Below are 144,179 nucleotides of genomic sequence, written 5' to 3' on the forward strand. Positions count from 1 at the left end.
CTTCCTTCATTACCCTCCAACCATCACCTCTACCTTCCCTTCTTCATTATCCTCCACCATCACCTCTACCTTCCCTTCCTTCATTACCCTCCACCATCACCTCTACCTTCCCTTCTTCATTATCCTCCACCATCACCTCTACCTTCCCTTCCTTCATTACCCTCCAACCATCACCTCTACCTTCCCTTCTTCATTACCCCTCACCTCTGCCATCCCCTTCATCATTGCCCTCCACCCCTCATCCCTACCTTTCCTTCTTTCTTCACCCTCCATTATCACCTCTACTTTCCCTTCCTTCATAGCCCTCCACTCATCATCTCTACCATCCTCTCTTTAATCACCCTCCACCATCACCTCTACTGTCCCCTCTTTAATCGCCCTGCACCATCACCTCTACCATCCTCTCTTTAATCGCCCTCCACCATCACCTCTACCTTCTCTTCCTTCATTACCCCTTACCTCTACTGTCCCCTTCATCATTGCCCTCCACCCCTCATCCCTACCTTTCCTTCTTTCTTCACCCTCCATTATCACCTCTACCTTCCCTTCCTTCATTACCATCCACCATGACCTCTACATTCTCATCCCTAATATCCCTCAACTATCACCTCTACCCTTGTTTCCTTCATTACCCTACACCTATCACCTCTACATTCCCTTTGTTCATCATCCGTCTCAACTCATCACCACTACCTTCCCTTCCTTCATTACCCTCCACCATCACCTCTACCTCACCTTACTTCTTCATGTTCAACCATTACCTCTGCACTTATGGGTGCCCCTTTGAGGGATCATATCACCCCCGTTCTTTGTGCCTTGCACTGGCTGTCGGTCTACCATCGTGCTCTGTTTAAAGCAGGTTGTATCATGTTCAAAATCATGAGAAGCCTTGCTCCGAGTTACCTCTGTTCACCCTTCCACAAACGAGTTCTGGGAAGATCACTTAGATCGAGCAGAAGAGTCCTCCTCCACATCTGCTGAGCTCCAGGAGACCCCTACCATCTTGGTCTTTCGTAGGAAACTGAAGACTTGGCTCTTCACATAAGCCTTTCACGAGTAGCCTCTCTTGTTCCATCTCTCATGCTGCTTCCACCTGCTTCTGTCTTCTCCTAGTCCCTGGGTTTTTTCCAGGGACTCCTCCAAGCCTGTTGGGATCCTACGGGGTAAATGACCGTACTATATCAAGATGCCACTCAACTCAACTATCTTCCATTCCTTTATCACCCTTTACCATTACCTCTTCCCTCACTACATTCTTCACCCACTTCCATCACCTCTCCCTTCATCGCCCTCCACTCATCATCTACCGTCCCTTCCGTTTTCACCCTCCACCACCACCACCTCTACCTTCCCTTCCTTCATCGCCCTCCACTCATCATCTCTACCTTACCTTTTGTCTTGACCCTCCACCATCAACTCTACATTCCCTTACTTAATTGCTGAAGAAGCTGAGGGTTAAGGTGATGGACTGGCCAAACATGTCTCCAGACCTAAACCCTATTGAGCATCCTCAAACGGAAGGTGGTGGAGCGCAAGGTTTCCAACATCCACGAGCTCCGTGATGTTGTCATGGAGGAGGCGAAGAGGACTCCAGTGGCAACCTGTGAAGCTCTGGTGACCTCCATGCCCAAGAGGGCTAAGGCAGTGCTGGAAAATAATGGGGGCCACACAAATTATTGACACTTTGGGCCAAATTTTTATATTTTCACTTAGGGGGTGTACTCACTTTTGTTGCCAGCTGTTTAGACATTATTGGCTGTGTGTTGAGTTATTTTGAGGGGACAGCAAATTTTACACTGTTATACAAGCTGTACACTCACTACTTTACATTGTGTCATTTCTTCAGTGTTGTCACATGAAAAGATAGAAGAAAATATTTACACAAATGTGAGGGGTGTACTTACTTTGTGAGATACTGTATTTACCTTAAAGTGGAGTTCCAACTACATAGTCAATTTTTTTTTTAAACACTTCTAACGGTCAGAACATTACAATATAACACTCACTTGTTTAGAAGATTTCTTCCCCCGATGTCCGCTGTAATATAAAAAATGAAGTTATATAATTGTGTCCTGTCCATTTTCATTTTGCTTGTGTGCATGTGAAGCCCACAAGCATCCATTTCCGCGGACACGGTGCTGCTGCTGCTGGACCAGAATGCACCGCCGTTCCCTCCCCATTCTCGCGCATGCGCAGTAATGCGCCGTTGCGCCGCTGTAAAGTATACAGGTTGCCATAACAGCGGGCGGCGGCGGAAGTGCCCGCCCCGTTGTTATGGCAACCTAGCCCTCGGCGCTAACCCACTGACTCCTGGGAAATGATGACACACATCTCCCAGGAGCAGTAGCGAGCGGAGGCGCAGAGGGAAGTAACAAAAGAAGGAAGATTTCGAGGGACCGCAATAAGATTTATTTAGGTACTCAGTACTGCCCCCACCTGGCACTAGGCCTGCGCTCACCATTGTTACTTGTTCTAAAACCAAGTGACAGTGCACCCCAGGTGGCAGTGTGTGCCCCAAGTGACATTGAACCTCAGGTGACAGTGCACCCCAGGTGACAGTGCACCCTAAGTGACAGTGCACCCCAGGTGAAAGAGCACACCGAGTGACAGTGCACCCCAAGTAACAGTGCAACTGAGGTGACAGTGCACCCTAAGTGATAGTGCACCCCAAGTAACAGTGCAACTGAGGTGACAGTGCACCCCAAGTGAAAGAGCACACCAAGTGACAGTGCACCCCAAGTAACAGTGCAACTGAGGTGACAGTGCACCCTAAGTGATAGTGCACCCCAAGTGACAGTGCACCCCAAGTGACAGTGCACCCCAAGTGAAAGAGCACACCAAGTGAAAGTGCACCCCAATTAACAGTGCAACTGAGGTGACAGTGCACCCTAAGTGATAGTGCACCCCAAGTGACAGTGCACCCAAAAAAGACAGTGCACCCAAAAAAGACAGCGCAACTGAGGTGACAGTGCACCCAAAAAGACAGCACAACTGAGGTGACAGTGCACCCTAAGTGACAGTGCACCCCAGGTGACAGTGCACCCTAAGTGACAGTGCACCCCAGGTGAAAGAGCACACCGAGTGACAGTGCACCCCAAGTAACAGTGCAACTGAGGTGACAGTGCACCCTAAGTGATAGTGCACCCCAAGTAACAGTGCAACTGAGGTGACAGTGCACCCCAAGTGAAAGAGCACACCAAGTGACAGTGCACCCCAAGTAACAGTGCAACTGAGGTGACAGTGCACCCTAAGTGATAGTGCACCCCAAGTGACAGTGCACCCCAAGTGACAGTGCACCCCAAGTGAAAGAGCACACCAAGTGAAAGTGCACCCCAATTAACAGTGCAACTGAGGTGACAGTGCACCCTAAGTGATAGTGCACCCCAAGTGACAGTGCACCCAAAAAAGACAGTGCACCCAAAAAAGACAGCGCAACTGAGGTGACAGTGCACCCAAAAAGACAGCACAACTGAGGTGACAGTGCACCCTAAGTGACAGTGCACCCCAGGTGTCAGTGTGCCCCAAGTGACATTGAACCTCAGGTGACAGTGCACCCCAGGTGGCAGTGTGCCCCAAGTGACAGTGCACCCCAAGTGATAGTGCACCCTAAGTGACAGTGCACCCCAGGTGAAAGAGCACACCAGGTGAAAGAGCACACCGAGTGACAGTGCACCCCAAGTAACAGTGCAACTGAGGTGACAGTGCACCCTAAGTGACAGTGCACCCCAAGTGAAAGAGCACACCAAGTGACAGTGCACCCCAAGTAACAGTGCAACTGAGGTGACAGTGCACCCTAAGTGACAGTGCACCCCAAGTGACAGTGCACCCCAAGTGAAATAGCACACCAAGTGACAGTGCACCCCAAGTAACAGTGCACCCCAAGTAACAGTGCAACTGAGGTGACAGTGCACCCTAAGTGATAGTGCACCCCAAGTGACAGTGTACCCAAAAAAGACAGTGCACCCAAAAAGACAGCGCAACTGAGGTGACAGTGCACCCTAAGTGACAGTGCACCCCAGGTGGCAGTGCACCCCAAGTGACAGTGCACCCAAAAAGACAGCGCAACTGAGGTGACAGTGCACCCGAAGTGCCCGCCCCGTTGTTATGGCAACCTAGCCCTTCGGCGCTGCCCAACTGACCCCTGGAAAATGATGACACGCATCTCCCAGGAGCAGTAGCGAGCGGAGGCGCCGAGGGAAGTGACGTAAGGAGCCTTGACGATGAAGGAGGAAGATTTCGAGGGACCGCATAGCAACAGCAATTTAAAGGTGAGTAAAAAATAAATAAAAAATATCCAAATGTTTTTTTTATTTATTTATTTATTTCATGCACATTAATGTTTTTTTTTTTGGGTGGAACTCCACTTTAAGTAAATCAATCTCTGTGCTTCCCATACAATAACCCTGAAGACCGAAGATACGTTATCTATTCTAATATTGTGCTTGTTCTCATATTGCCTCCTACAAACCCCCATCAGGTAGCTGAAAGATACAATAGTGATATTAATTCTTTGATTCTACATGTTAGCTCTCCAGCAATTCTGCCTTCATCCTTCCTCTATCAGAGGATCAGACAGGCCTGCACTGCCCCCTGCTGTGTGACAGAAAACCTGCGGCGCTGAGGATGACGGCGGTGCCTTCCTCTTTGCACCTGATGCTGCTGTGGCAGAGCCGAGGGGGGTGCTGGAGACACAACATCTGAACCATCCTCATTTATTGGGAGATTACAGAACTTAATACTTTATTTTATTTTATTGGGAACTCAGGGCCAGATTCACCAAAGAGATACGACGGCGTTTCTCCTGATACGCCGTCGTATCTCTGTTTCTATCTATGCGACTGATTCATAGAATCAGTTACGCATAGATATCCATAAGATCCGACAGGTGTAATTGTTTTACACTGTCGGATCTTAGGATGCAATACCGCGGCCGCCGCTGGGGGGAGTTTGCATCGTAAACCAGCGTCGGGTATGCAAATTAGCAGTTACGGCGGATCCCCGACGGATTTTCGAGGTTGCTACGTTGCCGCTAGTCTAGTTTCCCGTCGCAAATTTAGTCGTCGTTTTGGGTGCCCTAACTTTAGTCAGCAATCGTATTGCTGTCTAAAGTATGGCCGTCGTTCCCGCGTCGAAATTTAAAATTTAACGTCGTTTGCGTAACACGTCCGGGAATACGGAAGTACGCTACGCATGTTGCCGTTCGAAAAAATGACGTCACAGCGCACAAAGCACGACGGGAATTGCGAAACTGAGCATGCGCAGTAGGTCCGGCGCGGGAGCGCGCCTAATTTAAATGGCACACGCCCATTTGAATTGGCCCGCCTTGCGCCTGCGTAGGTTTTCATCACAAGTGCTTGGTGAATCAGGCACTTGCGATGAAAACTTGCGGCGGTGTAACGTATCTACGATACGTTACGCCGCCGCTCACCTACGTGAATCTGGCCCGTAGTTCTTTAGGATATTATGAAAAAACATATGTTCTTGTACTTCATTTTGATTGTTATGCTAAACCCCAATAAAAGTGAAAATTAAAAAAAAAGAAAATAATAAACGTCGGTGTAACATATCACAGATGTCGGTAAAACGTAACGCAGATCTACGGCGTCATTTGCTGCGGAGTTATCGCTTGAAAAAACGTTCCAGAAAAATGTTATCGATGGCGCTCGATCTGCATTCTTTTATATGGGAAGCTGAGAAAACATAACAGTTTTTTTTTTTTTGGAAGGAACCGGTCTGACGACTTACCAGCTCGTAAAAACTCAGACAGAACCAAACATTAAAGTAAACTTTTTTTATTTTTTATTTTTAATGCAAGGAAGTTTTGACTAAACGAGCGAGAAAGAAAATAACTGAGCGTGCTGAAAAAAAGGAACATGTGCCCTGGGCGCAGCAGCTCTATATTGTCTAGTAGCTTCCATTTCCCTGCCTCTCAATGACAGGAGAGACTGCAGTGTCAGTGCACCCCAGGTGACCGTGCACCCCAAGTGGCAGTGCACCTCAAGTGACAGTGCATCTAAGGTGACAGTGCATCCCAAGTGATAGTGCACCTCAGGGGACAGTGCATTCCAAGTGACAGTACACCTCAGGTGATAGTGCACCCCAAGTGACAGTCCACTCCAAGTGACAGTGCACCTCAGGTAACAGTGCACCCCAAGTGAGAGTGCATCTAAGGTGATTGTGCGTCTAAGGTGACAGTGCACCCCAAGTGACATTGCACCTCAGGGGACAGTTCACCCCAAGTGACAGTCCACTCCAAGTGACAGTGCACCCCAAGTGACAGTACACCTCAGGTGATAGTGCACCCCAAGTGACAGGCCACTCCAAGTGACAGTGTACCTCAGGTTTCAGTGAACCTCAGGTAACAGTGCATCTAAGGTGACAGTGCACCCCAAGTGACAGTATACCTCAGGGGACAGTGCACCCCAAGTGACAGTCCACTCCAAGTGACAGTGCACCCCTGGTGGCAGTACACCCCAAGTGACAGTGCACCCCAAGTGACAGTACACCTCAGGGGACAGTGCACCCCAAGTGACAGTCCACTCCAAGTGACAGTGCACCCCTGGTGGCAGTACACCCCAAGTGACAGTGCACCCCAAGTGACAGTACACCTCAGGGGACAGTGCACCCCAAGTGACAGTCCACTCCAAGTGACAGTGCACCCCTGGTGGCAGTACACCCCAAGTGACAGTGCACCCCAAGTGACAGTACACCTCAGGGGACAGTGCACCCCAAGTGACAGTCCACTCCAAGTGACAGTGCACCCCTGGTGGCAGTACACCCCAAGTGACAGTGCACCCCAAGTGATAGTGCACCTCAGGTAACAGTGCACCCCAAGTGGCAGCGGCTGCCAGGAGATTGAGCTGTCATGCAGCAGAGTAGGGAGCCTCCTGACAGCCGCTCCTTCTGGACTAAGGACTATGTAAGCCGCTGGGGTTGGGTGGAAGAGCTCTGTACTGGGATTGGGGGGCCCTTGTAACAGTATGGTGTGAAGGAATGTGACTGGCCTGCACAAAGTCCCGAACTCAGCCCGATAGAACACCTTTGGGAGGAATTAGAACTGAGGCCCCGTACACACGGCCGAGGAACTCGACGTGCTTGGCACATCGAGTTCCTCGTCGAGTTCTGGGATGAAGCCGCCGAGGAGCTCGGCGGGACGCCTTCTCCCATAGAACAACGAGAAAATAGAGAACATGTTCTCTATTTTCTCGTCGAGCTCCTCGGCGGCTCCATCGAGCCAAAACTGTACAGACGACAGAGTTTCTCGGCAGAATCCGGGTTTTGACCGAGTTTCTCGGTGAATTCTGCCGAGAAACTCTGTCGTGTGTACGGGGCCTGAGACTGCGAGCCAGTCCTTCTCATCCAACATCAGTGCCTGACCTCACATAAATGCCCTTCTGGAAGAATGGTCACACATTCCCATAGACACAAGCCTCGTACACACGCTCGGTTTACTCGACAAGAACCAGCAAGAAAACTGCTGGCAGAGCTTTCTTGCCGAGTAAACCGAGCGTGTGTACGAGGCTTTCAGGATTCTCATCAAGAAAACTGCCCAGAATCTAGACGAGAAAAATAGAGAACCTGCTCTGTATTTTTCCCTTGTGATTCTCGTGATTCAAGCGTATGTATACTTACCTGTTGCCGTGGAAACCCGCGCATGCTTAAAATGATTTTGACGCATGCGCGGTAGCTTCCTAGGCATAGGTAGGGTGTAGCAAGATGGCGGCGACGACGAATGTGACGAGCGAACGCTCGTCTTAATCGATGACGTCACCGCGTTCTTGCCATTCAAAAGAACGGCGGTTCTTTTGAATGCGGTGTCTGCACAGTCGGCCGGCAAGAGATTCTTGCGAAGAATCTCGTCAAGAAAAACAAAGGGCTAGATTCAGAGAGAATTTACGCCGGCGTATCTATTGATACGCCGCGTAAATTCAAATCTGCGCTGGCGTATCTTCTTTCTGTATTCAGAAAGCAAGCTACGCCGAAATTTGCCTAAGATCCGACTGGCGTAAGTCTCTTACGCCACCATATCTTAGTTGCATATTTACGCTGGCCGCTAGGTGGCGCTTCCGTCGATTTCAGCGTAGAATATGCAAATGAGCTGGATGCGCCGATTCAGAAACGTACGTGTGCCCGGGGGAATTTTTTACGTTGTTTGCGTAAGCCTTTTTCCGGCGTAACGTTGCTCCTGCTATATGAAGAGCAACCAATGTTAAGTATGGACGTCGGGCCAGCGTCGAATTTTGGGTCGTTTACGTCGTTTGCGTAAGTCGTTCGCGAATAGGGCTTTGCGTAAATTACGTCCACGTCGAAAGCATTGACGATTTGCGGCGGAATTTCGAGCATGCGCACTAGGATTCTTTCACGAACGGCGCATGCGCCGTTCGTTAAAGACGTAATTTACATGGGGTCATGTTTTATTTACATAAAACACGCCCACCTCTTTCAAATTTGAATTCGGTGCGTTTACGCCGGCAGATGTACGCTACGCCGCCGCAACTTACGGAGCAAGTGCTTTGTGAATACTGCACTTGCCTGTCTAAGTTGCGTCGGCGTAGCGTAAATAACATACGTTACGCCCGCACAAACTTAAGCCGGGCTTTCTGAATCTAGCCCATAGTTTTTTTCCTGACGAGATTCTGGGACACACTCCTAAACCTTGTGGACGGCCTTCCCAGAAGAGGTGAAGCTGTTATAGCTGCAAAGGGCGGGGCCAACTCAATATTGAACCCTACAGACCAAGACTGGGATGCCATTAAAGTTCATGGGCTTGTAAAGACAGGTGTCCCAATACTTTTGGTAATGTAGTGTAGTTGGTCCAACCTGGGCCTATGTAAAAATGTATGCTATATATATATATATATATACAGTGGGGTAGATTCAGTTAGATTTGTGCAGTTTTTACGGAGGCGCAGCGCACCGTTTTGCCGCTGCGCCTCCGCAAATTACCTGCGCTACCCTTGATTCACGGAGCAGTAGCTCCGTAAATTGCGTGGGCGCTCGGACAAAATGCCCGGCGTAAGCGCGCGCAATTTCAATGATCCCGTAGGGGGCGTGGATCATTTAAATTAGGCGCGTTCCCGCGCCGAGCGTAGTGCGCATGCTCCGTCGGGAAACTTTCCCGACGTGCATTGCGGTAAATGACGTCGCAAGAACGTCATTTGCTTCAAAGTGAACGTGAATGGCGTCCAGCGCCATTCACGATTCACTAACGCAAACTACGTAAATTTCAAATTTCGCGACGTGGGAACGACGGGTATACGTAGCATTGGCTGCCCCTGCTAATAGCAGGGGCAGCCTTACGCAAAAACCGACGTACGCAAACGACGTAAACTGCGTACGCAGGGCTCGCGTAGGGTTGTGAATCGGCGTTAGTATGCAATTTGCATACTATACGCTGACCACAACGGAAACGCCACCTAGCGGCCTGTGTAAGAATGCAGCCTAAGATATGACGGCATAAGAGCCTTATGCCAGTCATTTCTTAGGCTGCAGTCGGCGTAACGAGGTTCCTGAATCAGGAGCATTCGTAACGCCGGCGCAGGTAAGCAATTGCGCTGCGTAACTATGGCAATCTACCCCAGTATCATCATTATTGACACTATTTATGAATATGTTAACCACACACAGCACCTAGGGTGACCACATTTCCAAACTACCATTCAGGGACACCCTCCCTTTCCAAAAATCAGCTTGCGCTGTAACGAATCACAGCACAGTGATTGGACACAAGAGGCGGGATTTATGATTTCTCCAATCACAAGCAGGGGGCGGGGACTGTGCTCTTCCAGGCAATCCCGGCCAGAACAAGTACTGTCAGTGAGTAAATCGGTGATGTGGCGGCCTTTTTTGGGGGCATCAGTTTGGCTTGGGGGGTGACTGTGTCAGTTTCATTCTGGGACACTGTATTGTCCTGGAATGAAGGTGCCCGGGACAGACCTGCAAAATGCGGACAGGGCCGCCATCAGGAATTATGGGGCCCCTTACACAGCTTCAGGCATGGGCCCCCTGGAGCAGAGAACCAGGGGGGGTGCTACCGCCGCCTGAAATTGAGAAGTGGGGGGGGGGGGGCTGCAGCAAATTGAGAAGCAGGGGGGACCTTTGCAAAAAAAAGAAGATATAAAGAAAAATATATATATAAAACGGGGGGTAGCCATCCGGGGCCCTGGGGACCTCTGGGCCCTTTAATCATTTTTTTTTTTTTTATAAAAAGAAATTGGAAAAAAAAGGGGGGTTGCCATCCGGGACCTCTGGGCCCTTTAATAAAAATACAAAAAATAAACCTCTGGGCCCTTTAATAAAAAAATAAATATATAAAAAAAAATACAAAATAAAACATTTATAAAAAAAGGAGGTTGCCATCTAGGGGCCTTTAATAATTATATATATAAATATATATATATATATATATATATATATATATATATATATATATATATATATATATATATATATATATATATATATATATATATATATATATATATATAAAAAGGAAAAAAAATATATATATATAAAAAAAAAAATTATAAAAAAAAGGGGGGTTGCCATTCGGGGCCCTGGGGACCTATGGGCCCTAATATATATATATATATATATATATATATATATATATATATATATATAATAGGAATAAAATAAAAATATATTAAAAAAAGTTTTTTTTATAAAAAAAACCTCCGGACCCCTAAAAAAAATGCCCCTTTAATATAAAATAAAAATATATTAAAAATTGCCCCTTTAATAAAAAATAAAATAAAAATATATTAGAAAATATTGTTATTTTTATAAAAAAAAAGGGGGGGTTGCCATCTGGGGCCCTGGGGACCTCTGGGCCCTAATATATATATATATATATATATATATATATATATAAATATATATATATATATATATATATATATATAGGAATAAAAAATATATATTAAAAAAAGTTCTTTTTTTATAAAAAAAAATGGAGGTTGTCATCCGGGGATCTCCGGGCCCCTGGGGACCTCCGGACCCCTAAAAAAAATGCCCCTTTAATATAAAATAAAAATATATTAAAAATTGCCCCTTTAATAAAAAATAAAAATATATTAGAAAATATATTTTTTTATATAAAAAACAAAAAAAGGGGGGTTGCCATCTGGGGCCCTGGAGGCCTCTGGGCCCCTGGGGACCTCCGGACCCCTTACAGGTGTACTGCCTGTACCCCCCTGATGGCGGCCCTGAATGCGGGACTGTCCCGGGCAATCCGGGACACGTGGTCACCCTAACAGCACCAACACTGCTAAGCACTGAGTAGATTTAGATGGCAGTAAGGTGATGTCGGGCTTCGCAGTGCACATCTCCGGGGGGCCCTGGCCGCGGTGTGGTAAAGAGCCGTACGCCTACAGCCTGGAAGGGGTTAATAGTCCATCTTGTCTTTGTGTGAAGATCTCAATCAATCCGTCGATCCCGGCGCCATCACCTCTTTCATCTCCAAACACAATCTTCCTGATCCAAGATGAAATAGGAGCCCCTACCAAGGACGGCGTGTTTGTTATTAAAGGTACAGCCGCTCTCTTATCTCCTGAGACGCCTTTCATCCCTAATGTGGGTGCTGAATGCAACTCGGTCCCACAAACACAACAAGACAGAAACACTGGCGGGGGGGGGGACACTTTAAGACATAAGGGGCCCCAGAATGAAAACCATTCTACCTGGGGCCTCCGCCAGCTTTGTAGAAGAAAAATACATATATGAGCCACCTTGTGAGGGTGCAGATTGTGTTTCATTGTAGACGTGTTGTATTTGACGAGGATATTTTGGAACGGGTCATTCATATATTTATATCCACTCACCGGACACTTTATTAGGTCCCCCTTGCTTGTAGCGGGTTGGACCCCCTGTGGCCTTCATTCTTGGTGGCAGAGATACAACAAGGTGTTGGAAACGTTCCTCAGAGATTTTGCTCCATACCGAGCTGATACCATCACACAGTTGCTGCAGATTTGTCGGCAGCACATCCATGATGCCAATCTCCCATTCTGCCTAGGGTTGCCACATGGTTCTGAGACTACTTTAATGCAGATAAGGCACCAAGTGAGTTTAATTACCACCTTAATCAGCCACAGAACCTGTGTAATTAAGATGTGTTTGGGTTTAAAGGGATGGGGTGGAAACCCTGGTTCCACCGCATCCCAAAGGGTCTCTATTGGATGTGATGAGTGTGGAGACCATTGGAGGACAGTGACCTCATTGTCCAGTGGTGAGTAGGGATGAGCTTCGTATTCGAGTCGAACTCATGGCCGTTCACTGCGGCATCGTAGTGCATTGCTGACTGATGATTGGCCAAGCATGCACTATGACCCGCATGCTTGGCCAATCACAGCTTGCAAAAAACGGAGAGCCATAATTGGCCAAAGCCAGGGTGGCTTTGGCCAATTATGGCTCAGGGGGTTTAGTACACGCCCCACACTATAAAAGACCACCTGCAGGTCGGCCTTGTGTAGTGTGTTGTGGTGGTTAAGAGAGAACAGAGAGAGACAGAGAGAGAGAGAGAGTGTCATTTTTTTGCAGGCAGGCTAGTCAGGTTAGTCAGGTAAAGTTACAGTGTGTAGAGGATATAAATACATCCCAGGTGTTGTACATATATTTATACACTGTATAGCTTAGCTAGATCAGCTCTTCCTAATTTACTGGCAGGCAGATGATTGTGCTACCTGCAGTGTTCTCACGTGGTGTATTGCCCGTGTCCTATGCAGTGTGCACCTAAAGCTACGTGGTGTGTGTACTGCCCGTGTCCTCTGCAGTGTGCACCTAAAGCTACGTGGTGTATACTGCCCATGTCCTCTGCAGTGTGCACCTAAAGCTACGTGGTGTGTGTACTGCCCGTGTCCTATGAAGTGTGCACCTAAAGCTACGTGGTGTGTGTACTGCCCGTGTCCTATGAAGTGTGCACCTAAAGCTACGTGGTGTGTCCTGCCTGTGTCCTCTGCAGTGTGCACCTAAAGCTACGTGGTGTGTACTGCCTGTGTCCTCTGCAGTGTGCACCTAAAGCTACGTGGTGTGTGTACTGCCTGTGTCCTCTGCAGTGTGCACCTAAAGCTACGTGGTGTGTACTGCCCGTGTCCTCTGCAGTGTGCACCTAAAGCTACGTGGTGTGTGTACTGCCTGTGTCCTCTGCAGTGTGCACCTAAAGCTACGTGGTGTATACTGCCCATGTCCTATGAAGTGTGCACCTAAAGCTACGTGGTGTGTCCTGCCTGTGTCCTCTGCAGTGTGCACCTAAAGCTACGTGGTGTGTACTGCCCGTGTCTGTGCTATTTTTCTCAATGATTTTCATCCATATTGCAGGGACCAGACATTACATTAAAGCCGCAAGCAGTATTAAATTACTTTTTTCTTACAGTAATCTCATTTTGTGCAGGGACAGTTCTAAACACGTGCCACTGCTATAGACACCCAGCAGGTACAATATTTAAAGGAATTTTTCTTTTTTTTCACTTTAAGCATCATTAAAATCGCTGCTCCAGAAAAAACTACAGTTTTTACAACTTTTTTTTCCATTGATACATGTTCCCTGGGGCAAGACCCGGGTTCTCAAAGACGTTTTACGACAGTAACTTGCATATTGGGCTTTAAAATGATCGTTTTTGAATTAGAACGTTCGAGTCCCATAGACTTTAATGGGGTTCTAATTGTTTGTGCGAACGGTCGGTCCGTTCGAAGGTTCTGGTGCGAACCGAACGGAGGGGGGGTTCGGCTCATCCCTAGTGGTGAGATATTTGGATCTTTGTGACATGGTGACATTATCCTGCTGGGGGGAGCCATCAGAAGATGGGGACACTGGAGTCATAAAGGGATGGACATGGTCAGCAACAATACTCAGGTAGGCCGTGGTGATTAAACGATGCTCAATTGGTAATAAGGGTCCCAAAGTGTGCCAAGAACAGGGGCACCATCAGGAATCGCAGCGGCTCCCGTCTCCTCCCTCCTCCTTGGCGGCCAATCGGAACAATTCTACTTCGGCCATTTGAGAATTGGGTCTCAGACCAGCTTCCTGATTGTCCTGGAGGAGAATCAGTGTGAAAATAGCGAATACTCATTCGCTATTGTCACACAGATGGGTGGGCTCGGGCGCAGTGTTCTGCGACCCAAGCCCATTCTTTTTTGAAGCCTATTAGAGCCTCAGGCTCTAACCACGTGCTTAAAAAAAAAACACCCAGCCCCATTGGAATTCATGCATCCGGCGTCCTGCATGTGGGACGGAAGCATGGATGGGGAGGCGGCTCCCGTATGTCCCTAATGAACAGGGGGCCGCCCCTGCTGAATCCCCAAATATGAATCATTGATGAAAGAGGAGAGGATGGGCAGTGGAGGAGGACAATGGTGCTTGTCTTGGGTTAAAACCAGCCATTGGGGGAGGTTATATTTCTCAGGCCTTGGTTGGATTGGGCAATTGACATCTCAATTCATTGGTTACCTTTAGACTTATTCATGTTATTATTTGGTTCTAGTAAAGTTTTAAGGAGATTAAATCTTCAGACCTTCTATGCAGTAGCGGCTGGTGCTCAAAATTTTTGGGGGGGCGCAAACAAACAAAATAAAAAAAACATAAATTGCAGCCTCACTGTGCCCATCAAACACAGCTACTGTGCCCATCAATTGCTGACAGTTTGCCCCCTCAAATACAGCCAGTTTGCCCCCTCAAAGGCCCCCAGATTGCCCCCTCAAATGCCGCCAGTTTGCCTCCTCTAATACAGCCAGTTTGACCCCCCCCCCTGCCCGGAACTTACCTTTCTTGGGTCAGCTGTCCTCCTCCACGCTCCCTGGATGTCATCTCTGCTCGCCTGTCTCTTCAGCCAATCAGGTGACCGGTAACCAGACCCAGTGCATCCGATTGGCTGAGAGGCGGGTCAGCATTAGGGAAGCGATTCCCTAACACAGCACTGTTTAACCAGGGAACGCACAGCCGTGCACCCTCTGGTTAAGCATTTGGAAGCCAATTAGAGCCCACAGACTCTATTCAGGAAGCCTATTAGAGCCTCTCGCTCTAATCAGGCACTTCGAAAACACACCCACTGCTGTTATTCAGATGGCCGGCGCTCGACAGGGGACGGGACACCTGAACAGAGGGCGGCTGCGGCGACAAAACATAGATTCATGCAATGCATGAATCTATGTATTGTTGATTGATGGGTGCAGGAGAGAGGGGACGGTGCTCCTGCGCCCACTATGGATGCACACAGTGCCGGCCGACCTATCATGGCTCTATACATGTATATATGAGTATAAAAAGGACCTGTTATGGCTCTATACATGCAATTAACCCCACAGTGGAGTGGAGAGCGGAGCTGGCGGAATGGGATGGCGTGCGTGCAGCAATTTGCTGCCCCCTGAAAGTGCTGCCTGGTACAATGGTACCATCGGGTCCCATGGTAGGGCCAGCCCTGGATGCACAGTCACTGCTTCTATGTCTCCTTGGGCCATATTCTCTTACATTTTCGGCGGGCGGCGCGTAAGCCATTTACACTCCGCCGCCCCAACCTACAGGAACAAGTGCTGTATTCCCCAAACACTTGCTCCGTAGTTTGGGCCGGCGTAGTGTATTTGGCCCGGTGTATCCCCGCGTAAATCCAAGGGGGCGGCTTCTATTTAAATTAAGCGCGCCCCCGATTCTAACGAACTGCGCATGCGCCGGGCTTAAAATAGCCCAGTGCGCATGCTCCAGTTCCCGACGTGTGCGTCATTGACGTAAAGTCGTATTCAAGAACGACTTAGTAAAACGACGTGCCCGACGGGAAAACACGACGCGGACCCGAACGCCATACTTAACATGGCCTACGTGGGACTGGCGTAAGGTTACCCCTCATATAGCAGGGGTAACCTTACGCCTACGCAAACGGCGTAAGCGACGGTTACGCGACGCGAATTCGTTCGGGAATCGGCGTATCAGGCTCATTTGCATAAACAAATGAGACCTGAACGTAAACGCCACCTAGCGGCCGGCGGAGTAATTACATTTAAGATCCGACAGTGTAAGTGACTTACACATGTCGGATCTTCAGCGTATCTATGCGAAAATGATTCTAAGAATCACTCGCATAGATACGCGGGCCAAAAAAGAGAGATACGACGGAGTTTCCTGAGATACTCCATCGTAACTTTACTCAGAATATGGCCCCTTGTGTTTTGTCCCAGCTATCCAAAATCCACATAGTCCATAGATAATGTCCTTTGTTAGGTGGTACCAGCGGCGTTGCTAGCGGGGTGCGGGGGGGTGCGCTCCGCACCGGGTGACACCAACCCTAGTGACGCCACTGGGTGGTACCATTCTTTAGAAGTAGACAACGCTCTGGGAAGAAAACACAGCTCAGTGCGATGGCTGGAGATCTAGACGTTGAAGGTCAGGGTTCATGGCCGGGCCATGGTTCCCACCTATGCTCTCCTCCAATGGAGGCAGCTCAGGTGGCACCGGTGTAATAATTGCTACTTATGAGTTTAATGGGAACATTGATCTAAGTACCGGTCTACATTTGTAAGATATAATCCCTCTGTCTGTCTTAGAAATTGCCCTGAGCCTGGCAGCAATTATTGGGCAGCTAGCTTCTCCCCAGTGGCCATGACATCGATACCAAGAGGAAGTATCTGATCACCATTATTAAATTACTGAAGAAGAGTGAGGTCAGCAGGTCTGCAACTCTTAACTGAGGACCATCTGAACCAAATCAGTCTAGTAACGCAAATACTTGTCGGATCAAACACCAATTCTTCACACGTTTGTGTCAGGAGAACAGCCACAGAGTAAATCTTCTCAGCGACCGATCACACCTCTTACATCAACCATTGGCAGTCCTGAATCCTCTTGTCTTAAAGCGGGGGTTCACCCCAAAAAAATGTTTTAACATTAAATTCAGCCGAGTTGTCCTAATGACAATCGGCTGTTTTTTTTTATTTTATCCCCGTACATACCGTATTTTCACCGCCGCTTCCGGGTATGTCTTCTGCGGGACTGGGCGTTCCTAATTGATTGACAGGCTTCCGACTGTCGCCTACTGCGCGTCACGAGTTGCCGAAAGAAGCCGGACTGCGAGTCGGCTCTATACGGCGCCTGCGCACCAACGTTCGGCTTTTTTTGGCAACTCGTGACGCGCTGTATGCGCCGGTCGGAAGCCTGTCAATCAAGTAGGAACGCCCAGTCCCACAGAAGACATACCCGTAAGCGGCGATGAAAATACGGTATGTACGGGGATAAAATAAAAAAAACAGCCGATTGTCATTCTGACAACTCGGCTGAATGTAATGTTAAAACATTTTTTTTGGGGTGAACCTCCGCTTTAAAGAGGCTCAGTGTGAAGTCTGGCTTTTGTTCAGGACACGCAGACCGAAAATTTGCTCTAAAATTTAGTAAAGTAAAATTAGAAGTGCATATAACCGCTAAAGGAAAATTACAGTTTAATTTAATAATATATGTAGTAGGGTTGTTCCGATACCACTTTTTTAGGACCGAGTACGAGTACCGATACTTTTTGTTCAAGTACTCGCCGATACTGAATACCGATACTTTTTTTTAAATGTGTCCCCAAATGCAGCCATGTCCCCCCACAAATGCAGCCATGTCCCCCAAAAATGCAGCCATGTGCCCCACAAATGCAGCCATGTCCCCCACAAATGCAGCCATGTCCCCCCAAAAATGCAGCCATGTCCCCCCCAAAAATGCAGCCATGTCCCCCACACATATGCAGCCATGTCCCCCCACATATGCAGCTCTGTCCCCCCACATATGCAGCTCTGTCCCCCCACAGATGCAGCCATGTCCCCCACATATGCAGCCATGTCCCCCCACATATGCAGCCATGTCCCCCTATATATGCAGCCATGTCCCCCATATCCCCCATATATGCAGCCATGTCCCCCCCATATATGCAGCCATGTCCCCCATATCCCCCATATATGCAGCCATGTCCCCCCATATATGTAAGTATTCGGCCAGGCATCGGGTCATTTGCGGGAGTACAAGTACTCCCGCAAATACTCGGTATCGGTTCCGATACCGATACTGGTATCGGTATCGGGACAACCCTAATATGTAGCGTTTGGTTACTTTCCAGAACCGGAGCTATGTTAAATTTCGAGGGGGTCAGAGAGTTAGTTGACTCTGACTGAGTTGATTTGTCCAAATTTGGGTCTCTGCCTCAGCTTTGGCTGTACTATGGGCTCATTCTGTCATTCCTGGGGTGTTGATCACACCCCAGGTGGACAGGTGGCAGCAGTGGAGTCGAGGATTGGGTGCTCTTACCCTGCAGCCTATCAGGGGGGGTTTGGCCTCGCTGTGCATGCTGGGGGAGATTATTTATGGGACAGATGTCATTGGGCTGGGTCCTTCTTCGTGCATGGCGCCCACCTTCAGGGTGACCATACCACGGAGCCCCGGCAAAATGGCCTTCCGGGCCGGGGTGCACGTGCCCCGTGGTGTTCCTGGTTCCGGGATCACGTTGGTCCGGAACATCTGAGCTGTGGCTGGGCCCCAGTGATCGACTGGGTCCCTAAATCCAACAAGATCCCAACATTAGTCCTGTTGCGGAAGCTGTTCGGTGGAAGTCTGCCTGAGGAGTGCCAAGAGAGGCTGGCGATCCAAAAGGGTTTCAACCATCCACCGGGGATCACGGTAACCGGGTACTGAGAGGTTGGACGTTGGTCACCTATCAGTCGGTAGCCTGCTAAATCTACCTGAAGGGGATCCAGGTGCCAAGTCTACTAAGGAGGATTATGTCCGCTGTTTCAATTATCAGGAGGGTCTGTGGCAGAGACTCCTAAGGTTCGAGTGACATTCTGGCTGCCAGGCCGGTGAGAGAGGCCTGTCCGGGTGCGCTGTACTCACTCTGGCTGAAGTGGCTAAGAAGACATTACACGTGGGAGCAGGACTGTTTCCCATTTCTGACACCTGAATCTGCTATCTTCATTTCTACTAAACCCCTAGGCCCGGATTCAGATAGAGATACGACGAAAAAATATTAATAAAAATGCCATAAAACTATCCCCTATTTTGTAAACACTATAACTTTTGCGCAAACCAATCAATAAACGCTTATTGCGATTTTTTTTTAACGAAAAATATGTAGAAGAATACGTATCGGCCTAAACTGAGAACATTTTTTTATATATATATATATATATTTTTGGGGGATATTTATTATGGTAAAAAAGTAAAAAATATAATTTTTTTTCAAAATTGTCGCTCTATTTTTGTTTATAGCGCAAAAACTAAAAACCGCAGAGGTGATCAAATACGACCAAAAGAAATCTCTATTTGTGGGGAAAAAAGGACGCCAATTTTGTTTGGGAGCCACTTCGCACAACCGCGCAATTGTCAGTTAAAGCGACGCAGTGCCGAATTGCAAAAAGTGCTCTGGTCTTTGACCAGCAATATGGTCCGGGGCTTAAGTGGTTAACAAGCGTCAGTTAGAGGGATGGAGGGTTAGGGGAGATTCAGATACCTTGTTTTGCGGATCACATGTACATTCTTGGATCCAGAGGACAAACAGCTTCCACACTGGATTTAGTGATCACCGGATAGGCCCCTCTCACTTACCTAGCAGCCGGTGCAATGCTTGGTCAAAGTCTCTGCCACAGACTTGATGAATAGAATAAGGTTGTTGGACAATCCTCTACCACAGGATTGTAAAATTCAATAACTTTTGCAAAGTCCAAGAACAGCAGCTACACAGTACCAGTCTCTTTTAGCCATCTGGTAGTACTGTGAGGTAGATTGGCCAGCATGCATCCTCCAATTGAGTCTCCAGGCTCTTCCCGAGATACCAGCCTTGTTGCTCGGTCCTCTCTGAGAAAAGTCCTCCCCTGGGTGCTCCAATTGCTCGGCTTCTTCCCGCAGGCAAGACAGCACAGGACCACCCCTGGACTAGTAGGCCCCAGAAACTCCTGAGCCTACTTTCAGTAAGGGAGCCTCGGGCCAGCAGGCCCCGAGGCAGAAGAACTGCTACGACATACCTTAGGCCAGGAGGGCCATCAGGTCAGAGCACCCAGAGAAACAGTGGGGTAGATTCAAAGAGCAATTGCGTCTGCGTAACCATAGTTACGCAGCGCAATTGCTTACCTGCGCCGGCGTTACGAATGCTCCTGATTCAGGAACCTCGTTACGCCGACTGCAGCCTAAGAAATGACTGGCATAAGGCTCCTTATGCCGTCATATCGTAGGCTGCATTCTTACGTTGGCCGCTAGGTGGCGTTCCCGTTGTGGTCAGCGTATAGTATGCAAATTGCATACTAACGCCGATTCACAACCCTACGCAAGCCCTGCGTACGCAGTTTACGTCGTTTGCGTACGTCGGGTTTCGCGTAAGGTTGATTCTGCTAATAGCAGGGGCAGCCAATGCTACGTACACCCGTCGTTCCCGCGTCGCGAAGTTTAAATTTTACGTCGTTTGCGTAAGTGAATCCAGCGCCATTCACGTTCACTTTGAAGCAAATTACGTCCTTGCGACGTCATTTGCCGCAATGCACGTCGGGAAAGTTTCCCGACGGAGCATGCGCACTATGTTCGGTGCGGGAACGCGCCTAATTTAAATGATCCACGCCCCCTACGGGATCATTTAAATTACGCGCCCTTACGCCGGGCATTTTTGAGGAGCGCCCACGCAAATTACGTGGCTACTGCTTCGTGAATGAAGCGTAGCGCAAATAATTTGCGGAGGCACAGGGCAAAAACGGGACGCTGCGCCTCCGTAAGGAGTGCGCAGCGGTACCTGAATCTACCCCAGTGTCTGTATCTTAAGTACCCTCTCCCAGTATGCACAGCGGCAGAAACACTCCCACTGGGCTACTTCTGGGAAAAGAATCCTCAATACACCCAGCCCGTTGCATTTCCAACACTGACCAGCGGTGACAGCGACACCTACAGTCAAGTGGAAAATGCGCAACTCACAGCTGGACTGGAACAGAAACCAGTAATTTAACAATCACTCTGAGCTAAACTACAGCTCAGATAACTTAAATTTACATGTAGCGCCTACATAATAGGAGCAGGGCGCTACACACACATCGCCAGGCACAGTGGGGCAGATTCAGGTACCGCTGCGCACTTCTTACGGAGGCGCAGCATCCCGTTTTTGCCCTGCGCCCCCACAAATTATTTGCGCTACGCTTCATTCACGAAGCAGTAGCCACGTAATTTGCGCGGGCGCTCCTCAAAAATGCCTGGCGTAAGGGCGCGTAATTTAAATGATCCCGTAGGGGGCGTGGATCATTTAAATTAGGCGCGTTCCCTCGCCGAACGTAGTGTTTCTCCCTCGTCTTCCAGGACGGCACGCTGAGAGTAGACTGGCCACCTGACAGGAAACACAATCAAAAAAAGAGGTTAAAAGGCCCCACCCTTCCCGTGTGCCTCAGTTTCTGATTGTGTTTCCCCTACAGCGAAACAGTTTTTTATTTTTCACCTGACCTAAAGCCTGGGGCTGGTGGTCCCCCCCCCGGAGTCTAGACCACAGGTACTGGGTGCTTTTGGGTCTGGTCAAGGTGCTTTGCACTTTCCCGGGGGGTGTCCCTTCTTTATGGTCCAGGGAGGCTGAAAGTGCTAACTGAGAAGAGTGCCTCCCTGGACGCCAGAGCCTCCTAGCTAGCAGGGCTTCCCTAGTGCTCTGAGGCGGCCGTTCCTCTCTCCCCCCCCCCTGTCTTCCCTCCTACCTTACAGGGAGACTTCCCTCTCTGCAGCGTGGTGTTGGCTGGGCTGGGCGCCGCTCTGAGCGGCGCCATCACTTGCTGGGCGCGTATTGATGACGCGCACGACGTCGTGACGTCACTCCGCCCCTCCACTCGGCAAGATGGCGGCCTCCACCGGACGGATGCCGCATTTCGCTGCAGAGCACAGCAGAGGCAGAGCAACACGCAGCCGGGGAGAGAGAAGGGCCGGGCGCCCTCATCATGGAGGATCGTCTGATAGACCTGGCTGCTGAGGAGTCCACCCGGGGTGAGTCCTCCTTGTGTTCAGGGGGAATGGCTGCACTGCCCCCCCCCCCCCTTGTTGTAAAAACTCAGCTGTGAGAGTATGTTGCTAATGGGCCTTTCTATTTTACATTATGTTTTAGGAGAGGACCCTTCTGCCCAGGGGGAAGCCAGTAGATCTACTAAGCCCCCTAAAAAAATTAAGAAATGTGGGAATTGTAATGATAAACTCCCGACAGACTATAACAAGCCCTTTTGCTCCAAGTGTATCCTTAAACTAGCTGGGAAAGAGACTTCGCAAATCATGAAGGATTTTCTTTCTGTGCAGTCGGAAATGCTTGCCACTCTCAAAGATTTTAAATCCTCCTTGAAAAGTAGGGAGTCTGATCCCCCTGTGCCTGGTCCTTCGTCCCAGGAGGGATCCACTTCTGCGCGGCTGGGTTCCCGCCAGCGAACTAGGAAGTCTCCTTCCTCTGACTCCGAGGATTCTGAGGTTACTCTTCAGGACGAGGGCCTGGTGGAAAGCCAGGCGGAGGAAGAGGACGAGGATGCCAGGTCAGGAAAATATATATTTTCCGCGGATGATATGGAGGGTCTTCTTGCAGCCATTTACGCCTCTGAGCAGATCCAACATCCAGCGGAGCAGGTTTCAGCCCAGGACAGGATGTATTTGGGTTTAATTAAGCCTCAGTCTAAGACTATCCCAGTGCATCAATCCCTCAAGGATATCATCCGGAGGGAATGGGCTGAGCCAGAAAAGAAACTTCCCAAATTTAAAACCTGGAAATGCCGCTGCCCCTTTAAAGATGAGGTGGAGGATACCTTTTTCAAAGTTCCCCGTCTTGACGCATCTTTAGCTCAGGTCTCTAGACAATCCGACCTCTCTTTTGAGGATGCAGGGAGTTTAAGGGATGCCATGGATAGGCGTGCTGATACCTCCCTCCGTAGAGCCTGGGAAGCCAATGCAGCCGCTTTGGGTCCTGCGTTAGCTTCAGCATGCGTCGCAAGGAACACTGCCGCTTGGACTTCCAGGCTGTTGGATCATCTAGCAAGTTCTTCCAAGTCTAGAGAAACTCAAGAGTCCCTCCAGGTTATCGGCAGTGCGGTAGCCTATTTGGCAGACGCAGCTATTGAGACAGTTCGCGCTTCAGCCAAGACTGGAGCACTTATCAATGCTTCTAGGAGAGCTGTCTGGTTGAAAACTTGGAGGGGCGACCTTGCGTCAAAAAACCGCTTGTGTGCTATTCCGTTTGAAGGTTCCCTCCTGTTCGGCACTGCATTAGATCAGGCCCTAGCGAGATCCTCTGAGAAAGGAAATAAGTTTCCCTCCAGACCTAGAGCAAATAGGGGGAAGTTTTTTCGTCCCAACCAGAGGAAAAACCCTCCTCCAGGGAAGAAATCGGCGCCCGGCAGGCGCTGGGGGTTTGGAAAAGATAAACCAAAGAGTGGGATCCTTTTTTCCAGCCCCAAGCCTGGTGAAAAGGATCCCAAGTGACGAGAGGGTAGGGGGCAGGCTCTCCAGGTTCCTTCCCGTTTGGGAGGAAATAACCAGGAGTCCTCACGTCCTTCAGATCATCAGGGAAGGTTACAGGCTAGAATTTCGCCAGTTTCCTCCCCCTATTTTTTTCCTCACACATCTACCAAGCGATCCTCGCAAAGCCGCTGGACTTTCCCAGAACGTTGCCAGCCTGGCCGAACAGGGAGTCATAGTCCCAGTCCCTCCAAATCAAGAGGGCCAGGGAGTATACTCCCATATTTTTGTCGTTCCCAAACCATCCGGGAAATTCAGATTGATCATCAATCTCAGACCCCTGAACGTTCATCTTCAATACAAAAAATTTCGTATGGAGAATGTTTACAGTCTCAGGGGCCTCTTGTTAGAGGGCGTGTTTATGGTGACAATAGACTTGAGGGATGCTTACCTTCACGTCCCTATTTGTCCGGATCACCAGAAATTCCTCAGATTCGCCCTCACCTCTGCCCAAGGAGTTCAACACTGGCAGTTCTCGGCCCTCCCCTTCGGACTGGCTTCCAGTCCGAGGGTGTTTACGAAGGTCCTGGCAGAGGTGATGGCTTTTCTACATTTAAAGGGGATCTCCCTCGTCCCTTACTTGGACGACCTTTTGCTCTTCAACCTAAGTCGGGATCAGCTCCTTTTGGACCTGGCCACTGTCATAACCACCCTGGAATCCCTTGGTTGGATCGTGAACAAGGAGAAGTCTTCTCTCCTTCCAGAACAAAGGAAGATGTACCTAGGTTTTCTTATAGACTCCCTAGAAAGGAAGCTTGTCTTAACCCAAGACAAAGCACAGGGTCTTATGACAGCGGTCAGGTCCCTAGTAGCGGCTGTAGATTCCTCTTTCAGAGAAATCATGAGGTTGTTGGGACGGATGACTTCGTGCATCCCGGCAGTTCCTTGGGCCCAACTCCACTCAAGGCCCCTGCAGGCCTTCCTTCTCTCATCTTGGGGGGGAACGGAAGAGACGTTGGATACCAGGGTCAGTATCCCGGTTCCAGTAAAAGACACCTTACAGTGGTGGCTGTTTCCACAGAACCTTTTAAAGGGTCGTCTGTGGAGTCAGGTCAACCCGATCAAAGTCACTACAGATGCCAGCAGCTGGGGTTGGGGAGCCCATACGGAGGAACTTCGAGCCCAGGGTTCTTGGAATCCCCAGCAAAGGCGGGCTTCTTCCAACTACCGGGAGTTATTGGCGGTTGGGGAGGCTCTGGAAGCCTTCGAGGAGAGAATTCAGGGCCGAGAGGTCCTAGTTCTCTCCGACAACGCGACTACGATCGCCTTTCTCAACCGGCAAGGAGGCACCAGGTCACACTCTCTCCTAGCCCTCTCCCTGAGGATCCTAAGTTGGGTAGAACAGAGGGTGCCCTCTCTTCTAGCAGTCCATATAAGAGGGACCCTCAATCTGGAGGCCGATTTTCTGAGCCGCCAGCCCATCCTTCAGGGGGAATGGGAATTATGCCCGGAGACCTTCAGCTGGATTTGCCAACAGCTCGGTCGCCCAGAAGTAGACCTCTTTGCGTGCAAGGGGAACAAAAAGGTGAACAGGTTCTTTTCCCTCTCCCGAGAGCAGGGTTCACTGGGGGTGGATGCGTTGGCTCAGCCCTGGAGATTCCGGTTGGCCTACGCCTTTCCCCCCTTGAATCTCATGCCAAGGGTTCTGCAAAAATTGAACGCCTCAGACACCAACCTGATTTTAATCGCACCTTGGTGGCCCAAGAGGTCCTGGTTCCCCACCCTGAAACATTGGGCTCTAGCTCCTCCGCTTCCTCTCCCTCTCCGAGCGGGTCTTCTGCGGCAAGGGCCGGTCTCTCATCCGAATCCAAAGTTCTTCAGCCTGACGGCATGGCTCTTGAGAGGTGGAACCTGCAGCAGAGAGGCTGTTCGGAAAAGGTGATAGGAACCCTGTTGGCTAGTCGCAAGAAAGTCACCAGACTCATCTATGCGAGAATTTGGGGGGTCTTTTCGCGCTGGTGCTCCGCGAAACAGATCTCCTGCCCTGACATCCCCGCCATCCTGGATTTCCTCCAGGATGGGGTGGACCTAGGCTTAGCCACTAAGACCTTGAGAGTCCAAGTTACGGCCTTGTCCTATTTTTTGGACAGGAGCCTTTCTGGGGATCCTCTTATTAGGAGGTTTCTGACAGCTAGGGACAGACTTTCCCCTATACAAGTGTCTAGAATTCCCCCTTGGGACCTCTCCCTAGTCTTGAATCGGCTATCTAAGGCACCATTCGAACCTATAGATAGTATTCCAATTAAATTACTTTCATTTAAATTTACTTTTTTGTTGGCTATCACGTCTGCCAAAAGAGTTGGAGACATGCATGCTTTTTCCATTAAGGAACCCTTTCTTCGGGTTTTTGAAGACAGGGTGGTACTGAGTCAGGATCCTCTGTACCTGCCCAAAGTGGCAACTAAATTCCACAGATCCCAGGAGGTAGTCCTCCCTTCATTTTGCGCAGATCCCAAGAATGAGAAGGAGGCTACTTTTCATTGCTTGGACGTAAGACGTTGTCTTTTGATTTATTTAGAGAGGGTAAGTGAGTTTAGGAATTCCCCTCATCTTTTGGTTAATTTTTCTGGTCAGAAAAAGGGTCAGCAGGCAACGAAAGCTTCTATATCCAGATGGATCAGGCAGGCTATTTCTTTATCCTACACCTTAGCGGGTAGGCCAGTTCCTGTTATCAAGGCCCATTCCACCCGATCACTGGCAGCCTCCTGGGCAGAAAGAGCAGGAGCTTCCATAGAACAGATATGTAAAGCGGCGACCTGGTCAAGCCAGAATACGTTCGTCAGACATTACAGAGTCTAACTGCTGTCACCGCAAGATCTGATGTTTGGTAGGAAGGTCCTACAGACGGTGGTCCCGCCCTAAGGTAGGCCCGAAGATTGCTTGTTTTTCTCTCAGCGTGCCGTCCTGGAAGACGAGGGAGAAATGACCAGTTACACTTACCGGTAGCTGGATTTCTACGATGTCTTACAGGACGGCAGGCCTACTTCCCTCCCTGTTATTTACTGCTATCCGGAGTTATTTTTTGTTAGGTCCTAGGACCGTGTTCTAATAGCGGTTACTTATCTACAAACTGAGGCACACGGGAAGGGTGGGGCCTTTTAACCTCTTTTTTTGATTGTGTTTCCTGTCAGGTGGCCAGTCTACTCTCAGCGTGCCGTCCTGTAAGACATCGTAGAAATCCAGCTACCGGTAAGTGTAACTGGTCATTTCCCGACGTGCATTGCGGCAAATGACGTCGCAAGGACGTCATTTGCTTCAAAGTGAACGTGAATGGCGTCCAGCGCCATTCACGATTCACTTAAGCAAATGACGTTAAATTTTAAATTTGCGACGCGGGAAAGACGGGTATACGTAGCATTGGCTGCCCCTGCTAATAGGGGCAGCCTTATGCAAAAACCGACGTACGCAAATGACGTAAACTGCGTACGCAGGGCTCGCGTAGGGTTGTGAATCGGCGTTAGTATGCAATTTGCATACTATACGCTGACCACTACGGGAACGCCACCTAGTGGCCTGCGTAAGAATGCAGCCTAAGATATGACGGCATAAGGAGCCTTATGCCAGTCATTTCTTAGGCTGCTGTCGGCGTATCGAGGTTCCTGAATCAGGAGCATTCAAAACGCCGGGGCAAGTAAGCAATTGCGCTGCGTAACTCTGGTTACGCAAACGCAATTGCTCTCTGAATCTGGGCCATTGTATTTTCTTCACTCTACAACTGGTTTAAAGGTACTGTCTAATGCCTTGTACCCACGACCGGTTTTCCCATCGGGAAAACTGAGCTGTGACAGGAGTTCTAGCACAGTGCTAGGACTCCTGTTTTGGAGGTGACAGGGTCAATAAAGAGAACATGTCATCTCCAATTGCTATCACACAGGGAATTGTTTTCTCCTGTGTGATAGCAAAAAAGTTAGGTGAATTTTTTTTTATAAAAAATAAAGAAATAATAAGAAATAATAATTAAATTAATAAAATAAAAAAAGTAAAGAATAAGAAAAATAATAAGAAAAATAATAAGGAACATTTTTAAAAAGAAAGCGACAAGCTACAAATAAATAAAAATAAAAAAAGTGATAAAAAGGTAAAAAAACAAACAAAACATATTTGAACTAACCGTGCCGCACATTCTCCATTGATTTGGGGGGGGGGGGGGTTTGGTTGGTGGTTTGGATGGTGTTCTCTTCACACCATCCAAGTTCATCGTTCCAATAAAACCCTAAAAAGACACCCTGATGCCTCGTACACACGACCGTGTTTCTCGGCGGTAAAAAGTCCGCCGGGAAACACGAGAGGAAAACCGAGAACCTGCTCGGTAACTTTTCCCCCCTACACACGACCGGGTTTCCCGACAGGAAATGTGCCATGAGAGCTTTGGTCGGGAATCCCGGCCGTGTGTATGCTCCACCGCAATGTTTCCCATAGGAAAACTGCCGGGAATCCTGGCAGGAAAAAAGAAAACATGTTCTCATTTTTTCCCCCCGCAGTTTTTCCGACAGGAATGGAGTCCTGCCCAGAGGGATCTCCTCTGGGCAGGACTAGACCCAGGAACTCTGCTGTTTCTTGCTTCAGGCCCCAGACTATTTGTGGGCTCCCAACCACCTACTGAGCACACCTCCCCAGGGATTGGCTGGAGTCCCATTAATATCCAGGTTGCTCACTCTGTTCTTCCTCCTACTATAATTCTAGAATCCTCTAAAATACAGGGGGAAGCAAGCAGAGCATCAGCCTGTGAGACTGAGCAGACCTGAATAATCAAACCCTGCTCCACCGAATACAGAGGAGCTAACTGCATTTGCCTAACAATCTACACTACTCTAGGAAGAAACTACAGGACATAAGCGGATATGAGGGGCCAGATTCACAAAGAGATACGACGGTGTATTATCTCCTGATATCTACAGATACACCATCGTATCTCTGACTTACACTGGTCCTATCTATGCGCCTGATTCATAGAATCAGTTACGCATAGATAGGGCTAGATCCGACAGTGTTACACTGTGTTACACTGTCGGATCTTTTTTTCAATTTAAAAATGGCGCCGGGGGCGTTCCCGCTGATTTACGATAAATAATATGTAAATCAGCGAGATACGCAAATTCACGAACGTATGCGGACCCGTCGCAGTGTTCTTACGTCGTTTCCGTAGCAGTTTTCTGTCGTATACTTACCCTTTCTTTTATCAGGCACAGCCAATGTTAAGTATAGCCGACGTTCCCGCGTTGAATTTAAATTTTTTAACGTCGTTTGCGTAAGTCGTTCTCGAATACGGACGGACGTCGTTTACGTAAGCGTCGCAACCACTGACGTCCTAGCGACGTCAGTGGGAGCAATGCACGTCGGGAAATTTCGCGGACGGCACCTGCACATTTAAATCGGCGCGGGAACGCGCCTGATTTAAATATGACACTCCCCTAGCCGCGGAATTTGAATTCCGCTGGGGGATTTAGGATCCGCCGCCGCAAGTTTGGAGGTAAGTGGTTTGTGAATTAGCCACTTGCCTCCTAAACTTGCGGGAGCGGATCTTAATTCACGTAGATCGAGCGGATCTATAGATCTGCTGCGCTACGTGAATCTGGCCCACTGTATATAAGTTGTATTTAATGCACAGAGTCTTTTTTTTTAGTTTAAGGGTTTTAGTGTAAGAGACTGGGTGATAGGGCTAATATGAGATGGGGGGGGGGGGCATTCATTTCTGTGTGGCCCCAGGCCTCTAATACAACTGCTGAGGTCATGGCACAGATCCTGAGCGGACTGTCTGGTAGTGCGGCCCCTTTCTCAGAAACTTCAGTTTGTGCAGAAAAGTAATTACTGGATTTCGAGAGGATCAAACAGAAATCAGGTTAGTGAGGACAGTGGGTGGGCGGAGGGCATGGCGCAGCACGGGTAACCAGGCAGCAAGGGCAGAAACCTGCAAACTGCATTCCTGGGGGCACCGCCGGCCACAGAACCCGGCCCGCCATGAAATTAGTGTAATATTCTGTTCCCAGAGAGCGGGATTAAATATTCACACTTGGTTAAAGGAGAAATGCAGACAAGAAACTGCGGGAGCAAAATAATACGGGAAAAGTTACTTTTCAGGAGAACTGAATCTTCCTTATGTCCCGGGTTCAACAAGAACATAACAAACACATTTCCATGTGGGATTTTTATAGAAGGCTATACAAGGTGACACACAGAAATAGAGAAAGAGGTCATGACATATCTTAAAAGAGCACTCTAGGCAAACATCACTGTTTAGCTTAATGGTTATAATTCCCATTCTGGTATTTATGGGCCAGATTCACAGAAGAGATACGACGGCGTATCTCCTGATACGCCGTCGTATCTCTGTGATCCGCCCGTCCTAACTATGCGGCTGATTCATAGAATCAGTTACGCATCGATAGCCAAAAGATCCGACAGGTGTAATGGACTTACACTGTCGGATCTTAAGGATGCAATTCTAGGCCGGCCGCTAGGTGGCGAGGCCATTGCGGTCGGCGTAGAATATCCAAATGACTAGTTACGGCGATTCCCGAACGTCCGCGCTGCCCCTCGATCTAACTTTACGTTGTTTCCGCCGAGATACGCCGCGTAAAATTAGGGCTGAGCCCTAGGTGTTCTAAGCCATGTTAAGTATGGCCATCGTTCCCGCGTCGAAATTTAAAAAATCACGTCGTTTGTATAAGTCGTCCGTGAATGGCGCTGGACGCCATTTACGTTAACGTCTAAACAAATGACGTCCGTGCGACGTCATTTAGCGCAATGCACGTCGGGTAATTTACCCGACGGAGCATGCGCAGTACGTTTGGCGCGGGAACGTGCCTAATTTAAATGGTGCCCGCCCCATTTGAATTGGGCGGGCTTGCGCCGAGCGCATTTACGTTACACCGCCGCAAGTTTAAAGGTAAGATTTTTGAGAATCAGGCACTTACGCTGTAAACCTGCGGCGGTGTAACGTAAATGGGATACGTTACACCGCCGTGGAGTAACGTAAATCTATGTGAATCTGGCCCTATGTTCCCAAACCCACTTTCCTTCAGAATGCCCAATAAATAAATCAAAATTTCCAGCAAAAAAAAAACACATAAATGGTTAGAGTTACGTTCTCCTTTAACCCTTTGTCGCTGGATCAGGACAACGTTGGAGCAGGAAGCCGGGAACGAGTGGATTATCACTGCTGGAGTTTTTTTTTTTTATTAATAAAGGATTTTATTCTACGGTGTCTGTGTTTTTTTTTTTTAAACTATTTACACTTCCTTCGTGAAATGGTAGAGGTACAGTGTACCCCATTACCAATTCACATAGGGGGGGGCAGGATCTGGGGATCCCCTTTGTTAAAGGGGTCTTCCAGGTTCTGATAAGCTCCCCGCCCGCAGACCCCCACAACCACCGGGCAAGGGTTGTGGGGATGAGGCCCTTGTCCCCATCAACATGGATATTAAGGGGAACCCCACGTCATTTTTTTTTTAAATTGACGGCGGGGTTCCCCTTAATATCCATATCAGACCTGAAGGGCCTGTTAATGGAATTTGGGGGGACCCCCAGCTTTTTTATTTTTATTTTTTATGAATGAATCAACTCTGTAATTGCCAGAGTCGACAATTCATTAGAGCCGCAAGTCCGGTTTTAAATGCCTTCTTTCCTTTAAGAAATGACACTTTGTGCAGGGACAGTTCTATGTACTGGAAACATGCGCTTTTTCACATGCTGACTTTACACCCCCCCCTAGGTACGAAATTTAATGTAATATTACACTTTTATTGTTTCACTTTTAGCATTATTAAATTCACTGCTCCTGAAAAAACGGCCGTTTTTAAAACTTTTTTTTGCATTGATACATGTTTCCTGGGGCAGGACCCAGGTCCCCAAACACTTTTTAGGACAATAAATTGCATATTAGCCTTTAAAATTAACACTTTAGATTTCAAATGTTCGAGTCCCATAGACTTTAACGGGGTTCTAAAGTTCACACAAACTTTTGGTGTGTTCACAAGTTCTGATGCGAACCGAACAGGGGGGTGTTCGGCTCATCCTTAGTGACACACAGTCAGGAGGACTGGGAAGGCATGCCTGAGAGCCTGGGACATTGCAGTCTGGGATGGGTGTCGAGCCAGTGGAGTGGACTGTGGTGGCATGGGCAGTGGAGAGGGGCAGCTGCAGCCAGAAGGGCTGGCAGGGCCTTAAGAGGGGATCAGTAGCCACGTGGGATAGCTAGCAGCATCCCCCTTATTTGAATTCAATTTTTTCACTCAGTCTTTTCACTTCTTTTTCCTCTATTTTAGAGGTTATATATCATTTTTTTCTTCACTTGTGAGTGGGTTTAGCGAAGAGTTTTTTCCTTTTTTTAGCATTGGGGCTACCTTCTTTTTTGCTACTCCATAAGGGCCTGCGGTCCCTGCCTGCAAAGGGCATTTGCTTTAGGCCTGTCTGAGCCAGTGTCAGGCCTGCATTTCAGTCCTAGCTGCATATCTCCCAACATTTTGGGATGGGAATGAAGGACACCGACAGTACTAGCAAATGTATGTAGGCATAGAACATGCCCCCTGCCACACCCCTCTTAAAGGAGAATTACCTCAAAAAAAGGTTAATTAAATCCACAAGTGCTTTTTTTTTTACCACTACTATTCCTTTATAATGGCTTTTAAAATTTACAAATGCAGCAATTTAGAATTTGGATGAAAGGTTTAGCACTGGGAAACACATTTTGAAAGATAAAAAGTGCATTTTTTATACATCTATATAGATCAGACCAAAATGAGGGACACATGAGAAGGAATGAAGGACAGTACTTCCGAATCAGGGACAGTCCCTCGAAATCAGGGACAGTTGCGAGCTATGTAGCTGGTCCTGGGAGTGATAGTCTGCAAGCAAGTTTGTGCTGGAGGAAGAAGTGAAGTTGTATATACTGGAAATGTATATAGTTTTCAGTCCCTACACAATGGCGTCCCTAGGGGGGGGCCAGAGGGGGCCCTGACCCATGCTAATGTCACCAGCAGTACGTCCTAATAGACTGCCACCGCTGCCAAGGAGACAGATACCAGACCAGCGCTGTCAATAGCAGGGACAGGACAGCTGGGGAACCCCACAGTGGCAGAACACCAGGGCCCCGTGGCAAGACAACCTTTGCAACCCTGATAGTTCTCCCACTGCTTTGGACCCTTATATTTTCTTGGTGTGCTGGTGACATATATGTCTTGTTTTCTGCCACCCTGGGGGGGGGGGGGCCCAGTATAGTAGGAAGGGAGCTCACTGCAGAACATGTGAAAGGGCCCGTTGTGGGATCGTAGTTAATATATAATTGCATTTTATAGTTGGCCCCCCTACTTTTGTTTTTGTTTTATCAGAATGTCCCCATCAGTGTCTTATCAGAGTGTCCCCGTCAGTGTCTTATCAGAGTGTCCCCATCAGTGTCTTATCAGAGTGTCCCCATCAGTGTCTTATCAGAGTGTCCCCGTCAGTGTCTTATCAGAGTGTCCCCATCAGTGTCTTATCAGAGTGTCCCCATCAGTGTCTTATCAGTGTGTCCTTGTCAGTGTCTTATCAGAGTGTCCCCATCAGTGTCTTATCAGAGTGTCCCCATCAGTGTCTTATCAGAGTGTCCCCGTCAGTGTCTTATCAGAGTGTCCCCATCAGTGTCTTATCAGAGTGTCCCCGTCAGTGTCTTATCAGAGTGTCCCCGCCAGTGTCTCATCAGAGTGTCCCCGTCAGTGTCTTATCAGACTGTCAGTGTCTTATCAGAGTGTCCCCGTCAGTGTTTTATCAGAGTGTCCCCGTCAGTGTCTTATCAGAGTGTCCCCGCCAGTGTCTTATCAGAGTGTCCCCATCAGTGTCTTATCAGAGTGTCCCCATCAGTGTCTTATCAGAGTGTCCCCGTCAGTATCTTATCAGAGTGTCCCCGTCAGTGTCTTATCAGAGTGTCCCCGTCAGTGTTTTATCAGTGTCCCCGTCAGTGTTTTATCAGCGTGTCCCCATCAGTGTCTTATCAGAGTGTCCCCATCAGTGTCTTATCAGAGTGTCCCCATTAGTGTCTTATCAGAGTGTCCCCGTCAGTGTCTTATCAGAGTGTCCCCGTCAGTGTCTTATCAGAGTGTCCCCGTCAGTGTCTGATCAGAGTGTCCCCGTCAGTGTCTGATCAGAGTGTCCCTGTCAGTGTCTTATCAAAGTGTCCCCGTCAGTGTCTTATCAGAGTGTCCCCGTCAGTGTCTTATCAGAGTGTCCCCGTCAGTGTTTTATCAGAGTGTCCCCATCAGTGTCTTATCAGAGTGTCCCCGTCAGTGTCTTATCAGAGTGTCCCCGTCAGTGTTTTATCAGTGTCCCCGTCAGTGTTTTATCAGCGTGTCCCCATCAGTGTCTTATCAGAGTGTCCCCATCAGTGTCTTATCAGAGTGTCCCCATTAGTGTCTTATCAGAGTGTCCCCGTCAGTGTCTTATCAGAGTGTCCCTGTCAGTGTTTTATCAGTGTCCCCATCAGTGTTTTATCAGCGTGTCCCCATTAGTGTCTTATCAGAGTGTCCCCATCAGTGTCTTATCAGTGTGTCCTTGTCAGTGTCTTATCAGAGTGTCCCCGTCAGTGTCTGATCAGAGTGTCCCTGTCAGTGTCTTATCAAAGTGTCCCCGTCAGTGTCTTATCAGAGTGTCCCCGTCAGTGTCTTATCAGAGTGTCCCCGTCAGTGTCTTATCAGAGTGTCCCCGTCAGTGTCTTATCAGAGTGTCCCCATCAGTGTTTTATCAGAGTGTCCCCATTAGTGTCTGATCAGAGTGTCCCTGTCAGTGTCTTATCAGAGTGTCCCCATCAGTGTCTTATCAGAGTGTCCCCATCAGTGTCTTATCAGAGTGTCCCCGTCAGTGTCTTATCAGAGTGTCCCCGTCAGTGTCTTATCAGAGTGTCCCCATCAGTGTCTTATCAGAGTGTCCCCATCAGTGTCTTATCAGAGTGTCCCCATCAGTGTCTTATCAGAGTGTCCCCATTAGTGTCTTATCAGAGTGTCCCCGTCAGTGTCTTATCAGAGTGTCCCTGTCAGTGTTTTATCAGTGTCCCCATCAGTGTTTTATCAGCGTGTCCCCATTAGTGTTTTATCAGCGTGTCCCCATTAGTGTTTTATCAGCGTGTCCCCGTCAGTGTTTTATATTTCAACAACATTTAACCTACTGATGCCTCAATTAATGTAATTTTATTGGTAACTATTTTTATTTTTGAAACTCACCATACCAATAGCTGCTGCATCCCCCCCCCCCTAGGCTTATACTCGAGTCAATACGTTTTCCCATTTTTTGGGGGTAAAATTGGGTGCCTCGGCGTATATTCGAGTATATACGGTAAACTTTTTGTGGTTACTTCTCCTTTAAAAGGGGTGTGTCGGGGGGGTGTCCTATGCCTGCATACTTTTGCAAGTAGGTGTCCCTCATTCCCATCTCAAAATGTTGGGAGGTGTGAAATGATCTCGGGGCCAAACACCCAGTACTTTTTGAGTCCATTTAGAAAAATTAGGGACCAGTAGAAGTTTTTGGACCTTCTAGGAATAGACTCCAGAAGGTTTGGATGCTGCGCTATTCCAGGCGTCCAACATTGGATCATAACCGTTTCCTCTTTTTTGTTTAATTTCATGGAAAGCGATTTTGGTTTTTCTTGAGAAGAACCTTTGTGTAGGTGGAGCCAAAGTCCTGTAAGTAATTTCAGCGCTTTCTGAAAGTGAAACCTTGTGTAGGTTTATTGGGCTTCACTCCTTTTACTAGAAATGTTTCTTTATTTCGCTCTCGTCGGGCTGGAAGCCGAGTTCATGCATATTTAGAGCAGGTGTCTCCAATTACTGCTGTTAGGGTCCAGGGAGAGGGACGACATATGCGGACGTTTACTTTCATCTGGCCTTCCCTCGCCTTCAGGCCTGTCCTTCCACTGGGCAGCGTCGGAGCTAGGGTGACCACATTTCCAAACTGCCATTCAGGGACCCCCCCCCCCCCCCCCCAAAAAAAAATAAGTTTTTTTACATATTTTTTTGCCAGTTTTGGGAGCAGGGGCGTATCATGAAATCAGCGGGCCCGTGACAGGGGACTGGGTGACAGGGGACTGGGTGACAGAGGGCTGGGTGACAGAGGGACAGAGGACTGGGTGACAGAGGACTGGGTGACAGAGGACTGGGTGACAGAGGACTGGGTGACGGGTGACAGGGTGACGGGTGACAGGGTGACGGGTGACAGGGTGACAGGGTGACAGGGGACAGGGGGACAGGGTGACAGGGGACAGGGTGACAGGGGACAGGGTGACAGAGGGCTGGGTGACAGAGGGCTGGGTGACAGAGGGCTGGGTGACAGGGGGCTGGGTGACAGGGGGCTGGGTGACAGAGGACTGGGTGACAGGGGGCTGGGTGACAGGGGGCTGGGTGACAGGGGGCTGGGTGACAGGGGGCTGGGTGACGGGACTGGGTGACAGAGGGCTGGGTGACAGAGGGCTGGGTGACAGGGGGACTGGGTGACAGAGGGACTGGGTGACAGAGGGACTGGGTGACAGAGGGACTGGGTGACAGAGTGACAGAGGGCTGGGTGACAGAGGGCTGGGTGACAGGGGGACTGGGTGACAGAGGGACTGGGTGACAGAGGGACTGGGTGACAGAGTGACTGGGTGACAGAGTGACTGGGTGACGGAGAGCTGGGTGACAGAGGAGCTGGGTGACGGAGAGCTGGGTGACAGAGTGACTGGGTGACAGAGTGACTGGGTGACAGAGTGACTGGGTGACAGAGTGACTGGGTGACAGAGGAGCTGGGTGACAGAGGAGCTGGGTGACAGAGGAGCTGGGTGACGGAGAGCTGGGTGACGGAGGGACAGGGTGACAGGGTGACAGAGGGACTGGGTGACAGAGTGACTGGGTGACAGAATGACTGGGTGACAGAGGGACTGGGTGACAGAGGGACTGGGTGACGGAGAGCTGGGTGACGGAGAGCTGGGTGACGGAGAGCTGGGTGACGGAGAGCTGGGTGACGGAGAGCTGGGTGACAGAGGGACAGGGTGACAGAGGGACTGGGTGACAGAGTGACTGGGTGACAGAGTGACTGGGTGACAGAGGAGCTGGGTGACGGAGAGCTGGGTGACGGAGAGCTGGGTGACGGAGAGCTGGGTGACGGAGAGCTGGGTGACAGAGGGACAGGGTGACAGAGGGACTGGGTGACAGAGGGACTGGGTGACAGAGGGACTGGGTGACAGAGGGACTGGGTGACAGAGGAGCTGGGTGACAGAGGAGCTGGGTGACGGAGAGCTGGGTGACAGAGGGACAGGGTGACAGAGTGACTGGGTGACAGAGGGACAGAGTGACAGAGGAGCTGGGTGACAGAGGAGCTGGGTGACAGAGGAGCTGGGTGACGGAGAGCTGGGTGACGGAGAGCTGGGTGACGGAGGGACAGGGTGACAGGGTGACAGAGGGACTGGGTGACAGAGTGACTGGGTGACAGAGTGACTGGGTGACAGAGGGACTGGGTGACAGAGGGACTGGGTGACAGAGGGACTGGGTGACGGAGAGCTGGGTGACGGAGAGCTGGGTGACGGAGAGCTGGGTGACGGAGAGCTGGGTGACAGAGGGACTGGGTGACAGAGGGACTGGGTGACAGAGGGACTGGGTGACAGAGGGACTGGGTGACAGAGGGACTGGGTGACAGAGGGACTGGGTGACAGAGGAGCTGGGTGACGGAGAGCTGGGTGACAGAGGGACAGGGTGACAGAGTGACTGGGTGACAGAGTGACTGGGTGACAGAGGGACTGGGTGACAGAGGGACTGGGTGACAGAGGAGCTGGGTGACGGAGGAGCTGGGTGACAGAGGAGCTGGGTGACGGAGAGCTGGGTGACGGAGAGCTGGGTGACGGAGAGCTGGGTGACAGAGGGACAGGGTGACAGAGGGACAGGGTGACAGAGGGACAGAGTGACAGAGGGACAGAGTGACAGAGGGACTGGGTGACAGAGGGACTGGGTGACAGAGGGACTGGGTGACAGAGGGACTGGGTGACAGAGGAGCTGGGTGACGGAGAGCTGGGTGACGGAGAGCTGGGTGACGGAGAGCTGGGTGACGGAGAGCTGGGTGACAGAGGGACTGGGTGACAGAGGGACTGGGTGACAGAGGGACTGGGTGACAGAGTGACAGAGGGCTGGGTGACAGAGGGCTGGGTGACAGGGGGACTGGGTGACAGAGGGACTGGGTGACAGAGGGACTGGGTGACAGAGGGACTGGGTGACAGAGTGACTGGGTGACGGAGAGCTGGGTGACGGAGAGCTGGGTGACAGAGGGACAGGGTGACAGAGGGACAGGGTGACAGAGGGACTGGGTGACAGAGGGACTGGGTGACAGAGGGACTGGGTGACAGAGGGACTGGGTGACAGAGGGACTGGGTGACAGAGGAGCTGGGTGACAGAGGAGCTGGGTGACGGAGAGCTGGGTGACAGAGGGACAGGGTGACAGAGTGACTGGGTGACAGAGGAGCTGGGTGACAGAGGAGCTGGGTGACAGAGGAGCTGGGTGACGGAGAGCTGGGTGACGGAGAGCTGGGTGACGGAGAGCTGGGTGACGGAGGGACAGGGTGACAGGGTGACAGAGGGACTGGGTGACAGAGTGACTGGGTGACAGAGTGACTGGGTGACAGAGTGACTGGGTGACAGAGGGACTGGGTGACGGAGAGCTGGGTGACGGAGAGCTGGGTGACGGAGAGCTGGGTGACGGAGAGCTGGGTGACGGAGAGCTGGGTGACAGAGGGACAGGGTGACAGAGGGACTGGGTGACAGAGGGACTGGGTGACAGAGTGACTGGGTGACAGAGGGACTGGGTGACAGAGGGACTGGGTGACAGAGGAGCTGGGTGACGGAGAGCTGGGTGACAGAGGGACAGGGTGACAGAGTGACTGGGTGACAGAGTGACTGGGTGACAGAGGGACTGGGTGACAGAGGGACTGGGTGACAGAGGGACTGGGTGACAGAGGGACTGGGTGACAGAGGAGCTGGGTGACGGAGAGCTGGGTGACGGAGAGCTGGGTGACAGAGGGACAGGGTGACAGAGGGACAGGGTGACAGAGGGACAGGGTGACAGAGGGACAGAGTGACAGAGGGACTGGGTGACAGAGGGACTGGGTGACAGAGGGACTGGGTGACAGAGGGACTGGGTGACAGAGGGACTGGGTGACAGAGGAGCTGGGTGACGGAGAGCTGGGTGACGGAGAGCTGGGTGACGGAGAGCTGGGTGACAGAGTGACTGGGTGACAGAGTGACTGGGTGACAGAGTGACTGGGTGACAGAGTGACTGGGTGACAGAGGGACTGGGTGACAGAGGGACTGGGTAGAGAGAGATTATACAGTCCAGATTACAATTTGCAGGGGCAGCAAAGGTGACAGAGAAAGGGGGGTGCACCATGCAACCCCCCCCCCCTCTCTCACTGTCACCTCTGCTGCCCCTGCAAATTGTAATCTGGACTGTATAATATCTCCCCCTATTGCATGGTCAACCCCCCCCCCTCCCCTGCACCTACCTTTTCTGCCCCTGCTCCAAGGATGGCCGGCGCCGCGGCGCAGCGGAAGTCGGGACTCGCGGGAGGTCGGGACTCAGGACGGGCGGCGGATCGAGTCCAGCTGAGCAACCGAGGCCTGGAGGGGAGGAGGAGGAGGTCTTGGTCTGTGCCGCTAACGGTGAGTGACTCACTGCCTGTTACGCTGCTGCTCTCTCTGCAGCAAGAACCGCGGCTGGCCGTTGGAGGAGGAGGAGATGGGGGTGGAGTCGGAGCCGCAGAGAGAGCGGGACACTGCGGTGACGTCACTGGTTGCTACACGCCAAGCGGGGCTTCCCTAGCAACCAGTGATTTAGAATCATTTAATTACAGCTGCAGCAGCGGCAGTGAGTGTGGCAGGCAGTTGATTCCGGGACTCTCCATTGTCCCGGTTTGAAGGCTCCCGGGACACGGGACAAAAGTGTATATTACGGGACGATCCCGGGCAAACCGGGACACGTGGTCACCCTAGTCGGAGCCCTCCCAGGGTTTGGAATGGGATTATACAGGACAACAAAAAAAAACCTTCTGCAAATCCTCTCATGGTGTTCAGTGTTTGGCCGGAGGCCAGGGCCGGAGCTGTGGGAAGTTGGCCTGCAGACCGATTTTTGTTTGAAACTACAGCAGTGAACACACAATGCGCTCAGAAGCTCCACAACTCCGCACATGACGTGAGGGGAACGTCACCGTAAGCAAAGATTTGAGGCAGGGGTAGGCAACCTTTGAGGGGTAGTAGGGTGACCACGTGTCCCGGATTGCCCGGGACAGTCCCGCATTCTGCAGGTCTGTCCCGGGCACCTTCACTCTGGGACAATACAGTGTCCCGGAATGAAACTGACACACAGGTCCCAGCATGAACCCCTCAGAGCTTAAGATGTGACACCCCCCCAAACTAGTGAAGAACTACAGGTCCCAGCATAGATCTGTGAAATCTATGGGGTCACACCCTTAGATCTCATGGGTTCATGCTGGGAGTTTCAAATTTGGGGGGGATGGGGGTCACATCTTTAGATATCATTGGTTCATGCTGGGATTTGTAGTCCTTTACTTTAGGGGGGTGTGACCTCCCCAAAGTTAAGGACTACAGGTCCCAGCATGCCCCCCCCCCCCCCCAGAGCTGAAGATGTGAGACCCCCTGCCCCCCAAATAGTGAAGAACTACAGGTCTCAGCATAAACCTGTGAAATCTATGGGATCACACCCTTAGATCTCAGGGGTTTCATGCTGGGTGTTGTAGTTCTTTAAATTGGGGGGGTTACATCTTTAGATATTAGGAGTTCATGCTGGGACTTGTAGTCCTTCACTTTTGGGCGGAATGTGACCCCCAAAAGTGAAGGACTACAGGTCCCACCATGAACCCCTCAGAGCTGAAGATGCGACCCCCCCCCCCCCCAACTAGTGAAGAACTACAGGTCCCAGGATGAACCGGTGAAAACCATGGGGGGGGGGGGTCACATATTTTTTTTATAAAAAGTTATCTTTTTTTAGGAAGGGGGGGGGGGTGTCCCTGAATGGCAGTTTGGAAATGTGGTCACCCTAAGTGGTAGAGATCTACTTGATCAAAATAAATGAGATGAAAGATCACTGGGGATCAGTGTTGCCAAACCGTCCGTATTTTTACGGACAGTCTGTAAAAACGGGCACTTTTTCCCCTGTCCGTAAATGTCCGGGAATGTGCCAGTAAAAATAGCCGAGGTCGGTTCGGCTCCGGAGCTAGCCGAGCTGAGCATATGCTGTATTCGGGCGGCGGGGGGGGGGCGGATTACACAGAGGCTGTGCCGCGCGGCGCCGGCGAGTGATGTATAAGGACATGCCGCTCCTGCTCCATTGCTGTGCTCCTCCGACAGTGGTGGGCCGTCCATAGGGGGCGCCCGGGCGCCGCCGCCCCCCCCCCCCCCTCCTGTAGTCATAAAAAAAAAAGGCCTCGTACAGACGAGCGGACCTGTCCGCTGAAAACGATCCACGGACCGTTTTCATCGGACATGTCTGCTGGCAGAATTTGGTCTGATGGTTGTACACACCATCAAACCAAAATCCCCGCTGACAGAATACGCGGTGACGTGGCGGCGACGATGACGCGGCGACGTGCGCGAACCCAGAAGTTCAATGCTTCCACGCATGCATCGAATCACTTCAACGTCATGCGCGGGTTCTCGGGCCAGCGAACATGTCTGACGGACCAGTTTCAGCGGACATGTTCGGTCGTGTGTACGAGGCCTAAGGCTTTTAAAAATTTGTTTTGCAGCGCCGCGCAAATAACATACACCCATGCATTGCATGTTATTGTGGCCGCCTATTCAGATAACCGGACATTGGGCGCCGATTATCTGAATAAGGACAGCTGGTTGGCTGTGTGGAAGTGCCTATCAGAGCCAGCGACTTTCCCAGTACAGCCCTTCAGCTCCCGGATGTCTTATCCTCGGAACGTAGTGAGCTACGTCCCTTGGATAAGACTGACGGCCGTCTCAGCCAATCAGGTTCACTGATTCTGGTTATCAGTAACCTGATTGGCTGAAGCGTCATCGAGGGCGGCAGAAGACATCGAGGGACCGTGGAAGGAGGATGGCGAACCCCAGAAAGGTAAGTGCCGGGCGGGAGGGGGGGGGGCAATCTGACTGGCAGCAATTTACAGGGCACAGTGGGGACAATTGATGTGGGGACAATTGATGTGGGCACAGTGGGGACAATTGATGTGTGCACAGTGGGGACAATTGATGTGGGCACAGTGGGGACAATTGATGTGGGGACAGTGGGAACAATTGATGTGGGCACAGTGGGGACAATTAATGTGGGCACAGTGGGGACAATTGATGTGGGCACAGTGGGGACAATTGATGTGGGCACAGTGGGAACAATTGATATGGGCACAGTGTGGACAATTAATGTGGGCACAGTGGGGACAATTGATGTGGGCACGGTGGCAACAATCGATGTGGGCACAGTGGTAACAATTGATGACATGGCACAGTGGCTGCGTTTGATGGCACAGTGGCTGCGTTTGGCATAGCACAGTGGTGACAATTGATGGCACAGTGGCGACAATTGATGGCATGGCACAGTGGCTGCCTTTGATGGGCACAATGGCTGCCTTTGATGGGCACAGTGAGGCTGCAATTGTCTTTTTTTTTTTTTCATTTGTTTGCGCCCCCCTAAAAATTTGGAGCACCAGCCGCCACTGTCCTCCGACCTCTGTAACTAACCAGGAGGTCGGAGGAGCACAGCACTGGAGCAGGAGTCAGGACTCGGAGGCTGAGCAGCACGCGGAATGGAGGAGCCTGTTGCATCCAGGCAATACAAAGTTCACAGGGGAGTCGGGATGGACAGAGTGACAGACAGCCCAGCCGACAGTGACATCAGGTGATGGTGGCAGAGGGGGATCCGATGGAGGCAGGGGGTGATGGTGCCACTACAGAGGGGGTTAAAGTGGATGTAACAATGTCGAGTATAAGATTTCCTATCATCTGTGCCCAGTCTTGCCACACAGAGTTAATCCAGCTCTGAGCAATCCTCTTTTAATGTTCAGTGAAAATTAACAGAATTCCAGATAAAAACTTGCCAAATTATAAAGTCTGCGTCTCTGTTCTTGCTTTGTGTTACAGGTTATTTACATATCCTGGTAATATACAATGAACTTTGGATCACCTCATATTATGATAAACATAACATAACATATGATAAACATGTCCAAGCTCTAGATATGTAAATAACCTTTAACACAAAGCAAGAACAGAGAAACTGACTTTATAATTTGGCAAGTTTTTATCTGGAATTCTGTTCATTTTCACTGTACATTAAAAGAGGATTGCCCAGCGCTGGATTAACTCTGTGTGGCAAGACTGGGCACAGATGATAGGGAATCTTATACTCTACATTGTGACATAACATTTTTTTTTTTGTGTTTACATCCACTTTAATGGAGGCAGGGGGAGATTGGAGGCAGTGGGTGATTGGAGGCAGGGGGTGATTGGAGGCAGGGGGTGATTGTGGCTGCGGTGGCACCGCAGAGGTGGATGGAGGCAAAGGGCAATGGAGGCAGGGGGAGATTGGAGGCAGGGGGTGATGGTGGCACTGCAGAGGGGGGTGGTGGCACCGCAGAGGGTGGGGGATAGAGACAGGGGTTGTTGGTGGCACCGCAGAGGTGGGGTGGAGGCAGGGGGAGATTGGAGGCAGAGGGAGTGTGGGGGTGGCAGAGTGGGATGGAGGCAAGGGGGTGTGGGTGGCAGAGTGGGATGGAGGCAAGGGGAGATTGTGGCACCACAGAGGGGGTGTTGGTGGCAGAGGGGGATGGAGGCAGGGGGTGATGTGACTAAATAATTTGCCCTTATTATATCAAAAATAACAAAAATATGTTTTTTTACCTTAATATCTACCTTAAAATCACATTGCTCTTTGCCTAGTGTACTTGTTTGTAGCCTAAATACTGAAATTTGCACCTAAAAATTGAATTTAGTAACTTTTGTGAAATGCCAGTAAAAACGTGGCTGCGCCAGTAAATTTTCGGGTGTTGTTGTTGTGGCAGTAAATTTCAATCTGGTAGGTTGGCAACACTGCTGGGGATCGGATTCCTTTTTTTTTTAAGAGTTTAACTGGCAAAGTCTAACTAAACAGCGAGGACAATTTAGAAAAATATAAGAAAATGACACTGTAAAAATAAAAACTTAGCCTACCTTAAAAATGGACAATGTCAGTCAGTAGGGAAGTGGACGGTGTAAGTGAGGCAGAGTATGGCGTCAGTAGGGCAGTGGACAGTGTCAGTAGGGCAGTGGATGGTGCCAATAGAGAATTGGATAGTGTCAGGGCAGAGAATAGTGTCAATAGAGAAGCGGACGTGTCGGTAGAGAAATGGATGGTGTCAGTAGGGCGGTTGACAGTGTCAGTAAAACAGAGGATGATGTCAAGAGAGCAATGGAATGTGTTAGTAGGGCAAAGCATGTGTCAGTAGGACAGTAATGCAAGGCTTTCTCCCTGGTGTGGAGTGTCGTGCTCGCCCCCTCCCTTGGACTACAGGAGAGTCAGGACATTCTCTGCGTTGCAGATAGAGAAAGGAGCTGTGTGTTAGTGGGCGTCCTGACTCTCCTGTAGTCCAAGGGAGGGGCAAAGCCCCCTCACCAAATGCTGTACACAGTCAGCGGTCCTCTCCTGAGCGATCGATCGATCTTGGATGCAGGTGTGTCTCAGTGGCATTCAGTCTTTAAGCTCTTGCAGGGTGTCCTTCTTTAGCATGGACAGTCTCTTCCTCTGGGCTGGAGCTGCATGAACAATCTGTTCCTGTAGGGGTGGAGCTGCATGAACAATCTGTTCCTCTGGGCTGGAGCTGCATCTGTGTTCCCCTTGGTAGGCCGCGATTCCACACACACATATAGCCAGATTCAGAGAGAGTTACGCCGGCGTATCAGTAGATACGCCGTCGTAACTCTGAATCTGCGCCGTCGTAAATTTAAGTGTATTCTCAAAATGAGATACATTTAAATCTAGCTAAGATATGACCGCGGGCGCCGTCGTATCTTAACTGTCTATTTAGGCTGGCCGCTAGGGGCGTGTATGCTGATTTACGCCTAGAATGCGTAAATCAGCGAGATACGCCTATTCACGAACGTACGCTTGCCCGTCGCAGTAAAGATACGCCGTTTACGTAAGGCGTTTTCAGGCCTAAAGTTATTCCACCAAAAAGCTGGCGCAGCCAATGTTAAAGCGGTAAGTCGTCCGTGAATGTCTTTGCTGCGTAATTTGGAGCATGCGCACTAGGATATGTCCACGGACGTCACATGCGTCAATCACGTTGGGTCACGATTCATTAGCATAAAACACGCCCACCTCTTCACAATTTGAATTAGGCGCGCTTAGGCCGGCACATTTACGCTACGCCGCCGTAACTTAGGACGCAAGTGCTTTGTGAATACAGCACTTGCCTCTCTAACTTACGGCGGCGTAGTGTATATGAGATACGCTACGCCTGCCTAACGTTAGGCTGATCTACCTGAATCAAGCTATTAGAGTGCAGGAGATGCTCTCCTGATGGGGTGCAGGCAAAAAGAGGATCTGGCCTAGTTCCTCTGGCTTTTTATCTCCTCCCCCACAGTCCTTTGCTGCTGCCTGATGATTGGCTCAGGCTCTTCCAATAGGGAGTTTACAAACAAGCAGTTCTGAGTCTGTGTGAAGAGAGAAGGGGGAGGGGGTGACAAAGCCCACGCTGCTGAAGAGGACAGCTCTCCCATCATAGATTAGATCAGTCTGGAGAAGTACCTGCTACACTAGTAATGGCGGCGATTAGAGTTTTTTATCGTGACTGCGACATTATGGTGGACACATCTGACGCTACTTTGGGACCATTGTCATTTATACAGCGATTAGTGCTATAAAAATTTCGCTGATTACTGTGTAAATTAGACTGGTGAGGAAGGGGTTAACTACTAGGGGGCAAAGAAGGGGTTAAGTGTGTCTGTAACGGTCACCACCGTTTACGATATTCCCATTCCATCAACCACGACAGCTTATCTGACACTCCAACCATCCAACAGACATCAGACACGATCCAACTCATTTCCCCAGAATAAACGAGACCAGCTCCGTTCTCTTGTAACCTCCTTCGGAATTCCTCTTCCATGGAGACTGGTATCCGCACCTCTCCTCTCTCTTCAGTTGGTGCTGCTGTGACTTCTGCTGCTGCAGCACCTCTTTGCTGTAGCCAAGTGGCATCCATAGCCGTTATAACCCGGTCTATGATCTCCGGTGGAGGATTAGGACCATACTGTGCCAGTCCTCGTTTAACAGCCTGATCTTTCTTCCTCGGGTGTCCTGTCTGTTACGCCAGGCCTTTCAGCTCTATCCATTTTGACAAGTTCTGGAATAATGTCCCTTTTCTTACGGTTGCTGGCCGGTCTGCCCCGGCTCTCCAGTAAGTCAATGAGGGAAGAGAGCTTCAGACGTTCATAGTGCGTCTCCATTGTCCTGTGTCCTTGTAGCTGTTCTTCCGGCGATGGAACCATCCCACCGCTGCCACCACTGTAACGGTCACCACCATACCTCCCAACAAGCACGTATCCTGCGGGATTTTCCCGCACTGACTGCATTTTCCCACAGTCCCACAAAAGGGTTAAATTTCCCGCACTGAGAGGATCCGAGCTCAACAACTGCAAGCAACCCCCCCCCCCCGCGCTCAGTACTGTAGGTGGAGGCGGGCGGAGCTGAATGGGCAGTACTGTCGTAGGAGGCGGGTGGAGCTGAATGGTAGCCGTACTATAGGAGGAGGTGGGCGGAGCTGAATGGCCAGTCATGTCGGAGGAGGCGGGTGGAGCTGAATGGCAGCCGTATTATAAGAGGAGGTGGGCGGAGCTGAATGGCCAGTCATGTCGGAGGAGGCGGGTGGAGCTGAATGGTAGCCGTACTATAGGAGGAGGTGGGCGGAGCTGAATGGCAACAACTTAGTTTCCCCCCCCCCGCTCAACAACTTCGATCACCCCCCCTGCTCAATAACTTTGACCCCCCCCCCGCTCAACAACTGTCCCGCAGTGGGCTTTTTAAATGTTGGGAGGTATGGTCACCACCGTTTACGATATTCCCATTCCATCAACCCAAGACAGCTTCCGACACTCCACAATCCAGCAGACACGATCCATAAGAATTCCCTCAAAGAGACGAGACATACGCTCTGTGTTCTGAGTCAAATGTATGAACGCTTTTAATGGTATCTTAGCTTTTCTTATATAAAGTACAAGCATGTTAAAGTTAATCACAGGGACAAAGAACTCTCCACCCACACAGCACACAATGGGGGGCTTCAATACACCTTCTCTTAGACAATGACATCCAGTTGAGCTAATCATTAGTCATTCCCCAGACGTCCCGTCTCCGCAATTAGAGGAGGTAATTACTATAGCTTTACAAGTCACATTCCTTTACTAAACATAATTGACATGCTAATTCCCTACCCCTGAAAGGAGACATCTGACCCTTCAGACTGCTAACTCACAACACATATCTATCATCAATAGCATCTTCACACAATGAAAGGTCTTAGGAGCAGACGTACTTAGTTAGCATCTCAACAATGGACAATGGAATGTCTTTCAGGAGTAGCTCCCAATTAACACCTCAAAAGCATGTGTCCTCACATTGAATGAAAACACTCCACTGACCTGGTGTGGGTCAGAATAACCACTTGAATATCTCAAGATATCCTGCAATATGAATTATCAGTTATCAGTCACATCTCATGTAATTTATAATTAATATTTCTCAGTCAACCTATGCCCAAAAGGGGCACAGGATGACCCTAGACCCAAGAGTTATTAGTGACACTGGCACAGGAGTACCCCTCATCCTTCAAAAGTCTCTGGGTGTCATGGGTCATTCTGTTACAGTGTCCTAGGAAGTGATTCTAACTTTGTGTGGCCGTGGCTTACTGTGACACAGCACTGATCGCTGGTCCCAATGACAGGGAGCAGACGAACAGTTTCCTGTCACTAGACAGAACAGGGAGATGCCTTGTTTACAACGGCATCCAACCGTTCTGCTGCTCCGTGACACGATTGCGGGACACCGGCGGACATCTAGTCTGTGGGTCCCGCAGGCACGGTCACGAACAGGCCCGGACTGGGACAAAAAATAGGTCCGGGCATTTTAGACTGAGCAGCCCGGGGGGGTGCAGCGGCGCTTTGCGGCGGTGGTTAATGACGGGATGTGGGGTTCCAGCACCTTGTACCTCTGGACCCCTTTATATTATACAGCAACCTGCACCTCTGGACCCCTTTACATTACACAGCACCCTGCACCTCTGGACCCCTTTACATTACAAAAGCACCCTGCACCTCTGGGCCCCTTTACATTACACAGCACCCTGCACCTCTGGACCCCTTTACATTACACAGCACCCTGCACCTCTGGACCCCTTTACATTACAAAAGCACCCTGCACCTCTGGGCCCCTTTACATTACACAGCACCCTGCTCCTCTGAACCCCTTTACATTATACAGCACCCTGCACCCCTTCACATTACACAGCACCCTGCACCTCTGGACCCCTTTACATTACACAGCACCACACCTCTGGACCCCTTTACATTACACAGCCCCCCACAGTTTGTTACACAGACACCCCCTAACAGTTCTGGACCCCCTGCATGTTTCACAGACCTCCCTACAGCACAGACCCCCTCCCTACAGCACAGACCCCCTCCCTACAATACAGACCACCCTCCCTACAGTACAGACCCCCCTCTACAACACAGACCCCCCTCTACAACACAGAGCCCCCTTTAGAACACAGACCCCCCTACGTTACAGCCCATACAGACCCCCCTACATTACAGAGATGTGGCCCACCGGACATATGCCCGGTATGCCCTATAGCCAGTCCGGGCCTGGTCACGGAGCTTGTGGCAGGCGCACACCCGTAAGGCGACAGATTCAAAGCCTTTGCCTGTCCGTGCCATTCTGCCGACGTATATCTACGTGAGGCAGACGGCAAGTGGTTAATGTTTCTTCTTTCTGGGTGATCGTTTGGGAACTAATCTCCCAGTCCCCCCTTTTTCTTCTCTCAAATTGAATGATGGTACATCATACTTGGTTCATATTTCATTTATACCTCCAGAGGCCACAGCCATGTTTACAATGCCCACGTGAATGCCAAGAGCCAACTTCAACTTCATGGCAATCGGTCAATGAGAGAAGACTTTGGCAGCAGGCAACCAATGAATGACTTGAAAAGAAGATCTGATTCCGGTCTGAGCTGTGAACAGGATATTACAACCAGGGCCGCCATCAGGGGGGTACAGGCAGTACACCTGTAAGGGGCCCGGAGGTCCCCAGGGGCCTGGATGGCAACCCCCCTTTTTTTTATTTTATTTTTATATATATTTTTTTTATTTTTGTATTTCTTTTATTTTTTATATATATATATATATATATATATATATATATATATATATATATATATATATATATATATATTTATTATTATTAAAGGGTCCAGAAGTCCCCAGGGCCCCGGATGGCAACCCCCCTTTTTTTTATACATTTTTTTTTATTTTATTTTTTTTTTATTAATTATATATATATATATATATATATATATATATATATATATAATTTTTCTTATTAAAGGGCTCAGAGGTCCCCAGGGCCCCATGTGGCAAACCCCCCCCCCCTTTTTTTTTTTTTTTATAAATATATATTTTTTTTTTTAAAGGGCCCAGAGGTCCCCAGGGCCCTGGATGGCAATCCCCTTTTTTTTCTTTTTTTATAAATGTTTATTTTCTTTTTTTATATATATTTTTTTTATTTATTTTTTATTAAAGGGCCCAGAGGTCCCGGATGGCAACCCCCCTTTTTTTGTAATTTCTTTTTATGAAAAAAAAAATAATAATTTGTGTGTGTATATATATATATATATATTTATTTAATAAAAAAAATAAGGGCCCGGAGGTCCCCAGGGCCCCGGATGGCTTCCTCCCTTTTATTATATATATTTTTCTTAATTTCTTCTTTTTTTTGTAAAGGGCCCCCCCGCTTCTCAATTCGCGGCAGGGCCCCCGCTTCTCAATTTCAGGCGGCAGCACCCTCCCCCCTCTGGTTCTCTGCTCCAGGAGGGCCCATGCCTGAAGCTGTGTAAGGGGCCCTATAATTCCGAATGATAGCGGACCTGATTACAACATTTAGCGGAGAGCTCCCTCGTTGAAAGTAGTCAAACTCTCGATGCCAACGTTGGTTGTTATTTTTCAGGCTCTGAGATGTCCCAGGGATAAACTGAATGTGTGTTTATTTTCACAGGAAGTTCAGCATGGAAAATGCAGTCTCGCATAAATAAGTACAACCGCGTCCAGCAATATTTCCCTTCTGCGTAAGCCAAGATCCTTATCCGGGACAAACAGCACTCTGCTCCCAAGCAGTTTGTCCGCCGGCAACTTGGGGTCTGCGCGCCTGACCGCCGGAGCTCTCAGTCCCGTTATCCGCCCTGCACTTATCAAAAGAAAAACTCAACGCTGCAGCTTTGAACGTGGAAAATTGTTTGATGGATTGCCAGATCCCCAGACCCCAATAAAGGGCAGACATCAGGGACAGCGGCCATTGTCACCCTACCACAGTCTTCTGCGGACTGTGGTTTCCAGCTGAACGGCAAGTCCCAGCATGGTTTACAGTTTCTGTACATGCGATCTCCTTACCACAAAGAAGCACATAGAAAACATTAATGGTTCTCATGCTGCCTATTTGCTCCCATATGCAGTCCTGTATTATGGCCTAGGCCGACAAGGCCCAGGCCTAGGGTGGCACTTTGCAGGGGGCGGCAAAAAAGCCTGTCCCCATGTCCTCATCCTATCCTGTCTCCCTGTCCTCATCCCATCCTTTCCTTCTGTCCTCATCCCATCCTGTCCCTCTGTCCTCATCCCATCCTATCCCTCTGTCCTCTGTCCTCATCCCATCCTATCCCTCTGTCCTCATCCCATCCTGTCCCTCTGTCCTCATCCCATCCTATCCCTCTGTCCTCATCCCATCCTATCCCTCTGTCCTCATCCCATCCTGTCCCTCTGTCCTCATCCCATCCTATCCCTCTGTCCTCATCCCATCCTGTCCCTCTGTCCTCATCCCACCCTGTCCCTCTGTCCTCATCCCATCCTGTCCCCCTGTCGTCCTCATCCCACCCTGTCCCTCTGTCCTCATCCCACCGCGTCCCTCTGTCCTCCTCCCATGAAAATGACAGGGCGGGTCTTAAAAAGGAAGGGGCGTAGTCTTGACAGGAGGGGGTGCGTCATATATAAAGTAGGGGGTGTGCGAGTTTTGTCAGGCCTAGGGCAGCACAAAACCTAAATACACCCCTGCCCATATGCTCCTTCGCCATACTTAGAAAGGACATTTGTTGGCTGGAAGAATGTTAGCTACTTCAGCCGATTAGGCCAGGGTTTGACAAATTTGCTTGGGATCTAGGAGCCAGCTAAAAAAGTTAGGAGCCAAAAAACGCGCCCCCGTCCCGCCAAGCTTGTGTTCGCAGAAGCGAGCGCATACGTGAGTAGCGGCCGCATATGTAAACGGTGTTCAAACCACACATGTGAGGGATCGCCGTGATCGGTAGAGCGAGAGCAATAATTCTAGCCCTAGACCTCCTCTGTAACTCAAAACATGCAACCTATAGAATTTACCCGCGCCGGCCGGTAATTGAGGCCGCGGCTTTGCGGCCTTCTGTAGCCCTAAGCTTCCCCAGGCTCCAGGTCATAATTTCTTGTCGCAATTGTGACCTGGCGCCTGGTTTTTGTCGAGGCCTGGATAAGGCAATTGGAGGAACTTTTGAGCAATCTTAGCTAGGGGGCTGCCAAGTAAATGTAGCGCTGGTCTCCCAACGAGTTGGACGCTATTGTAAATTTAGGGGTGTCTGAGCCCATAGTTGGGCTCAGACTCTGTTAATTCCACTGATCCCATCCCCCACCACTACCACTCATCCCATCCCATCTTCCCCAACCACCACCCTCACCACTGATCCCATCCTCCCACCACCGCTGCCACTCATTTCATCCAATGCCCCCCAACCACCACCCTTGCCACTGATCTCTATTCCCCCCACCACCTCTGCCACTCATCCCATTCAATCCCCCTACCACTGATCCCACCCCTCAACCACCACCCTTGCCACTCATCCCATCCCCCCACCACCGCTGCCACTCATCCCATCTCTCCCTCACCGCTGCCACTGATCCTATCCCCACCCAACCACCACTGCTGCAAATCACAAGTAATTTTAGTTTTTTTTTGGTGGGAGGGGGTTTAATATAATTTATGTAACGTACAGGTCAATTCAGGCTGATGGGCACAGCCTTACCCCAGACCTATACATTGTGACTGTTGGAACAGGATTTCCTAGACAGAATGTTCTCATTCACACTATATGGGGAGTTTACAGCCTCCAGTACTGGCAAATGACATGAAATGAATAATAATAAAAAAAAAATCACGTGGCTGGTAATTGTAGAACATGATGTTAATAATATATTTTTTTTTTTTTACAGAAAATGTAGCAATTTAGCAAATGTAGCAAGCGCTGTAATGGGGGTTGAAGCAGATCGCATTTAATGAGGATGCGCTTTCGGCAATAATGGAGGACAGCCAACAGTCTTAGAGGGATGGGTAGAACCTGGCTGAGCAAAAGTACAGTTAATGTTATATAAATACAAACTGTGCAAATACAATAAAGTATGATTTTGAACATAATCAAATCAATCAAAGTGCCAAATGTGGTATAAGAAGGGCTGAGATTGGTCAATGTGTGCCACATTGAAAAGTAGGTGTGGCTTGTCTAAAGTGGCCATGGCTCAACAAGCATGTTTAGACCAGCGCTGTTTAGTCACAAGTCACGTGTTAATTTCGACGACTAAAACATTTTCGTCGACTAAATGGATACTATTTTAGCCTACTAAAATACGACTAAAACCAAAACAATTGAGATCACTAAATTACGACTAAAACTAAAATGGCATTTTAGTCAAAAGACTAAAACTAAATTGAAATTTGACTTCAAAATGAACACTGGTCTGTAGTGCATGTTCATACTCGAGTATAAGCAGAGGCACCTAATTTTACTACAAAAAAACTGGTAAAACGTATTGACTCGAGTATAAGCCTAGGGTGTCCATCTGCATGCCTCACTGTGCTTCACTTTGCCTCACTGTGTCCATGTCCATGCCTCACTGTGCCCATGCCTCACTGTGCCCATGCCTCACTGTGCCCATGCCTCACTGTGCCCATGACTAGACTGATGTTTAACATGGGACTTTATGGAAGGGGTGCCGGCTTTAGAAAATCGGTGTTCCCCAGCCATAGGTCCTCCAGACGAAAAACTTGCACACTTGTAGGAGAGAAATGGGGCTACATGTGTGCCAAGTTCGGGGTCCAGGGGACCTACGACTTGCTGGTACCGGGTCCCCAAATTCACCGGAGAAATGACTGATTAACATGGTAGTCTATGGAAGGGGTGCCCGGCTTTGAAAAATCGGTGCTCCCCAGCCATAGCTTTCCCAGACAACAAACTTGGCATACATGTAGCCCCATTTCTCCTCTACAAGTGTGCAAAGTTCTGGGTCCAGGGGACCTACGACTGGCTGGTACCGGGTCCCCAAATTCATAGGAGAAATGACGGTTTAACATGGTAGTCTATGGAAGGGGTGTCTGGCTTTGAAAAATCGGTGCTCCCCGGCCATAGCTCTCCCAGGCAACAAACTTGGCATACATGTAGCCCCATTTCTCCTCTACAAGTGTGCAAAGTTCCGGGTCCAGGGGACCTACGACCGGCCAGTACCGGGTCCCCAACTTCACCAGAGAAATTACTGTTTAACATGGGAGTCTATGGAAGGGGTGACCGGCTTTGAAAAATCGGTGCTCCCCGGCCGTAGGTCCCCCGGACAACAAACTTCGCAAACTTATAGAGGAACAGTGGGGCTATATGCATGCCAAGTTGGGGTCCAGGGGACCTAAGGCTGGCTGGTACCGCGTCCCCAAAGTCTGGGAGATCCGGCGCAAAAAGGTGACGAGTATAAGCCGAGGGGGGCATTTTCAGCACCACAAAAATGTGCTGAAAAACTTGCCTTATACTCGAGGATATACGGTACACGATTTTTCACTCCAGCAGTATATAGTGGGCCAGATTCAGGTAGGAGATACGCCGTCGTATCTCTAAGGCCGGCCGGTCGTATCTATGTGACTGATTCATAGAATCAGTTACGCATAGATATGCCTAAGATCCTACAGGTGTAAGTGACTTACACCGTCGGATCTTAGGCTGCAATTCCAGGCCGGCCGCTAGGTGGCGCTTCCGTGTCTTAGCGACGTCATTTGGAGCAATGCACGCTGGGAAATTTAGCCAGCGGCGCATGCGCAGTTAAATCGGCGCGGGGACGCGCCTGATTTAAATAGTACACTCCCCCTAGCCGCGGAATTTGAGTTCCGCCGGAGGATTTACGATACCCCGCCGCAAGTTTTGAGGTAAGTGCTTTCTGAATACAGCACTAGCCTCAAAAACTTGCGCCGGCGGATCGTAAATCAGATAAATTACGCGGATCTAAAGATCCGCTAATCTATCTGAATCTACCCCAATGAGTTTGGAAATTGTAGAGAAATGCTACCTAATACATTACAATTTAACCACTAGCCGACCAGCCGCCTTCATTCTACGGCGGCAGGTCGGCTCTCCTGGGCGAGACCACATCATTCTACGTCGGCTCTTTGAGCCGCCACTAGGGGCGCGCGCGCGCCCCCCGCTCGCCCCCGACTCCCGTGCGTGTGCCCGGCGGGCGCGATCGCCGCCGGGCACACACGATCGCTCGTTACAGAGCGGGGACCGGGAGCTGTGTGTGTAAACACACAGCTCCCGGTCCTGTCAGCGGGGGAAATGCTGATCTTCTGTTCATACAATGTATGAACAGAAGATCAGTCATTTCCCCTAGTGAGGCCACCCCCCCTACAGTTAGAACACACCCAGGGAACAAACTTAACCCCTTCCCCGCCCCCTAGTGTTAACCCCTTCCCTGCCAGTGGCATTTTTATAGTAATCCAATGCATTTTTATAGCACTGATCGCTATAAAATATAAAATGTTTTTTTATATATTTTTGGGGGATATTTATTATGGCAAAAATGTTCGCTCTATTTTTGTTTATAGCGCAAAAAATAAAAACCGCAGAGGTGATCAAATACCACCAAAAGAAAGCTCTATTTGTGGGAAAAAAAGGACGCCAATTTTGTTTGGGAGCCACGTCGCACGACCGCGAAATTGTCTGTTAAAGCGACGCAGTCCCGAATCGCAAAAAGTACTCTGGTCTTTGGGCAGCAATATGGTCCGGGGGGTAAGTGGTTAATTACACCCATTCGATTTCAGACGACTAAAATGAGTTTTAGACTAGTAAAATGTACTGGAGATTTAGTCGACTAAATATGACTAAAACTAAAAACAATTGCAGAAGACTAAAATGGGACTAAAACTAAAATGCCATTTTAGTCCTAAGACTAAAACTAAATCAAAATTTGCTGCCAAAATTAACACTGGTCATGACCATGGCAAAAATGCCTTTTTTTTTTTTGCATTTTGATAACGTTTTGTCATTTCATTTTAAATAAGTAAATTTTGTATTTATTATTATAACAACAACACTGAAGTTATTTACAAATAAAGGTGTATATATTTTTTTTAATCTTGTGTACATCGTTTTCAATTGACTTTTGAGGTTTTGCCAGAATTGTCAAGCCTTTGACTGGACTTTTAAAACAGAAACTGAAAACGATATTCAATTCATATTTTATAATCAAAGCCATTTTTTGCGATTCGGCACTGCGTCGCTTTAACTGACAATTGACATTCTTTTTTCCCCACAAATAGAACTTTCTTTTGGTGGTATTTGATCACCTCTGCGGTTTTTATTTTTTGCGCAACAAATAAAAAAAGAGCGAAAATTTTGAAGAAAACAAAGGGCCAGATTCAGGTACAATTGCGGCGGCGCAACGTAACCCGTTTACGTTACACCGCCGCAAGTTTTCAGTGTAAGTGCCTGATCCACAAAGCACTTACCAATTCAAATGGGGCGTGTACCATTTAAATTAGGCGCGCTCCCGCGCCGGACGTACTGCGCATGCTCAGTTTTGAAATTCCCGCCGTGCTTTGCGCGATGTGACGTCATTTTTTACGGCGTTTCGTATTCCCGGACGTCTTACGCAAAAAAAAAAAAAAAATTGAAATTCGAAGCGGGAACGACGGCCATATTTTAACATGGCTTGTGTAAAGTTAAGGCATGTAAAATCATGACTAACTTTGCGACGGGAAAAAATTACTAGCGACGACGTAACGAACGCGAAAACCGTCATGGATCGCCGTAAATGCTCATTAGCATACCCGACGCAGGAAAACGATGCAAACTCCCCCCAGCGGCGGCCGAAGTATTGCATCCTAAGATCCGACGGTGTAAGTCTATTACACCTGTCGGATCTTAGGGCTATCTATGCGTAACTGATTCTATGAATCAGTCGCAAAGATAGAAACAGAGATACGACGGCGTATCAGGAGAAACACCGTCGTATCTATTCTGTGAATCTGGCCCAAAGTTTTTCTTTGTTTCTGTTAAATTTTTTTGTAAATAAGTACCTTTTCTTCTTCAATGACGGGCACTGATAAGGCGGCACTGACGGGCACTGATGATGGGCACTGATAGGTGGCACTGGTATGCGGCACTGATGGGCACTCATAGGCGGCACTGATGGGTATTCATAGCTGGCACTGATGGGCACTCATAGCTGGCACTAATGGGTACTTATGGGTGGCACTGATAGATGGCATGGACGGGCACTGATAGGTGGGCACTGATGCCTGAAGAAGAGACACGCATGTCTCGAGCGCGTGCATCCCCCCGCTGAACTCTGACCCCGGAAGTGACGATCGTACAGCCGTACACTCGGGAAACAAGCTCCCCTTCTCACAGGTTCCGAGGGCGTTCGGCCCCCACCGACGCAGCCGCTCGAGGCAAGGGAATTAGCCAGTTCAAGTCCACAGGACACCGAGTGATCAACGTCTTGCCCGGGACCCCCAGCGGATGAACCTTCATGCTAGATGCCTTGCTTAACGCTCCCTTTGTACACATCTTTGTGAACTGATTTTATCTTATTATTAAAAAATATCACCTTACTACGCTTAGAAGGCGCCGCTCTGTTTCTTTTTTACTGATGGGCACGGATGAGCACTGATAGGTGGCACTGATGGACACTGGTGGGTGGCATTGCTGGGCATCACAAATTTTATTTGTGCCCTGACGGTGCCAGTCAGTGCGCACTGATTGGCATATTTTATGTATGCATTTGGACATGTGGATGGCCATGGGGACTTACCTGGCCATCCACATGTTGGGTGCTTCCCTGGTGGTCCTGGGCGGCATCCTGGTGGTCCAGTGTGGACATCCGAGGGGGGCTGCGCTGATAAACAATCAGCGCAAACCCACCCTGTAAGGAGAGCCGCCGATCGGCAGACGCGAGTGAGGAAGAGCCGATCAACGGCTCTTCCTGTTTACATCGTGATCAGCCGTGATTGGACACGCGGTAAAGAGCCTCCGCTGGAGGCTCTTTACTGAGATCGGTGTTGCGGTGTGTCAGACTGACACACCACACCACCGATCGCCGCGATGCGCGCCTCCACGGGCTCGCTATGGCTGTTATCCTGCAGGACTTCAATAGACGTCCAGTCAGGATAACAGAACCCCTTCCCGGACATCAATATGCTATTGACCGGGCGGGAAGTGGTTAACGAGGGTCTGTTGTTCTGCAGAGCAATATATTGGGCTGTATGTGCAGAGCACAGCGCGCTCTGGGTCTGGTTATGCAGAGCTCGTTGGTTGCGTAATTCAAAATTTTGGGCCAGCCCGGTCCCCCTGGGCTAATGTTGCTGTGGATTTGGCAGGAAAACACACTATAATTCAAGACGGTTGTTGTTGTTGTGTTTTAGTGGCAGGATTTCCTCACGCTCGACTGACCATTATAATGTGTATTCATGTAGTGGAGCAGCGCTGGAGACGCCATTAGCAATAGGGCACTCAGGGGGACAATCTGATATCTTGTATTAGAGGCCCGTCAGTGAGAGATGAATTCCAGCTGCTTCTGATGGATGAGATACAACCGCTGGCTGCAGACCCAGAGCAAGTTCGCCAGTTCATTGTACTGGGGGGGGGGGGGGAGGGCACACTGACAACCGGTTATATAAAACAAGACTATAAAATATTTCTAATATACCACCTATGTGTGCCCCCTCACTAGGGCGTCTTAATAACATCATGGGCCCCTGGTCAAAGTAATGCACTGGGGCCCCGACCAGCTTGCCCCAATTTACACACCAATTTTCAAGAAATAAAGTATAAATAATTGATAGAATTAAACATATATTCATTAGTACAGTGGAACCTCAGATTACGAGTATAATCCGTTCCAGGAGAATGCTCGTAATCCAAAGTACACTCATATCAAAGCGGGTTTCCCCATTGAAGTCAATGGAAACTAAAATAATTTGTTCCGCATTGACTTCAATGGGATGCAATACCGAATGCGGCCAGAGGTTGGGGGGGTGCCAGAGAGCGCCGAAAACGTCCGAAAAGGCCAGAGGACACTTCGGCTCGCTTCCTGCACCCCCGTACCTCAGGCCAAAAGAGGTACTGCAGGCCAATGTTCGGGTTTTCTCAGCTCCTGCACCCCTGTACCTCAGGCCAAATGAGGTATTGCAGGCCTAGTTTCGGCTTTTCTCTGCTCCTGCGCCCCCGTACCTCAGGCCAAATGATAGGGATAGGTCAGGGCTCCTTAGAACACCCCAGATAGCACCACCTGCCCTCTCCTCCTTCCTTTCCAGAAAACATTAGAACATTCAGGAAAGAAGTGGGAGGTCTTGGTGATGCTGCCTGTGAATCACCCAGCTCTAATATATGTCACTCCCAACCCAGATCAAGACGCGGAAATGTACCTACTCTCACACAAAAAAAACACATGCACTATCCTTCTAGCACACTAGAGGGTGCTACACCTATACTACCCTAGCCCGCCTCTATACTGCCCTTTTGGCTTCAACCTGTTGTTCCTCCCTGGAGACTTTGCCTGGCAGTGCTCTTTCCCCGCTGTCCTCTCCCTGTTCCTCCTGTCCAGGACACCTCTGCATGTTCTCAGAGGGCCCCGTCCGCACCCGAGCCCAGACCCAAGGTCACCCACCAAGACTGGGGAGCTCCATCAAAGCCTAGTACTCCATCTCCAGCTTCCACTCAAAAAAAATTCTCCTTCCAGCTGGGCTGACCCTAGGTATTTAAGAAGGCCTGCCCCCTGCCAATGAAGATTGGGGATTGGTCAGGGCTGCTTAGAACACCCCAGATTGCACCACCTCCACTCTCCTCCCTCCTTTCCAGAAAACACTAGAACGTTTAGGAAAGAAGTGGGAGGTCTTGGTGATGCTGCCTGTGAGTCACCCAGCTCTAATATAAGTCACTCCCAACCCAGATCAAGACATGGAAATGTACCTACTCTCACACAAAAAAACACATGCACTATCCTTCTAGCACACTAGAGGGTGCAACACCAATACTACCCTAGCCCGCCTCTATACTGTCCTCTTGGCTTCAACCTGTTGTTCCTCCCTGGAGACTTTGTCTGGCAGTGCTCTTCTCCCGCTGTCCTCTCTCTGCTCCTCCTGTCCAGGACACCTCTGCATGTTCTCAGAGGGCCCCGTCCGCACCCGAGCCCAGACCCAAGGTCACCCCCCCAAGACTGGGGAGCACCATCAAAGGCGCCAACAGCCTAGTACTCCATCTCCAGCTTCCACTCAAAAAAAATCTCCTCCAGCTGGGCTGACCCAAGGTATTTAAGAAGGCCTGCCCCCTGCCAATAAAGATTGGGGATTGGTCAGGGCTGCTTAGAACACCCCAGATTGCACCACCTCCCCTCTCCTCCCTCCTTTCCAGAAAACAGTAGAACATTTACTGTAGGAAAGAAGTGGGAGGTCTTGGTGATGCTGCCTGTGAGTCACCCAGCTCTACTCTGAGTCACTCCCAACCCAGATCAATACACACCCAGGATTGGCTGCCAGCCTAGTACTCCATCTCCAGCTTCCACTCAAAAAAATCTCCTTCCAGCTGGGCTGACCCTAGGTATTTAAGAAGGCCTGCCCCCTGCCAATAAAGATTGGGGATTGGTCAGGGCTGCTTGGAACACCCCAGATTGCACCACCTCCCCTCTCCTCCCTCCTTTCCAGAAAACAGTAGAACATTTAGGAAAGAAGTGGGAGGTCTTGGTGATGCTGCCTGTGAGTCACCCAGCTCTACTCAGAGTCACTCCCAACCCAGATCAATACACACCCAGGCTTGGCTGCCAGCCAAGCCTGGAAATATACCTACTCTCACAAAAAATAACATACACTATCCTTCTAGCACACTAGCGGGTGCTACACTTATACCACCCTAGCCCGCCTCTATACAGCCCTAGCCCACCTCTATACTACCCTAGCCCGCCCCTATACTGCCCTAGCCCGCCACTTGGAATTTACCATAATCTTATGTCATATAATTTTGCATATAGACAAGGTGCTGTTGCATGTAAATCTGACTTGGACCCAGGCAGCACAATGTCTTGGGCCAGCCCTGTTATTGAGTGGTGACTGTAGCTTTAGGAATTATTCTAGGAGAGCGTCAGCCATTGCTCCTGTTTTGGTCGCTGTAAGCAGGGCCGGACTTACCATTGGGCTTGACTGGGCTCAAGGCCATGGGCCCCGCCCAATAGGGGGCCCCGGGAGGAGGAACCAGGAAGAGCCATGCCGCTGCTGATGAAGAGGTAAGAAGTCCCCCTCACGATCGGCGGTCCTCCCTCAACAACTTTGATCAATCGCCCCCCCCCCACCGCAAAACAACTTTGGTCAGCTCCGATCAGGGTGGCCCCCCCCACTCAACAACTCGGATCGGTGGCAGCCCCCCCCCCCCCCACTCACCTCAACAACTTTGATCAGCTTCAATCTCGGCGGCACCCTGCCCCCTCCGCTCAACAACTTCGACCCAACCGCTTCTCGGCTCCAGGGGGCCACTCAATCAACACTCAAGCCCAGGGGCCCCCACCACCCTAAGTCCTGCCCTGGCTGTAAGCACCATTTATGTACAAAGTTTCTCTTCCTAACACGCTTTATGGTGTCACTGTTTACATTGAATGTCATTAGCGCTCTCCGCTGATTGTATCAGCAGCCGCGGAGAGGAATATGAGGGCTGCGTGATACAGGCGATTCCTCATATGATTAGTCAGCTTGTACACACACACTACAACTAACCACAACTATCTACTACTAACCACAACTATGTACTGTGCTGAAGTCACACAACAATCGCTAGAGAATCTTACTGCTTATCACGCGTGTCACAGCAAACCGAAACCAACAATGGTTTATACTCGAAAAATAGTATACAACAGGATGATTGGGATTATAACGGTGCCCACAATTACAAGGAATACGTTTTATATATAAAAAATAGAACTTTTATTCATAAAAAAACAGCAATTATTGGGTTCAATAAATCCCGAGCAAGGGGGAGTGTCTATACACGGCGGGGCGGGGAACACAGCTATTCAAACGAAAGCTGTAATGTTCCCCGCACGCTGATTAACGCGGCAGCGGCATCATCTAGGTATGGGGGACATGGCTGGATATATGTGGGGGACATGGCTGGATATATGTGGGGGACATGGCTGGATATATGTGGGGGATATGGCTGGATATATGTGGGGGACATGGCTGGATATATGTGGGGGGACATGGCTGGATATATGTGGGGGAAATGGCTGGATATATGTGGGGGACATGGCTGGATATATGGGGGGACATGGCTGGATATATGGGGGGACATGGCTGGATATATGGAGGGACATGGCTGGATATATGGGGGGGACATGGCTGCAATATGTGGGAGGACATGGCTGGATATATGGGGGGACATGGCTGCAATATGTGGGGGGACATGGCTGGATATATGTGGGGGACATGGCTGGATATATGTGGGGGACATGGCTGGATATATGGGGGGACATGGCTGGATATATGGGGGGACATGGCTGGATATATGGGGGGACATGGCTGGATATATGGGGGGACATGGCTGCATATGTGGGGGACATGGCTGGATATATGGGGGGACATGGCTGGATATATGGGGGGACATGGCTGGATATGTGGGGGACATGGCTGCAATATGTGGGGGACATGGCTGCATATATGGGGGGAACATGGCTGCATATGTGGGGGAACATGGCTGCATTTGGGGACACATTTAAAAAAAAGTATCGGTATTCGGTATCGGCGAGTACATGAAAAAAAGTATCGGTACTTGTACTCGGTCCTAAAAAAATGGTATCGGGACAACCCTAATAATAATAATTCATTATGTATAAGATCTTATCTTTACTAGAGCTTTAAGAAAAGTGGTGGTCCTTGGAAATCTCCTGAAGAAGCCAATTATTTTAAAATGGTCGCTCTATTTTTGTTTATAGTGCAAAAAAATAAAAACCACAGAGGTGATCAAATACCACCAAAAGAAAGCTCTATTTGTGGGGAAAAAGGACGCCAATTTTGTTTGGGAGCCACGTCGCACGACCGTGCAATTGTCAGTTAAAGCAACGCAGTGCTGAATCGCAAAAAGTGGCCTGGTATTTAAGCTGCATATTGGTCCGGGGCTGAAGTGGTTAAAAATTATGATTTAAATCAAGTCTTTATATTAGTGATTTAAATCAAATCCACCCTGCCAACAACTAACATGGTTTCCAGCAAACATTAAGCAACTTCCAATGTTTGCTGAGTATTTTATTTATGTCTTTATTGTTTCCTCAGAGTGCTCAGGGAGTCCCAGCCATCCGCAGAGTTTCAGGTAATCCCAGAGGATCCTCCTCTACAATAAAGATTGAAATGCGTTGTGTTAGTTGATGTTTCATTCCATTCAGCTGCATCACTCCCTCATTTCATGTGGAGGAATTTGTAGAATCGCGGTGTCTGTATGTATAAACTCCTCTGTGTCCTGGACATTGGCAAAGCCCGGCATTACCCAGCACCTTCTTTATACACACATGGCACGGCATCTAATCAAACTCCAAAAATATGACAACTATCAACCGCCGCACGACGATGTACGTCAGCAGAATGGCACGGCTGCGCAAATGGACGTACCTGTACGTCCCCTTTAAATCGCGGCATAGTGGGCGTGCCCACGGGTCCCGCGGACTCGATGTCCGCCGGGAGCCCGCGATCGTGTCGCGGAGAGGCAGAACGGGGAGATGTAACTAATAATTGTTGTTATTTTATGAATAAACATTCTATTTTTTATATAAAACCTATTCCCTGTAATTGTGTAAACAAGGCATTTCCCTGTTCTGCCTATAAACATGACAGAGATCTACTGCTCCCTATCATAGGGAGCAGTGATCTCTGTCATTTTCTAGTGAGACCACCCCGCCCACCCACAGTTAGAATCACTCCCTAGGACACACTTAACCCCTTGATCGCCCCCTAGTGTTTAGCCCCTTCCCTGCCAGTGACATTTACACTGCTACAATCCAAGAATCTTCACACCCTCCAGCACTACAATCCAAAAATCTCATCTCATCACCCTCCAGCGCTACAATCCAAGAATCTTCACACCCTCCAGCGCTACAATCCAAAAATCTCATCTCATCACCCTCCACAGTTACAATTCAAGAATCTTCACACCCTCCACCGCTACAATCCAAGAATCTCTCCACCGGCCACCACTACAATCAAAGAATCTCTTCTTCACTCTCCACCTCTAGAATCCAAAAATCTCACCACCCTCTACCACTACAATCCAAGAATCTTCACACCCTCCAGCGCTACAATCCAAGAATCTTCACACCCTCCAGCGCTACAATCCAAGAATCTTCACACCCTCCAGCGCTACAATCCAAGAATCTTCACACCCTCTACCACTACAATCCAAAAATCTCATCTCATCACCCTCCACAGTTACAATTCAAGAATCTTCACACCCTCCACCGCTACAATCCAAGAATCTCTCCGCCCGCCACCACAACAATCAAAGAATCTCTTCTTCACTCTCCACCACTAGAATCCAAAAATCTCACCACCCTCTACCACTACAATCCAAGAATCTTCACACCCTCCACCGCTACAATCCAAGAATCTCTCCACCTGCCACCAATACAATCAAAGAATCTCTTCTTCACTCTCCACCACTACCATCCAAGAATCTCTCCACTTTCCACCACTACCATCCAAGAATCTCTTCTTCACTTTCCACCAATACCATCCAAGAATCTCTCCACCTTCCACCAATACCATCCAATAATCTCTTCTTCACTCTCCACCACTACCATCCAATAATCTCTCCGCCTTCCACCAATACCATCCAAGAATCTCTCCACCCTCCACCACTACCATCCAAGAATCTCTCCACCCTCCACCATTACAATCAAAGAATCTCTTTTTCACTCTTCACCACTACCATCCAATAATCTCTCCACCTTCCACCACTACTATCCAAGAATCTCTTCTTCACTCTCCACCACTACCATCCAATAATCTCTCCACCTTCCACCAATACCATCCAAGAATCTCTCCACCCTCCACCACTACCATCCAAGAATCTCTCCATCCTCCACCAATACAATCAAAGAATCTCTTCTTCACTCTCCACCACTACCATCCAAGAATCTCTCCACCTTCCACCAATACCATCCAAGAATCTCTCCACCTTCCACCAATACCATCCAATAATCTCTTCTTCACTCTCCACCTTCCACCAATACCATCCAAGAATCTCTCCACCCTCCACCACTACCATCCAAGAATCTCTCCACCTTCCACCAATACAATCAAAGAATCTCTTCTTCACTCTCCACCACTACCATCCAAGATTCTCTCCACCTTCCACCACTACTATCCAAGAATCTATTCTTCACTCTTCACCACTACCATCCAATAATCTCTCCACCCTTCCCTGAGGAGATCATCTAAGGTATGATAGTATGAGCAGGTACACAATTTTTGGGCAATTTAAAGGTTTATTTTATGAAGAAAATGCCTGAACAGAGGTTGGTGTAGGTAAGAACTGCATAGCAGTAGGATGATCTGTAGATCAATCAGAAATACAGACAAGGGGGTAGATTCACGTACCTTTTACGGCGGCGTAAAAAGATACGCCGCCGTAATTTGAAATCCGCGCCCGCGTATCGTTACGCCGATTCTCAAAGGCAGATACGCTTAAAAAATAGGCTTCCTCCACCGACGCAACTTGATTGCGGCGGCGTAGAATTGTGTGCAATATATTGTTGGCCCTAGGGGGGCTTCCGTTGTTGTAGGAGTAGAATATGCTAATTACCTAGATACGCCGATTCACAAACGTACTTACACCCGTCGCAATGTATTTACGTCGGTTACGTTAGGCTTTTTCGGCATAAGGTTGTTTCTGCTATTAGGAGGCGCAGCCAATCTTAAGTATGGATGTCCTTCCCGCTTCGAAATTTGAATTTTTTACGTCATTTGCGTAAGTTGTTCGCGAATAGGGCTGGACGTAATTTACGTTCACGTCGAAACCAATACGTCGTTGCGCCATACTTGGAAGCAATGCACACTGGGATATGTACACGGACGGCTCAGCTTGTTCTGACTGTCCCCCACTGGTCCAATAGGGAGGCATATTGGACAGTAGGAGTGGACCTGGCAAGTGGGTGCAAGTGGGTGCACAGGCTTTGTTACAGCCCTGGAAATTGGCAGAGGGAAAGTGCTGCATTGCATTGTGGGATACTGTATATAAGGCCAAAGGACATGTGCTCAGGGTGAGTATGAGCTGGGAAACAGAGCCCAGGAGGGAGAGGGGCAGTCGTCCTCTCCTCCTTGGAGGAGGCCTGTGCCCCTGTGTGGTCTACCCAGGGGCCTAGAGAGAGTGAAGCTGAACCTAGAGGTCCTGCAGAGCTGACTTGAACGGAGACACCGGAAGGGATCTGATTCTGCCTACTGTGAGTACAGATCTGTGTCTTTGGGGCCTGTCGAGTGAGGGCCACCCCCTTCAGATGGAAGAGTCAGTGGACGAGCGTCAGTAAAAAGGTTTTATTTATTTTTTCCTTAAATAACAAACATGTTATACTTACCTCCAATGTGCAGTTAATTTTGCTCAGAGTGGCCCCGATCCACGGCTTCTGGGGTCCCTTGGCGGCTGTCTTGGCTCCTCCCCGCAAGAGCTAACCCTCCTCTGGGAAGCGCTGACCCAAGGGGGTTAGCTTGCGGGCACGCTCGCCTGTGATACACTCGGGGGCCATAACCGCCGAGTATATCGCTCGGCCCCACCCCCGGCACAACGCGTCATTGGTTAGATTGACAGCAGCAGGAGCCAACGGCTGCGCTGCTATCAAACATCCAATGAAGAGCATACAAGAGCTGGGGGAAAGCAATGTGGGATCGCGCCCACAGAGATTCAGGGCTCAGGTAAGTAAAAACGGGGGCTTGGGGGGGGGGCAGAGAGTGCAAGGTGTTTTTTCACCTTAATGCATAGGGTGCATTAAAGGTAAAAAAACATGAAGCTTTACAACCCCTTTAACCCTTCCATACGTGTGGCAGTATGGTTCCACTGTATCTGCTTCCACAGATAATCCGGTGAGGCCGAGTGAGAGTTGTCCTCATCTATTGTGAACAGTTCAAGTTGGAATATCCCACTCATCCCTTCTCCCATCCAGGTTCCAAATACAAATACAAAAACCCAAATACCCTGGACTGATGTTTGAGTAACGAGCAAGTAGGAGTAAGGGTGGGACAAGTGGGAGCTCCTAAAAGCTCTTAGCAACCAAGCGTGAACCCTTAGCAACATATAGCTAGATTCAGGTAGGGGCGCGTATCTTTAAGGCGGCGTAGCGTATCGTATTTACTAGGGTTGTCCCGATACCGATACTAGTATCGGTATCGGGACCGATTCCGAGTATTTGCGGGAGTACTCGTACTCCCGCAAATACCCCCGATACCAGAATAGAATACTTCCCCCCCCTACCCCCCCGCCGCCGCCGCCGCCAATGCCGTTACGCCGCATCCCCGCTACCGCCGACTGACTGTGTAATACGCGCACCGTTCCATTACAGCTTTGAATAGCTGTAATGATTGGCGCCGCGTAAAGACACTCCCCCTTGCTCGGGTGAACTGTCCAATCCCGAGCGAGGGGGAGTGTCTATACGCAGCGCCAATCATTACAGCTATTCAAAGCTGTAATGGAACGGCGCGCGTATTACACTGACTGTCGGCGGTAGCGGGGATGCAGGACAGGTAAGCGGGACATGGCTGGCTACATGGGGGGAGACATGGCTGGCTACATGGGGGGAGACATGCTGCATGGGGGGGGGAGACATGGCCACATGGGGGAGACATGCTGCATGGGGGGGAGACATGCTGCATGGGGGGGGGAGACATGGCTACATGGGGGAGAAATGCTGCATGGGGGGGAGACATGGCTACATGGGGGAGACATGCTGCATGGGGGGGAGACATGGCTACATGGGGGAGACATGCTGCATGGGGGGGAGACATGGCTACATGGGGGGAGACATGCTGCATGGGGGGGAGACATGCTGCATGGGGGGAGACATGCCTGGATATGGGGGGACATGGCTGGATATGGGGGGACATGGCTGGATATGGGGGGACATGGCTGCATATGGGGGGACATGGCTGCATATGGGGGGGACATGGTTGCATATGGGGGGGACATGGCTGCATATGGGGGGGACATGGCTGCATATGGGGGGGACATGTCTGCATATCGGGGGGACATAGCTGGATAGGGGGGGACATGGCTGCATATGGGGGGGGACATAGCTGGATAGGGGGGGGACATAGCTGCATATGGGGGGGACATAGCTGGATAGGGGGGGGGACATAGCTGGATAGGTGGGGTACATGGCTGGATATGGGGGGGACATGGCTACATATGGGGGGGACATGGCTGCATTTGTGGGGGGACATGGCTGCATTTGTGGGGAGACATGGCTGCATTTGGGGACACATTTAAAAAAAAGTATCGGTATTCGGTATCGGCGACTACTTGAAAAAAAGTATCGGTACTTGTACTCAGTCCTAAAAAAGTGGTATCGGGACAACCCTAGTATTTACGCTATGCCACCTTAAGTCAGAGAGGCAAGTACTGAATTCACAAAGCACTTGCCTCCTAACTTACGGCGGCGTAGCGTAAATGGGGCCGGCGTAAGCGCGCCTAATTCAAATGAGGATGGGGGGGCGTGTTTTATGTTAATGTTTGGTGACCTGACGTGATTGACGTTTTTTTTACGAACGGCGCATGCGCCGTCCATGTACATATCCCAGTGTGCAATGCTCCAAAGTACGCCGCAAGGACGTATTGGTTTCGACGTGAACGTAAATTACGTCCAGCCCCATTCACGGACTACTTACGCAAACGACGTAAAATTTTCAAATTTCGACCTGGGAACGACGGCTATACTTAACATTGGCTAGGCCAGCTATTTGTTGGAATAACTTTACGCCGGAAAAAGCCATACGTAAACGGCGTAAAAAAAATGCGCCGGGCGCACGTACGTTCATGAATCGGCGTATCTAGTCATTTACATATTCTACGCCAAACTCAACGGAAGCGCCACCTAGCAGCCAGCGGGAAAATTGCACCCTAAGATACGACGGCGTAGGAGACTTACGCCGTTTGTATCTTCGCCTAATTTAAGCGTATCTGGTTTCCAGAATATGCTTAAATTAACGCCGGCGTAGATTCAGAGTTACGACGGCGTATCTACTGATGCGCCGGCGTAAACGTACCTGAATCTGGCTAATAGTGGGAAATCCTCAGCAACCAAGCGAGGATTCTCAGCAATGTAGCGGTAGCCTTCTGCAACTGAGTTGGAAACCCTCTGCACCTAAGGCTGCATTCACACCTGAACGCGGCGTATTTTACCGTGATTTGCCGCGACAAATTGCGTCGATTTGTCCCGCGATTTGCCGCGACAAAACGCAGCGTTTTTAAGCCTAACATACGCCGGGCTATGCCGAAAGCCGAAAGCCGCCTGAAAAAAGGGTCCGGGACTTGTTTTGAGCTTCAGGCGTACGGCGTTTCGGCGTTCGGCGTGGAGATGTGAACCATCTCCATAGCCGACAATGTTAGATCACCCCTCCGGCATATTTCAGGCTGCAATAGCGTCGCGCTATAGGCGACAAAACGCCTAGGTGTGAATGGAGCCTAAGTGGGAACCATTGGCAACCAAGTGCAGGTAAGCAAGGAGAGACCTAGGAAGTAAACATTCGGCAAGCCCTAGGGGACAGTGCTACAGTTGTATGCCAATACTGAGGTTCCCGGTAAGCTGGAAGTAAAGAGGACGCTCTTTTATTTTTCTCCCATCTCGCTGTTTTTTGTTTGTTGCAGTCTGCCGGGATTTGGCTTCCTCCCAGTATCTTTCCACAGCTGGGATCAGTAATGACCTTGTAATTTCAGAGACGGGATAAATAAATCGCAATATTGCAGTTTTAATTCTATTTATGTCTTCTGTTTCTCATCACGAAGATGAATTTAATCTCCTCTGCCTCTAATGATATTCTGTTTATTGGAGATTTGTCTTTCTGAAGTTTAGATTACAAAATCTGCTGAACTGGAGGGATATCTGATGCCTCGGCCATGTCTACCTCTGATTCACCTTCCTGAGAGACGCCTCATTTCCGCTGTCACAACATACGCTCTGTTGTTTTATTCTGTCACTTTGCCCTTAGATATGTGGCGCTTCATTCGTCAAAGGTTTGAGTGGCGTCAAAAAAGTAGACCTTCCTCGCTATGGGCATCTGTCTTGGCTCATAGGTCTCAGTATGCAACAGAGAAGTGGCGGCTGGTGAAGTTTTAGGATGAAGGGGCGACAGACCCCGTCCTTCCTTTTTGATCCCTCCCACTTCTCATAAGCCCCACCCCTTATAGAATCCACCCACTCCGTCACCCGGAATTCCACTTGCTTCCACCCATAGTGGCAGGAGTATACAGCTCAACATCACAGTACAGAGTATATGACTCACAGATCAGGGTATACAGATCAGGGTATACAGATCGGGGTATACAGATAAAAGGTATACAGATCAGGGTATACAGATAAGGGTATACAGATAAAAGGTGTACAGAACAGTGTATATAGATCAAGGTATACAGATCAAGGTCTACAGGTAAGGTTATACAGATCAGGGTATATAGGTCAGTTTATACAGATCAGGGTATACAGATAAAAGGTATACAGAACAGTGTATACAGATAAAAGGTATACAGATCAAGGCATACAGATCAAGGTATACAGATCAAGGCATACAGATCAGGGTATACAGATAAGGGTATACAGATAAAAGGTGTACAGAACAGTGTATATAGATCAAGGTATACAGATCAAGGTCTACAGGTAAGGTTATACAGATCAGGGTATATAGGTCAGTTTATACAGATCAGGGTATACAGATAAGGGTGTACAGATAAAAGGTATACAGAACAGTGTATACAGATAAAAGGTATACAGATCAAGGTACAGTATGCAGATTAAGGCACGTCCAACAAGAAGCTACGCCACAGAGCACGGCGAAACGCGTCGACGTCACAACCCGACGCCCGCTACGTCTACCCCGGTGCTACGCCGGCTGATGGGGGAACGAAGGAGCTGGCTTTGAAGGCTGCAAACAAGCCGAGGAGGCGCTTTGCAGCAGACAGGCCGTCCACACGATCGCACTAAGCACACACGCTACTCAGCGTGCATCGTGCAGCCTCTCCAACAATTCGCGGAGAAAAATCATTTTATGGAATTACCGCAACCAGCGCACCAAGGTCCTCAGTGATCACGCGGACCCACCGAACATCACAACCTGATACCATTGGTAAACTTGCTATCACATTACCCTAGATGCCGCTATCAACTTGATAAACATCAAATACAGGTCGGTAACTTTACTTATACAAGAACGGATGATCAAAGACCCAATTGTATTCATGCTTTGGCAAAAAATGGGAATGTAAAGCAAGCTGTACAATTGTTCTGGAACTATAACATATGTTATGATCAACAGTTCCTGACGGTGCCTGATTTCTGTTGTCACTAAACCTTACTATATACATCAGGAATTTCCTGAATGTACCTACAAGTGGATTCATAATCACTAGTACTAACCATACAGTGACCCGCTTATTACTAACAACTGATTAGTGACCCTTACATTACGTTTTATTGATTTCCACAGACGTTCAGAGTAATCCTTAAGTCCTAAAATATGAATTGATTGATCAATCAGTACTGATACTACCTAGACACGCTGACGCGATTTGACAACTAACGCATCACTAGTCTGATTTCCATGATACTAAATAGTCCGATTTTTGAAAATCTACCTGCATAACTTCATCTACTTGGATCATCAACATTAATGGACTTCCTTTAAATTTTCATTTCCTTTTCCAATTAACCCCGGTTTTTGACAACACACGGCATATTCCACACCTTCCCCTCCCCCCATCTCCCAAGTACCGGGTTCACCCACCAGGCAGTGCATCAATTTGATACTTATAGTGTTAATGACGTGGTGAGACCCACAGTTTCCCACTTAAGGTCACCTAACACATTGTCCCCACAATATTTGGTTGGGACCTAGAAATTACCATGCTTATATGATGCACGTTACTGATGTGTGAACTTTCAGCGCGTACAGACGGGCGCCGTTATTTGTAGTCTCAGTAAGGCCCCATACACACGATAGAATCCATCCGCAGATAAATCCCAGCAAATGGGTTTCTGCGGATAGATCCTATGGTGTGTACACGCCGGCGGATCTGTTTCCGCGGAGAAATCTCCTCTGGGATGGATTTCAGCAGATCGAATATTTGCTGTGCTGCACAACATATCCATCTGCTGGAATCCATTCCAACGGATGGATCCGCTCGTCTGTACAGACTTACCGGATCCATCCGTCCAAAGGGATTCCCCGCACGCGTCGTAATGATTTGACGCATGCGTGGAATTCCTTATATGACAGCGTCGCGCCCGTCGCCGCGTCATAATCGCGGCGACGGCGCGACACGTCATCGCCAGAGGATTTCCGCGCGGATTTCAATGGGATGGTGTGTACACTCCATCCCATCGAAATCAGCGGATATCTTTGAGAGGATTTATCCGTGGAAACGGTCCGCTGGACCGTATCTGCGGATAAATCCTCTCGTGTGTATGGGGCCTTAGTCTCGTTAGTCTTGTTACATGTGTTAAGGAACTTTATAAATTAGATGGTTTTATACATCTGATTACCTTTCAAACTGCACTAAATTTGTGCTAAATAAACTCTTTTTGATATTTTTCTAATCAAGCTCTCTGGTCATTCACTGCTACTAATAGTAACCCACCTATCTAAACTCTACAGTCTTTTCTTAGACTACCTCCCATCCCCCAACTTATCCACTTCATCAATTTATTTTTATGCATAAAAGGTTACAGTAACAGCACCGTCATTTGACGGGTGACCCCCTATAGGTACCCTTTACTAAGGACACCTACTAAACTAGTGACCCAACTTGCGCTTCCTCTTTCCCCTTCCCTTTTTATATAATTCTTGATACAGATCAGGGTATACAGATACAAGGTGTACAGTACAGTGTATATAGATCAAGGTATACAGATCAGGGTATACAGATTAGTGTATACAGATAAAAGGTGTACAGACCAGGGTATACAGATCAGGGTATATAGGTCAGTTTATACAGATCAGGGTATACAGATAAAAGGTATACAGATCAAGGCATACAGATCAGGGTATACAGATAAGGGTATATTGATCAAGGTATACAGATAAAAGGTGTACAGAACAGTGTATATAGATCAAGGTATACAGATCAGGGTATACAGATTAGGGTAAACAGATAAAAGGTGTACAGACCAGGGTATACAGGTAAGGGTATACAGATCAGGGTATATAGGTCAGTTTATACAGATCAGGGTATACAGATAAAAGGTATACAGATCAAGGCATACAGATCAGGGTATACAGATAAGGGTATATTGATCAAGGTATACAGATAAAAGGTGTACAGAACAGTGTATATAGATCAAGGTATACAGATCAGGGTATACAGATTAGGGTAAACAGATAAAAGATATACAGATCAAGGTATACAGACCAGGGTATACAGGTAAGGGTTTACAGATCAGGGTATATAGGTCAGTTTATACAGATCAGGGTATACAGATAAGGGTGTACAGATAAAAAGTATACAGATAAGGGTATATAGGTCAGTGTATACAGATAAGGTGTACAGATAAAAGGTATTACAGATAAGGGTGCACAGATCAACAGATCAGGGTATACAGCAACCCTCTCCCGCGGCTCTGCACACCCCCCTTTGCAGCTCTGACAGACCCCCCTTCCCCCCGCTTGCGGCTCTGACAGCCCCCCCGCAGGTGCTCCGCCACTTACTGTCCATCCTCTGTGCCTCCTCTTCCTAAGCGTCAGGCATGGCCTGCCTCCCTGATTGGCGTGCAGGAGCGTTAGTGTGAAAATAGAGAAAATTAATTCGCTATCATCAGATTTAGATCATGCCACAACCAGCATCAATAGACCATTCACCAGCCAGAAACAATAGACCCCTCCCTCAATATTAGATCCCTCCCAGCAACAATTGACCACCCAGCAATATAAGACCCCCTACCAGCAACAATAGATCTTCCCAGCAACAGTAGCCCCCTCTGGAGCAATAGATCACCCTCAGCAACAATTAATTCCCTTGCAGCTAGCATCAGTAGACCCTCCAGCACACCCCAGCATCTCTTGCCATCACATACTGTATATTGCTGCTGTGCATACCCCCTAAGGGGCAACAGGTGCAAAGGGATCCCCACCCTGCACAGCCAGATACACCACATCTTCACAGCACACTTGAGTCAACAGCCCAGTGCTTTGGAGTTTTTTTTTGTATTTTATTGAGGGGAATGAATTTGGATAGGTGTACGGGTATTAGGGGATGCCCACTTGATCAAAGCAGCAAAACTTCTCAGGGAGACAACTGTATACAATCCATATATACACTTCTCCTCTGCCTCCTGCATGAACTTGCTTGCAGATCTAAAACTCATTCCAACTCCTCCAGCACCACACTTGCTTGTGGAACTACAACCGCCAGGACCAGCTGGCACTGTTTGGATGATCTAACAATAGGCTCAGTTAGATCAGTAGCAAATGCCCTTTACAGGCAGGGACCTGGGGGCCCCTTTGGCAGTGCAGCAAAAAGTCCTAGTGCCCGGTTGTCCCCCTCCTGTGGCTACTGATCCCGGCACCACCTCTTCAGGCACTGCCAGTCCACCTGGCTGCAGCTGCCCCTTTCACCAGCCCTCCTGGACTCCACAGTCCTCCCAGAATCACTCTACATCCATCTCAGACTGACCTCTCCCAGTCCTTCCAGGCATCTCTCTCAGTCCTCCTGACTGCAACACTCACCAGCCCACCTGGCTGTCTTCCTCCCTGGAGATATGCCTGGCAGTGTTCTTCTCCTGCTGTCCTCACACCTTCTCCCTTGTCTCCAGTCAGGACACCTCCGTGTCGTGAAAAGAGTCCCTTCTGCACCCGAGCTCCCAGACCCGAGGTCCCAGACCACCCCCCCAGACTACACTCCATCTCTAGCTTCCACCCAAACTTCTCACTGCCATTGGGCTGACCACAGGTATTTGAAGGGGGCCTGCCCCCTGCCAACCCATCTGTTGGTGATTGGTCGGGGCCCTCATGAACACTCCAGGCAGCTCCTCCTTACCTCCACTCCCATCCTTCTAGAATCTTCTCCAAGTTTCTAGAAGTAGGGATAGGTCTCAAAAGTGCAGCCTGTGAGTCATCCAGCCCTCCCTGAGTCACTCAACCCTGACCCAGAAAAACAAACAGGCTTGGCTGCCAGTCAAGCATGACAATTTACCTAACCTAACAAAACCTATTGTAGCACACTATAGGGTGCTACACAGGAGGTGCGTTCTCCCCACGTTCCCACTGAAAAAAGCCCCGATAAGTTGAACAGCAAAACTGAGTTGGGTGGACTGCAACAACATCTAACTGAAGCACTGAACCCCTGAGTGGTCTGGCTGTGTCCTCTGTGTACATCTTATGCCCTGTACACACGACCGGGATTTCCGACGGAAAAAGGTCCATCGGAAATCCAGAGGGGAAAACCAAGAACCTGTTCTCTACTTTTCCCCTGTACACACGTTCGGTTTTCCCTTCAGGAAAACTCCAATGAGAGCTTTTCCTCGGGAATCCCGACCGTGTGTATGCTCCATCGTGCTTTTTCCCCACAGGAGAACTGACAAAAACGGACGTTTTTCGCCGGGAATCCCAGCGAGAAAAAAGAGAGCAGGTTCTATTTTTTTGTCCGGCGGTTTTTGGGCAGTTTTCCCATCGGAAAAACTACGAGGAGCATACGGCCAAAAGCTCTCCTCGCAGTTTTCCTGTCGGGAAACCCGGTCGTGTCTACGGCGAATTAGAGTTTATTTTACACATTTGCTTGACCTGTGTACAAAACATTTTGTCCTAATATTTGGAATTTCGTTCTACATTTGGGTTTGCGTGACTATTATGGAATACGTTGAATCATGCAGTGAGGTTCTCATATGAAATACCTGCAGGGGTGTCTCTGTTCATGACGGGTTTTAATCCAAGTTATTAATGAGTCATCAGTAATCATGTCATTGATTTCATGCAATAATTCAAAAGAATCAGCTTTGAGGTCTTACGGTTGTTGGAAGGGTCCTACCGTACGTGCGTGGCCACACTGTACATCTCACCCTGAGGGCCCTTAGGTACCAGTTTCCCGGGTTTGTGGGACACAAGCTCCTCCGTTTAAGTGTAAACATTGTTATATATTGTAACATTTTTACTTAACCACTTAAGGACCACCTAACGCTGATATACGTCGGCAGAATGGCACAGCTGGGCACATCCATGTACCTGTACCCGCGACCCGGTCCGAAGCTCCGTGACTGTGGCCTAGGGACTCGCGGACCCGATCGCCACTGGAGTCCCGCGATCGGTCCCCGGGGGCTGAAGAACAGGGAAGAGCTGTGTGTAAACACAGCTTCCCCGTTCTTCACTGTGGCGCCGTCATCGATCGTGTGTTCCCTAATATAGGGACACACAATCAATGACGTCAGACCTACAGCCACCCCCCCCCTACAGTTAGAAACACATATGAGGTCACACGTAACCCCTTCAGCGCCCCCTTGTGGTTAACTCCCAAACTGCAATTGTCATTTTCACAGTAAACAATGCATTTTTTGCTGTGAAAAGGACAATGGTCCCAAAAATGTGTCAAAATTGTCCGAAGTGTCCGCCATAATGTCCCAGTCATGAAAAAAATCGCTGATCGCCGCCATTAGTAGTAAAAAAAAAAATTAATAAAAATACAATAAAACTATCCCCTATTTTGTAAACGCTATAAATTTTGAGCAAACCAATCGATAAACGCTTATTGCGATTTTTTTTACCAAAAATATGTAGAAGAATACGTATCGGCCTAAACTCAGGAAAAAAAAAATTTTATATATATTTTTGGGGGATATTTATTATAGCAAAAAGTAAAAAAAATGTTTTTCAAAATTGTCGCTCTATTTTTGTTTATAGCGAAAAAAAAAAAAAACGCAGAGGTGATCAAATACCACCAAAAGAAAGCTCTATTTGTGGGGAAAAAAAGGACGCCAATTTTGTTTGGGAGCCACGTCGCACGCCCGCGCAATTGTCAGTTAAAGCGACGCAGTGCAGAATTGCAAAAAGGGGCCTGGTCCTTTACCTGCATTTTGGTCCGAGTCTTTAGTGGTTAAAATAACGTTTCCTCGTCAAATCCTTCTCGAGGCATCTGAAACATCAAATATTCCCTCTAATCCCATTATCTGCATCAAATCTGCGGCGGTATCATCGGATCATTTCCTCTGCTGTGTATCTCAGCACAATGACTGTAAATAAACAAGATAGAGCTGGATTTCCTCCCCTAATCCTATTGAAGGGGATCAGCGTTATTATGAGCGATCGCCGCCCTGTGTCCGCCACACGTGAGGCGGATAAAGATGTTTAGAAATAAGTTGTGGGACAAATAAGAGAAGTCTATGGCAGACGAGGGCCGAGCGTTGGTGTATTTTTATGTATCCTATGATATAGTTCTGAGCTGTTGTCTGATCCCCATCCACCAATAGGCAGATAGTACCAGGAACGTGCGGTGAGGTGAGTGGCTGGTGAGGCATTGGTTAGTATCAGAGCCAAATACACACAGGTTACGTACGCCGCGATCGTTAGAGCGAGAACAATAATTCTAGCACGAGACCTCCTCTGTAACTCTAAACATGTACCGTATTTATTGGCGTATACCGCACACTTTTTTCCCCTTAAAATCAGGGGAAAATCACGGGTGCGCGATATACGCCGATCCCTGCTGTTTCTGAGCCGCTAGCCTAGAGCCGAGCCGAGTGTACTGCGCACTCGGCTAGGCTCGGCCACGCTCGGCTCCGCCCGCTGCAGCCTAGAGCCGAGTGTACTGCGCACTCGGCTAGGCTCGGTCACGCTTGGCTCCGCCCGCAGCCACACGAGAGGAGCCGAGACAAGCCGAGACAAGCCGAGAGGAGCCGAACACACAGGAAATCCGGCTCCTCTCGGCTCGTGCCAAATCCAAAATCGAACACCGGACGCGCTGAACGGAGACGAACACGGACACCTGGATGGAGGCCGCAGACGGACACCTCCAAAGCTGCAGACGGACCCCACGCAAGGAAGCTGCAGACGGACACCCACAAGGCTGGACGGACCCCGCGCAAGGCCGCAGACGGACGCCGGACAAGGCCGCCGATGGACGCCGGGCAAAAATTTAATTTTTTTTTTCTTTCTTTTTTACCTTTCTAAGAAATAGTTATTTTTTTGTTTCAGTTACAAAACATTGTAAATAAGTAAGTTTTCTCCTTCAATGATGGGCACTGATGGTACTGAACTGATGGGCACTGATAAGGCGGCACTGATGGGCACCGATGAGATGGCATTGATGGGCACTGATGATGGGCACTAATATGCGGCACTGATAGGCGGTACGGATGGGCATGGATAGGCAGCATGGATGGGCACAGATAGGCGACACGGATGGGCACAGATAGGCGGCATGGATGGGCACAGATAGGTGGCATGGATGGGTATGGATAGACGGCATGGATGGGCACTGATAGGCGGCATGGATGGGCACTGATAGGTGGCATGGATAGACATAGATGGGCACTGATAATTGGCACTAATGTACTGTAGTGTGTTGTACTAATGGATGCCAATCAGTGCCAAACAATAATGCCTGCCAATCAGTGATGCCCATTGTGGGCACTGATTGGCATCCATTGTGGGCACTGATTGGCATCCATTATTTCTGATTGTCATCCCTGGTGGTCTAGGGTGGCATACCTGTGGTGGGCATCCCTAGTGGTCTAGTGGCATCCCTGGTGGTCCAGTGGGCATCCTCGGAGGGCTGCGCTGATAATTGATCAGCACAAACCCCCCCTATCAGAGGAGCAGCCGATCGGCTCTCCTCTACTCGCGTCTGATAGATTACCGGCATTTCCTGTTTACATCATTATCAGCCGTGATTGGACACGGCTGATCACGTGGTAAAGAGTCTCCGTCAGAGACTCTTTACCTAGATCCGTGTTGCGGGGTGTCAGATTGACACCCTGCAACACCGATCGCCGCGATGCGCGCCCCGAGGGGGCGTGCAGCGGCTCAATATCCTGAGGACGTCATATGACGTCCAGTCAGGATATTGAAACCACTTTGCCGCCGTCTTTTTGTTATAGGGCGGGCGGCAAGTGGTTAAACTACGTAGAGGGTTCTTTACTGTAAGAGCGGCGAGGATGTGGAATTCCCTTCCACAGGCGGTGGTCTCTGCGGGGGGCATCGATAGTTTTAATAAACTATTAGATAAGCACCTGAAAGACCACAACATACAGGGATATACAATGTAATACTGACCTGTAATCACACACAGAGGTTGGACTTGATGGACTTGTGTCTTTTTTCAAACTCACTTACTATGTAACTGTTTATGTAACTAATATGTAACAAAGTATTGAGCAAAGGCTGCGATACTTATGTATATAGGATTTTTTTTTTGTTTTTTACTTTTAATAAATGTGAAAAGATTCCAAACAAACGTACCCGTATTTATCGGTGTATAACGTGCACTTTTTTCCCCTTAAAATCGGCTCCGCCCGCAGGACCACGAGAGAAGCCGAGAGAAGCCGACATAGACCGAGCCGAACCGAGTGTACTGCGCACTCGGCTAGGCTCGGCCACGCTCGGCTCCGCCCGCAGGACCGCGAGAGAAGCCGACATAGACCGAGCCGAGCCGAGTGTACTGCGCACTCGGCTAGGCTCGGCCACGCTCGGCTCCACCCGCAGGACCGCGAGTGAAGGCGAGAGAAGCCGACATAGACCGAGCCGAGTGTATCTGCGCACTCGGCTAGGCTCGGCCACGCTCGGCATCACCTGCAGGACCGCGAGTGAAGCCGAGAGAAGCCGACATAGACGTAGCCGAGTGCACTGCACATTCGGCTAGGCTCGGCTACGCTCTGCTCCGCCCGCAGGACTGTGAGAGAAGCCGACATAGACCAAGCCGAGCCGAGTGTACTGCGCACTCGGCTAGGCTCGGCCACGCTTGGCATCACCTGCAGGACCGCGAGTGAAGCCGAGAGAAGCCGACATAGACGTAGCCGAGTGCACTGCACATTCGGCTAGGCTCGGCTACGCTCTGCTCCGCCCGCAGGACCATGAGAGAAGCCGACATAGACCGAGCCGAGTGTATCTGCGCACTGGGCTAGGCTCAGCCACGCTCGGCTCCGCCCGCAGGACCGCGAGAGAAGCCGAGAGAAGCCGTCATAGACCGAGCCGGGCCAAGTGTACTGCGCACTCGGCTAGGCTCGGCCACGCCCGCAGGACCACTAGAGAAGCCGACATAGACCGAGTGTACTGCGCACTCGGCTCGGCTCCGCCCGCAGGACACAGGACATCCGGCAAGACAGCAGATGGACACCCACAAGGCTGGATGGGCCGCAGACGGACGCCGGACAAGGCCGCCGATGGACGCCGGGCAAGACAGCAGACGGACACCGAAAAATGTAAGTTTATTTTTTTTCCTTAAACTTCCCTTCTAAGTTTTGGGTGCGCGTTATACGCCGGCGCGCAGTATACGCAGATAAATACGGTATTTCACGTTGTCATTTTGGGGGATTGTTTGTAGAATTTTGAGGAAAATAATGAATTGAATCCATTGGAATGAGGCTGTAACATCACAAAATGTGGAAATAGTGAAGCTCTGTGAATACTTTCCGGACGCTCTGTACAATAAATATCTTACACAATTTTCACACCATTTTACATAACACTCCCCTTTGTTTTTATGGCACGGATTGTAATGAATTCATACTGTACATTGTGTCTCTGTTACACGGTGTATGACGCGGCGTGTGCATGAACGTGCAACAATCTCCTAAAATTACCTCCGTGTAAAATCTGTCAAACAAGCGTAAAGGAGAGAGCCAGAGGGGACAATTATTGCACCGTTCACACCTGTTCACACTTGTGCAGGGGACACGCCAGGCTCCATATAAATAGACTTCTGCTTTATCTCTACGCTGGCGGCTTCTGCGAGAACAGACAACGCTTCCCGGGGGATTCCATCCACACACCCCACATGGGATTGCTTATTGAATGCCGATTGTGGTCTAAACGTTTCCTAGATGTGTTAGGAGACATGCAAAGTGTGATCTGGAGGAATCTATTGGCCCAGATTCAAGAAGCAATTGCGCCAGTGCTTCTGATTCTGATTCTGATTCTGCACCGACTGCAGCCTAAAATCTGCGCAGCATAAGGCACTTATGCCTCGCAGATTTTAGGCTGCATTCTTGTGCTTGCCGCTAGGGGGCGCTCCCATTGTGATCAGCGTGTAGTATGCAAATTGCATACTACCAACTGATTCACAAGCTTGCGCGAGCCCCGCGCAAGCCAGGTACGGAGTTTCCGTACGGCAACTTTAGCGCAAGGTTGCCCCTTCTAATAGTAGGGGCAGCCATTGCTAAAGTATAGCCGGCCTTCCCGCGCCGTGAAATTTGAATTTCACGGCGTTTGCGTAAGTGATTCGTGAATGGCGCTGGACGCCATTCACGTTCACTTTGAAGCAAATGACGTCCTTGCGACGTCATTTGCCGCAATGCACGTCGGGAAAGTTTCCCGACGGAGCATGCGCTGTACGCTCGGCGCGGGAGCGTGCCTAATTTAAATGATTCCCGCCCCCGGCGGGATCATTTAACTTGCGCGCGCTTACGCCGGGCAAATTTGCCGGCGCGCCCTCGCAGTTCACGGAGCTATTGCTCCGTGAATCGAGGGCAGCGCAAAATATTTGCGGGGGCGCAGGGCAAAATCATTGCCCTGCTCCCCCGCAAATATAGCGCAAGCTATGCTGAATCTGGGCCATTGAGTCTAATGCCGAGTACACACGGTCGGACTTTTGACCGTGCAAAAGTCCGCCGTGAGCCGATCGGAAGTCCGACGGACAAAAAGAGAACAGAATCTCTATCTAAGGTCCGTCGGACTTCCGAGAAAAAAAGTCTGATGGAGGCTAAACACCGCCGGACTTTCCGAGAAAAAAAGCCCGTCCGACTTTTTTTTCCGGCCGTGTGTACGAGGCATAAGAGGACTTTCATTGTTAAAAATCACATTATTTTATTATGATTTCTTTTAACCACCTAGAAACCGCCCCATAGTAGATTTACTGCTACAGGGTTGCAGCGCTCTGCAGAATCACGTGTATATATATATATATAGCTCTATTTGTGAGAAAAAAAAAGACGCCAATTATGTTTGGGAGCCACGTCGCACGACCGCGCAATTTTTAATTCAAAGCGTGACAGTGCCTTGGCCTGGGCAGGAAGGGGGTGAAAATGCCCAGTAGGCAAGTGGTAAATAAACACTCTAATGTCCCTCCACAGTCACGCAATGTTATTATACATTTATATAACTCTGACATATACCATAGCGCTGCGCAGAGGACGCAGTCACATTATTCTCTGCATCCTGGTGGGAACTGAATCCCAGACCCCAGTGCTGGATGATTATGTTTTCCCCCCCTGAGCCGTGTACAAGGAAGGGATTACGCTCGGAAGCCATTAGTAGTACCACAAGGCCACGCTCCCTACAAGGCTTTGTAATTAGAAAAATTAAACTCGGCTCTATTCGCAGCTTTTGTCTCCTCTCGGTGTGAATTCCTTTGCGGGGGGCTCCCCCACCCCCCCCCTCCATTAATATCCATTCACATCAATGTTTGCCTATAAATTAAAAGGCTGTAAAGTTTACAAGGGATCTGGTGGCAGCGGCTCAAAACCCAGCAGAAGGTCCGAGTCTTCACAGCCAGATTAAGCGCCGGAATCCCCTGGCCCCGCACGTAGAGAGTCAATGGCGTCTTTCTCCCCCACCCGGCCGCTCATTTCCACGCTAGACAAATATTTGCCTTAACAATTTCCATGAATCTTCCCCACTGACCCCTTTGTCCGCCTTTTATTGGGGCCAGCGCCGGACTTAATGTGGGCAAATATTGCCTTATGGATGTTCTGAATGAAGACGCTGAATGTCTGAATAGCCGGGCGCATTCTAGCCAGGGATCCCATCCCATAGCAACAGGAAGACCTTCACCCAGCGATCTGGGAACACCGCCGGAGACCAATATTTCCTGCTTCATATTCACCAAGGGCCAGATCCACAGCCAGCGGGCGCAACTTAAATATTCCGATTTAAGTTACACCGCCGCAAAATTTCTACCTAAGTGCCCGATCCACAAAGCACTTACCTTGAAATTTGCAGCGGTGTAACTTAAATCCGTCCGGCGCAATGCGGGCCCAATCTAATGGGGCGAGTCCCATTTAAATTAGGCGTGCTCCCGCGCCGGACGTACTGCGCATGCTCCCGGCGCGATTTTCCCGACGTGCTTTGCGTTACGTTACGTTGCGCCGAGTTTTGTGAATCGCGACGGGTAAAAAAGAGATGCGGCGGGGAAAAAAAATTTAAAAAAAAATAATTGACAGCGACGCGGGAAAGAAGGGTATACTTTTACATGGTGTACTAAGTTTACACTTTGTAAAAGCAGCCCTAATTTTGCGACGGCAAACTACCACTTACGGAGACTTAACGAAGGGAAAAACCTTTGTGGATCTCCGTAAGTGCTAATTTGCATACCCGACGCGGAATTTTGACGAGAAATTCCCCCAGCGGCGGCCGCGGTCCTGCATCCTAAGATCCGACAGTGTAAAACTATTACACCTGTCGGATCTTAGGGATATCTATGCGTAACTGATTCTGTGAATCAGCCGCATAGATAGAAACAGGGATACGACGGCGTATAAGCAGATACGCCTGCGTATCCCTTTTGTGGATCTGGCCCCTAAATCTGAACTTTGACATAAGCAGATAGGCCCAGATTCACAAAGCAGTTACGCCGACGTAAATCACGTTACGCCAGCGTAAGTGCAAATGTGCGCCGTCGTATCTGTGCGCCAGACCCACAAACTAAGATACGCCTAAAAATAGGCTTCACTACGCCGGCGTAGTGTGGGCGCACATTTAGGCTGGACGCATGGTGGCGCTCCCATTGATTAGCTATTCAAATATGCAAATGAGGGAAATACGGCGATTCACGAACTTACGTGCGCCCGGCGCAGGCTACCCGAGGTGCGCGTAAGGCCCCGTACACACGACCAAACATGTATGCTGAAACTGGTCCGCGCCGTCCCTCGCATGCGTCGAATGACTTCGACGCATGCGTGGAAGCCTTTAAATGGCAGGCCCGCCCACGTCTCCGCGTCATCGCCGTGTCATCGTCGCGGCGACGACGCGGACACGCCCCGCGTATTGTTTACGTGCGGACTTCTGTACGATGGTGTGTACAACCATCGTACAGAAGCCCTCTGGCAGACATGTACGGTGAAAACGGTCCGACGGACCGATTTCACCGTACATGTTTGTTCGTGAGTACCCGGCCTAGTTGTACGTCCGGCGTAAAGGTATGCCCCATAAAGGAGGTGCAACCCAGCAGCAGTCTGCACCAGGGAACACAAGCCGGCGTATTTTACATTGGACGTGCCTGGCTGGGCGTAGGTTACGTTCACGCCGTACGCAGTGATCCGGCGCAGTTTAGGCAGTTGTTTCCCGACGTGGTTGTGAGCATGCGCAGGGGGATGCGTCCACGTCTCGGCGCATGCGCAGTTAGTGATACGTATCTGTCTGGCGCTCGGCCCATCATTTGCATGGGGTCATGCCTCATTTGCATGGCTCACGCCCCCACTTCCACCTACGCCGGCGTACGCCTTCGAAAAGCAGCGCAGCATTGGGAGGACTGGCTTGTTGAATTCCATGCTTGCCTCTCTGCGCTGCGTTGGCGTAGCGTACATTGTTTGCGCTACGGCGGCGTAATGTGCGCCCGCCCTCTGTGAATCTGGGCCATATTGTCTGAATCTATTGGTCATGTGTATTTTTCTTGAATCTCGGTGCGTTTTGTGTATTTTTTCCAGATCTGTGCAGTATTCAAGTGTGAGACTTCCTGTAATAAAGACCGCTCGCTGCTGCCCTCTCTCTTTGTGCAAGGGGACTCAGAGGCGACTCTCTAATTAGGCAAATTAGGCGGTCGCCTTGGGCCTCGCACTACCAGGGGCCTCACCGCCACCTAATTTGCCTGACGTGTGTGTGTGAGAGTGGGAGGGAATGTCCTCCAGTCTGTGTCCCCAGGGCTGTCTCTCTGCCTGCAACTAGTTTTCCCCTGCCTGTGGACTGACCACTTGAGCACTGTCCGAGGTTCCAGGGTCAGTGGGAGGCTCCATGTACTTCCCTCCCCTGGATCCTTAAGCTATTACAACCCCTTTAATATATGCAACTTATACAGTTAATTTTTTTCAGTTGAATTTTTTTTTCCATTATGGGAGTGAGTGGGGCCTCATGTCTTAAATTTGCCTAAGGCCTCACAAATCCTAGAGCCGCCTCTGTTCATTGGTATTGGGGAGATATTGTGGCCCCCTAGGGGAGCATAGTCCCACATTTCATTTGTGTCAGCTGGATAGTGGCTAACAGCGAAAAACAGCCCACAATTCATTGGCATCAGTGTAATGGTGGCCCACAAGGAAGCATAGTCCCTCAACTCACTGATGTCAGTGGAATAGTGGACCACAGTGAAGAACAGCATCAAACCATTGGTGTTATTAGAATAGTGACCCCCCAGGGAAGAACAATCCTTCAAACCATTGGAGTCAATAGAATTGAGGCCCTACAGGGAAGAAGAGTCCCTCAAGCCATTGGTGTCAGTGGAATAGTGGGCCCCAGGGACAAACAGTCCCCCAAATCATTGGCGTCAGTAGGATAGTGGCCCGCCAGGGGTGAATAGCCATTCAAATAATTGGTATCAGTGGAATAGTGGGCTTGAGGGGAGAATGTGGAAAAAATTATCTGCACTCCAGTTGTTGCTCTAAAAAAAAAATAAAAAAATTTTATTGAATAGCCACAGTGAACAAACGCAGATTAAGTCAGTTGACGTGTTTCAGCCTATAAGGCCTTAGTCATGAGGGGAGAATGGCTCCCCATATATTTGGCGTCAATGGGATAGTGGCCAACAGGGAAGAATAGCCCCACAAATCATTGCTGTCAGTTGGATAGTGTCTATCAGCGAAGAAAGCCCCCCAATTCATTGTCATCAGTGGAAAAGGAGCCTCCGGGGCATAATAGTCCCTCAATCAGGGCCGGACTTACCATTGGGCTTGACTGGGCTCAAGGCCATGGGCCCCGCCCAATAGGGGGCTCGGGAGGAGGAAGCAGAAAAGAGCCATGCCGCTGCTGATGAAGAGGTAAGAAGTCCTCTTCACCCCCTCCTGCTCAACAACTACGATCGGCGGCCGCCCCCCCCTCAACAACTTTGATCAATCGGTGACCCCCCCTGCCCCCCCCCCCCCACGCGCAACAACTTTGGTCAGCTGCGATCGGTGGCCCCCCTGCTCAACAACTCGGATCGGTGGCAGCCCCCCCCGCTCAACAACTTCGACCCCCCCCTGCTTCTTGGCTCCAGGGGCCCCCTCAATCAACACTCAAGCCCAGGGACCCCCACCGCCCTAAGTCCTGCCCCCTGCCCTCAATGTATTGTTGTCAGTGGAATAGTGTTCCCCAAGGAAGAATGGTCCCTCAAACCATTGGAAGAACTATTGGTGTCAGTGGGAGAATATCCCCATGAAGGACAATAGCCTGTCAATTGATTGGTGTCAGTGACATAATGGCCATCAGGGAAGAATGTGCCTCCAAATCATTACTTTAAAAGGGATAATGGCCATTGGCCAACGGGGAAAAATATCCTCGTGACACATCACAGGAAGCACCTCCATGGTTAACAGAATTAAAATTAGACTTGGGAAACTAAACACTAATAAATCACCGGGACCAGATGGCTTGCACCGAGGGTACTTAGGGAACTCAGTCAAGTAATTGCCAGACCATTGTACCTAATTTGTACTGAAGGTCTACTGATTGGAATGGTACCAGCTGATTGGAGAAAAGCCAATGTAGCACCAATATTTAAAAAGGGCCCAAAATACATCCCTGGAACAGACCAGTTAGCCTAACATCAATAGTATGTAAGCTCTTGGAGGGGATGATGAGAGACTATATACAAGATTTTAGTAATGAGAATGGTATCATTAGCAGTAATCAGCATGGATTCATGAAGAATCGTTCTTGCCAAACTAATCTATTACCTTCTATGAGGAGGTGAGTTGCCATCCAGATAAAGGAAGGCCCGTAGACGTGGTGTGTCTGGATTTTGCAAAAAGCATTTTAAACAGTTCCCCAAAAACTTTTACTGTACAAAATAAGGTCCGTTGGAATGGATCATAGGGTGAGTTAATGGACCCTAGGGTGAGTACATGGACAATGGGGTGAGTACATGGACCATAGGGTGAGTACATGGACCATGGGGTGAGTACATGGACCATAGGGTGAGTACATGGACCATAGGGTGAGTACATGGACCATAGGGTGAGTACATGGACCATAGGGTGAGTACATGGACCATAGGGTGAGTACATGGACCATAGGGTGAGTACATGGACCATAGGGGGAGTACATGGACCATAGGGTGAGTACATGGACCATAGGGTGAGTACATGGACCATAGGGTGAGTACATGGACCATAGGGTGAGTACATGGACCATAGGGTGAGTTCATGGACCATAGGGTGAGTACATGGACCATAGGGTGAATACATGGACCATAGGGTGAATACATGGACCATAGGGTGAGTACATGGACCATAGGGTGAATACATGGACCATAGGGTGAGTACATGGGCCATAGGGTGAGTACATGGACCACAGGGTGAGTACATGGACCACAGGGTGAGTACATGGACCATAGGGTGAGTACATGGATTGAAAACTGGCTACAAGTGCGAGTTCAGAGGGTGGTGATAAATGGGGAGTACTCAGAATGGTCCGGGGTGGGTAGTGGGGTCCCCCAGGGTTCTGTGCTGGGACCAATCCTGTTTGATTTGTTCATAAACGACCTGGAGGATGGGGGGTAAGCAGTACAATCTCTGTATTTGCGGGCGATACTAAGCTAAGCAAGGCAATAACTTCTCCGCAGGATGTGGAAACCTTGCAAAAAGATCCGAACAAATTAATGGGGGGGGGGCAACTACATGGCAAATGAGGTTCAATGTAGAAAATTTTTAAATAATGCATTTGGGTGGCAAAAAATATGAATGCAATCTTTACATTGGGGGGGAGAACCTCTGGGGGGATCTAGGATGAAAAAGGGCTTAGCATCCACTGAACTATTTCAGATCCATTGGCTACCAATCAATTCACCCAGCTGGGGAGGGGTGGCAGCCTTTCAGGAGGCGGGGCCCAGCCTGGTGGCTGAGAACCATTGGCCTTCAAGAATCGCTGCAGCTGCAACTCTGTATCCAAACTGCCCGAGGAAACAAGTAGAGATCTGGAGCTGCTACAAAGTTTCTAGTGTCGCACAACCCTAAAAGAGTGCGCAGTGCTGCAAGATTCCTCAGGGTGTCCAGATCATTGCCTTATCAAATGTGTTGTCTGAAATCTGATAGACTCCTGTGTTCTACATATCACCACAAGGGGTGGTGTCACCGATATTCACTGGTTGTTGGGGACGCTGTCAGCTCCGCTCCTGAGTCAGGGCTCTTAACGCTGCCTGAGCACAGCAGCGTTAAGGTCCCCTGTCCCACAAAACTGGGGTAATGCCTTGGGTAAGTTAGGCGGCCGCGAGGCCCCTGTGAGTGTGAAAGAGCCGCAAATTTCTTTAATTAGGCAAATTAGGCGGTCACCTAAGGCCTCACACTCACAGGGGCCTATCGGCCCCCTAAATTCCCCAATGAATTACCCCAGTTTTGAGGGACAGGGGACCTTAACGCTGCTGTGCTCAGGCAGCGGAGCTGCCAGCGTCCCCAACAACCAGTGAATATCAGTGACACCACCCTTTGTGGCGTCAATGACCCTGCATGCCCTCAGTCAATGACGTCACAAGGGGACGGGTTCACCTGGTGACATTAGTTATTAAAGAGCAGTATCTGGGGGCTGCCTTGTTAACCACTTGCCGACCTCCTCATGTAGATATACGTCGGCACAATGGCACGGACAGGCACATCAACGTACCTGTACGTGCCAGCCATAGACGTGGGTCAGGGGGTCCGATCGGGACCCCCCCCCCGGTACTTGCGGCGGTCGGGTTCCCTCGGGGAGCGATCCGGGACGAGGGCGCGGCTAATTGTTTATAGCCGCTCCGTCGCGATCGCTCCCCGGAGCTGAAGAACGGGGAGAGCCGTATGTAAACACGGCTTCCCCGTGCTTCACTGTGGTGGCGTATCGATCGAGTGATCCCTTTTATAGGGAGACTCGATCGATGACGTCAGTCCTACAGCCACACCCCCCTGCAGTTGTAAACACACACTAGGTGAACCCTAACTCCTACAGTGCCCCCTGTGGTTAACTCCCAAACTGCAACTGTCATTTTCACAATAAACAGTGCAATTTAAATGCATTTTTTGCTGTGAAAATGACAATGGTCCCAAAAATGTGTCAGAAGTGTCCGCCATAATGTCGCGGTCACGAAAAAAATTGCTGATCGCCGCCATTAGTAGTAAAAAAAAAAAAAAAATTAATAAAAATGCAATAAAACTATCCCCTATTTTGTAAACGCTATAAATTTTGCGCAAACCAATCGATAACCGCTTATTGCGATTTTTTTACCAAAAATAGGTAGAAGAATACGTATCGGCCTAAACTGAGGAAAAAAATAATTTTTTAGATATGTTTTTGGGGGATATTTATTACAGCAAAAAGTAAAAAATATTGCATTTTTTTCAAAATTGTCGCTCTATTTTTGTTTATAGCGCAAAAAATAAAAACCGCAGAGGTGATCAAATACCACCAAAAGAAAGCTCTATTTGTGGGGGAAAAAAGGACGCCAATTTTGTTTGGGAGCCACGTCGCACGACCGCGCAATTGTCTGTTAAAGCGACGCAGTGCCGAATTGTTAAAACCCCTTGGGTCATTTAGCAGCGTATTGGTCCGGTCCTTAAGTGGTTAAAGGGGGTATTCTGACTCCGATTGTTGTGATAGCGATATATCCCTTGCTGAGACCTCTATGCCTGGCCTGTATAAGCAGATATACTCACTGCGGACAATCCTTGTCAGACAGCTGAACTCGTCAATACCGATTCATTCAAAAGAGGTGTTTATTCCTTAACTTCAGAGGTTACAGCAGATAACAGGAACAGCAGATGAATGGTGATAGTATTGTACGGTCAAAAGATGATGCCTTTCCTACCCTGGGCAGAGTACATGAGTGTCCTTCTACATGTGGCTTGCAGGCTGGAGAGATGACACAGGAAGTACTCCACACAGGAAGCAGGGAGGGGCATACATACAGTGAAAATATGTGGTAACTCAAAGAATCACATAAAAACATGTGCATTGCAACAAAGGCCACTAGATGGCAGCATAGGATAACACATAGATTTAGCTATGAGAAAATAGTAGGCAAACCACACTATATAGACTCCAATCTATATAACAATGCTAATATTAACTGAGGCTATGCATCTCATATTCTATGCCCCTATTGGGGCAGCACACTCCCCGTCTGGCATGATAATGCCACTATTTACATAATACAATGGTAGTTATGCAAATAAACAACAGCGCAATTTGCTTGATGTCTTGAAAACCTGAAAGACATAATGGAGAACATGCATATAATACAACAACTATAATATAAGGCTTCAAGTTGTGACAACTAAAGTTCCAGATACTTCCTTCTCGAAGTCGCAGGTAGGATCCAACAGCATACCCAAGTAAGTTCAGTCTCCAAACGGCAAGAGCAAAATGAGTTCCGTGATAGGTCTGATGAAAGTCTTTACAGTCCCGTGTCTTGAAACTTTCACCTCCACCTTACGTACCTTACCGTCATCACTAGGAACGCTCTTTACAATGAGACCCATAGGCCACTCGACTCTTTCAGCTTGCTGATCCTTAAGCAGAACGAGATCTCCAACTTGGATGTTAAGGTTCGGGCGCTGCCATTTCCTGCGTCCTTGCAGAGTAGAAAGATACTCCATCTTCCAACGATTCCAGAAGCAGTTGGCAAGGTGTTGTACTCGCTTCCACTGATCGTAGCACAGATTTCCTGATTTAAAGTCTCCAGGTGGCACGGGAACAGTCCCAAGCTTTTGGGTAAGAAGAGTGGCTGGAGTAAGGATAGTTGGGGTCTCTGGATCTGTAGACACTGGAACAAGTGGTCTTGAATTGATTATGGCAGATGCTTCTGCCAGGAAGGTGGTTAGAATCTCGTGGGTAAGTCTTGTGGAATTCAAGTCCATGAGCATAGAGTCCAGTATTTTTCGCGTGATTCCTATCATTCTCTCCCATGAACCACCCATGTGGGAAGAATGAGGAGGATTGAAAATCCATGTGCAGCCTCTTTCAGCTAAAAGGTCTTGTATTGGCCTAGAGTTGAGCTGTAACTCTCGACAAGCTCCAACGAAATTAGTTCCACAGTCGGATCTTAGTGTCTTGACTGGTCCTCTGATGGCAAGGAACCGTCTTAGAGCATTGATGAAACTTGAGGCATCCATAGATTCTATTACTTCAATGTGTACTGCACGTACACTCATGCAGGTGAACAGCACTGCCCATCGCTTACTATTGGCTTGGCCACCTCGTGTTCTGCGGGCTGTTACCATCCATGGTCCGAAGACATCCAGACCAACGTGAGTAAAGGGTGGGTCAGTACTTAACCTGTCAGCTGGCAAATCTGACATTTGCTGTTGCTGATGTTTCCCTCTTAGTTTGCGGCACTGAACACAGCTGTGCAGTGTAGCTGTAATCTGTCTTTTTGCTCCTATAATCCAAAGGCCTGCAACTCTTATGGCTCCCTCTGTGAAGTGTCTACCTTGGTGTTTCACCCTTTCATGGTAGTGCCGTATGAGCAAAGTGGTGATGTGATGGCGAGCAGGTATAATGAGAGGATTCTGTTCTTGCTCACTGAACTTAGCCTTGTTTAGGCGTCCACCAACCCTTAACGTGCCATCATTGTCAATGAATGGGTTCAGGTTAGCAATTGGACTGTTTTTTGGAATGTCCCCCTTGTCACGGATACGTCTGATTTCTGAGCCAAAGACATCCTGTTGTACACTGCGTATTACGATCAGTTCAGCTTCAGCAATGTCTTTTGCAGAAAGAAGCTTTTGGCACATGTGCCAACCTTGACAGTGAGCATCTGTGAGCTTTGTGTGAAAGCAGTGTGCAATATGAACTAACCTTGCGGTGGTGCGTACCAGCCTTGTCCACTTGGAGAAACGTTCAAAGCGTTGACAGCCCAAGGCACATCTTTGTTCAGTTCTGGTGACAAGGGTTTTAACTTCAGGACGAACCTCTGGATCTTTGTCGGGTTCTAGAAGACTGAAGACGTCAGCCGTGGTTTCTTCTGGATCAGCCAACAAGAATTCAGGACCTGTTAACCAAGAAGAATTTACGAAGGCACTCGCAGACACTGGCCTGGTGCCATGATCTGCAGGATTAATTTCAGATGGAACATAATGCCATTGTTCAGGTTTAGATGATTTTCTTATTCTTTCTACACGGTTGCTGACATAGACATAGAAACGTTTAGTCTGGTTGTATATGTAGCCCAGAACAACCTTGCTGTCTGTGTAGAATTTGATGTCATCTATCTGAATGTCTAGCTCACGCAGTATGAAATCTGCAATCTCTACAGCTAGCACAGTCCCACAAAGTTCAAGCCTAGGAATTGTGTGTTCAGGCTTGGGTGCTAACTTAGCTTTCCCAAACAGAAACCCTACATGGGTTAGATTAGCTGAATCCCTTACCTTGAGGTAGGCAACAGCCGCTATGGCCTCAGTAGATGCATCTGAGAAGATGTGCAGCTCTTTCCTCCGACTGGTAGCAAGGGAAGTCGGAGTGTAGCAGCGTGGTATACGGATTCCATCTAAGGCATGTAACGACTGTTTCCAGGACTCCCACCTTGAAAGTTTGTCTATTGGTAGTGGGGCATCCCAATCTTTGATAGTCTCTGAGAGCTGTCTAAGTATGGATTTACCTTGTATGGTGATGGGAGCCACAAATCCCATTGGATCGTATAGGCTGTTCACCACTGACAGAACTCCACGCCTGGTAAATGGTTTGTCTGCAGAGCTGACTTGAAAGCCGAAGCTGTCCTTTAATAAGTCCCACCGTAGGCCCAGACTTCTCTGCACAGGTGGCATGTCCATCCCCAGATTTAAGTCTTTAAACCCTGTGGCATGATCGCCAGGTTGAAAGGCTTTCATAACAGCAACACTGTTTGAGGCAATCTTGTGTAGTCTGAGGTTAGCCTCAGAAAGCATAACTTGTGTCCTTTGGAGCAGGTCTATGGCTTCTTCCGCTGTAGGTAAAGATTTAAGTCCATCGTCCACATAGAAATCTCTCTCGACGAAATGTCGAGCATCTGCGCCATACTCCTGTTCTCCATCAAGAGCAGTCCTTCGTAAACCGTATGTTGCGACGGCAGGTGAGGGGCTATTTCCGAAAACATGAACCTTCATGCGGTATTCAATCATCTCATTGTTCATGTTGTTGTCACGGTGCCACAGAAACCTTAGGAAGTTCCTATGGTCTTCTCGTACAATAAAGCAATGAAACATTTGTTCAATGTCCGCAGTTATGGCAACTGGCTCTCTTCTGAACCTCATGAGTACACCTACAAGGTTGTTGGTAAGGTTAGGACCAGTGAGAAGAATATCGTTCAGGGATACGCCCTGATGCTTGGCACTGGAGTCGAACACTACCCTAATTTGTTTTGGCTTACGTGGATGGTACACTCCGAAGAAGGGTAGGTACCAGCACTCATCGTGTATTTGAAGAGGTGGAGCTGGCTCAGCATGCTCATTGTCAAAGATCCTCTTCATAAAGGTAATGAAATGGTCCTTCATTTCAGGCCTGTTCTTTAATGTTCGTTGAAGTGAGTTGAATCTGGATAAAGCCTGTTCCCGATTGTTTGGCAGTTTGACCCTTGCAGCACGAAGAGGCAATGGTGCAACCCAGCTGTTAGACTCATCCTTGAAGAATTCTTTGTCCATTATTTTGATGAACTCTCTGTCTTCAACTGACAAGGCTATTTTGTTGTCGTCACTTGTGGTACAAAACACTGTGGTACCTAGGTTGTCATCACACAGGATAGGAGTGGCATCAGGTACTTGGATGATGTCAAGAGGCTTCTCCTTTATTTCATAATGGTGAGGGCACTCTTTGAAGTGGGATGCGCGTCCATTTCCTAACATGTAAGTTTTGAAGGAGTGGATCTCAGATGATGTACACATTCTATCCAAGCATACATCGCCCACTATTACCCAGCCTAGATCAAGTCTTTGTGCATAAGGGGCATCCTCAGGTCCATCACACTGCTCACGTACCTTATGTACTCTAAGAATGTCTCTTCCTAGCAAGACTAAGATTTCAGCATTCATGTCCATTGCGGGAATCTCATCAGCAAGGTGCCTTAAGTGAGGATGGTGATATGCAACCTCTGGAGTAGGAATCTCTTCTCTTTCGTCTGGTATCTGGTCACACTCGACTAATGTTGGTAGGAGTATGCCCTCTTTCCCTTCGATATGAGACACCATGAACCCATCGACCCTTCTGCCGAAAGTCTCTACGCGACCAGAACAGGTTCTGAGAGTATACGGTGTGGCATGACCCTCAATGCCAAAGATCTCAAAGAATTTAGGCTTGACCAGGGATCTGTTGCTCTGTTCATCTATTATGGCATACATCCTGGCAGCTTTTTCAGGTTGACCCTCTGGGTATACCTTAACAAGGCATATCTTGGCACAGCACTTGTGATCTAAACCTTCTCCACAGACTTCTGTGCATGAAGAAGAAACATTCTCCTGGGCTAGAGCGTGGCTTCGTTGCTCCCCGCCATGATTTGAGAGAGGGGTGGAGGTAGGTAGCTGCTGTGGGCTGTCTGTAAGTGGAGTAGGATGCATAGCTGTCACATGTCTTTCGCTGCTGCATTCTGTGCACTTGATGACAACTTTACAGTCCTTGGCAAAATGACTATAAGAAGCACAGCACCTGTAACATACTCCAAGTTTCTGGAGAATCTCCCTGCGCTCTTGTAAAGTCTTTGCTCTCAGCTCTCGGCATTTCTTAAGAGGGTGAGGCTTCTTGTGAATAGGGCACTGACGATTAGGATCTTTGTCACCCGAATTACTCTGGTATGCATGAGAGGATACGGGTGGTGAGATGTCTGTCCTTTTAACAGATATTGCTCTATGAAAGTCTCTGTGTTTAGCTGCTGTGTTGTCATACCTTGGAGATGGTGATGAAGCAGGCAAGTTGGGTTCACTGAAGCTGAAGCTGGGATCATTTCTCATCCAGGCTTGTTCACTGATGAACCTGCAAAAATATGAGAATGGAGGAAAGGATACGTTATAGTCTCTTTTGTACCTTGAGCCCTGATGCGCCCATCTCTCCTGCAGGCCATATGGCAGTTTAGACACCACTGGATTGACACCATGAGCAGTGTCCAGGAAGCTTAGACCAGGTAGACGTGGGTCTGTCTTTGCCAACTCTAACTCCATGAGGAGGTCACTTAGATCTTGGAGCTTGCGATAGTCTTTGTTCCCTATTTTTGGGAAGTTTTGCAGTCTCTTGAATAGAGCGCTTTCTATGGCTTCTGAGCTACCATAGGCTTGCTCAAGTCTTGCCCATGTGGCAACAAGACCTGCATCTGGGTGGTCAACATGTACTGTCCTCAGTCTTTTAACACGATTTGCAGATTCTGGCCCCAGCCACCTTATGAGCAAATCAAGTTCGTCCTTGCTATTAAGGTTGAAATTAGCAATAGCAGCCTTGAAGGTTGATCTCCAGGCCCTGTAGCTCTCTGGACAGTCATCAAACCTTGAGAGGCTGGTGATAATGAGCTCACGGCGTGCCATATAGCTGGCTAAGTCATTCAAGTCTGATCTCTCACTCTTTGGTGCCAAAGTAATCTGTGGAACCCCTTGGGTGTGAAAGTTCTCTGGTGAAGAAAGGTGAGGTTTACCAGGATGAAATGATGTTGCATGAGCGCTTAACTTTGGTGTAGTCTTTAAGGCTTCTGCTGGCTGTGGCTGGAGCTGCGGCTTGTCGCTGGAAGTCACCTTGTTGATGGCAGGAGTTGATGTGGTTTGCTGCGTAGATGCTCTGGCGTTGTGGACTTGAGGAGACTCAGGCATTTTGAGCTGGGAGGTCCCTGAGTTGAGAGTCAGAACAGTGTTGTTAGTAGGAGGTACAGGAGATGACTCTGTATCTTTGTAAACATTATGCTTTAGCACATAATCACTGGTGCGATCAATTGGATCTTCCAGTTCTGCTGGGATAAGACAGTCTGAATTAGTACTTTGACCCATTGCTTGTTCAAGGACTTTCAGCCTTGCTAGCGCACCTGCTTCCTCTTTCTCTATTTGCAGAATCTTTATTTGGGCTTCCATCTCTGCTTGGCGAGTTTTGCTCTGGGCTTCAAGAGCTTTGCTTTGCGCTTCCATCTCTGCTTCTTTCTTAGCAAGGGAGCTTTGCGCTTTTTTGGATTCAGCATCAGCGCGGGCCTCTATTAGCTTGTCGCTTAATGTTGAACTTCTGGAGCGAGAGGATCTAGAAGAACGTGCAGTGTGCTTGGTTGATGTTGATCTGTGAGATCTGGTCTCTTGCAGTTGAGCAATGCGGAGTTCTGCCTTACACTGAGCATTTTGCACTAAGAGATCCCTTTGTTGGTTCAGTGCATCAGTCTTGGTCAGTTCTGCTGAAGAGTCCTCTATATTACAGTCTTGCAAGAAAGCAGTGTATTTTGCAGACAGCCGTTGGTAGTGTTCATACGCAGCAGATAGGCGAACTATAGAATCTCCTAGTTCAGCCGGTTGATCATTAAAGTGTGGCAAAACTGACATGCAGTGTGAAGTTCTGTCCCAGAAGTCCGATAGCTTGCTGGAGAACTTATCTCTAGTGTATTCATAGTTTTCTCTGAGTTTCTGTATTGGTTTTATTGTACGCTTGGGTCTTACACTCTGTTCAGCAATATCTGCAGAGTCTGCTCCCTGTACGTCTGCGGGTTCAGAGGCATGATGAATCTGCGTTGGTTCAGCCGTAAAAGAGTGTTCAGAGCCTTGTCTAGACATTTCTCACGGTTTTGTAAAAAATGGTACTGTCTCTTTAAGAAGACGAACAGCAGCTTAGACAGGTGGGGTAACACAGTTCAATTAGAGAAACAGCTTTCAACATTCACATGAAGCGCAGGAAGCTTGTGCGACCATGTGCTTACACAAGATGGCGGCTGGCACTGAGCTTGATTGCAGATTAGGCACACACATATACCCAGCAGGCTGTAAGAATTCTATGCATCTTTTGACTATTCTGACTCCGATTGTTGTGATAGCGATATATCCCTTGCTGAGACCTCTATGCCTGGCCTGTATAAGCAGATATACTCACTGTGGACAATCCTTGTCAGACAGCTGAACTCGTCAATACCGATTCATTCAAAAGAGGTGTTTATTCCTTAACTTCAGAGGTTACAGCAGATAACAGGAACAGCAGATGAATGGTGATAGTATTGTACGGTCAAAAGATGATGCCTTTCCTACCCTGGGCAGAGTACATGAGTGTCCTTCTACATGTGGCTTGCAGGCTGGAGAGATGACACAGGAAGTACTCCACACAGGAAGCAGGGAGGGGCATACATACAGTGAAAATATGTGGTAACTCAAAGAATCACATAAAAACATGTGCATTGCAACAAAGGCCACTAGATGGCAGCATAGGATAACACATAGATTTAGCTATGAGAAAATAGTAGGCAAACCACACTATATAGACTCCAATCTATATAACAATGCTAATATTAACTGAGGCTATGCATCTCATATTCTATGCCCCTATTGGGGCAGCACAGGGGGCTTCCAGATTCTGATAAGCCCCCTGCCCGCAGACCCCCGCAACCACCAGCCAGGGTTGTGGGGAAGAGGCTCTTGTCCTTTAATTATGTTTTCCCCCCCCATCATGGGAGTGGGTGGGGCCCCATGTCAAGTTTTGCCTAAGGCCTCACGAAGCCTAGAGCCGCCTCTGATATCACTCCATATAGGCTGTCAGCTCACAGCCAGTATAAACCAATCTCTGGGCTCCATATACAGTACAGATAAAATTAGACTTTATATAAAGCTGGATACACAGCAACCAGGAGATTGTTCTTCTCTATGGCAGCTTTTTCACTGCCCTCCCATCTAAAGGCATCAAACTTGCATGCGGTGTAATGGCGCGCTGCACAGCTGTAAAACGTTAATGCATTTTTTTATCCAAAAATCAATATTTATTTATTATTGCACGAGGGAGAAGCTGAACATGACCTGCAAAATTATAAAAAGAAACTTTGACTCAGCTAGACTTACTGACGGAGGATTTCTAGAACTCTACTGACACACATGGAGCAATCAGAAAAATACTGGCTGTTTAGGCAACCCACTGCCAAGATGAGTTTACATATATTTTTATTCTTATAGCAGGGGTGTTGGTTAACCACTTAAGACCTAAGGCAGCTAAAGGACCCGGCCAGTTTTTGCGATTCGGCACTGCGTCGCTTTAACTGACAATTGCGCGGTCGTGCGACGTGGCTCCCAAACAAAATCGGCGTCCTTTTTTTCCCCACAAATAGAGCTTTCTTTTGGCGGTATTTGGTCACCTCTGCGGTTTTTATTTATTGCGCTATAAACAAAAATAGAGCGACAATTTAAAAAAAAATTCTATTAGCTAGATTCAGAGAGGGCGTCCTAACTTTGCGGCGGCGTAGCGTATCGTGTTTACACTACGCCGCCGTAAGTTAGCGAGGCAAGTACATGATTCACAAAGTACTTGCCTGCTAAGTTACGGTGGCGTTTTGTAAATCGGGCAGGCGTAATGGCGCCTAATTCAAATTTAGCTCAGGGGGCGTGTTTTATGTTAATGGGGCTTGACCTAACGTGATTGACGTATTTTACGAACGGCGCATGCGCCGTCCGCCTACATATCCCAGTGTGCATTGCGGCAAAGTACGCCGCACGGTCCTATTGATTTAGACGTGGACGTAAATGACGTAAAACCCTATTCACGGACGACTTACGCAAACGACGTAAAATTTTCAAATTTTGACGCGGGAACGGCGGCCATACTTAACATTACTATTCCAGCTATTTGATGGAATAACTTTAGGCCTGATAATGCGTTACGTAAACGGCGTATCTGTACTGCGTCGGCCGGGCGTACGTTCGTGAATAGGCGTATCTAGTGATTTACATATTCTACGCCAACCGCAATGGAAACGCCACCTAGTGGTCAGCCTAAAAATTACACTTTAGGATACGACGGTGTAAGACACTTACGTCGCTCGTATCTGAGCCTAATTTAAGCGTATCTGGTTACCAGAATACGCTTAAATTAGCGCCGACGCAAATTCAGACTTAGGCTGGCGTATCTACTGATACGCCAGCCTAAGTCTCTCTGAATCTAGCTATATATTTTTTACTTTTTGCTATAATAAATATCCCCCAAAAATATATAAAACATAATTTTTTTTCCTCAGTTTAGGCCGATACGTATTCTCCTACGTATTTTTGGTAAAAAAAAATTGCAATAAGCGTTTATCGATTGGTTTGTGCAAAATTTATAGCGTTTACAAAAAAGGGGATAGTTTTATTGCATTTTTATTATTTATTTATTTTACTACTAACAATGGCGGCGATCAGCGTTTTTTTTTTTCGTGACTGCGACATTATGGCGGACACTTCGGACAATTTTGACACATTTTTGGGACCATTGTCATTTTCACAGCAAAAAATGCATTGTTTACTGTGAAAATGACAGTTGCAGTTTGGGAGTTAACCACAAGGGGCGCTGAAGGGGTTATGTGTGACCTCATATGTGTTTCTAACTGTAGGGGGTGTGGCTGTAGGTGTGACATCATCGATTGTGTTTCCCTATAAAAGGGAACACACGATCGATGACGGTGCCACAGTGAAGAAGGGGGAAGCTGTGTTTACACACAGCTCTCCCCGTTCTTCAGCTCCGGGGACCGATCGTGGGACTCCAGCGGCGATTGGGTCCGCGAGTCCCGCGGCAGCGGTCACGGAGCTTCGGACCGGGCCGCGGGTGCACGCCCACGACCCACGGCTGGGCATTATACAATCACGTACAGGTACGTGATTGTGCCCAGCCGTGCCATTCTGCCGAAGTATATCGGCGTTGGGCGGTCCTTAAGTGGTTAAGGTTGCCACCTGTCTGGGATTCACCCGGACAGTTCGGATTTTGAATCATGTGTCCAGGTTTCAGACCATCTAAAACCCGGACACAATATTTAGAATGGACTGTGGCTCCCCAAGTAATCATGTAGCACAAATCCCAACTGCACAGGTGTGCACACGGGCCCCACCCCCATAAAAGAGGGCTTGATCTCTGATGGAAAGCATTAACTAGTATTCACCAGAGCTCCTGATGGGGTGGGGGATGGGGTTTGCTGCATGTTAGTACCAGGTAACGGTCGTCAGGATGACCCCACCAGGAGGTGAGAAAGCCAGGGTCCAGTAGCAGATATAACAGGTAGGGATCAAGCAAGAAGTGTAGTCAGTAAGCAAGCCAAAGTTCAGTAACAAGTGGTTGCAGGTTGGCATCAAGCAGAGGTGTAGTCAGTACACAAGCCAAAGGTCAGTAACAAGTGGTTGCTGGTTGGGATCAAGCAGAGGTGTGGTCAGTAAACAAGCCAAATGTCAGTAACAAGTGGTTGCAGGTTGGCATCAAGCAGAGGTGTAGTCAGTACACAAGCCAAAGGTCAATAACGAGTTGTTGCAAATTGGGATCAAGCAGAAATCGAGGAACAAGCCAAAGGTCGGGGACTGCCTGTACATTCCTCCTTTGAAGAAATACAGTTGGTGAGTTTTTTTTAAGCCAACTGCAAGACGCTTTTCCTGACTTGTTCATTCCCCGACTTAGTTGGGGTAGACGGTACACTTTGGTGGGGGTGGTCAGCCACGCCCCATGACCTTTGACCTCTGGAAACCCGCCTTCTGACCTCTGGGGGAGGTTCCTGTTCCAATTCCTGAGTCCTAGCCTTATTCTTCAATGGGAAACCCTAACCCTTCTGACCTTTGACCTCTGGGGGAGATCCCAGTTCCAATTCCTGAGTCCTATCCTTATTCTTCAATGGGAAACCCTAACCCTACCCATTACCCTAACCCTACCCATAACCCTAACCCTACCCATAACCCTAACCCTACCCATTACCCTAACCCTACCCCTAACTCTAACCCTACCCATTACCCTAACCCTACCCCTAACCCTACCCATAACCCTAACCCTACCCATAACCCTAACCCTACCCATTACCCTAACCCTACCCATTACCCTAACCCTACCCATTACCCTAACCCTACCCCTAACTCTACCCATGACTGATTCTTAGAATCAGTTACGCATAGATTTCCCTAAGATCCGACCGGCGTAAGTGTCTTACACCGTCGTATCTTAGGCTGCATATTTACGCTGGCCGCTAGGTGGCGCTTCCGTAGATTTACGTGAGGAATATGCAAATTAGGTAGATACGCCGATTCAGAAACGTACGTCCACCCGGCGCATTTTTTTACGCCGTTTATGTTAAGGCTTTTGCCGGCGTAAAGTTACCCTTGCTATATGAGGGGTATCCTATGTTAAGTATGGACGTCGTTCCCACGTCGAATTTTGGGCAGTACGTAAGTTACGTTCACGTCTAAAGCATTGATGATTTGTGGCGTAATTTCGGGCATGCGCACTGGGATGCGCCGTTCGTAAAAAACGTCAAATACGTGGGGTCACAATTAATTGAAGTAAAACACGCCCACATCATCCACATTTGAATTAGGCAGGCTTACGCCGGACCACATACGCTACGCCGCCGTAACTTAGGGCGCAAGTTCTTTCTGAATACGGAACTTGTGCCCTAATTTACGGCGGCGGAACGTATCTGAGATACGTTACGCCCGCCGATAGATACACCATTGTATCTGAATCCGGGCCGTCGTGTTCTGTGTGCTCGCTCTCTGCACCCCTGGTTGGTCACTCCATAATAAACAGACACGATGGAGGAACCCGTGTCACCCAGGTCTGGGTGTCTTCTTCCTGCCAGGCTGATTCTATGCTGTCACACTTCTGTCCCCGGGCCATCATTAGAGCTTTTATCGCCCGTCAGAGATGTTGACATGAGGCGAGGATTAGGATCTCCGGATCCTGTGATGTCTCGGTGCCGGGTCTGTCATTAGTGGCCATGGAGGGGCACAGGAGGGAGAAGCCAAAACCGCAGTCGCGTGTCTGTACTGAGATGTGAGACGCAGCTGCTGTGCAGGACCTGCCCGCCGGGCACCGCGCCAGACCAGAGCCAATGGCAGACCAACGCTTACCATTACAACGCACGCTCCCAGCATACTTAAAGGGAAAGTTCAAAGCAGATGTCTCCCTGTAATTACCTTGTAGCATCGCCATTAAAATAACTGAACGCTGCTAATCGTTTCTGGTTGTGTCTTCTTAAGTTCAGCCAACGTCCACATTTCACGGCTTCTAATTTTATTCTAAACGCCAGAAATACTTCAGGATCATTCTTTTACCGGTCGCATTTGTTTCCATTTGCGGCATTGAACTCCATCCCCTCTCCTACACACCCTGGCCCAGATTCTCGTAGATGGGCGTAATACTGCGGCGGCGTAACGTATGTCATTTACGTTACGCCGCCGCAAGTTTTACAGGCAAGTGCTTTATTCACAAAGAACTTGCCTGTAAAGTTGCGGCGGCGTAGCGTAAATCTCCCGGTGCAAGCCCCTCTAATTCAAATGAGCCGGGTAGGGGGCGTGGAGCATTTAAATTAGGCCCGTTCCCGCGCCGAACGTACTGCACATGCGCCGTCCCTAAAATTTCCCGACGCGCATTGCGCTAAATGATGTCGCAAGGACGTCATTGGTTTAGACGTGAACGTAAATGGCGTCCAGCCCCATTCACGGATGACTTACGCAAACAATGTAAATTTTTTAATTTCGACGCGAGAACGACGGCCATACTTAACATTGGTTGCCCCTCATATAGCAGGGGCAACTTTACGCGTCGCAAATCTAACATAAACGTCGTAACTTCACTGCGTCGGCCGCGTGTACTTACGGGAATTCACGTATTTTGCTAATTTGCATACTCGCCGGGGAAAACGACGGAGACGACACCTAGCGGCGAAAAAAAAAATCGCATTTAAGATCCGACAGCGTAAGAGCCTTACGCCTGTCGGATCTAATGGTTATCTATGCGGAACTGATTCTAAGAATCAGTCGCATAGATACAACGGCCCAGATTAGGACTTACGACGGCGTACATTGCGTTGCGCCGTCGTAAGCCCTTTGAGAATCTGGGCCCCAGTGCTCATTCTGTATGTATGGACTCTGCACAGCACCACTTCTCTTGTCCTGTATGCCGGGTGTAATTCTCGGTATCTGTTGTCATTCTGTATGTATGGACTCTGCACAGCACCACTTCTCTTGTCCTGTATGCCGGGTGTAATTCTCGGTATCTGTTCCTATTCTGTATGTATGGATATTTTTATTTGTAAAAACAGACAAGATACACATCAATACACAACAATCACAGACATGTTCCGGTCAATATCTAGCAATTAAAAACAAGCATCATAGGAGAATAAAAAGTCCATAAAAATGTCCCAATGTTACAAAAACACCCCTTCCCATAAATCTGAACTCCTACAACACTTCCCAATCTCCAGACATTTGATCCATCGCAATTCGGATATCACCAACCCTGCGATTTTGCTGGAGTTAAACTGCTCATTATGCATGGCCACTCTGGCCCTTGCATGCCATTGATAGTATTTGACTATGGTAATGATCATGTACGTTGTCCCTCTGTCCACACCGTGTATTGTTGGGGGAACACCATAAAGCCTGTCTGAGCAACTCAGGTTTTCCAACCCCGGGATCCCAACTCCGGCAGCTACTTCCTTCCAGACTTCACGGCCTCCCCAACAATCCACCAAGAAATGCTCCATGGACTCCTCCTGACCACATCCCAAAGGGCAGGTCCTTTCCGATGCGGCCAGACCCTTCATGTTCCCCCTCACATACATTCTCCCATGGAAGGACAGCCAGGCAATGTCATGAAACTTCAAGGGTAATCTGGGACTATTCAGCAACTTTAAGCTTTCCTCCATAACAGCCGTAGTGCAGTCTCTGAGTACAAGTGGAGAACAGAAGAAGGTCCTACAGATCCTTTGGTATAACAATTTCCTTGAACTATTTTCAAGGTAGGACTTCTCAATCCCCCACCTCCTCAGAGACTTCAGAGCTGAGTCCAGATATGGTGGGAGATAACCCTGAGTACATCGCTTCCTCTTGAGAGAACCGTTGCCCTGCATCCAGGACTCTGCACGGGGCAATATCCAGGCCCTAACACTGTTTACCCACGGAGGGCCCACACTGGAGTCCAAGCACCCAAAATTTACTTTAAAAAAGAGAGAATCAAAAAACACCTTTGGGTTTATCATATTTAACCCACCCTCCTTCTTCTGCAGGTAAGTAACCCCTCTTTTTATTGGATTTAATCTATTACCCCAGAAGAGCTGAAAAAACAAACTAAAGAGCCTTGCAGAAAAAGATTCCGGCAACGGAAAAACCATAGAGACATACAGAAAAATAGGAATTAAATAAGTTTTCAACATTGTGACCCTTTCTCTGTAAGTCAGCTTGCAATTCTTCCATCGCTGAACCTTTGCATTCCCAGCATCCAACTTCTCCTCCCAGTTTAGCCTGGCGTTATCTTCCCTTCCAAACTTAACCCCTAAGATCTTGAGACAACTTGAGGCTATTGCAAACTGGGGCAGATCAAAATCTGGATCACCCTGCAGTGTCCAGAGGGCTTCACTCTTCTCAAAGTTGACAAGAGACCCAGAGGCCTCAGAGTAAGCTCCAATGGAAGCTCCTAGCAACTGGGCCTCCTGGGAGGCAGACACCACTACAGTGACATCATCCGCATAAGCGAATACGGATAGGGCCGAGGCATGGGGCACGGGTACCCCCTGAAATCCACATCCCTGCAGTGATCTCAAAAAAGGATCAATGGCAAAAACATATAAGAGGGGACTCAAAGGGCAACCCTGCCTCACCCCAGCCTCAACCCCAAAAGTACCACCCTGCCACCCATTAATAAGTGGAAAGCTCTCAGCCTTCCAGTATAAAGTTCTCAGCCAATCAACAAATAACCTTGGGATGCCATACTTTAACAGGGTTGCCCACAGGTACCCATGGTCAACCCTGTCAAAAGCTTTAGCTTGGTCTAAACTCACCATATATTTCCCATGCCTAAGAACCTTACACCTCTCAAAAGCTTCCCTTAAGGAAATGAGAGCACCAAAAATATTCCGCCCTTCTACCGTACCATACTGACAGTCTGTCAATAGTGCTGAAGAAAAACTCTTCAACCTAGAAAACAATATTTTTGCCAGAATTTTCCGGTCTACATTCAAGAGGGATATAGGCCTCCAGTTCCTGATGTCATTTGGTTCTCTACCCTTGAACAGCAGAACTAAGGATGATATTCTCATGGATGGAGGCATCAGGCGTTTCTCCAAACAACTTTTAAACACATCCACCAGAATCGGAGCCAGGGACTCTTTAAACTTCTTATAAAATTCGGCTGTAATGCCATCGGGTCCTGGTGCCTTCTTTTGACGTAATTTGTCAATAGCCTCCCTAACTTCCTCCACCGTTATGTCTGCTGTCAAGGGAGAAAAGTCCAAATTATCAACAACAGGACCTGGAACTGCCTCTAAAAACTGTGCCATCTTCTCCTTATCCAGACCCTTCTCCTGAAACAAGTCAGCATAGTATGATCTTACCACTCCCAGAATGCCCTCCCGAGACTCCTGCAAAATCCCCTGGGAATCCTTCAGGCACGTTATTAACTTTTTAGCCACCTTGTCCCTACAATTCTCAAAGGGATCAGGTGTCCCCAGGGATCCATAGTCCCGTTCAAATACTAGGGAGTTGTATCTGCTATATTGGTATTGACTTAGCTCGGATTTTACTTGATCAATTTTCCTCCCTGCCTCCAACCCGCCTGAATAGAGCAGCTCCAGCTCTTTCCGCAGCCTGAGATAACGGCTATATCTACTCTTCCCCATTCTAGCTGACGATTTCCTCAAGAGAGAAGAGATGTCCTTTTTAACGTCCTCCCACCAATCCGCAGTACAGTCATAGAAGTCTAGTCTCTCTGCATGGTGTTGTAAGAGGTTCTGCACTTGTTGCTGAACAGACACATCTTCTAAAAGACTAGAGTTGAGCCTCCATAGCCCCCTGCCCATGTCAGGATGCTTACAGGTTCCCAGACAAAAGTAGAGGGCCGCATGATCCGAGTAAGGTACCAGCTTCTCACTCATATTGGTCACCAGTTCCGTAGGACTTACCAGTGCCATATCTAGTCTGCTTTTTATATTACCGCGAAAGAAGGTGAAGCCCGGCTTCCTGCCATTTTGTGCAAAAACATCATTTAAACAGGTCTGCGAAATAATATGATTAAGGACTTTGGAGTCACTACCCAACACCCTACCAGAAGAACGGTCACTTAGTGTCCTGGTGACGTTAAAGTCTCCTACCATGACCACAGGGACTGATGTAAAGAGATATGGCTTCACATCATTAAATAACCCGATTCTTCCTGATATTGTTTGAGGCCCATATATGTTAATTAATCGGAGTCTCCTGCCATGAATTGTTACTTCCAGTATAAGACATCTTCCCATGGACACCTCAGTGAGTCTGTGCACCGTCACATCCTTAGTATTAAAAAGGATGGCAACACCCGCATAGGACTCCACGGCCAAGGACCAAAATGAGGGTCCTGTGTGCCACTCCCTCTCTGCCTCCCGCATGAGTCCCACAGATGTTAGATGTGTCTCTTGTAAAAAATAGACATCAGCATCCAGGTACCTGAGGTGTTCAAAAACTGCATGCCTTGTCCTCCTGTTTTTAATACTGTTCACATTGCTGGAGACAATGTTTAGAGAAAAACCTGCCATCACAGCAAAGAGGAGAAAGAATAAGATCCCCATCATCATAAGTCAGAATCGGAGTCACTCTGCCGACTACCAGTTTCCATATCAGATTCTACGTATACAGGATCAGGGGGCGGACGCCTTTTAGTGGGCGGGTCATCCTCTGAGCCAGTCGCATACTCCCTCTCCACTCTTTTTAGTTCCTGCTCCAGTTCATGGGCCTCTAGAGAATAGGAATCGGCATCCGAATCTGATAATACTTCGTACCTATTGGTAGAAACTACCGTACCCACTTCTGGTGCCCCTTTCACTCTTTTAGCTGACTTCTGCACTAATATCCAGTCACCTTCGGGTTTACGGGTGGTTTTATCTTTTTTATTCCTCCTCTTCTGACCAATGACCTTCACAGAGACAGGAACAGAAGAAGAGTGTGCGGCCGGCTGCTCCTCAACCTGCTGGACACTGTCTGCCCGTCCGGGGGTAGTCTCCTGAACCTCTGGGCCCACCTCCTCCCTAGTCAATGTGGCCCCGTTTATTAAGGCCTCCTCCTCTAGTTGTTCTGCTGCAGCCAACAATTCATTGTCTGCAGATTCCTCACCCATATTATGGAAGGCCTCCGGGCAATTCCTGTGGAAGTGGCCGAGCTTTCCACATAGATTGCACTTAACCGTCTCACAGGTAGAACTGACATGGCCGACCTCCCCACAAAGATTACACTTCAAGATGGTGCAAACGCTCGCCACATGGCCGGACTTGCCACATTTGAAACATAACCTGGGCTGACCTGCATAGAAGCAAACCCCTCTCTCCCACCCAATGAAAAAGGAGTTTGGCAGGTGATGGGTAACATTGTTAGATTGCCTCAACTTGACAAGAACCCTCCAACCCCCTGTCCAGATCTCATCACTATCTTTAGTTTTTGTCAACTCAGAAACCATTTCACAATGTCTTCTAAGCCAGATGATAATGTCCTGGGGGGGCACAGACTCATTCCAGAAAATGATGTTAACAGTTGCTGTGTCAGGTTTGGAGATGGGAATAAGGATGAAATCCCTCCATCCCTCTTTGTCCCGCAAACCACTGAAGCTGGCCCAGAATTTGTCCAAGTCACACATGAGCTTAAAGCTGACATCATAACCTTGTCTGTCAGGGAGATTGATGACTGCCAGTATGTTTGCAGGCGCAAACCCCATCTGCTGACACAGCAACTCCCTTACTACAAACTTCCTATCAGGGAGCTCCTCTCTGGAACCCCTATGCTTGAATCTAACCACGTTCCTTCTTTTAAAAGCCTGACCAGTGTAATTATTACCAGTGGAAAATGAAGGGGCCCCGCGGCTCCAGGCATTCCGAGGAGGGACATGACTAGATGGACCAGCCTTCCCTTGGGGAGCAGGTGGTGGGTCCACCAAAGGGGGGAAGTCCTGAGGGTTGTTCTGAACTGACTCCTCCATCACTATATTCTCAGAGCTCTCTGACTGCTGATGACCCCAATCAGATACCCCTGTACTAATATCAACACCGTCAGAATTATTCACCACATCATCACTGCACATAATGTCATTGCTAGCAGCATCATTACTTGTCACCCCAGTATCACCCCCACCCTGAACCCCAGTCCCCTCAGCATGGCTCCCATCATGAGTACTAGTGGCAGCAGCACTGTCCTCACAGTCCATTTGCTGGGAGTCCACTACGTCACTCATCTGCATCTCCTGAACTGTAAATGTCTGCTGGGTTATACCGGTGATCCCGCCATCCTCCAGGGCTGGAAGTCCAGCAGGAGAACCTGCTCCAATCTGATGTTGCTCCTTACTGTCCTCCAGCGGATGCACAGACTTCCCCTCAGGAGACACGTTTGGTGGCTGTATACGCTGACCTGGTTCCCCAGAGTCTGACTCTGTTGAAGACTCAATCCCCACACTTAATGCTGCCTCAAATCGATCGCGATTGCGATATACCTCACCCGCCGGTCCCAGTTCTTCCAGGGTAGCGTCAATGTCTTTTGATACACCGGCCAGTTCAATGCCCAAGGAGTTCAGCCTGTTGTCGTATAATGTTTCTCTCTTGGGATTGGCAGCTTTAAGTCTGTATACAGAGTCGATCTGCGTCTGGATCCTAGTCTTAGCTTTTCTTAGGGAGTCCATTCGTTTCACCAGGGAAGGCATTCTATCAGCCAGGTGCAGCGCAGGTTCAGGCTTCTTTTTCTTCTTCTTTGCAGCTGCAGGGCGCTTGAAATTTTTATCCTCCTTCCCATTACTAGTACTGGCCTGAGGGTCTTTACTGGGTGTGGGTGGTATCACTGGGCCAGATTGTGGATTGTTGCCACCCTCCTCTTCACTCTGCTGCTTAGAGCGCAATGACCGTCCCTGGCTGCTACTGACCATCACACGCTGCTGCAAGTTCTCACTGATTGTCTTCTGTTCCAAGGAGGTTCTGGAATATTTACGGGGCGTACTGGGAGAAGCCAATGTCTCTGCTCCACTCTGAGCTGCACTGTGCTGGGCTTGATGTGGCTGTGATGGCTGACTGTCCCGAATCATACTTCCAGAGACTGGACTGGACTGGGTGGCATTGGTATGTGGCTGGACTACATGTGCCCCACTCTGCAGGGTTTGCTTTGTCTGGCTGGGTTGGGCTGTACTTGCAGAGCTTGAACTGTGCTGAACAGACTGGGCTGCACTGCGCTGGGCTTGCTGGGCCTGCAATGGCTGACTGGACTTAGAACTTTTTTGTGGAATAACATTCCCAAACTTCTTCTTATCGGTAACATTGGTACTCTTCACACAAACATTTTCACTTCTACTTACAGTCTCTGTAACTGTCTTTCCATTTCCAGAGCTCCGTCCTCCATCCTCACCACCAACCACAGCTTCACCTTGTGTAGGCCGGGAAGCCTGGGACTCTCCTGGGAGAGATCCCAGCCCAGGGGAGCCCAACCCTGGGCTTGCACCAGACATCAGAGCAGCTCAGCACACACAGGCTTCAGCTGCTCCACAAGCAGCCACACCCTCTGCACAGTACTACTTCTCTTGTCCTGTATGCCGGGTGTAATTCTCGGTATCTGTTGTCATTCTGTATGTATGGACTCTGCACAGCACCACTTCTCTTGTCCTGTATGCCGGGTGTAATTCTCGGTATCTGTTCTTATTCTGTATGCAGGCCCGGATTGGCCATAGGGCAAACCCGGCACATGCCCCGTGGGCCGCGGCCGCTAGGGCCACCAGGCCGCAAGTCCTCGCAGGGCCCAAGAGAGCTGCCCGCGCCACTCAGCTAGCCTCTCCGCGGCCACCCGGCTGTCAGCTAAACTCGGCCATCGGCGCCGGGAGGACGGAACCAAAGGGGGAGGAGCTATATGAGACACCTACGATACGGCCGCCCGTATTGGTCAGCAGTCGGTGCCGGGGGCGTGACTAAGAATGGGAAGGAGGAGCTAGAGCTGCTGTGTCCTGTCGAGAAAGGTCCCACGGTGCCCGGCGGATAATGCCCCCCTTTTACTGCACAGGATGATAGAAACCGTAAGTACAGCCCCCCCCCCCCCCCTGTAACCTGGATGAAAGGAGCAGTGGGGGCTGCTGCATATACAACAATCATTCTCTCCATCTTCCTCCTGCAGGTCTCGGAATGCTTGTGAGAGGGTGAGGAGAAGCAGGCATTCCAAGACTGCAGGAGGAAGATGGAGAGAATGATAGCTCTTTATGCAGCCGCCACCACTGCTCCTCCTATTCTGCCCCCCCCCCCTGTGCTCTACACATCCCCCTCCTGCTCTCCACATCCCCCCCCCTGTGCTCTCCACATCACCCCCCGCCGTGCTGTCCACATCCCCCCATGTGCTCTTCACATCCCCCCTGTGCTCTCCACATCACCCCCTCCTGCTCTCCACCCCCCCCGTCGTGCTGTCCACATCCCCCCATGTGCTCTTCACATCCCCCATGTGCTCTCCACATCCCCCCTGTGCTCTCCACATCCCCCCTGTGCTCTCCACACACCCCTGTGCTCTCCACACCCCCCTGTGCTGTCCACATCCCCCCCTCCCTGTGCTACCCACATCCCCCTGTGCTCTCCTCCCCCCATCCCCTGTGCTCTTCTCCCCCTATCCCCTGTGCTCTCTTCCTCCCCCCTGTGCTCTCTTCCTCCCCCCTGTGCTCTCTCCCCCCCATGCTGTCCACATCCCCCCTGTGCTCTCTTCCTCCCCCCTGTGCTCTCTTCCTCCCCCCTGTGCTCTCTCCCCCCCATGCTGTCCACATCCCCCCTGTGCTCTCTGCCGCCCCCCTGTGCTCTCCACCTCCCCCAATGCTCTCCAGCTCCCCCTGTGCTCTCCACATCCCCCATGCTCTCTGCCACCCCCCTGTGCTCTCCTCCTCCCCCTGTGCTCTCCTCCTCCCCCCCATGCTCTCCACCACCCCTGTGCTTTCCGCCACCCCCCGTGCTCTCTACGTCCCCCTGTGCTTTCCGCCACCCCACTCCACATCCCCCCTGTGCTCTCCACATCCCCCCCTGTGCTCTCCACATCCCCCCTGTGCTCTCCACACCCCCCCCACTGTGCTCTCCACACCCCACATCCCCCATGTGCTCTCCACATCCCCCTGTGTGCTCTCCACACCCCCCTGTGCTCTCCACATCCCCCCTATGCTCTCCACATCCCCCCTGTGCTCTCCACATCCCCCCCTGTGCTCTCCACACTCCACATCCCCATGTGCTCTCCACATCCCCCCTGTGCTCTCCTCCTCCCTCTGTGCTCTCCTCCTCCCCCTGTGCTCTCCTCTCCCCATCCCCTGTGCTCCTCTCCCCCATCCCCTGTGCTCCTCTCCCCCCATCCCCTGTGCTCTTCTCCCCCCATCCCCTGTGCTCTCTTCCTTCCCCCTGTGCTCTCTTCCTCTCCCCTGTGCTCTCCCCCCCATGCTGTCCACATCCCCCCCATGCTCTCTGCCGCCCCCCTGTGCTCTCCACCTCCCCCGATGCTCTCCAGCTCCCCCTGTGCTCTCCACATCCCCCATGCTCTCTGCCACCCCCCTGTGCTCTCCTCCTCCCCCCATGCCCTCCACCACCCCTGTGCTCTCCACATCCCCCCTGTGCTTTCAGCCACCCCCCTGTGCCTTCCGCCACCCCCCCCTGTGCTCTCCGCCACCCCCCTGTGCGCTCTACCACCCCCTGTGCTCTGCACATCCCCCCATGCTCTCCGCCACCCCCTGTGATCTTCGCACCCCCCCCGTGCTCCCCGCTACCTCCCTGTGCTCTCCACCGCCCCCTTGTTCTCTCTGCCACCCCCCTGTGCTCGCCACGTCCCCCCCATGCTCTCCACATCCCCCTGTGCTCTCCACATCCCCCCATGCTCTCCACATCCCCCCATGCTCTCCACATACCCCCCATGCTCTCCACATCCCCCTGTGCTCTCCTCCTTCCCCCTGTGCTCTCTACATCCCCCCTGTGCCCTCCTCCTCCCCCCTGTGCTCTCCTCCTCCCCCGTGTGCTCTCCTCCTTCCCCCTGTGCTCTCCTCCTCCCCCCGTGCTCTACCCCATCCCCTGTGCTCTCCTCACCCCCACCCCCTGTGCTCTCCTCCCCCCATCCCCTGTGCAGCGTGGAAAGTGACATCCCCATCTGGTAGCAGGCAGCGTGGCGCGTGACATCCCCATCTGGTAGCAAGCAGCGTGGCAAGTGACATCACCATCTGGTAGCAGGCAGAGTGGCAAGTGACATCCCCATCTGGTAGCAGGCAGAGTGGCAAGTGACATCCCCATCTGGTAGCAGGCAGCGTGGCGAGTGACATCTCCATCTGGTAACAGGCAGCGTGGCAAGTGACATCCCCATCTAGTAGCAGGCAGAGTGGCAAGTGACATCCCTGTAACGGTCACCACCGTTTAGGACCTTCCATCAACCCACGACAGCTTATCGACACTCCACAATCAGGCAAACGAACCCATAAGAATTCCCCCCAGACACGAGACACACAGCTCTGTTCTGGTTTCAAATGCAAGACAACTTTAATGGCTAGCTCTCAAGTTTATATACAGTTTAAGCATGAAAGGAACAATCAAACTCTCCACCCACACCTCACACCCTGGGGTGCTTCAATACACCTTCAGGTGGCTAATTGCTAAACATTCCAGACATCTTGGCGCCGGGCTATAATTATCATGATCTAATCACTCCACCTGAGAAGTCACATTCCTTCATTAACAGAATTCAAACAAAACACCATCACACAATAAATCCCTCTCAATCCACATCTTTAGACAGACGTTCTGTCTCCGCATGAAAGGTATTCACACCTCTGAGCATCAATAGGCTTTAAACAGTGTTATCACACAATTAAAGGCCTTTCAAGAGCCAGCCTTATTTAACATGTCTACACAGAGAGATGAGTCATAGAATAAACCAACACTTTGCAATATCTCCAATTGCAATATGAGCTTTCAGTAATGTCCCCTGTCCTGTAATTTAGGATATAATTTCTCAGTCACCCTATGGCCCTATCGGACATAAGGTGACCCTAGACATAAGAGTCATTAATGACGCTGGCACAGGAGTACCCCTCATCCTTCCAAAGTCTCTGTTTGTCCCGGGTCATTCCGTTACAATCCCCATCTGGTAGCAGGCAGCGTGGCGAGTGACATCTCTATCTCTTAGCAGGCAGTGTGGCAAGTGACATCCCCATCTGGTGGCAGGCATAGTGGCAAGTGACAAGCGACGGTGGCAGGGGACTGTATTATAATGAGTTGAACTATTTCATTTTATATTACAACTTAATGATGGAAATAATGCATTTCAATCTTCCTGACACCATACCAAACATGGTGCCAGGATGATTGAAGCACTAACATCAGCCATTGCCCGCGCGAAAAATCACTTACACCACGCACGGGCCTTGGCACAGTTTTCTTGCACACAGCCAGTCCCCAGTGCCAAAAAGTTTGGGGACAATTGCTCTAATTATTTCTGGAATTTATTTCCTAGGAAGTGTTGGTGAATCTTTCCCCCGGTCTGTATATCGGACAGCTGACAATAACGACACAAATACTGTCCGGGGGACGGACAGCCATGACATGAGGATAAAGTGCGCTGAGTAATAAAACACGATTTGTCTATTTTGGCCCCTTTATGCAGAAAGCGATTATTTCATGGCTGCCGGTAAATTGGACGTCCTTGGTCTGACCTTGTTCTCGGCCCACAAAGACACATCAAAGGCTCCTCAGCCGGCATGGAACCGTGTTTAAGTGTTCGCGAAAAGGCAGTCTCTCATTTCTCAGTTTGGATGAGTTACCTTAAATTACGGGTTTTTATTGTGGCGGCCTAAAAAAACTCACCGACCGCATTTTTCTCGTCTTCCCAAAGATGAATTTACACATCGTGTTCTAGAAAAGATTCTCAGTGCGCTGATTCTCCAGAGAACATAAAGGCCCAGATTCACAGAGAGCAAGGCGCACAATCCGCCGCCGTAGAGCAAACACCGTACGCCACGCCAACGCAGCGCGGAGAGGCAAGCATTGCATTCAGCAAGCCAGTGCTCCCAATGCTGCGCCAGCGTGGCGTGGGTTTCGAAGGCGCACGCCGGCGTAGGTGGAAGTGGGCGTGAACCCATGCAAATGATGGGCCGGGTGCCAGACAGGTACGTATCACAAACTGCGCATGCGCCGTGACGTGGACACATGCACAGCACCCCCCTGCGCCTGCACACAACCACGCCGGCAAAAACTTGAGGTCAAGCCTCATTACCATTAAACACGCCCCCCTCCAACCCATTTGAATTAGGCGCCCTTACGCCCGCCACGTTTACACTACGCCGCCCTAAGTAAGGAGGTAAGTGCTTTGAGAATCATGTACTTGCCTCTCTTACCTAAGGCGGCGTAGTGTAAACACGCTAGGCTACGCCGTCTTAAAATTGCGCGCCCGTACCTGAATCTACCCATTTACCTAATTTTCTAAGCTCTGGAGCAACTGCACTTTGCAAAGTGCACAGTCTGCAGGGCATGTTCTGGGGCCAGCGAGTCAATGAGACTCGGCTGATCACAGATCGGAGGAAGGGGTCGATCCCGATCCCTTATCATGTGATCAGCTGTCAGCCAATGACAGCTGATCATGTGATGTACACAGAGCCGGTAATCGGCTATTTTTTCTCCTCACACTAATAGCCAATGTAGAGGAAGTAGGCAGTGTGGTGATGTCCTGTGATTATTTATAGGCAGTATAGCTATATACTAATCTGCATACTTGAGGGAATCTGGCCAATCCTCAGGCAAAGGGCCTGGCAGGGTGGCTGGGTCACCCCAACCAGGAACACTTACAGAATGTAACAACAATATGTAGCAGAGCAGGTCTCCGGTGTGCCAACAACGTCTGTCATGAGGTGCGGAATGCGGCCTGGCACGTCCATATCCAAATGGGGAGGTCTCCGGGAAGGATGACATGTCTTTATCCTTGCCCTGCTTAGCTGAAACCTCTCCCTGCTAATCACTGTCCCTACCACATGGGTGACCTGTCCTCACACTTCCAATATGCAAAATGCACTCCAAGCCTGGGAGCCAGGGCCTTTAATAGGTCCTGCGTGACCCAAGATGGCTGCCAGAGTCACATGGTACGGCAGGATCCAATCAGATAGCTTCCCCAGTGACCCAGAAAACCATAGAGGAACCATGTTCCTCTTGACTTTTCCTCCAACTGTGATACTGATGCAGATGAGCGCCACCCACAGTGGAGAACGTAGACTGCACCTGCCTACAAAGCAGTCCCAGTGTCCAGATAGAAGCTTACAGCTGATAAGAAGCTTGGACTCCACAATATTTAAGGGTGACCCAGCCACCCTGCCAGGCCCTCTGCCTGGGGATTGGCCAGATTCCCTCAAGTATGCAGATTAGGATATAGCTATACTGGCTATAAATAATCACATGACATCACCACACTGCCCGCTTCCTCTACATTGGCTATAAATAATCACATGACATCACCACACTGCCCGCTTCCTCTACACTGGCTATAAATAATCACATGACATCACCACACTGCCTGCTTCCTATACACTGGCTATACATAATCACATGACATAACCACATTTCCTGCTTCCTCTACATTGGCTATAAATAATCACATGACATCACCACACTGCCTGCTTCCTCTACATTGGCTATAAATAATCACATGACATCACCACACTGCCTGCTTCCTCTACATTGGCTAAAAATAATCACATGACATCACCACACTGCCCGCTTCCTCTACCATTGGCTATAAATAATCACATGACATCACCACACTGCCTGCTTCCTCTACATTGGCTAAAAATAATCACATGACATCACCACACTGCCCGCTTCCTCTACCATTGGCTATAAATAATCACATGACATCACCACACTGCCCGCTTCCTCTACCATCGGCTATAAATAATCACATGACATCACCACACTTCCCGCTTCCTCTACATTGGCTATAAATAATCACATGACATCACCCCGCTGCCTGCTTCCTCTACCATTGGCTATAAATAATCACATGACATCACCACACTGCCCGCTTCCTCTACATTGGCTATAAATAATCACATGACATCACTAGACATGTGCACAGCAAAAAAATGTGTTTATTTCTGTTTCGTTTCTGTTCGTTTATCGTGATTCGTAACAAGTCGTAATTTCGTAAGACGTTAGTTATCGTATTCGTACTCTTTAGTATTTTCGTAACACTCTTTTTTCCGTTTCCGTTTTTTTCTATTAGTTTATTTTTCGTTGATTCGAGATTAGTATTTTCGTTATATTTTGTATTCTGCCGCGTTCGTAATTTTTTATTTGATTTTATTCGTTCCTTCGTTTTTACGTTAGTTTAATTTTCGTTGTTTTGCTATTCGTATTTACATTATATTTTCCATCATGCCGCGTTCGTATTTTCGTAAGAAATATATCTTCGTTGCTTTATGATCATTCGTATTTTCGTAAGAAATATATTTTCGTTGCTTTATGATCATTCGTATTTTCGTGTCTAATTTCCTTTGATTGTAAAAACGTATTTTTGTAGATTTTATTGCATTCGTAATTCTGTTAGAATACATTTTACGTTTATTCGACACACTACTCGTCGTAATTTTGTAATTCGTACTTTACTGTGATTGACTTGACTGTCTTAGTTAGCACACACACCCTGTCTAGAATGAAGTCTGACATAGAAGAAAACTAAAATATATCAGATATTACAAATACAAATCTAGAAATGAGATGCACTGCAGTCTAACACAGAAAAAGACACAAGGAGCCAGGAGGTAATGAGAAAGAAGCTCATTGGGGGAAGGAACAAACCTCTTCAGAGGAAAGGGACAGCGCTCAGTGGCTATTGGTCAATGTCCAGAAATATTTCAGTACTAACCAAAGCTAATTTACATTATTACGTATTTTCATTGTTTTCATTTCCGTTTTCCGAAGATTCGTAATTTATTTTTCGTTAGTTTTGATTTTCGTTTTTTATTCTTTGTTCGACATTTCGGTTGTTTTCTTTTCGGTCTTCGAATATTAGTAAGTTTGCATTTTCGTTCATTTTGTTTTTCGTAATTTTTTTTTTTTTTGGGTTTGGTATTTTCGTTGTTTCTATGTTTTCGTTTCTTTCCTCTTTCATATCTTCGTTGTTTTTCATATTCGTTATTTTGAAAATATCGTTATCCGTTATTAATTGCGCTAAACCGTTCGTTCATTCGTATGTTAACGAATCAACTAAAATAACGAAAATTGACGGAAAACGTATTCGTAACTTAAAAAATTGCACATGCCTAGACATCACCACACTGCCCGCTTCCTCTACATTGGCTATAAATAATCACATGACATCACCACACTGCCCGCTTCCTCTACATTGGCTATAAATAATCACATGACATCACCACACTGCCCGCTTCCTCTACGTTGGCTATAAATAATCACATGACATCACCACACTGCCCGCTTCCTCTTCATTGGCCCTAAGTAATCATATGAAACTGTCAGATGTTACTACATTAGTTCCATATGATCACATGATGTCACCATTCCTGGCAGTTCTGACAATGCTGGTTCTCAATAATCACATAACCATCACCAGCTTCCTCTTGATTGGCCATAGGTAATCACATGGCATCACCACCCTGCCAGCTTTCACTACATTATCTGAATGATCCTATGACATCACCACCCTGGCAGTCTCCATTCTGCTGTTCCCTAATGATCACATCCTGAGAACAGATTTTATAATGCTTTATATAAAGCATTTAATAATCAGGGATGGGCAGATTTCACGCCGGCTTCTAAAGGACAGTAAGAGAGGTAATAACTCTACATGACGATTAAGCTCTTAATAAACGCGCTTTAATCCTGTAATTCTTCTTTTTCCGCCGTTGTCCCGGCTTGTTGCGTTTCATACAGAAGCGTATAAAGTTTATGTAGTAAATGTATAGTATGGTCTCCCACGTGTCTGCCATCTGATCCAGAGAAGGAAGCTTCCATCCGGTATTTTATGACCCCCTCGCCGCCATTAAATGCACCCCCCCCCCCCCCGTCCTGTTCACATACTGGCAGTGTGTCGAGAAGTGGTGGACACATGTCCTATGATGTCATCTCCACTCTTCTCTTCAGCCACAAGCGTTTCAGTTGTTTTATTAGTAAAGTAGTTCACCGTGACTTAGACAAATAAACAGAACAGCAGCAGATGGGACATTGTATGGAGCTCGTCGTCATTCTGGATGCAGCTGTGCGCATATTTGGCGCGCTCTGGGCCCAATCCAACTCGCACGCCGCGAAGACCGCTTATGAGGACACAAGAGTGTTATTTCTGCAACACGGATACAATGTACGGCGTGCACAGTACAACAGTACAGTATATACTGTATATAATAGGCAACACAGATACAATGTACGGCGTGCACAGTGCCAATGGCGGTGCGTCCAGAAAGGGCGCAGGAGCGCCCCCTCTCTCATGGCACTGCTCTTAATACCATAGATAGAGCCATGGACAGGGCTGGACTGGGATAAAAATTTGGCCCTGGACTTCATCCAGACTGGCCCACTTTGACATGTCCCTCTATGGCGGCCGGACAACTCCCGCACCTGCTCTTTAACCACTTCACCCCCGGACCATATTGCTGCCCAAAGACCAGAGTACTTTTTGCGATTCAGGACTGCGTCGCTTTAACAGACAATTGCGCGGTCGTGCGACGTGGCTCCCAAACCAAATTGGCATCCTTTTTTCCCACACAAATAGAGCTTTCTTTTGGTGGTATTTGATCACCTCTGTGGTTTTTATTTTTTGCGCTATAAACAAAAATAGAGCGACAATTTTGAAAAAAAATAATATTTTTTACTTTTTGCTATAATAAATATCCCCCAAAAATATATAAAAAAAAAATTTTTTCCTCAGTTTAGGCCGATACGTATTCTTCTACCTATTTTTCGTAAAAAAAAAACGCGCAATAAGCGTTTATGATTGGTTTGCGCAAAAGTTATAGCGTTTACAAAATAGGGGGTATTTTTATGTCATTTTTATTAATATTTTTTTTTTACTAGTAATGGCGGCGATCAGCGATTTTTTTTCGGTATTGCGACATTATGGCGGACACTTCGGACACTTCTGACACATTTTTGGGACCATTGGCATTTTTATAGCGATCAGTGCTATAAAAATGCATTGGATTACTATAAAAATGCCACTGGCAGTGAAGGGGTTAACACTAGGGGGCGGGGAAGGGGTTAAGTATGCCTGGGTGTGTTCTAACTGTGGGGGGGAGGGGCCTCACTAGGGGAAATCACTGATCTTTTGTTCATACATTGTATGAACAGAAAATCAGCATTTCCCCCGCTGACAGGACCGGGAGCTGTGTGTTTACACACACAGCTCCCGTTCCCCGCTCTGTAACGAGCGATCGCGTGTGCCCGGCGGCGATCTCGCCCGCCGGGCACACGCACGGGAGTCGGGGGCGACCGGGGGTGCGCGCGCGCGCCCCTAGTGGCGGCTGAAAGAGCCGACGTAGAATGACGTGCTCTCGCCCAGGAGAGCCAGCTTGCAGACGTAGAACGGCAAGCAGTTAATAACTTATGGGCGGGGGCCACCCGGTGATGTCACCAGGTGAACCCGCCCCCTTGTGATGTCATTGACTGAGGGCATGCAGGGTCATTGACATCACAAGGGGTGGTGTCACCGATATTCACTGGTTGTTTGGGACACCCTTCTGAGCCGGGGCTCTTAATGCTGCCTGAGCACAGCAGCGTTAAGGTCCCTTGTCCCTCAAAACTGGGGTAATGCATTGGGCAAGTTAGGCAGCCGCGAGGCCACTGTGAGCGTGAGGCCTTAGGCGACCGCCTAATTTGCCTAATTAAAGAGCCGCCTCTGCTCGGAGAATGTTTTTGTAACATTCTTTCTTCATGTCTGTGTTCTTAGGCAAAATTGTAAGTGAGCCCCCCACTCTCTTGGCTGAGAAGACCCCACACATGAATGGTCTCAGGAAGCTTTACTGTTGGCATGACACAGGACTGATGGTAACGCTCACCTTTTCTTCTCCAGACAAGGGGCTAGATTCACGTAGGGGGACGCAAGTTTGTGCGGGCGTAGCTTATTCTTTTTACGCTACGCCTCCGCAGTATTCACAAAGCACTTGCTCCGTAAGTTGCGGCGGCGTAGCGTAAATCTGCCGGCGTAAGCGCGGCAAATTCAAATTGTCAGGAGGTGGGCGTGTTTTATGTAAATAAAACATGACCCCACGTAAATGACGTTTCTCACGAACGGCGAATGCGCCGGCCGTGAACGTATCCCAGTGCGCATGTTCCTAATCACGTCGCAAATAGTCAATGCTTTCGACGTGAACGTAATTTACGCAAAGCCCTATTCGCGAACGACTTACGCAAACGACGTAAAAATTTCAAAATTCGCCGCGGGAACGAAGTCCATACTTAACATTGGCTATGCCTCATATAGCAGGAGTAACGTTACGCCGGAATAAGCCTTACGCAAACGACGTAAAAAAAAATCCGCCGGGCGCATGTACGTTTCTGAATCGGCGTATCCAGGTCATTTGCATATTCTACGCTGAAATCGACGGCAGCGCCACCTAGCGGCCAGCGTAAATATGCACCCTAAGATACGACGTGTAAGAGACTTACGCCAGTCGGATCTTAGCCTAATTTTGGCGTATCTTGCTTTCTGAATACAGAAAGAAGATACGCCGGCGCAGCTTTGAATTTATGCGGCGTATCTATAGATACGCCGGCGTAAATTCTTACTGAATCTAGCCCAAGGTTTTTATCGGATTCCCCAAACAATTGGAAAGGGAGAATATTCATTCGCTTTCCTAACACAAAGCTGAGTGAACTGCGAGCACCCAGCATGGCGCCCGCTGTTCACCTTTTTGGACGCCTATTAGAGCCTAATGCCGCGTACACACGATCTGAATTTCCGATTAAAAAAGTAAAAAAAAAAAACGCACAAGATAGCTTTTTTTTTTTGTAAAGTGAATATTGCGTGCCAAGCTGGACCAGCGTTGCCCCCTTCCCTCCTCCCCTCGTTCTGAATCTGAATTTCAATCTCACAGTTTCCTAAGAACCCTCATTACACATTTCCTGCCATGACCAGCTCTGGGCACTTCAGTCATCTTCCACCGAGAGACAAGCGTGTAAAATTGGATTATTTATCTAATTCTGCGTCTAATGATTATCAGATGAGTAACAACCAATGCGGACTGCGGCCTGAGGGGGTTACTATGGTGGAACGTCAGCGGTCCCAATAGCGTCACACGGTGAGTCGGTTCCTTTCCTGTGAATAGTTCGGTGTGATATCCAGGAATACGGGAACGTGTTGTGTAGCAGAAGAGTGACGTGCATTGAATGCCTCATAGACCTGCACCAACGCGGGCCAGATGCTGGGTGTGACCGCCGAGACCCTGAAACTCGGAGCCATTGATTGGTACAAGATGGGCATGCGGTTTAGGCAGGAATCTTATTCCGAACTCAGATAGGAGGCCTCTTTATACCATATCCATGGAGGAAATTCCAGAAGGAATGGCTTTCGCTGATCATACAGGACGTTTCAATTAAAAGCTAATTAAAATCTTCTTTACATACCACTTAATGTAACGGGAAAACTTTCCTCTGTGAAGTTCCACCATGTAGAAGGCCTGACGCAACAACAACCATCAGGGTCCGAGAAGAAATACAACACTCTTGTAGGTGGGTTGCCAACCGTTCCGCAAAATACGGAATCGTCCCATATTTTAAACAGACAAGTGCTGTTCCGTATCAAACTGATACAGAACGCACTTTGTTCCGTATTCCGCGGTACCTTATTGGCGTTCGTCACTTTCATCATGTAGTGACTGTCTGTGCGTCGGCGTCCCCTCCCCTCCGCCTTCTGACCAATTCCGCAATGCCGTGCCGATGACGTTGTGACGTCACGACGTAACCCCTCCCTGCATTCCTCGCCCGGCGCCCGCGGTACCAAGAAGAAGAAGAGAAGAAGAAGAAGAAGAAAGAAAACTAGCTGCTGCTGCAAGAAAGCGAGCAGAGCACAAGAGAAAAAAAGGTAAGCAGAAGAGAGAAAAGGGGAGAAGAGCAGAGGAAAGGGGAAGGTTGAGCAAAGAAAAGGGATATTAGGCAAAGCAGCAGATAAGAGGAAGGAGAGCAAATAAAATGGGAAGAAGAGACAACAAAATGGGACGGAGAGCAGAAAAAAGGGAAAGAGGGGCAGAGGGAGGAGAGCAAAGGGAAGGAGAGCAGAGAAAAGGGAAGGAGATTTAAAAAAGGGGAATATGAGCAAAGAAAAGGGATAAGAGAGCAAAGAAAATGGAAGGACAGCAGAAGGAGCAAAGAAAAGGGGAAGGAGAGCAAAAAAAGGGAAATGAGAGCAGAGAAAAGAGAAGGAGAGCAAAAAATGGGGAAGAGGAGCAGAGAAAAGGGATAGGAGAGCAAATAAAAGGGGGATAAGAGCAGAGAAAAGGGAAGGATAGCAATAAAAAGGGGAAGGAGAGCAATAAAAAGGGGAAGGAGAGCAATAAAAAGGGGAAGGAGAGCAAAGAAAATGGATGGACAGCAGAAGGAGAGCAAAGAAAAGGGGAAGGAGAGCAAAGAATGGGGAAGGAAAGCAAAGAAAACAGAAGGAGAGCAAAGAAAAGGGAAAGTGCAAAGAAAAGGGAAGGATAGCAGAGAAAAGGGAAGGAGAGCAGAAGGAGAGCAAAAAAAGGGGGGAGAGTAGCAGATAAAATGGTAAGGAAAGCAAAGAAAAAGTTATGGAAGTATAATTATATAAAGATATTTGCAATACACTTCCTTAAAATGTTGTCTTATTTTTTGCACAGGAAAAAACATCCCCGCCCACGCCCCCTCCCCCCCCCCCCCCCCGTTCCTTATTTCCATTTCAGAAAGTTGGCAACCCTACTTGTAACCCCACTGGATTTCTGTGTGGTGCACTCTAAAGGCCCTACTACAGGCATGCTCCAAGTCCGGCCCGCAGGCCAATCGCAGCCCGCGTGCCGTGTTTTGAACGGCCCTCCTGGTTATTTGGACATATATATCTTTTGTGGCCCCCCAACGATCTCCCAGTGCCGGGGGGGGGGGGCACAAAAGATGTATATGCTGGCTGCCTTGGAAGGGACAGGGAGGAGGCAGGACGAGTGCCGTACACACACAAGAGAATTTCCTGTTTATGGGCGGCCTCTGTAATAGGCCACCCGTATTACAGCGCTGCCATTGGACGACTGTTCTCTCCATCAAAAGGGGCAGGACTTTCTATTAAAGAGGCCGTCATGTAAACAGGAGATTCTCCTGTAGGTAATCTTTGTTTTGGCGCTCGTGAGTGCCTTCCTGGCAATGGTGGATGCATTCCTGGCAATGGTCAGTGCATTCCTGGCAATGGTCGGTGCATTCCTGCTGCCCTCCCCCCCGCCATCCTCGGTGAGGGAACCAGGAAGTGTAGCGCTCCGGCTTCACTGCCCGGTTCCCTACGGCGCATGCGTGAGTCGCGCTACGCCTGCCGATTGGCTCCCGCTGTGTTCTGGGAGCCGAGTTTTCCCAGAACACAACGGGGGGGGGGGGGTGACGGGAGGTGATGTCATGCCCGCAGTTTACCCGAGACTGTGTGGCCAGAGGTGGGTCCAAATACCTGTCTTTAGACAGGTATCTGCACCCCCTGAAAGGTGTCAAATGTGACACCGGAGGGGGGGAGGGTTCCGATCAGCGGGAGTTCCACTTTAGGGTGGAGCTCCACTTTAAGTTCCAAAATACCATTCAGCCAGTGGCGGTGCGTCCATAAGAGCGCACAGATCCTGCCCCCTCTCTCCTGCCACCCCCTATTCAGGCCCCGTTCTCTTTTCGGGGCGCCGGGAGCCTGAATTACAGCGGCGGGGTATTTTTTGGAAGCACCTGATTAGAGCCTTAGGCCCCATACACACGATAGAATCCATCCGCTGAAAAATCCCAGCGAATGGGTTTCAGCGGATAGATCCTATGGTGTGTACACTCCAGCGGATCTGTTTCCGCGGATATTTATCCCCTGGGATGGATTCCAGCAGATAAATATTTGATGACATGCTATCAAATCTATCCGCTGGAATCCATCCCAACGGATGGATCCGCTGGTCTGTACAGACTCACCGGATCCATCTGTCCGAAGGGATCCCCCGCATGCGTCGTAATGATTCGACGCATGCGTGGAATTCCTTATATGACAGCGTCGCGCACGTCGCCGCGTCATAATCGCGGCGACGGCGCGACACGTCATCGCCAGAGGATTTCGGCGCGGATTTCGATTCGATGGTGAGTACACTCCATTGGATGGAAATCCGCGCAAATCCTCGACGTATCCGGACCGTATCCGCGGATAAATCCTCTCGTGTGTATGGGGCCATAGGCTCTAATAGGCGTCCAAAAAGGTAACAGGGGGCGCCATGCTGGGCGCTCGCTGTTCACTCAGCGTTGTGTTAGGAAAGCCAATTAATATTTGCTTTCGTAACACTGAAGCGCCTCTCAGCCAATCAGGTGCTCAGTCTGTTACCTGTCACTGATTGGCTGAAATGACAGGCGCTGTGATTGGACGCCTATCAGGCGTCCAATCATAGCAGAGGATGGGAAGAGAGGACGGGGGGAGAAGAAATCGAGGAGCTTGGAGGACACCGTCGCCGTGACCCGCTGCTCCACCGAAGACAGGTTAGTGCCGGGCGGGCGGGGGATGTACACTGGCAGCATTTGATGGGCACACTGGCAGAAATTGATGGGGTACAGTAGCAGCAATTTATGGGCACAGTGGCTGAATTTGATGGGCACAGTGGCTGCGTTTGATGGCACAGTGGCTGCGTTTGATGGGCACAGTGGCTGCGTTTGATGGGCACAGTGGCTGCATTTGATGGGCACAGTGGCTGCGTTTAATGGGCACAGTGGCTACATTTGATGGCACAGGGGCTGCGTTTGATGGGCACAGTGGCAGCGTTTGATGGCACAGGGGCTGCGTTTGATGGGCACAGTGGCAGCGTTTGATGGGCACAGTGGCAGCGTTTGATGGGCACAGTGGCAGCGTTTGATGGGCACAGTGGCAGCGTTTGATGGGCACAGTGGCTGCGTTTGATGGGCACAGTGACTGCGTTTGATGGGCACAGTGGCTGCGTTTGATGGGCACAGTGGCAGCGTTTGATGGGCACAGTGGCAGCGTTTGATGGGCACAGTGACTGCGTTTGATGGGCACAGTGGCAGCGTTTGATGGGCACAGTGGCAGCGTTTGATGGCACAGGGGCTGCGTTTGATGGGCACAGTGGCAGCGTTTGATGGGCACAGTGGCAGCGTTTGATGGGCACAGTGGCAGCGTTTGATGGGCACAGTGGCAGCGTTTGATGGGCACAGTGGCTGCGTTTGATGGGCACAGTGACTGCGTTTGATGGGCACAGTGGCTGCGTTTGATGGGCACAGTGGCAGCGTTTGATGGGCACAGTGGCAGCGTTTGATGGGCACAGTGACTGCGTTTGATGGGCACAGTGGCAGCGTTTGATGGGCACAGTGGCTGCGTTTGATGGCACAGTGGCTGCGTTTGATGGGCACAGTGGCAGCGTTTGATGGGCACAGTGGCTGCGTTTGATGGGGGTGTTTTTTTTTTCAGTTTGTTTGCATGGACTCAGAAGAAGGGGGATGACCCCAGAAAGCTTGTCCTAAAAAAATTAACAGTTAGCGCAATTAAAAGGACGATCACAGACAGTACTCAACTGTGTGGTGAGATCATAGTTATTATACAAGGGCACTTATACTGCTACTATTACACAACAATACAATAAATAGGGAGAGGAGAGATGACAGAGCAGCCAATCAGGGGAGACGTCACCCGGTTTATAATAATACGTATAATTATTATGGTCGGGACACAGAACAGAGAGGGTTCTCTCTAAGTGCCGCCTCTATTCGGAGTTGTCTGTACACAAAGGGGACCTTGTATCTGCCACGTAGAAAAAGACAACTAATTATTTCTTCATTTCAATTTGTAGCGGTTTAATCAAACAGTCTAAAAGGTTGAAATGACAGATTAATAGAGAGTGCTCGAGGGATCTTACAATGGGATACAAGTGTGAAAATTTCAATTATACAACAAATACGTAAATCTGAGGCCCATGGTAACTCTGGAGGAGCTCAGGGGGAAGAATTTGTCCACGGGACAACTATTAGTGGTCTCTCCACAAATCTGCCCTTTATGGAAGACACATCGGACACTTTTGACACTATTTTGGGGCCATTGTCATTTTTACAGCGAAAAGTGCTATAAAAATGCACTGATTACTGTGAAAATGACACTGGCAGTGAAAGGGGTTAACCTGTAGGGGGCGCTGAAGGGGTTAAGTGTTTTCCTAGGGAGTTATAACTACTGTGTGGGGGGAACAGACGATCAGTGGCAGTCTCACTAGGAAGAGCGGGGAAAGGTTTGTTTACACTCGCCTCTTCCCGTTCTTCAGCTCTGTGACCCGATCGCGGGACACCGGCGGCGATTGGGTCCCGCGGGCGCGGTCACGGAGCACAGGACCAGGTCGCCAACCTTCCCGCCGGCGGAGCGCTCGCGACCCATGGCTGGGCTCCTAACCACTTCCATACAGGGCATTTTCACCCCCTTCCTGCCCAGACCAATTTTTCGTTTTCAGCGCTGTCGCACTTTGAATGACAATTGCGCGGTCGTGCGACGTGTCTCCCATACAAAATTGACACCCTTATTTTCCCACAAGTAGAGCTTTCTTTTGGTGGTATTTGATCACCTCTGCTGTTTTTATTTTTTGCGCTATATACAAAAGAAAAACACAATGGGGCAGATTCACGTAGATCGACGCAAAATTCTGCGGGCATAACGTATCTCATTTACGTTACGCCTCCGCAACTTACATGGGCAAGTGCTGTATTCTCAAAGCACTTGCTCCGTAAGTTGCGGCGGCGTAGCGTAAATCACCCGGCAGAATTCAAATTCGGCGGGTAGGGGGCGTGTATCATTTAAATGAAGCGCGTCCCCGCGCCGAACGAACTGCGCATGCGCCGTCCGTAAAATATCCCAGTGTGCATTGCACCAAATGACGTCGCAAGTACGTCATTGGTTTCGACATAAATGACGTCCAGCCCCATTCACGGACGACTTACGCAAACGACGTAACTTTTTAAAATTTCGACGCGGGAACGACGGCCATACTTAACATTGGCTGCGCGTATCTAGCTAATTTGCATACTCGACGCGGATTTCGACGGAAGCGCCACCTAGCCGGCCCAAAAAAAATGCACTTAAGATCCGACGGCGTAAGAAACTTACGCCTGTCGGATCTAATGGATATCTATGTGTAACTGATTCTATGAATCAGGCGCATAGATACGACGGCGCTACGCAGAGATACGACGGCGTATCTGAAGATACGCCGTCGTATCTCGGTTGAGAATCTGGGCCAAAAACACAATAAGCGTATTTGTTCAGTTTGCGCAAAAGTTCTAGCGTCTACAAAATAGGAAATAGAATTCTGGCATTTTTTTTTTTTTTACTAGCAATGGCGGCGATCTGCGTTTTTTTTTTTCACTGTGACCGTGACATTGCGGCGGACATATCGGACACTTTTGACACATTTTTGGGGCCATTCACATTTACACAGCAATTAGTGCTATAAAATGCACTGATTACTGTGTAAATGTGACTGGCAGAGAAGGGGTTAACACTAGGGGGCGCTGAAGGGGTTAAAAATGTTCCCTAAAGTGTGTTCTAACTGTTAGGGGGAGGGGACTCTCAAGGGGAGGAGATCAATGTGTGTCCCTCTGTACTGGGAACACACATCGGTCTCCTCACCGCTGACAGGACATGGATCATGGTCCTGCCGTGATTGCGGGTAATCGCGGGTGCCCGGCGGACATCGCGGCCGCTGGGCACGCGCACCGGGTCCCGAGCAGTGCGGCAGACGCGCGCCCCCTAGTGGCCGGAAAAGCCAGGACGTCATTTGACGTCCAGTCTGAAGGACGAGAGGTCCCCAACGACGTAATTTTACTATGGCTCGTGGGGAAGTGGTTAAAGGCGACGTATATGGACGTGATTGTGCCCAGCCGTGCCGCTCTGCCGACGTACATCGGCATGAAGGGGTCCTTAAGTGGTTAACGATAATGGCAAAATGTATCTTTTTTTTTTTTTGGGCATCCCATACCCCTTCCCCAAACCAATTTATATCTCGCAAATAAACAAAAACAAAAGCAAATGACTGTTCATTGCCTACAGAAGAGGGATATATGAAGGTCTGGCAGCGGGGTGAACATGGCAGATGATAGTAACTAGTAGCAACCATCCGCTACACTCAGGGTTGTTTGAAGGAATTTGGGGGCCCCAAGCAAAATTTGGGCCCCCAAGCACCCCCCCCCGCACGCAAAGCCTACGTTAGCGCTACACTCATTTTTTAAACCCATGTTCTTACCCCCCCCCCCCCCACTCTTGTCCCTATGTTTTTCTAATCTCACCTCCCCTTCTTCCCTGTAGGCTGCCGCTGTAGCGTGGCCGAGCTCCTCTTCCTCCTGTCAGTCCGGTGTTCTATCATTACGGGTCCCCAGCCCCCAATCAGATAGTGCCCGTGCCGGGCCGTGTACCGCGCGGTACAGGAGATTCCGTTTTCTGTGTTCCCATGCGGACTGAAAGGAAGTGAGCACTCAGTGTGCACTTCCTGTCAGTCCGGCCGGGAACAGGAAACAAAATGTCCTGTACCCGGACTGACAGGACTCCAGGAGGAAGGAAGAGGAGCTCGACCACGCTACAGCCTGGGAAGGAGAAGTTGGGGGCCCCAGGCCAGCTCGGGGACCCCAAGCAATTGTTTGTTTTGCCTGTCCTGTAGCGACGGGCCTGGCTACACTTTATTGCACTTTGTGTGCTGGAAACGCTAGCCATAACATTTCTCATTGCAGAACAATCTGCAGCATCTTGTATGTTTTACACTAACTGCTGTTTTATAACTTTATAAACTTTTGTTTTTCTTTGAGCGCGCAATGTTTATGCAGCGATTACAGAGCAGGCGGCCATATTTCAGGCTGTGTTCTGTGTCAGATGTCAGAGACTCCATTTGTTTTCAGTGAGTAAACATCTTTGTGTTTTCTCTTCACCTGATCTGAGACCGCCCCGCGTTTATCAGTTTCCAGCATTATATTAAATCTCCTGGAACGCGGATTCCGCGTAATAAATGTCCCGAGCTGTTTAGGTAACATAAAATAATTTAAAAACATAGAAACGACTGGAGGTTCAATAGGTGAGAACCGCGGCATGTAAAAAAAAAAAATAATAATACCCTGTAAGGCAGCGATTCTCAACTCAGGATCCACTAACAGGCCAGATTGTAAAGTGGAGTTCCACCCTGAAATTTTATTTTTTTTACAGAATATTTGAAAAAAAAAATGTTTTTACTTACCAGAAATAGCGGTTGCTATGCAGAAGTTCCTAATCTGCCTCTTCGTCCTTATTAAAAGTCAGCAGCTACAGTGGGGTAGATTCAGGTACATTTGCGCTTTTTTTGCGGAGGCGCAGGGCAACGTAAATTGCGCGGGTGCTCCTTAAAAATGCTCGGCGTAAGGGCACGTAATTTAAATGATCCCGTAGGGGGCGTGGATCATTTAAATGAGGCGCGTTCCCGCGCCGAACGTAGTGCGCGTGCTCCGTCGGGAAACTTTCCCGACGTGCATTGCGGCAAATGACGTCGCAAGGAGGTCATTTGCTTCAACGTGAACGTAAATGGCGTCCAGCGCCATTCACGATTCACTTACGCAAACGACGTAATTTTCAAACATCGCGACGCGGGAACGACGGGTATACTTAGCATTGGCTGCCCCTGCTAATAGCAGGAGCAGCCTTACGCGGAACCCGACAAACGTAAACGACGTAAACTGCGTACGTAGGGCGCGCGTACGGTTGTGAATCGGCGTTAGTATGCAATTTGCATACTCTACGCTGACCACTACGGGAACGCCACCTAGCGGCCATCGTAAGAATGCAGCCTACGATACGACGGCATAAGAGCCTTATGCCAGTCATATCTTAGGCTGCAGTCGGCGTATCGAGCTCTCTGAATCAGGAGCAGTCGATACGCCGGCGCAAGTAAGCAATTGCGCTGCGTAACTATGGTTACGCAGACGCAATTGCTTTCTGAATCTACCCCAATGTTTTTACTTACCAGAAATAGCGGTTGCTATGCAGAAGTTCCTAATCTGCCTCTTCGTCCTTATTAAAAGTCAGCAGCTACAGTGTTTGCAGCTGCTGAATTTAACCACTTAAGGACCGCCGCACAACGATATACGTTGACAGAATGGCACGGCTGGGCACATGGACCTACAGGTACGTCCCCTTTAAGAGCCCAGCTGTGGGTCGCGAGCGTGCCATCGGCGGCGCGCTCGCAAACCCAGTCCGAAGCTCCGTGACCGCACGCGCGGGACCCGATCACTGCCGGTGTCCCGCGATCAGGTCACAGTAGCTGAAGAACGGGGAGAGGTGAGTGTAAACAAACCTTCCCCGTTTTTCTCTGTGGCTTGTCACTGATCGTCTGTTCCTTGTCTTAGGGAACGATGATCAGTGAAGTCACACGTCCAGTCACGCCCCCCACAGTAAGAAACACACATTAGGTCACACTTAACCCCTACAGCGCCCCCTACAGGTTAACCCCCTTCATTGCCTTTGTCTTTTTCACAGTAATCAGTGCATTTTTATAGCACTTTTTGCATGGTCCCAAAAATGTGTGAAAAGTGCCCTATGTGTCCGCCATAATGTCGCAGTCACAGAAAAAAACACTGATCGCCGCCATTACTAGTAAAAAATATTAATAAAAATACCATAAAACTATCCCCTATTTTGTAAACGCTATAACTTTTGCGCAAACCAATCAATAAACGCTTATTGCGATTTTTGTTTTTTTCCAAAAATAGGTAGAAGAATACGTATACTGAGGAAAAAAAAAATTATATATATTTTTGGGGGATATTTATTATAGCAAACAGTAAAAAATATATATATTTTTTAAAAATTGTGGCTCTATTTTTGTTTATAGCGCAAAAAAAAAAAACGCAGAGGTGATCAAATACCACCAAAAGAAAGCTCTAGTTGTGGGAAAAAAAGGACGCCAATTTTGTTTGGGAGCCACTTCGCACGACCGCGCAATTGTCTGTTAAAGCGACGCAGTGCCCTATGGGGGGATCGGATGAACACGGACCGTATGTCCGTATTCACCCGATCCGATCCGCCAGACGGAAGAAAAATAGGATTATCTTCCGTCCGAAAAAGCGGAGCTTTGCGGAGGCGGGTGATAACGGGTGTCAGCGGATGGTCATCCGCTGACACCCGCAATCACATAGGGACCAATGTATGTCCCGTTTTCATCCGCAAACGGATGGATGAAAATGCGGACATACGGTCCGTACGTGTGAAAGGGGCCTAAGGCAATGGCATAATGTGCACCAATAGACAATAAAATGACTCTTGTGCAAAAGAATAGCAGCCCAGCCCATCCAGATATCCAACGTACATACAGGTAAGCCTTATTATAGGCTTACCTGTAGGTTAACCACTTAAGCCCCGGACCTTTAGGCAGCTAAATGCCCAGGCCAGGTTTTGCGATTCGGCACTGCGTCGCTTTAACAGACAATTGCGCGGTCGTGCGACGTGGCTCCCAAACGAAATTGGCGTCCTTTTTTCCCCACAAATAGAGCTTTCTTTTGGTGGTATTTGATCACCTCTGCGGTTTTTATTTTTTGCGCTATAAACAAAAATAGAGCGACAATTTTGAAAAAAATTCTATATTTTTTACTTTTTGCTATAATAAATATCCCCCAAAAACATATAAAAAAAAATTTCCTCAGTTTAGGCCGATACGTATTCTTCTACCTAATTTTGGTAAAAAAAAAACGCAAGAAGCGTTTATCGATTGGTTTGCGCAAAATGTATAGAGTTTACAAAATAGGGGATAGTTTTATTATATATATATTTTTTACTACTAATGGCAGCGATCAAGGATTTTTTTCGTGACTGCGACATTATGGCGGACACTTCGGACAATTTTGACCCATTTTTGGGACCATTGCCATTTTCACAGCAAAAAATGCATTTACAGTAAATTGCATTCTTTATTGTGAAAATGACATTTGCAGGTTGGGAGTTAACCACTAGGGGGCGCTGAAGGAGTTAGGCTGCATTCACACCTGAGCGTCGGTCGTTTTTTTTCGGCGTTTTTTTCCGGCGTTTTGTCGCGCGTATTCATGCTTATTTGCGCGTTTGCATACAGCGTTATCCGACCATTTTGTACTTCGACGTTTTTTATTTTAGCCAATAGGAAAAATTATCATCTTTTCATCACTTGTTGCTATGTTGGTAGATTTTTTTAATCTTCTGCATGGGCGACAAGTTCTATTGATTAAAGCGACGAAACGCCCGTAGCAAACGCCCGTTGTCGCGCAAGTCGCTTGAATCGAGCGTTTCCATTACTTTCTATGGGAAATGGAAACGCTCAAATACGCCCAATCCGCCCGATACGCGCGACAAAAAAGGGTCCGGGACTTGTTTGAGCTTCAGGCGATCGTCGTTTCAGCGTTCGGCGTTGAGATGTGAACAGTCTCCATAGAGAATAATGTAATTTCGACCCTCCGGCGTATTGTAGCGTCGCGCTTCAGGCGTTAAAACGCCTAGGTGTGAATGGAGCCTTAGGGTTCACCTAGTGTGTGTTTACAACTGTAGGGGGGTGTGGCTGTAGGAGTGACGTCATCGATCGAGTCTCCTTATAAAAGGGATCACACGATCGATGACGCCGCCACAGTGAAGCACGGGGAAGCCGTGTTTACATACGGCTCTCCCCGTTCTTCAGCTCCGGGGAGCGATCGCGAGGGGGCGGCTAGAAACGAATAGCCGCGCCCTCGTCCCGGATCGCTCCCCGCAGGTTACCGACCGCCGCATGTACTGGGGGGGGTCCTGATCGGACCCCCGACCCACGGAAAGGCAGGGACCTACATGTACGCCCATATGCCTGTACGTGCCATTCTGTGGACGCATATGTACATGCGGCGGGCGTTAACCGGTTAAGGTGACCATATTTTTTTAATTAAATCCGGGGACATTTTTTTTTTTTAAATTGGGAAATGGTAAACTATTTTTAAGCATATTTTTACCAGCCCAACCGTGTAGCGTCATTATTTTCTTGTTCTTAAAAGGGAAAATCATGCATTTTAAAGCATATTTGAAGAGTGCACAGCAGCCCAACCTGTTCAGCGTATATTAATTGGTTCGTGCAAAAGTTATAGCGTCTACAAAATAGGGGATAGATTTATGGCATCTTTTTATATTATTTTTTTTTTCTAGTAATGGCGGCGATCAGCGATTTTTATCGGGACTGTGATATTGCGGCGGACACATCGGGCACTTTTGACACATTTTTGGGACCAGTGATAGTTCTACAGCAATCAGAGCTATACAAATGCACTGATTACTGTATAAACATCACTGGCAGGGAAGGGGTTAACACTAGGGGGTTAACTGTGTTCCCTTACAGTGTTCTAACTGTAGGGGGGATGGGACTGACTAGGAGAGATGAATGATTGGTGTTCATAATCAGTATGAACACATGGGGCCAGATTCTCAGAGGAGATACGACGGCGTATCTCCAGATACGCCGTCGTATCTCTGAGTTGCGCCGTCGTATCTATGCGCCTGATTCTCAGAATCAGTTACGCATAGATTTCCCTTAGATCCGACAGGCGTAAGTCTCTTACGCCGTCGGATCGTAACTGCATATTTACGCTGGCAGCTAGATACGCGAATTCACGAACGTACGCCTGCCCGACACAGTACAGTTGCGCCGTTTACGTTAGGCTTTTCCCGGCGTATCGGTACCACTGCTATATGGTGGCGTAAGTGCGGCTCACCAATGTTAAGTATGGCCGTCGTTACCGCGTCGAAATTTGAAAAAGTTACGTAGTTTGCGTAAGTCGTCCGTGAATGGGGCTGGACGTCATTTACGTTTACGTCGAAAACAATGACGTCCTTGCGGCGTATTAGGAGCAATGCACACTGGGAGATTTCCACGGACGGCGCATGCGCCGTTCGTGAAAAACGTCAATCACGTAGGGTCACAGAACATTTACATAAAACACGCCCCCCCTGTTCCAAAGTAGTAGAATTAGGCGGGCTTACGCCGGCCGATTTATGCTACGCTGCCGCAACTTACGGAGCAAGTGCTTTGAGAATACAGCACTTGCCCGTCTAAGTTGCGGAGGCATAACGTAAATCGGATACGTTACGCCGCTGTACGAGAATCTGGCCCATGATCTCAATTTTCTATGTAACTATGCAGAGGACTTGACCCTGGGGGTAAAATGTTAGACCAACCTGCCTCTGAGGTACCTCACTGTAACAGGCGCTCCTCGCACCTGTTCTGTCTTGTAATGCGTTCCACGCTGGAACGCATTACGGCGACCGCGCGATTACGTCATCGCGCGGTGCCCTGTGCGTTTCACCGTGGAACGCGGTATACGTTGCTTCTTTTCAAATCACTGCCAATGCATTACAGCTGTCTGGTACCTGTCTCCTGCCTATAAAGGCATTCACCTGATACACAGACAGCGTTCTATTATTGTCAGCCGTAGCTCAGCCACGCTACTGATATTGGTGCCATCGATCCCCATGCTGCAACACTGCTCCAGCCTGCAACTACTACTTTAGTGCTGTTACATCTACTGCAACAGAGAGCTATTGCTGGGGACAACCTTGAGACCTTCTTTGCTGAACACCTTACACCATGGAATCCCTACTTTCTACACTGAAGCCTGCAAACGGATAAGTAGCTATTGTGTCACTTTTAGTGCCATAGGAAGATCTGCTGCTTATGTTCCATCTAATATAATTGCTATTATTTATTAGGCCTTTTTTCTATCAACATACTATTTGGGATATACTGATGTGCTAAAAGACTGTTTGCTAAGGAATATCTTAAAGGGACATCTACCCTCAAATTACTTGAGCTATATTTGCCTCTCATATGCAACTATTATTACCTGTGCAATATTCGCCTCTTATTTGCAACTATATGTACCTGAGCTATATTGCCTCTTATATGCAACTACTAGTTGTCACTACAACTCCTATTTACTACGAGCTTGACATAAGTACAAATCGCTTATAGGCCTTGTCCTAAATTATTGAACATGTTCGCTCTAACTTTTCTATGCTAAGGGTTGATGGTATTTCATACCAACTCCTTTAGTGGCCTAATACATCCCTATATGCTCAAAGTGATATGATGTAGAGAACCCCCAAACTCCTGTTTGTGTGGAGTGACGCCTGGGGCCCAATACTGAGTTCTCACATAGAGAAGCGCATTGAAATCTGTAACGGTCAGGGGTTAACACCATAGGCGTGCGCACAGGGTGTGCCGGGTGTGCCTGGGCACACCCTAATCACCCCATGCGCATTAGCATTATCCAGGGGCAGAACCAGGTGGGTGGTTGGGGGTGCCAGTGGCCAGTGCAAATGCCCCCATTATATTAAAGGCTAGGTTCAACCTTAGGAACACATTACACCCGTATTTAGGGTGTAACGTAATATGGTCCCAGACAACTGTCTCCCACCAGCAGAGCTTCCTTCCTGTGACAGCAGGTTGCATTGATGGGTGTTTAAACTTTGGGGTGCACACCCTAATGCAATAGTCTGCGCACACCTATGGTTAACACTGTTTACGATATTCCATTCCACCAACCCACGACAGCTTATCCGACACTCCAACAATCCAGCAGACACGATCCATTGGATTTCCCCTCCAGAATAACGAGACACAAGCTCTGTTTCTGGTTCCGAATGAATACTTTAATGGTAAAATCAGCTGGTTATATACAGTTAGAAACCCAATCTGGACAATGACTTAACTCCACCCACAACATGACACAAGGAACTTCAATACACATTCCGTTGGATAATGACATTCAGATGAGCTAATTACTAATCATTACCCAGACGTTCTGACTCTGCGATAAGTTATTCTCACCTGCTACATAATCCACATTCCTTTAGTAAACATAATTGACATGCTAATCCACTACACCTGAAAGGTTAGACATCCGACCTTTCAGACTGCCAACACATATCTATCATCAGTAGAACTTTCACACAATACAGTGTCATTAGCATCACACAATGAGAGGTCCTTCAGAAGCCAGACTTAATTAGCACAATAGACAATAGAATGCAATTACAGCAAGCTTTTATCACTACAGCCAGGTAGACTTAATTAGCAACTCAACAGTCTATGTACCACATTGAAGGAGACAACACTCTCCTATTGACCTGTTGTGTTCAGAAGGAACAACTTGAAATATTTCAAGATAGCCTGCAATACATGAATTATCATTACTGTCCCATCTCATGTAATCCATGATATAATTTCTCAGTCATCCTATGCCCCTATTGGACATAGGATGACCCTAGACCCAAGAGTCATTAGTGAAGCTGGCACAGGAGTACCCCGCATCCTTCAAAAGTCTCTGGGTATCACGGGCCATTCCACGACCGAGGAACTCGACGGGCGAAACACATAGTTTTCCTCGTCGAGTTCCTTGTTAGGCTGTCGAGAAACTCGGCGAGCCAATTTTCTCCATTCCCGTCGAGGAAATAGAGAACTTGCTCTCTTTTTGACTCGTCGAGTTTCTCGACAGTTTCCTCGACGAAAATGTACACGCGGCCGGTTTCCTCTGCAAAAAAATATCTCCCAGCAAGTTTCTTGCTGGTTTTTGCCGAGAAACTCGGTCTTGTGTACGAGGCCTGACACTCACATGATGAGGGGTTCAGGAAGGGAGAGGGGGGGCTTAATTCAGTAGATCAGTGGAGCTACTAAACACTGTTAATGACCAATTACTCAGAGTAGCTAATGATGGCTAAATAGATGGAACACATGGCTATGCTTGGTGTAAGCTACACAACTGGCATGCAGTATTAATCTCACACAATTGGCATTTTGAGCAATCTTGCAAGATTAGTTGCTGCTACATGCTTCTTATGTAGGTCACATTATAGTCATTTGTTCCCTGTGTATGGAAATGCTTGGTATGCTCCGTGATTAACCTCTGGAGATTTTAACAGCTTGACTATAGCTCTAGCCATAGATGGAAATAATCAACTAAAACCCATTCCTTAGACACACCATTCGATTTTTGAGGAAAGGTTCGTTGTGAGTACACACCTGGCACAATCCATTACTTCCAATGGAAGGAACCTGGGGAGACAGAACTTTATGGAAAATGGCACAACCCATTACCCTTTCAATGCATAGGTTTTTTTTTTCTCGAAAATTACTTTGAACCCCCAAACATTATATATTGTTTTTTTTTTCTAACACCCTGGAGAATAAAATGGCGGCCATTGCAATACTTTTTGTCACACCGTATTTGCGCAGCGGTCTTACAAGTGCACTTTTTTTGGAAAAAAATCACTTTTTTGAATAAAAAAATAAAACAACAGTAAAGTTAGCTGAATTTTTTTTTTGTATTGTGAAAGATAATGTTACGCCGAGTAAATTGATACCCAACATGTCACGCTTCAAAATTGTGCCCGCTCGGGGGAATGGCGTCAAACATTTACCCTTAAAAAATCTCCATAGGCGACGTTTAAAAAGTTCTATAGGTTGCATCTTTTGAGTTACAGAGGAGGTCTAGGGCTAGAATTATTGCTCTCTAACGATCGCGGCGATACCTCACATGTGTGGTTTGAACACCGTTTTCATATGCGGGTGCTATTCAAGTATGAGTTTGCTTCTGTCGGGACGGGACGCTTAAAAGAAAAAAAAAATGTGTTTTCTTATTTATTTTACTTGATTTTATTTATTTTTACACTGTTTAAAAAAAAAATGGGTCACTTTTATTTCTATTACAAGGAATGTAGACATCCCTTTTAATAGAAAAAAGCATGACAGGTCCTCTTAAATATGAGATCTGGGGGTCAAAAAGACCTCACATCTGATATTTACACTAAAATGCAATAAAATAAAATAAATGACAACAAAAAAATGTGCCTTTAAGACGTATGGGCAGAAGTGACGTTTTGACGTTGCTTCCGCCCTGCTATGGTATGGAGACGGGTGGGGGCCATCTTCCCCTCACTCGTTTCCATACCCAGCTAGGAAGAGGACCCGATCGAATTCCGCCGCTACCGACGGCTCCGGTAAGCGGCCGAATAATGGTGACCTTGCGGCGAATCCGCTGCAGAGACCACCATTATCGTTTACAGGCCCGGCCAGTGTTGCCAACCTACCGGTTTGAAATTTACTGGCACGACAACCGAAATTTACTGGCGCAGCCACGTTTTTACTGTCATTTCACAAAAGTTGCTAAATTAAATTTTTTAGGTGCAAATTTCAGTATTTAGGCTACAAACAAGTACGCCGGGCAAATAGCAATGTGATTTAAGGTAGATATTAAGGTAAAAAATAAATATTTTTGTTATTTTCGATATAAGGGCAAATTATTTACCCCCTGCCTCCAACCCCCTCTGCCACCAACACCCCCTGCCTTCACCCCCCTCTGCCACCAACACCCCCTGCCTTCACCCCCCTCTGCGGTGCCACAATCTCCCCCTGCCTCCAATCTCCCCCTGCCTCCAATCTCCCCCTGCCTCCTATCTCCCTCTGCCTCCAATCCCCCCCTGCCTCCAATCTCCCTCTGCCTCCAATCACCCCCTGCCTCCAATCTCGGTCTGCCTCCAATCTCCCACTGCCTCCAATCTCTCTCTGCATCCAATCACCCCTGCCTCCAATCTCCCCTGCCTCCAATCACCCCTGCCTCGAATCTACCTCTGCATCCAATCTCCCTCTGCCTCCAATCACCCCTGCCTCCAATCTCCCTCTGCCTCCAATCTCCCTCTGCCTCCAATCTCCCCCTGCCTCCAATCTCCCCTTGCCTCCAATCTCCCTCTGCCTCCAATCTCCCTCTGCCTCCAATCACCCCTGCCTCTAATCTCCCCCTGCCTCCAATCACCCCCTGCCTCCAATCACCCCCTGCCTCCAATCTCCCTCTCCCTCCAATCTCCCTCTGCCTCCAATCTCCCCTTGCCTCCAATCTCCCCCTGCCTCCAATCTCCCTCTGCCTCCAATCTCCCCCAGGCCCCCTGCCTCAATCACCCCCTGCCTCCATCGTCCCCTGCCTCCATCCCCCTCTGCGGTGCCACCAACAACCCCTGTCTCCATCCCCCACCCTCTGCGGTGCCAACATCCCCCTCTGCGGTGCCACCAACACCCCCTGCCTCCAATCACCTCCTGACACTAACACCCCCTGCCTCCAATCTCCCCCTGCCTCCATTGCCCCCTACCTCCATCCCCCTCTGCTGTGCCACCGCAGCCACCATCACCCCCTGCCTCCAATCTCCATGCGCAGTGCCAAGCTGAACCGATCTCGGGCTATTTTTACTGGCACATTCCCGCAACTACGAAAATTTACGAACGGGGGGGAGAAGTACCCGTTTTTACGAACTGTTCGTAAAAATACGGACGGTTGGCAACACTGGGCCAGGCACCTGAAGAGATGGATACCTCGGTTGTGGCAGCTGCTGCTGCTGCTGTTACCGAGATATCCCTCTTCAAAAAGAGGACGTATATAGTCGTGCGCTGGTCCTTAAGTGGTAAGCTGGTAATATTTCACATTTTTGTCACAGTAAAAAAAATAAAAAAAAAGAAGAAAAAAATTTATTAAAAAAAAACAGAAGAAAAAAATAAATATAAAAAAAAGAAGAAAAATATAAACATAAAAAAAAAAGAAAAAATAAACATGAAAAAATAAACATACCAATTAAAATATCAGTCAATAAATTATGATCATTTACACAAAAAAAGGTTAAAAAATAAAAAAATACAAAGAATGTAAAAAAATGTTTTGTATTTCTGGCGAGCTAAACATTTCTTATTTTATCAGAGGTTCATCATTGAGTCCTATAAAAGACGTGCCACACGCCAGCCCACATTATGCAATAACCCAACTTTAATAATCTTCCGACTCGCTCACATCATGTATACAGCTGCAGCTCCACTGTGCACGCTTTTTTTTTTTTTTACAGCATCATTATCAGTTCACATCTGTAGCAATGGAATCTGTCCTTCTTTCAACCAGCCCTGTGCAGTGTCAGAGCGCCACCAAGTGGTCGCAGCTGTAAACTGCCCGCCAGGCGTTCTGCTCCCACAGGGCACAAATGGCAGGACCATAAAATAAAACCAAGAAAAAAAGAGAGCGACCAATAAATATTCCCAAATCTGCTGATCACAGTTCACAAGACGCTCCATTCTTCAGCTTGACTGGATAATTCCTGTGTGTGGGGATACGCCAAACTCGCTTTCCTTAAATTTCACCAAAAATCAGGAGATTTGGGCAAAATTTTGTCATTTTAGCAAAAATCATTAAAAAAATTCATTAAAAAAACACCGGGGGGGGGGGGGTGGTGGGACATAAAATACTGGAGTATAAATATCGGAATATGTTCCTGATATACTGGGGTATAAATACTGAAATATTTTAATGATAAACTGGGGTATAAATACTAGGATTAAGCTCTGGGTATGCTGGGGTCTAAATATTGGGGTCTGTTCCTGATATACATGAATAAGTGTACACAGGGATATTATATGCTTCCCAGTAAGGTTGAAATACTGGAGTGTGTTCCTGGTATATTTGGGAAGAAATACTGGGGTATGTTTCTGATGTGCTGGGGTATTAATACTGGGGTACTGGGGTATGTTACAGATAGAGGGCAATACGGGGGCATGCTATAGGTAAATCTAGGTATAAATACTGGGACATATTCTTGGTATACTGGGGTATGTTCGTGATATACTAGGGTATATAATGTTCCTGGTATAAAGGAGCATAAATTCTGTGACATTTTCCTGATATAGTGGGGTTTAAATACTGGGGTATATTCTTAATATACTGGGGTATAACTACTAGGGTATATTCCTGATATACTGGGGTATAACTACTGGGGTATATTCCTGATATACTGGGGTATAACTACAGGGGTATATTCCTGACATACTGGATTATATACTGGGGTATAAATACTGGGGTGAGTTCTGGGTATGCTGGGGTCTAAATATTAGGGTCTGTTCCTGGTATACTGGAGTATAAGTGTATACTGGGTTATAAATGATGGGATTTCCTTCCTGTATACTCCCTGTATTCATTTACTGGCATGTATTCCTGGTATACTTGGGCAGAAATACTGGGGTATGTTTCTGATGTGCTGAGCATTAATGCAATGTTACAGGTATATTAAGGGCAGTACAGGGGTTTGTTTCAGGTAACTTGGGTATAAATACTGTGGTATACTCCTTGCATACTGGGACATGAATGCCGGGGTATCTTCCTTATATACTGGGGTATATTTCTGACTTACTGGGGTATATTCCTGATATACTGGGGTATAAATACTGGGGTATGTTCCTGATATACAGGAGTATGTTCCTGATTAACTGCAGTATATCCTTGATTTACTTGGGTATAAATACTGGGGTATGTTCTTGATATGATGGGGTATTTTCTGGTTATACAGGGGTAATAATACTGGGGTATGTTCCTGGTATACATGGGTATAAATACTGAGGTGTGTTCCTGATATACCGAGCTATAAATACTGGGGTATGTTCCTGATATACTGGGGTATAAATACTGGGGTATGTTCCTGATATACTGGGGTATAAATACTGGGGTATGTTCTTCATATAATGGGGTATTTTCTGGTTATACAGGGGTAATAATACTGGGGTATGTTCCTGGTATACATGGGTATAAATACTGGGGTATAAATACTGAGGTGTGTTCCTGATATACTGAGCTATAAATACTGGGGTATTTTCCAGTTATACATGTGTATTAATACTGTGGTATGTTCCTGGAATACACGGTTATAAATACTGGGGTATGTTCCTGATATACTGGGGTATAAATACTGTGGTATGTTCCTGATATACTGGGGTATAAATACTGGGGTATGTTCCTGATATACTGGGGTATAAATACTGGGGTATATTCCTGATATACTGGGGTATAAATACTGGGGTATGTTCCTGGTATACTTGAGTATGTCCCTGATTAACTGGAGTATATTCTTGATTTACTTGTGTATAAAGACTGGGGTATGTTCTTCATATACTGGGGTATTTTCTGGTTATACAGGGGTAATAATACTGGGGTATTGTTCCTGGTATACATGGGTATAAATACTGGGGTATAAATACTGAGGTGTGTTCCTGATATACTGAGCTATAAATACTGGGGTATTTTCCAGTTATACATGTATATTAATACTGGGGTATGTTCCTGGAATACACGGTTAAAAATACTGGGGTATGTTCCTGATATAATGGGGTATAAATACTGGGGTATGTTCCTGATATACTGGGGTATAAATACTGGGGTATATTCCTGATATACATGGGTATAAATACTGGGGTATGTTCCTGATATACTGGGGTATAAATACTGTGGTATGTTCCTGATATACTGGGGTATAAATACTCGGGTATGTTCCTGATATACTGGGGTATAAATACTGGGGTATGTTCCTAATATACTGGGGTATAAATACTGGGGTATGTTCCTGATATACTGGGGTATGTTCCTGATATACTGGGGTATAAATACTGGGGTATATTCCTGATATACTGGGGTATTTTCTGTTTATACAGGGGTAATAATACTGGGGTATGTTCCTGATATACTGGGGTATAAATACTGGGGTATGTTCCTGATATACTGAGCTATAAATACTGGGGTATGTTCCTGATATACTGGGGTATAAATACTGGGGTATGTTCCTGATATACTGGGGTATAAATACTCGGGTATGTTCCTGGTATACATGGGTATAAATACTGGGGTATGTTCCTGGAATACACGGTTATAAATACTGGGGTATGTTCCTGATATACTGGGGGTATAAATACTGGGGTATGTTCCTGATATACTGGGGGTATAAATACTGGGGTATGTTCCTGGTATACTTGAGTATGTCCCTGATTAACTGGAGTATATTCTTGATTTACTTGGGTATAAATACTGGGGTATGTTCTTCATATACTGGGGTATTTTCTGGTTATACAGGGGTAATAATATTGGGGTATGTTCCTGGTATACATGGGTATAAATACTGAGGTGTGTTCCTGATATACTGAGCTATAAATACTGGGGTATGTTCCTGGTATACTGGGGTATAAATACTGGGGTATGTTCCTGGTATACTGGGGTATAAATACTGGGGTATGTTCCTGATATAATGGGGTAAAAATACTGTGGTAGGTTCCTAATATACTGGGGTATAAATACTGGGGTATGTTCCTGATATACTGGGGTATAAATACTGGAGTATGTTCCTGATATATTGGGGTATAAATACTGGGGTATATTCCTGATATAATGGGGTATAAATACTGTGGTATGTTCCTGATATAATGGGGTATAAATACTGGGGTATGTTCCTGATATAATGGTGTATAAATACTGGGGTATGTTCCTGATATACTGGGGTATAAATACTGGGGTATGTTCCTGATATAATGGGGTATAAATACTGGGGTATGTTCCTGATATACTGGGGGTATAAATACTGGGGTATGTTCCTGATATAATGGGGTATAAATACTGGGGTATTTTCCAGTTATACATGTGTATTAATACTAGGGTATGTTCCTGATATACTGGGGTATAAATACTCGGGTATGTTCCTGATATACTGGGGTATAAATACTGGGGTATGTTCCTGATATACTGGGGTATAAATACTGGGGTATGTTCCTGATATACTGGGGTATAAATACTGGAATATGTTCCTGATATACTGGGGTATAAATACTGGGGTATGTTCCTGATATACTGGGGTATAAATACTGGGGTATGTTCCTGATATACTGGGGTATAAATACTGGGGTATATTCCTGATATACTGGGGTATAAATACTGGAATATGTTCCTGATATACTGGGGTATAAATACTGGGGTATGTTCCTGATATAATGGGGTATAAATACTGGGGTATGTTCCTGATATAATGGGGTATAAATACTGTGGTATGTTACTGATATAATGGGGTATAAATACTGGGGTATATTCCAGGTTAGGGATGAGCTTTGTGTTCGAGTCAAACTCATATTTCTTTTGGTGAAGATAGTGAAATAAATTGTCACCCGAGGTTGAGATTTTTCCCCACTTCCTGTCTGGGTCACTAGCACAGGAAGTAAGCGGAAATCCTCCCCACTGTGGACACAGAAATAAATAAAATATAAGTGAGGTTTTTCTCTATTAAAAAAAAAAATGGTCTTGCTCTGGCCGGAGTTCTCCTTTGATGGTTCCATTGTCATCATATCCCCAGCCATGTGACATGTGATGGCGTAGTGCCGTCTCCGGTTGTAAAGTGGGTGAGGGTGAGTCAGTCTGTTTTCCAGTAATTGGCGGTTCATTGAGGAGGTCGGAGGATCCGTCTATTTCTGTCCCGTGCGGTGAGTTCATGGAAAGAAATGTCAGTCGGGTCTCGTGCCCTCTCCATTCACACAAATATTATTCCAGAGGATGAGTCGTAAAATA

The sequence above is a fragment of the Rana temporaria genome, chromosome 4, assembly GCF_905171775.1.
Source record: "Rana temporaria chromosome 4, aRanTem1.1, whole genome shotgun sequence".
Classification (NCBI taxonomy): Eukaryota; Metazoa; Chordata; class Amphibia; order Anura; family Ranidae; genus Rana; species Rana temporaria.